Consider the following 144179-nt stretch of genomic DNA (forward strand, 5'->3'; position numbering starts at 1 on the left):
AACCTTTTTTTTCTGCTGAAGTAAGACATGTTACTTGTGTGAGCACCATGCAGGTTAATTCAGGGCAGAATTGTGAATCACAAATGGGAGCTTTTTTCCCCACCATGTCCAGATTTGCATGTACATTTGTATACTGTAGATGGGTGAGTAAATAGGCTGAGCGAAATATGCAAAGACAATTTGTGCCATTTATAATTCTCTGTGTGCATATTTTGGGGACTGGAGCATGAAAACAGCGTTATTAAGATACGCAGCTTTTAATGTATCCAGCATGGTTACTTGTCATTTTGCTGACATTTTATTTAAAGTAACACTGTAATTGGAGGGACAGTCTGCCTGGAGGAGAGGCACTTAAACAAGCTGGTGTTAAGAGCCTTAGTCAGGGGCAGAGCGAGGTTAAGTGTCTCACCCAGGAGCACAACAGTGGTAGAGCAAGAGTGCTGTCACAGAACCTCTCCAGTGGGAAACACCTTCCTGGAAATACACCAACGACCTTTGTGTTAGCAACCTGGATCTTTGTAGATCTTTGTAGACTTCTTTCCCACCTAAGATTACATTATAATCGGTTATTTGTGTGATTTCTGGAGCTACTAAATAGAATATGACCTAATGATGTACACTGTTAAACATTTTAGTGTGTAATTACAGTATATTCCAGATTAATAATGACACATACTTTCACAGTAATTTCACAGTAGGACTAAAAAAGTGCAGTTTTACAGTTTATAGTATTGGAAAACACAATTTACTGTAAACAAACAACATCATACTGTATTTCTACAGTGTGTATGTACTGTGAAGGTACCCAGCATGCAGTGCATCATGAATGGATTGTGCTGTGGAGTTTCTTCATTCTTGTTGGTTTTATCTGCGCTGCTGAACGTATTTTTCTTCGCTTTTAGCAGTTTGTGTTGTTGGTTTATTTTGTAATGTTGGTTTGTGTTATATAAGTGTTTTTATTATTTGTTGAGTGTCACCATTGCTGTGTTTTGTATGTTAAGTATATTGATGCATCATTAGGTGATGCTTATAAGATCTTTCAAAGATAATTCTCAGCAGTTGCTTCACTATTGTGAAAAATCCATCTACAAAGAGTTATGAATTTGAAATAAGTTATTGGTAAATCTTCATGCTTAAATAATACTAAAACAGAATCTTCATATTCATGCTAAGAATAGTTTGACTAAACTATTCCATATTCCTGCTTGTCATCATTTTAACACTTTCGGCGAGAACAGAAATTTGAATTTGAATATGAATAGAGAGGTTCCAAGATCCCAGGCAAAACTAATCACCATTATGGTGACTTCCAAACAATTACAGTGGTAAAGAATATTATTCTCTTTAATATGACTCTTTAATCCTTGAAATTCCTGGCAATCTTTTACAGTATAGGTTTGGTTTTAACATTGACTTGCCAAACTGAATAAATGCACAGGTAGTTATATACGCAAAAATACCCAATTATAAAATTTGTATGGAACGTTTCCATTTCACTCTGAAGGCTATGTGTACTGTATTATGTTATCCTTGCATATAAATGTGATATGGTTTTTGTTTTCCAATTTGGACTAATTTCCTCATTTATGTGTTATAAATGTGTTTAAATTAGAGAGTGTTCTTTTCTATGTAAAATAACCAAAGAAATACTTTTAGTTTGTTGTTTAGAGTGTTTTCAAAGTGAACTGCCATTTGCAACCAATTTTACTTTCCTAATGAGAAAACAAAATGTAATGAGGAACATATTTTAATGATATTGTCCATTGTGAATTGATTGTTAAAAGTGGGTGTTTGTTACAGTAACAGAGTCAAAATGAAACTACACTTTCTAAAGCAACTCTTGGTTAATATTATCTAATAATAGCTCACTGCCTTCTTTTCAGAGGCAGAGAAAAGTTGTTTCATAGGAAGTTATTATGTTTAGGTTAAAGATTACAAACAAACTATTTTGTTTCTTTGAGGTAGTATATATATAATAAATTAGTGAAAAACAATTCTGGATAAATCAAGTATCACATTTTTTAAAATTCTTTCCCTGCCATTGAGTTGACTCGTCATTCATTTAAAAAGATTTACGGCTTTCCATGTTTTCACTGTAATGCGGTAGGGGGCGCTATTACGCATCTCCTGAACGAGTACAGTATCTTCAGATCAAAACCAAAGTCCCTTTGGCGGCCATCTTTGAAACGCCTCTCAGGCATGTAAGTGCAGCTCCTATCTCTTTGAATGGGGAAACAAAATTTCCAATTTGCCCAGCTTATGATTAAATTTCATATTTGAAATCACCAATTAAAAAATCTGACAACAACTCTCTAATAGGTTTTGTTTCTAAACGCTCAAATCATGGCAAAAAAAAAGCTAATGTGCAGTCCTTAGCACACGTCTCAGAACACTGGCTGTATATATAGCAAACCAGAGCTTTTAACTACAGCTGCAGTGACGTGATGACTTTACTAATCAACTATTGGCTCTTTCATTTAGAAGGCAGGGCTTATTTGCCATATTGGCCATTGCACTTTCTCCCATTCATAAGTAATCAGAGTGCACCGTCTTTCTATATATAAAGTCTTTGTCAAAACAGAGGAAAAAAGAAGCAGAAACAAGCAATCTCATATATAAGCAGATGCATATGAAAAATAATGCGATCATCAGCAATAAACAGCATGTTAACAAGTGAAATGTTGACCCAGGAATTGGGACTGTGCAAGCGTTGGGGTTGTCGATGGACTCGATCTACCCCATCTGTTTTGCTCATCGTACTGAATCTGATCCAAAACGTGATTTTTGCAGCTTTTTGCTCAAAATGCTTGTTTTATGGAACTTACCTCCATTCAAGTGTTGATTTAAAATAAAAGAATGCATGAAGCTAAAATAAAACCATTTTTTATTTCTATTGGTTCTTTCTTTTATATTGCATTTTATATTGATATATTGCATGCTTAGATAGTCATATAACAAAAATATTCTGGGGCCATTAGACTGGGTAAACTCAGGCTGGAAACCTGTAAATTTTTATATCCTGCTTCCGTTACAAATCTGCGGGGACCAATCACAAACTGGCTTATCCACCTGGCGCGCTATTGGCGGGTTTAACTACTGAGTAAACCCAGTCCGATCTGCCGCCGATTTGATTTCGTCCTGCAGCAGTACGTCACCCGGATTGTTGGTCTGATTGGTTGAAGGACTATCCAATTGTGTAAAGAGTCATTTGAACTATGCCTGTTGATCACGCCTCTTGTGCAGTAGAAAATACAGAGCAAACTCCTCAGACTAATGTTCAATCTTAAAATATTGAGCTTGGTCTGGTGGTAGCTAGACAAGGGTGCCATAACATTTTTGTGAAAATGACCTAAAACATTGGTGGAGGCTGGGCAACTTAAAAAAAAAAAAAAAACGCTAGCGGGGAAAGAGTTAAATGTCCAAATAATACACTGGAGTTGATGATTTTATTTGAAAGAATCCCTGTTCTCGTCCTTTATTTTCTACAGTGCAAAATAACTGCATTTGATTCTATGTATAAAGGCAGTTTGATTGAATAAAATGACTTTAAATGTAACATCTGTACTGTACTGTAAAAAAACCACATGGTTTATAGAAAGAAACAGCTGTTGTGTCTTATGAAAAATGACACACCAGACTTTTATTGCATTCAATACTTACATTATATTCAGCTAACAGCGCTACAAATATATTATTAGGCGCTATTCTACAGTCTATTAACTAGAAACTTGTCTCTACTGTCCATATCCAAATCTGCACCCAAGTTGTGACCATCTAGCCATCAATAATAAGTCAGCCAGTGTGAAAAAAGTTCCTATCTAATGAATCTAATCTAAAGAAACTGTCACTGCTGGCAAGAACATTTCACTGCCTCTGCAATTTTTTCCCCTCGCCATTGTTTTCAAGCTTGTTAAATTCAGAGCACAACAATCTATCAGCAGTTTCCTATCAACTCTATCTGCATGAATGACTTGTTTGGCACATATTCATCTGTTGTTTAAGCAAAAACAAATCCATTTTTGAATGAACCTTAACTGCCATGTACCCCGCAAACAGCTGTTTAGTTTGTTCATTGTAAACATCTGCTGCTGGGCAGACTTGGATCCCATTGTAGCATGTTAACGTGTTTGCATTTGTATAATCTAGGAATCCCCGGTAAGGCTCTCAGCTTCAGGTTCATTTAGCTTAGGAATCAGTGCAGGTGCCAGACAGCCGTCAATCCCAATGTCAATGCGGAGATTGGCTGATTGATCGAAGCGAGTCAAAGCGCAGAAGGTGAGAGAGGTTAAAGAACAATCATGATTGACGTGGAGGTAGCCGAAGAAAAGGAGAGAGAAGCAGAGGATAACATATTAAAACAATGCTGTGAAATGGAAAGAGAGCGGCAGAGAGAGACAGGTGGTGAGTGGGAGGAGGTGATGAAAGAGAAAATATAACATGAACAGAAAAGCTTTTAGGAGATGGGAGGAATATTTGTTAAGGAATGAGGGCTTGTGTGAATAATCAGGAGGGCGAGGGAACCAGGAAGTTTGGGGATCCAGTGAAGATACGCAGGACTCTGTTATACTTCAGTGGGCATGTTGATAAGACCAAGAGCGCCGCTACTGTACTCGCATGTCACAGCATTTAAAGCGGACGTAAAACTAAAACAACATGCATAATGCTCAATGCATTACTCAGCAATTATCACAGTTGGGCTTCTTACACTTGGTTAATGTAATCCTTGGTTATTTTATTCATGTTTCACACTATTTCCATACTTTCAGAGTTGCCAGGTCTGCACAACAAAACCAGCCAATTGCTAAACAAAACTAGCCCAATCAAAGCCAAAACTAACCCAATCGTGTTTCGGGGGTGGGGTGTCGCTTCAACCCACGGACTACAAAAACAACCCACGGCAATAGTGTAAAACTAGCCCAATTCCATGGGAAAACCGCGGGCCTGGTAACACTGCATACTTTATTCATGTTTAGTAATTCATAGATTTCACACTGCGCCGTTTGTTAATGCTGGGTTAAAGTTCTTATTTGCATATTCATGAGGTCATTAACATTGATTGACACGACATGACCTGTTTTAATAACTGCTTGTCTATTTGAAGGAATGTCATTGTGTCTCTGCTCTGGTTGTCTTGTGTCATACCTCGAAATAACAGTGTCTCTTTATCGGTCCAGTTAGAGTTGTGATAAAGCAAAAGTCATGACAGAACTTTTCTTCTATTGTGAAGTATAAAAGATCAAGTTATGACATTTTGATTAAAAATGATGAGGTCAAGAAGACAATTAAACATATGCACGTATGAATCATTCACAATAAGAGCAATAACATTCATTTAGAAAACAGATTAACAGCTGACTTAAACACATTTGTCTACACTGTTTGCCTTATATGGCATGGATATTTTCAGCAATTGTACAAAGCACATTAATATTTAAGGAGGCTGGTACTGAGGCTGATTATGAATGGTTGTCTGTTACAAAACAACTCCCCGTGGTATTCTACACACACAAAAATAGGTGCTATATGGCACTAAAAGTGGTTCTTGGCTCATAGGGGAAGCACTTTTGGTGCCATATAGCACCATATCTTATCAGGTTCTGTATATGGTAGCGGTGCTATATAGCACCTCAGTCATTTAAAGAACCGGTGAAGTTCTTTTTTAGTGCTATATAGCACCATTTTTTTAGAGTGTATCATCACATTGTATGCATATGGTACAGTAATTTGGGGTTAAACTTGCAAAATCAGTGCCAAATCCCTTTCAAAATCCCAATTACGAAATTATACTTAACCCAGGGTTAAAAGTGGCCTTTACCTGGTGTTTAAAAAGACATTAACCGAGGGTTAAGTGTAGTGTGGATGCCCTAATGCATTCCTCTGCAGTAAAATCTATAAAACTGTCTGTTTGCTCGCTCTGCTTTTTTTTGGCTACAAGAATGGCTGAAATCACCAGTTTCCATCTGATTGGATGGCTTTATGCACTTTCCAGGACTGTAATCACAACACACTGCTCGTGGGTGAAAGTAGTTCTGTAGTTATATAGTCCACATTTCTTTGTTTTGCAATTATATGTCCCGCAGGGCATCTCTTTGCACATACACAACCCACCATGGAATGTTATGCAGTTTTACCATTACCATCATTCAACTTACTGTTCATTACTCTTCATAAACACAACTCACACTGCAGTGCCTCATTGTTCACGTCTACACAAATCAGACAACCTCATTCAACATCACACTTAAACTGTAAAATTGCGCAGTTCCTAATGTATTGTGGTAGAAACAGCTTCGTTTCCAGGTAATTGCAAAAATCAACCTGTGAAATGATGCATCACCAACTAGGAGCTTCTATTAGAGAAGAAGACTGCATGCTTGAATGCTTGAGAAGTCTGTCATTCGTTTCAGCAAAACTATACTCAAATGTTTGGTGTTTTTTTTAGGTAATAAGTTGCATTCACTGAAGAAAAATGGATGACCTCAGTAAGGACATGCTTGAATACATGTTTACCAAAACCAATTTTAATGGATATTTGTCTCGTTTGCAAAAAAAACAAACAAACAAAAAAAAACCCCACCTGAATTAGAAGTGCTGACACAAAGGGAAGGCTCAAAATTAGGTGATGTAATTTAAAAATCCCCTCAGTTGATTGCATTAAAATGCACATACGTCACTAAAAAATATATAAAGTAAATCACTGGTTCTCAACCTTTTTGACTCCAAGGCCCCCCATTGTCAAAGACAATATTTTTAGTCCTTTTAAGATATTTCTGGCACTTCTACTGTAAAAATTGCTCATTTTAAAATCTTTTTATTTACAGAAACTTAGAGTGGCAGTATAATTAAGATAATCCAGAAGTTTCAATAACTGAATTTTTTTCAGGGTTTACACTTTTTTATTACCACCTTTCTGTGTCTTTTCTAGTCATTTGTGATTACATGCTCACAAATAGCATTTTCACCTCCCAAAGAGCTTGACATAACTAGAAAAATGTGTTCATTAGAACATTTTCCATAACTTTAGGATTAATATTAAAGGTCCCATGGCATGGCATTTTTCTATTATTTTATAGTGTTTCCTGAGGTGTACTTATATTGTTAGTATGATTTTTACATCATAAAATGTCATAATTTAGAAATAAAAGGCATTTTGTCTAAAATGCAGTTTGCCCTGTGGCTGACTGCCCTGTTTCAAGAGGCGTGTCTGCTGTTAGACTTCAGTAAAAACGCCCACTGTTGTGATTGGCTGACATCTTTGCATTTGAAATGAGCGGAGGGGGCGTGGTTTAACGAGGTCTACGACGCACAAGCTGCTGCCAGAGAGACGGATGGACCTGAGTTCACTTCTCATCAGTTCTCTCAGCATGTCTCAGTTCAGGGTGAACTGTTGTAGTTACTAGAATATACTTCAGGTTATTCATTTATTTCTAGTCGGAGGGGCTGTCACTCATGTCAGAAAGTTAGTAACTTTAGTAAATTATGGATCAGCGCTGACTCGAGACGCGAACCGTTTAGAACGATTCAGTCCGATTTGGTGAACTGGTTCGGTCGCGAACCGGACATCACGGAGACGGAGCGATTGCTAACAAAGTTATTTATAGTAACTACGGAGTTGTGACTTCTGAAAGCGCTGTCTATCAGCGCGAGTTTATTGTGTTTGTATCTGAGAGTTCTGAATAAACACGAGTCCCAGTCACACTGAGTCCGTCTTCATCATTATTCTACCAACTTTGTAACACATGCAATGTACCATTACAGCGAGATGAACGAGTTAGTAAGTTTGATTAAAGCATTATTTCTAGATATGTTCCAATCATATGAAAAGCGTCAGTGACGCGCATTGAGTAACGTTACACAGCGCAAACAAAGACACAACAGCAGTAATCGAATGTAATCCAGTTTATTGTGGGGAAAGCTGGCTAGCCTAGCCGGATACCCTCACGCTTACCCCCCTTCTGCTTAATCTCACCCTGCGTTTGGTGCCTCCGCTGTGGGCCAGATGCAGTACTGGGGGTCGGGGATGTTGAAGGCCGAGCTTCAGCGTGCGTGAGGTTTATCTCTAAAGATGTGGCTCTGCCGATGTTAAGCAGAAGCTCCCGACTGTATGCACATTTAAGAACAGATAGACGCGACGAGGACGTACAAAAACACTGACTCACAAGATAGAAAACACAGAAGGAGAAGGAACTGAATCAGAAGGAACTGAAAAAAGACTTCTGTTTTCATTTGTACATCCAAACACTGAGAAACTGCCAGCGTTCACTCGTTCACAAGCCGAGGACAATAATATAGCATTTGCATGGGCGTGCCAGATTCTCTGGGCGGAGGAAAGGGAGATAACCGTTCCTGCTTGGACGTCAAACCAGGAGACTTCAGGATTGGCTCGTCTGGCCTGTCATTTTCTCAAAGGCAGAGAAAGACAGCCAGAACTCGGTTTTACACCGATCAACATTTCTATCCACTTGGGGACAATATTCAGGCTAGGGGAACTCATATTAATGTTGAACCTCATAAAATGAAAATTTCATGCCATGGGACCTTTAAGATTAAAGTGTTAGCTCACCCAAAAATGAAAATTAGCCATTGATTTACTCACCCTCAATCCATCCTAGCTGTATATGACATTCTTCTTTCAAACTAACACAATCAGAGTTATATTAAAAATGTACTGGCTCTTCCAAGCTTTACTATAATAGCAGTGACTGTTGGGTCATTTTTGAAGTCCATAAAAGTGCATCTGTCCGTCATAAAACTGCTCCACATGTTTCCGGGGGGTTAATAAAGATCTTCTGAAGTGAAGCGATGTGTTTGTGTAAGAAAAATATCCATATTTAAAACTTTATAAGGTAAATTATAAAGTTTTATGATGGACAGATGTACTTTTATGGACTTCAAAAATGACCCAACCGTCACTGCCATTATAAAGCTTGGAAGAGCCTGGACATTTTGAATATAACTCCGATTTTGTCGGAGTTACTCACCCTCCGAGGGTGAGTAAATCATGGGATAATTTCAATTTTTGGGTGAACTAACCATTTAAGATTCATTTTATTGTCATTGCATGGTACTGCACACACTAGGGCTGTCACAATATACCAGTACTGGTTATAATTGTGATATTTACAAAATGTAAACACTTTATCGTGTTAATTAGGGGTGTCACAATATATCAGTATTGGCGAAGTGGGTGGGAGAACAGTTTTGATGAACTTGAGGACCTTTACAGGCACTTCATGATTACTGGTGTTAATTCCACTGTCCTGTATTCATTGAGACAGGTTACTGCAGTCTACTTTATAAGGTTTTATTCATTTCAATGACTTTTTCAGGTCTAAAAAAACACACCTTTAAAATTCCTTCATATGAGATCCCTGGTCTGCATGTTTGAGCTTATTTTCAAGCTTGTTTTGTCTTATTTTAAATAATTTTAATCCATCTTGTTATTTGACCCAATATATATCAAAGCACCACTGATGTGAGAGTGATTGAACATAATACAATACAATAAGAGCGTAAATTATTTATGTGTATGTATTTATTTATATATTTGTGTTATTTATATTTAATCTTTGAGGGTCTAAATTTAGCGATATTTGGCTTGCACTCCTGTACCTGAATGTCTTTTCCCATATAACGCATCATCCATAGTCCCACAGTGCCCCTCTGGCTCCGCCTGCTACAGTAGTCAGTTTTGCTTTTATTACACAGTACAGTCAGTATAACTGTGTGCGCTACCGACTAGACCTGTATCAGATAACCACAAATGAAATGCCATAACACAATTTTCCTATAAGCCTTCTGATGATGCCTTAGACATCTGACAGTACAAAAAAAATCAGCCATCTTGGCTCATATTGAATTGTAATGATGATGCCGATGTTACTGTCTTGCGATTACTCATACGTTAATGAATCAGCCTGGCTGTGTGTTCTGCTACCTTGCCTTGTCGTTCCACTTTTAATTAACATACCGCAATGATTAAAGTTTTAACTTAATTTTCTTTATCTTTTCTCTCAGGGCATCCAACCCTCTGTGGGAAACTGAGTAAAACGTTTCACCGGCACCAAAACACAGAAGCTCTGCTAGATAGAGGGAAATACATAAAGTGAACACAACAGTGACTGACGTACACTCTCCAGAGCTGGATGAAGGTGGTGTAATGGAGGAATGAGTGAAGGAGAGTGAGAAGAGAAGAACGAAAGAATGAAGACAACTGGAAAGCGAACACGTCTTTTCATCAGTTGTTCTTTAAATTAATACATCACAATAAGACGACATGATTGACAGGAGGCTGCTCCTATTGGTGTCCCTCTGTTTTGTAGGAGGAGCCTGTGTCAGTAAGATTGTTCGGAGAAGAGGGGTGAGCTCAATTCAGACCCAGCATACGGGAAATGGAGCAACTGACCAATGGGATACAAGTTTGGAGAGGAATGGAAATACAATGACAAGACTCAAAGAACTGATTGCTCCTGAGGAAATTGAAGAGCAGATTACAGCTCACCAGAGCCATGGAGCTTCTCCCGTCTTCACCAAGGAAAACTTTGTTGGGTTCAATGCCAAACCACCTGTACAAATAAATGAAGACTCCGATCAAGCTGATTTTAAGGTACAAGCACCAATTGATGACTCTAGAGACATTTTAGAGTTAAAAAGGAGCAGAAATAACACAAGGAAAGGTGGAAGGGTTGACAAATGGATCCCAAAGCACCACAGGACAACCTCTGGCATGCACTTCAATAGAACAAGATTCAAAATCCCTTCAAGATCCAGATCGAGTTCAAATTTTGCCATTCACACTACAGCAGGTACAAAGGTAGTCGCTCCAGATTTGCCTCGAAAATTGAATCTCACTGGAAGCTTATTAAAACTAATATCTAAGGAAAACCTTGTACGGATTGTGAATTCTCAGCTTCAGAGTGTTCCAGGTCTAAATATTCCAGGCAAAATGAGTCACAGCAGGAAAAGGGATCTGATCAACATGGATCACAGTCAGATGGAGGCGCTCAAACTGAAAAAACAAGACAGGACAAGCGTTCCTGAACTGTTTAACGCGGATAACCAGACTGCAGAGCTACATTCAAGCACTTTTACAAATGCCAGTCTAATTTCGGATCAGACTGTTCACACTCTCTATAAACAATTTAGCGGATTCAGTATGGATCTAGGAGAGGAGGACAGAAAAACGGATGTGAGAGGTGTACCCGTCACTGCTTCATGGAAGTACAAACACTTCACAACTCGCATAGCATCAACTCCCCAAAGTGAGATCATGGCCAGCACCGAGACGAATCCCTTCGCTGGTCAGAGAGATATGGGCATATCGCACACGCCGTCTCAGATCGACTCAGGTCCTCTGCCTGACGTTTTCAGCTCACTGACTGAGGGGAGTCTTGATGTTAAAGAGGAATCAGATCAGAGCACTCTTCTGCCATTCAGTGTCACTCAGAATCCATTGATTAAAATTTCAGAACCCATTGACAGCAGTCACATCCTAAAACTCCCACCAGACCCAGAATGGGGAAGGAAGGAGGTGGAGGAGAGCGGAGAAATGACTGTGGACTCTCGCCTTGGCAGAGGTGGACAGGGCCTGGTTTTCCAAGAAATGGATGAGGATGAAGTTGAGGGGCGAAATCAACAAATAGGGGAAATCTCTCGATCTAGAAGTCGACGAAGCTGGATCTGGAACCAGTTCTTTGTCATTGAGGAGTATGCCGGTCCAGAACCAGTGCTCATTGGAAGGGTAAGAAATGAACTTATTATAATTCCATTAAAGGGACAGTTTACTCAAAAATTTTAATTCTTAAAATTTAATTTACTCACTGCCACGTCAATACAGTCATGTAGACTAATGTTCAAAAGTTTGGGGTCTGTAAAAAAGTTATCTTATGCCCATCAAGGCTGCATTTATTTGATCAAAAATATAGAAATTATTATTATTATTATTATTATTATTATTATTATTATTATTATTATTATTATTATTATTATTATTATTATCTTTCTGACCCCAAACATTTGAAGAATAGTTTGACTTTATTTCACTATATATTTTACTATATTACTATATATATATATATATATATATATGTGTGTGTTGTTGTTTTTTTTTTTGACTATACAACAAAAGACTGTGGCCCAGTGTTGTTTTGGACCCCGCTGACAATCATGAAACATTCTGTAAATTATTTGATGATGACTTTTCTGTGAACTTTCCCTTTAACACACAACTCATTGCAATCAACTTTTAATAGACATTGATTTTGAATATATCTAAATAACCACTTATCCTAATTAAATAATGAGCTAAGATGAATCAATTTGGCACAGGAAAATCAAAGATCACCAGCCACTATGACCCTCAAGACAGCGAATTGAAAAAAAAAATCTCACACACTGAGACTGAACGACGTCTCCCACAGAACATCATGTCTGAACATTTATCACATCACTGATCTAAATAGCATTAGTCACATTATCCCAGTCTTTTTTTCTTGCTATCTTTGCCTTTTTGAATCCCGAGGAATGAAGAAGCCGAGCTCTGCAGGTCACAGAATAATGTTTCAATCAGCCTCTTAATCAGCCGCTGATTCTACTCTGTTAATGCTACAGTATGTGCTGTGATGAACAATTGCTCTTCTCATCAGAATATCAAAAGCCCAGTGGTGGAGCATAAAAACTTTATGTTACCTGCCCTCTCTTCTATGAGTCATACTCTGTTACTGACCCAGTTTGGGGATCAAAGTGTTGAACTGTGCGCATGGCTTGCAGTATCAGTCAAATTTTAGACATACATTCTTTAATACGATCTTTTGAATAATTATTAATGTAAATTATGAAATGACATAATGACATATATATATTGGAATTATGCAAAGCAAAACTATCTACAATAATCCATAAACTATATTTTAGTTTTTCGCAACCATTTGCCTTGATAACAGCTTTACAAACTCAACCATTCATTATATTTTAAATATTTTATTTTATACATTTATTTATTTATTTATTTTTTACAATTTTTTATTGTTATTTGTTACTTTTTGAATTCATATTTTTTATGTAATTTCTTTTCTAAAAAGAATTTTAAAAAATTATATTTCTCATACACTAGGAATTAATAGAGATACTGCCTAGTCATTTTTTATCAATATTTTTGTCCTGTTACCCAGTAAATACATTTAAACATCTTCATTTGCTTTTTGTGTTAGATAATAAATTCAGGCATTTAAAGGTGCACTGTGTACATTTTTGTGACATCTAGCGGTGGGGTTGTGAATTGCAATCGTCTAACGCTCACCCCTCCTTTTCGAAGCACATAGAGAAGCTACAGTGGCCCAGACAGAACAAAGATGTCGTCGTCTGAGACAGCAGAGGGTAGCTAGCGCTTTGTAGAGAAGTTTGTCCATTTAGGGCTACAGTAGAAACATGACGGCGTAAAATGGCGATTTAACCTGCGGTGTATGAAGATTGAAATGGCTCATTCTAAGGTCATAAAAACATAAAAATTCATTATGTAAGGTCTTTATAGACCACTGAAAACAACGTTATGTATATTATATTACATTTATGTCAATAGATCCTCATAAATACTACACACTGCACCTTTAAGCTTAAAAAAAAAAGTAAATTAAGTGAAAAATTTTTCTCCTTTTAAAGGGGTCACATGATGCATTTTCATGTTTAATGTGTTATGTAGCTGTTTGTGCGTGTATAAGATTTGCAACGTTACAAAGTTCAAAGTCTCCCACAAAAAGATTTACTCTATCCAAAAGAAGAGGCAGATCCAGACCTAGCTTAAACGGCTCGATCAAATTCTCCCTCACACCTAAGTCACTATGTGAAAATAATTGCATAATGCCGCCCAAAATGTATACGCAAAAAGATGGGGCGTGGCTTAAGGTTTTGTAATGATGCCGCCATGTCGTGGAGGCGCTCTGTGTTTCTATGCGAAAGCAAAAGTGGACGCATTAAGGAATCAGTGGTTAAGATTAACTCTTCCAGAACAGTTCAAACCAAATGTTCATGTGGGTGCAGCATATTTTACGGAGGACAGTTTCCTGTACCTGGGAGAGTACAATGTTATGCTGAAGTTATTCCGATCGATCGGCTTGGTCATCTGCATTTTCTCGGACTAGAACTGATATGGTAAAACTGACGACTTTGTCTTTGACGAAAAATGTCTTTTTGAAAGCTGAAGCTCGTGATTATGGTAAGGGGCATTACATTTCTGACACACGCTTGAGGTGTTCAGCCGATCACAACACACTGAGTCAGCTAGCCAATCAGAGCACCCTGCGCTTTTTGGAAGCAGGGGCTTTGTAGAAATCAATGTGCTTTAGAAAGACTGGGCATTGAGGAGCTACAATAATGAACAGTGTGTGAAAAATTATTTATCTTTTTGAGCATTAAAGCATGTTAAAATATTCACCCAATACACAAAATAATGATCTTTCAAAATAGCATCATCTGACCCCTTTAAGAATAAATACAATTTGTTTTAGGTTTTTGGGGTTTTGATTTAAAACAAGAAAAATTGGGATCAGTAAAATAATTGTATTTCTATTTATTTGCTTTCATAATTTTTATTTGAACTTGTTTTGAAAAAAAGAAAAAGATTTTTGTAGTGCACTAAAGTATTAAATTCCAAGCCTTTAGATGAAAAGGTCTTTAAGATGATGGAAAACATGCATTTAACAGATCAAAACTTTGTATATCTGACATTGTTTCACAGTCTCCACCTCTCTATTTCCATCACTCTTCTTTTTCCACTTACCGTCTCCCTGAGCTGCAGTTTGAGTGCTAAGGAAGGCGGTGGGGTAATATGTTGAGTAAATGAATGATGATGATTCTGCGTGTCTGCCTGAGGCAGTCAGACGGCACTGTGGGATATAAAAAAAAAACCCTCTTGTGTTCTCTTCTGGGACGTCTTCCTGTCTGTGAGTTGGCTCCTGCAGCATTTAATGGAACCCCCGTGCTGTTAATACCCAGCTCCAGAGCCAGACACATCCACCCAATAGTTTTAGACACATTTGATCACTGCACTCAAACGGGATGGCTGTTTAGAGTGGCTAAGAAGACAAGCATTGATCTTCATTAGGGGCTCGTGGACAGCAGAAAGAAAAAGAGGGCGCAGGGGAAAGCAGCAGAATGAAGGAATGGGGAATTATGAGACTGAAAATGCCTTAGGTGCTGTTGACCATTACTACAGATGGACAGTCCTGTATGTCATTAGAGCCAATATGGTGTGCTTACAGGTGGCAATGCTGTCACTGATAGTTCCCTGCTCTCTGAGCATCCTTCACGGTATCTAACACTGCGGCTGAACCTGTTCAGAGCCTGAGCATGTGTTGTGTGTGTACGTACACACCTAATGCTCTTATGTGTCCTAATGCTCTTATGGATGCTTAATCTTGCTGCTTCGGCCCTATGCGGAGCGGAGCCGCTTGCACTGCTGTCTGCTGAATCAATGGGGACGTGTTTTGCTGCGCTTTATAACTGAGATGATTATGATTTAATAAAGGGCTGAAGTGAACTATGTAGCCCCGCGGCAGACGTGCCAAGTGCCACTGCGTACTCAATCTACAGCGTGATGCTAAGCACAGATTCAGCATTTGGAGCGCATGTTCATACACTCATTATGGCGTCTATAAATACAGCACTGGCCCATTATGCATTTTAACATATTTTATGGTAGGTAACATCAATTATACGCAATTATGGTTGCGTTAAATGATAATCAAATTGGGGGGTTGGCATAACAAGCATCCATATGTTTATGTCAGAGGACTTATTGCCAGTGAGCATATGCAGGGGCTTTATGATAACAATATATGCTCCTCTGTAATTCCATAATGAATGCATTTCCTTCTTGATCTTAATGTATGGACATAAATTAGCACATCTTTTGCATTCAAAAGCAGTGGCAGGGTGTGACACACAGGGAAACAAATTTGCACTCTATTGTATGAATCTATCAGAACAATGGTCTCTTAAAGCCGCGAGTCTCTTTAGACTGTTCCTAACAGGCATAATTTGGATTTACAAAATAAAAGTGGCATGATTGAGATTTGGTACTTGAAATGCTTGCAAACACCATCATTCCTCTGTGGTTTTGTGTTTTTGGAAGTGATGTTGTGGTGCTTGGGGTCTCTTGATTATGTCTCAGCCCTTTACCCTCCTCTGAGTTGTGTTTGATTGGCTTTGATTTGAAATGTTGTGGTTTACAAATCAGATTTAGAATTCCACAGTTGTTTTGTCGGCAACTTGTTTGGCATCTATTTATCTGGTTCCTATCTGTCTGTCTGTCAATCTGTTATTCCACCCAACAGTCCGTCTGTTGTTTGATCTGGTTAAATTGGATTTTAAAAGACTTTTTCAATTAAATTCTGAATGGGATAGATAGGTAGGTAGATGTCTGTGTAGGGGGCAGAACCAATTTTTAAAGCAAATTTAAATCTGCTTTTCCCACTTCGAGCACTGATAGAACTGAGAAATTAGGTGAGGAGGACTAGAAACAGTATGTGTAAGTAAAGCCAAGTTAAAGGCACGCTATGTACGATTTTTGTATTAAAATATCCAAAAACCACTAGAACAATGTTATATATTTTGTTGACTTATGTACTTACATTATCCCAGATGTTTCCAAGAATGTTTAAATCCAGAGAAATAAGCAATTTTATCTATCAATTACATCATACCACGTTACCCTCGATTATTTTGTAGAAACTATGGAAACACCAAAGACACTTTAATATATTGTGTGTTTTATTAGACAGGTGAGCAACTGTTTGGATGCATTCATCAACAGAAAACTAATCATTGTTTTATAGCTCAGCAGCTTGTTGTTTAAAGGGGTGATGAACTGAGAAATCAACTTTCCTTTGAGCCTTTGATATATCGTGATATAAGAATATCCTGTAAGTTTCAGAGCTGAAAACGTCCTTGTTAGTCAAAGAAAAGCTTTTATAGACACCAGGCCCAGAAAACGAGAGCTCTCACCATATGTCGACCACTGATGTAATAGGATGCAGAAGCACTGCCTCAAGCCCGCCCACCGACTCATGGAGCTAAACGATGCCGGTTGCAGCTCACGTGTGTAAGACATTGCACGTTTGTTCGCTTAATTTCACTGCGGAATTGATTGTAAACAAGATAGAGGTCGAGACTGGATTTGCAGACATATTGAGATTAAAACACAATGCTGTGCCTTCTATATTGGATCCGACAGGAATGGTGCAACACACTTATGTGAGTAAAACATATTTTTTATATGTGATAGTATTGCATTGTTACAGATCGTTTGATATTGATTACATACCTTAGCACGCTGTCAGGCTGGATAATCCTTTATTTTAGGTGTTATTGGTTCATTCGTGATCAGACTCGGACTTGTAACTCCAGGGCTCGCAAAGAGTGTGTGTGTGTATGGTTCTCGGTTATATTCACTGATTGGGCCGACCAAGCGTGTGTGTGTGTGTACGGTTCGCGTTTATATTCACATCGGGCCGACCAAGTAATACAAAAATAACATTCCTTTTTTGCGCGTGTGTGTATGTGTGTACGGGTTGCGGTTATTCACTGATCGGGCCGAGCAAGCGTGTGTGTGTGTGTGTGTGTGTGCGGTTCGCGGTTAAATTCACATCAGGTTTTTACTCGAGTACAAGTAAGAAAGTACAACATTTTTAATGTAATTAAGTTTTCAAGGTAAAAAAAAACGTCTCGTGTTATGACTATAACCCTTGTTCCCCGAGAAGGCTGCGTCATCGTGACAACACTTTGGGGAACGCCCCTAGCGTAAAGCGTCTGAAGAATGAATAGAATCAGCCCAATCCTGATTGGTGTTGTGTCATGATGTAGTATGTGACGGCATACCCGGAAGATACAAAGAGACGTCAGAACACAACAGAGATAGCGTTCTGCGATGAACCGAACGCTCTGTCTGATTGGGCGGACACGAGACGCAGTGTCTCGTTCCCCTTCTCGGGGAACAAGGGTTATAGTCATAACCCGAGACGTTCCCCTTCGAGGGAACTCGAACTGCGTCATCGTGATGACACTTTGGGCTAGGGGGCAAGCACTCTACCACCAGGCGTCTCAGGGAGATGCAGACCGAAGTATCCAATGAAGGTGTGCGGAGTGGCCCATCCAGCCGTCTCGCAGATCTCTAGCAACTAACAAATGAGGGCAATAGAAGCAACTCGAACAGTCAAGGGCAACAATATGCAACAATATGCTGATTGTCTGTTTGAAGCAGGCAGCCCCTTCTTGGGTGAACCAAAACACACCAACAACTGGTCTGACTTTCTCCACTGAGCAGACTTCTCCAGATAAATCCTCAATGCTCGCACGGGGCAGAGGAGGTGAAGTCTGCTCTCTTCCGCCGTCATGTGAGGTGGAGGATGGCAGGCCTGAAGAACCACTGACCGTGCCACATTAGATGGCACCTTGGGCACATAGCTCGGACTGGGATGCAAGAGGGCCTTAACTCCGCCAGGGGCAAACTCCAGGCAGGTTGGCATGATAGCCAAGGCCTGGAGGTCCCCCACTCTCCTCAGAGAAGTGATGGCAAGGAGAAAGGCCACCTTGAAGGTCAGTATTCTCGCCTCAGCCGACTCCAGCGGCTCAAAGGGGGCCTCAGCCAACCCCTCGAGCACCACCGCCAGGTCCCATGTTGGGACTCTGGAACGAGCCGCAGGCCTCATCCTCCGAGCCTCACGGAGGAATCGTACAACCAGATGGTGCCTTCCCAACGGCCCATCACCTAAAGGTGCGTGGAAAGCCCCAATGGCAACCACATACACCTTAAGTGTGGACGGGGAAAGACCGGCGGAGAAGCGGTCTTGAAGGAACTCCAGCACTGAAGCCACCAGGCAGATAACTGGGTTCACCTCCCGCTCTCTACACCAAGTGGAATATACATTCCACTTCAGGCTGTACAACCTCCTGGTGGAAGGAGCTCTGGAGCTGAGTAGGGTCTCCACGACACCCGCCGACAGGCCCTCTCCTAGGTACTGGGCCCCCTCAGGGGCCAGACCCAGAGACCCCACACCTCTGGCCGGGGGTAGAAAATAGTGCCCCAGGCCTGAGATAGCAGGTCCCTCCTCAGAGGGACGTCCAGCAGGTTGATGATGTCGGAGAACCATACTCGAGTGGGCCACCGGGATGCGACTAAGAGAAGGCTGATGCCCTCCCGGTGGACACGCTCCAGAACTCCTGGGAGCAGAGTGATCGGAGGAAAAGCATACAGACGCAGCCTCGGCCCCCCAGCGGGGCCGGATGGGCGAGAGAGAACCACAGTGGGCAGTGGGACGTCTCTCGAGACGCGAAGAGATCCACTTCCACCGGGCCAAACCGCTCGCACATGGCTTCCACCACCTCGGGGTGGAGTCGCCATTCCCCGGACCTCAGCTCCAGCCTCGACAGGATGTCTGCTCCCTGATTTTGGTCCCCGGGGATGTACATCACCCTGAGGGATGACAACCTCCCCTGGGACCACAGGAGAACCTGATGCGCCAGTCTGCAAAGAGGGCGCGACCTCAGGCCCCCCTGGTGGTTTAGATACGATACAGCCGACATGTTGTCGGATCGTATCAGGACATGGTGGCCGCGGAGGTCAGAGAGAAAGCTCCTCAGAGCTTTTCAGGCTGTTGATGTGCCAGGAAGAATGCTGGGTCTCCCACAGACCTCTGGAAAAGCGGCCTTCCATGACCGCGCCCCAACCAGTGAGGGATGCGTCTGTTGAAACGGTCTTCCGGCAACAGGACGCTCCCAACACTGGCCCCTGGGACAGGAACCAAGGCTTCTTCCATATGACGAGGGAACGAAGGCATCTGCGCGTGCAGATATATTCGGAGGCATAACCATGCGCCGAGATAATCTGCTAAGGGAACCAGCCTCTCGAGGCCGGCCTCGGGTGTCAACCGAGCCTCCTCCCCGACCCCCTGAAACGGCTAACCGGCAGGATGAAATCGAGGAAGATTTTTGGTGTGCGTACTAGAAACGATGTGGCCCGAAGCGTACTAGACGGCGGGAGCACAGCATTGATTCCCAAAATCTCCACAGGGGAGGCGACCTCGATCGCTCCTACCCGGGAGAGGGGGCTGGCCAGCAGGGGCCTCATCTAAGGGAGCAGCTCGACAGGGCCGCAACACTAGGGCGGACACTGCGATTAGCAATTGCCTGAAACTGATGTGTCCCACAGGCCATAAGGCGGCGAGAACGACATCAACTTCCGGAGGGCTCCAGGAGGAGCAGCCTCACCATGCATGGAAGCAGCCCCCTCAGGAACTGCCCATGCATGATTGCTCCCATCTTAGATGAATATCCAGACAAGTCAAACACACTTGGGCGACAGACTGATTAAAAGTATCTAACTTATCAAAGTCAGATAACATGACACTCAATTCCTCAGAATTAAATGTCATCATAATCACCCAACCCGTGCAACCTGGTCTGAATGATAGGCTGAGTAAAAAATACATCTAACTCCTCAAAGTCACACTGCATGAAAAGTGGGATTTTCGACCCCGTAAACGCCTGTAGACTCCCGGAAATCTCCCTAATTTTCAGCAGTTTTCGACAATTTAGAGGCAGCGAACGTCGCGTTCGTCTGTGCCACAAATTGTCGCAAACGAACCATGACGTAGGTGGAGAGCCCCCCGCGGAGAGACCGCGGAGGTACGACGCCTCTAATTAGCATATGAATAGCAGCGAAACCAGAGAGTCAACGGCCTGACTTGAATTTACTCACTCAGTATTGGCTGAAGCCACTACTTTTAAACAAGAAAAATCCCTCGTGATTGGTTGGCAGATCACTGCAAACCAATCATTATTGGTCACCCTGGCTCATTATAAATGTAAACCCCAATAATAATAATAATAAATATATAATTTATGTTGTAATAATTTATGTTTTATATTAATGTTATTGTGCTATGAACAACACTATTCATACCATCAAGGAATATATGGGAAAATATGCCCGGACCGTGCCGTTTATTCAAAGAAAGAGCTTAATTTATAAACACACCGCTGTTTATTCAAAGAAAGAGTTTTATTGTTAAACACACAACTATATACAGTGCAGCAGTAATGTCTCTTATGTTGTCCTCCAAACGTCAAAAAGAAGAGCCCAACACATTCGGGAAACACAGGCGTATATGGTGAGTTGACCTGTATTTCGGTATCGCCTCTAATCTGGATTGCAAAGTGGCACAGAGTTCGGAGAGCTCCAGGCTGCGAGAGGGTGGTGGTCGCACAATCCATCCAGACAACCCGTCAACAATGCCGTCTTCCTCATCAGATATGAGTTCAATGGGCGCGGACTTCCAAATGTCCACCTCATCCTCAGCCAGCGCACTTCGTCTCGCTTCCAGCAACTGTAATACAATCCATAAAGACAATAAGCAACCTGAAAAATACTCACATTGACAAAAAACGGATCTAATATAATAAATCTTACCCTTTTTCTTCTTGATCGACTCCGAGCTAAACTTTGCAGTTTCCGCCTGCGATACAAGTTCAGGTTGTTTGTATCTGAAGCTCCGGCGTGTCGATTCATAATACGTCTTACAGGCAGCTGGAAAACAATTACATGAGACTGGTATTAATAAAAACAGTCACAGTAAAATTAAACAAGGAATGAGAAAAACATTAGAAGTTATACTTACACACAATGTCGTCGTTATCAGCGGTTAAATCTGGACCATAGACCGTAAAAAAATATGGACTTCATTGACTTCCGCTGACCATAGTTGAAGCTTTCATAGGCCCACTCACGGCGCTGACATCTTGGGACCGAGTCTGCGCAGTAGCGATCTCGGGACCGGAGTTGCGCAGTAGAGAACAGGAAGTAGAGGCGCGATTATCAAAAGACCGCCCACACTCTCGCAGATGCAGAATAATTCATTGTGTTGGTGTGAAATAAACAGTTATGGAAAAGTAGAAATTAAAGCTAAAGCTCCAATCTCCTCCCAAAAATCCCGAAAAAAGTCAGTTAGTGCCTCAGTGACAACTTCACTCAGAGAAGCCGTCAATCTCAGCTGTCAATCATGACGTCACACCCCCCATTTTTATAGCATCAAATAACTCACTAAAACTAAACTTATTTAAAAAACGAACACTTGAAATGAAATTATCGTAATAAAAACTGCCTAAAATGACAGAAACCATCTTTAGGAAACAATTATTTGAAGTGTAATTGAATTGTTTAGTGTATCTCGCGTCCATTCAAATACATGGAGGGGTGGGGTTTAGGAGCTATACTGGGACCGGCCACCGGGGGGCGATCGAGGCGCAGAGGCTTCAATTTCTGACAGGAGCACTACAGGCTTGATCTGGACTCGTGGAAATCGCTCCAAGCAGATAAGAGGTCATGGCTTCATTATGAGGCGAGGATAGTCTGTGTAAACAAAATTTGCAGTTTTAAGCTCGGATCTATTAATGCATCCATTTCCTTATACAGCTGAATAAAAGCATATTCTTTCAATCGTAACGTTACATTACCCATGCTCTGGTTCATAGCCCCTGCAGTTTGCCTCAGAGTTGTGAAGACGTCAGACAGCTGAAAATTAGTCGAAAAAGTTGGTCGCGTCCATACAGAGGAGTTGAAGGGGAGCTGAAGGCGAGACAGCGCCCTGTCATTGTTGATCACGAAAAAGATAAAGCAGCAAAAACACAGGAAATGTATAAAAAAGTCCAAAGTCCAAAACACGTCTGTTTAAAGCTCGTCTTCACGCTTTGTACGCGTCATGGCCATGACCTCGCACGTGATTGGACGAGGGCGAGAAGCTCGTCGGGCTCCTCCAATCACATGCATTGTTATAAGGATGTTTTCCAGAATTAATGAAAAAACTCTGTATTAATACATTTTCCTGGACAGAATGGAAAATGTATTTAGTACCACATGCATGTACAGACTACAGTTCTCGCTCACAAATTTGATGGGATTAGGATTGATTGTCTTGATATAGTCAGTTTATGACAGTTTACAAAGAATGTATTAAATTAACAAGAAAATGAAACAAAAGAATGTTAAGAGGTGAATAAAATAAAAAAATGTTGATGTATATTTTGGCTGTGTGTGCGTGTGTGTGTGTGTGTGTGTGTGTGTCTGCCTGCACAGATGTGTGTGTGTGTGTGTGTGTGTGTGTGTGTGTGTGTGTGTGAGTGCGTGTGATTGTGTGTGTGTGTGTGTGTGTGTGTGAGAGAGAGATAGAGAATCACAAGAGTCTGGAAATCAGTCCACAGAGGGGCTTAATTTATCCCTATATTCTTCAACCTCTTTGAGGTTCCTGACCACCAAGGAGCTCCAGAAAAACCTATTATATTTATTTTCACTTTATTTAAGTTAATGGGTGTGGCAAAAGTGCTTCAATTACATATAGGCATAACACCGTAACTTTTTATTTTGTGTGTATTTTTTTTTACATAACATTGGTTATTGATAATGACATACAGAGTAATTAATCTACTCTGTTAGCCCGGACAAGTTGAATCTACTTAAAAAAATTGGTTGCCCTAAAAATTTAGTTATGTGAACTAAAACGAGTACATTTAACTTAAAATGTTTTAGTTAAAAAAATTCAGAACCTAGATAAAACTCCCCCTGCTGCTACTCTGATTTGCATTTGTGTAGCTCACAGCATGTTCATTTACATGTTAAAGCCTCCCCTAGATTTAAGGAGAGGGGGGGTCATGGGGGGACAACTGCCACGCAAGGCCCACGTCAATTTCCGACAATTTACGGCAGTTTTCGGTGTTGCCTGCAAATTGCCGTGCACAGTTGTAAACCTGAAGTTCCACGGCAATCTACAGTGCCACATACTGACGAAAATCCCACTTTTCATGCAGTGTCAGATCATATTTTAATTTAAATCCTCGGAATTAAATGCAGCCACAATACGGTGAAACATGGTCTGAATGATAGGCTGAATATCTAACTCCTCAAAGTCAGATCATATTTTATTTAATTCCTCAGAATTAAATGCAGCCATAATCATCAGACGATACTGTTTTATTGTGTTTATACGGACTCGTAAACTACACGTTGCCTTAGCAACGTGGTTAAAGCCGTTATAATACAATAGGCTTTCATCCCTCGAGAAGAAAGCCAAACAGGCACGAGGCTGAAACACCCGAAAGGCGCACGGCAGTACGCGTCGAGATATTTCTCAATAAAAACAGCCAGCACCCTCAGGAGCTGACTGCATGCCTCGCACCCAACAGTAAAACATGCCTTCTCACCGTGTCACGTTGTATCACTTTAATAGCAGACCCGAACCTACGCGCCGCCTTGGCAACGCGAGATTGAATCTTGCATAGGAAAATGGCGAGCCTCGATACGGAGCCCGTCTAATCCTCAGAATCAGACAGCTCACGCATCGGGTCCTCCACTCCGGGAGAAGAAGCCGCAGCGCGGGCTTCCACACGGGGAAGGAGAACAATGGAACTGTCACAGGGAAGGAGAAGATGCCTCAGCACTCTCAGGTTTCCTTGACAGACCCATCCGCGAGTCCCATGATTGATCAGCCATGCTGCCTCAACAGGCACGGGACCAGCCACGGAGTTCGCGAGCCCTGAGAAAATGCTTGTGAAAACAACATTGGTAGACAACAACACCAAATAAGACTGACAACACAGAGCGCTAACGCTGAAGAGCAAAAAGCTATCTCTGTTGTGTTCTGACGTCTCTTTGTATCTTCCGAGTATGCCGTCACATACTGCGTCATGACGCAACACCAATCAGGATTGGGCTGATTCTATTCATTCTTCAGACGCTTTACGCTAGGCGCGTTCCCCAAAGTGTCGTCACGATGACGCAGTTCGAGTTCCCTCGAAGGGGAACTACTTTTATTTATGAAATGTAGTGCAGTAAAAAGTATGACATTAAAAATTATGCTTTGGAATGTAATGAATTAAAAGTTTTCCACAGAAAAACACTGATAAAATATATACTTGAAAAATTTACTGGAGTAGAAAGTAAAAATACTTAAGTCCGTCTCTGATCTTATATGATAAAACAGTGCTGCGTTACCCCACATACGCATGAGTGGAAGAAGCGGAAGAGGTCGTCTGCGGCATAATAAAAGCTCTGCAAAATCAAGGCATCATCAGCTACGCTTTTGTTTTGAATAAGTGACCTCTAGCGGCACTTTAACTACACAAGTAGTTTTCATGTAATTTCTCCAGCTGAATTAGCTAATGAGACTCTAACAGATATCTAAAAATGAGAGGTAGCACATCCATTAGTCCTAAATAATTATTTGTTAAATAATAACAAATTCACATCGGTCTTCAGAAATCTCCTCAGACCACTAATAACGCTCTGTCCAGGAGAATCTCTAAACAGCATTTTGAGCTTTGATCTTTCACTTTCTTCATTTCGTTTTTTCAAATCCTCTCATGGCAAGTGCATCAAAACACTATAACATGTGTTGCAAATGCTTTATGAAATCCATTTAAAAACACTCACAAACACTTGATTTCTGTAATTTCATGGCAGCTCAGCTATCTCCAGTCGGTTGGCTTTTGAAACCTTTTGCTCCTATAGTATTTTGATATTTCAGATTGGGGTCTCATATCCACTACTACTGTTCCATGCATTCACATAGTTAAGTGCATTCGAAAGCGGTTTGGTTTTATTATTTCTGTTTTGAGGAATTCCATGGATCCTGGTCAATGGTTAGGAGTTTGTTTCATAGGAAGGTTTTTGAAAGTGACCTTGTAGCACACTGTGATGTTACCACCAGGCGTCATTCATTGACTTACCACAGGGTGTTATACTTCCTTTCCTGCCGCTGGCTGCCCCATCGCTCTTCGGCTGCTATTTGTCTGTCCATGAGTCTCCTCACCTGCTAGAGGCCAAACGTGGTGAGTGGGGGTATGGTGTTATATTAATAGCACCGTACATTACAGGTCAGAAGAATAAAGCCAGTCAAAGCACATAATGAAAGCAATCAAATCCTTTACTAGTTTATTGAACAATTGTTCAAATATGAGACTTCTTAAAAGTCTCCTGTCTATCGAAAATCAGACCACTCAGTTGTATAAGCGATACTTAGTTTATTGTATTTATTATATTTTGTGCTGCCTTTGCAATGTAAAAGGCTGTATAAGACATTAAATACACTGAAATCATTTTATAAAGTGGGGTTCAAAGGTTCACATTAAATCTCTGGAAAGGTAGTTTGGTAATATCAGGCATCAGGCAAGTTAGTGATACAGTACATGCATGTGATTTTGGAATCTTGGTTCCTCCACTAAGGAAATAAAAAAGATAATTCTCAAAATTGAGTTTATTTCTCACAAGATTAATTTATATCGCACAATTAAATTTTATTTCTCAAATCTTCCAATATGACCTTTTTTGCACAATGTGATTTTATTTCTCACAATTGTGACTTAATATCTCTAAATTGAGAGTTTTAACTTCACAATCTGAATTTATATTGCATAATGTGACTGTGTCTGAAAATGTGTCGGTATATCACGGTTGTGAATTTATATCTCATAATATGACATCGCAATGTGGCTTTTTAGCTCACAATGTGACTTTATATCTAAAAATGTGCCATTACATCTCATAGTTGTGAATTAATATCTTATATTATGACTTTGCGCAATATGGCTTATTGCCTTTACAGTACATCTCACAAGAGTTTATATCCCATATTGTCACTTTATATCTCTCATCTGTGACTTTTTTCCCCCAAGATCGTGAATTTATAATGTGGCTCACAATTGTGTCTTTTTTCCCACAAGATTGGGAAGTTATACCACATAATGTGACTCTGCTTGAAAATGTGCCTTTATAGCTCACAGTTGTAAATGTATATCTTATATTATCACAATGTGGCTTTATACCTCACAATGCAAGATTATATCTGAAAACGTACCATTATATCTCACAGCTGTAAATTTATGTGAAGTTATTAAACGTAATTTCGGGAGGAGTACGCCCATCTAATCTTCCAATTAATACCAAGGTATAAAACCAGCAGCTTACCTCTTCCCATTGTTAGTTCTTGCAGCATCCCTCCTCCTCCCCTGCTCCTCCTTTTTTGTACAATTTTGCCTGTTTTAGGGGGGCAATCGGAGCTCAGGTATAATATCCTCTCCGAGCCCCTCTATAGCAGACAGCAAGCCAAATCTGTTTACCACTTTCACTAAGATTATATGGGCACACAAACTCGTGAAATCTCATGTTATGACATCTCCCAATGTGACTTTATATCGCATAATGTGAATTCATATCTGAAAAGCTGTCGTTATTTTGAGCAGGTGTGAAATTATAATCTGACTTCTCTCAATCTGGCGTTATATCTCACAATTATGTATGTATGTAATTATGTAGGTTTTTCTCTGAAGTGAAAAAAGGCTTCACTTGTGTAGTGGGAAATTATCCACAGTGGGTTGTAATGGTTCAGTGTCGGCCTTTGAGTCCCAGTCCATCCCTAGACTGAAGCAACCTGTTTGTCATGTCATGAATTAATGTTAAGAATGTTTGTGTGTGTTATCGAGCGTGTTGATGCCCTTGTGTTCTTACCGTATGCTCCAGTGCTGGTGGGTACTACAGGCAACCTGTAATGTAATTCGCCCTCCTTTCAAGCTGTTGCTTGGAGGAACGACACACTGCAACAGCAACCAGCTGCCTGAACCCCTGCGCTCTTTCCGCAAGCTCCAGGGCCCCCGACTGTCACAAGGGAATCTTCGCAGATTCTCAGCGAATCCACCTGTGCTGCTGCGCACAAAACACTCCAAGATCTGAGGCAATCTGTTGATAAAACCTATAACCGAATTCAACAGGAGCACATTTGTAGCACAAGGCGTAATTTTGGGATGAAAAAGATGAGGTTAGGATGCCACCGTGGAGCTCCAAGCTGGTGAAATTGAGTAACCTTGGAGCATGTGCAAATTTCGTGCTGTGTACGCGTTTGTTGCTCTGGCACACTGGGTTATTATATTTCTCATTTCTCGAGCACTCGGGGAGCGTTTTGAATATGTTAGGTGTTGGCAGGGGTAGATGGTGGCTGTCACTGGCATTTTAATGGGGTGTGTCTCTTGGGGGCCAATATGGTAAAGCGTGTGTGATCTGACCACACACACACACACACACACAAGCGGCCTGTCTCTTCTCATTCCTAAAAGCATGGCCAACAAGCTGTTCTAAAACACTGCACATCCAAATAGAATTAAAAATCACTACAAAGCAAGGGAGGGGGGATGAGTAAAAATGAGAATAAAGTGAGAATAAGACACAGAGGGTGAGCGACAGAAAAGAGAGCATGCAGGGGCAACAGTTACAGCACACACACGCTGCGAGAGAGATCATCAGTAATAATTGCGGAATGTCTCTTTCGGAACAGCTTTGTGTTTTCTTTCACTCTGTCTCTTGCAGTGAAAATCATTTAGCCTCCAGGCTGGAGCTCAGCAGGAGAGAGAGAGAGCAATTAGAGAGAGAAAGAGGGAGAGAAGAAAAGGAGGGGCACACAGGTAAATGATAAAGGAAGATGCGGGAATGATGCTGAGATGCCGAGGTGAGCGATGGGGTGGGCGGCGGAGATGACGGATGGACAGAGAGATGGGCTAGGAATGAGAAAATGTCGGAAGGTTAATGCTGCGGAGCAAATGAGCTGGAAATGCACGCAAGAGGGGAAGAGAGGGTCAACGCGGAAAACACAAACACTGGGGTCTAAAAGTCTGAGATCATTAGTGAAAATGATCAGCATAATAATAGTGAAATATTGCATTTTCTAGAATGTCTTAGTGTTTGGTTTTGTCTCCCTTTTGCGTTAATGACAAGCATTCGAGCTGCATAAATGGCACAAGTTTGTCAAACCGGATAATCATGTTCTCTAGTGAGATTTGAGAGAAACCATAGCGCCAAAGTCACGTGATTTCAGCAGTTTGGCGGTTTGACACGCGATCCGAACCGCTGATTCGAAACGCTGATTCATAACGCTCCGAAGCTTCATGAAGCAGTGTTTTGAAATCGGCCATCACTATATAAGTCGTTATTTCGTTTGTTTTGGCGCACCAAAAATATTCTCGTTGCTTTATAATATTAATATTGAACCACTGTACTCACATGAACTGATTTAAATATGTTTTTAGTACATTAGTCGATCTTGAGAGAGGAAATGTCATTGATGGCTATGCAGGCCTCACTGAGCCATCGGATTTCAACAAAAATATCTTAATTTGTGTTCTGAAGATCAGCATGAGGGTGAGGAATAAATGACATTATTTTCATTTTTGGGTGAACTAACCCTTTAATGTGATAGTTCACCCAAAAATGAGAAAAATTCACATATTTGTTGTAAGGGACTATTCACAGAGAATGTGTTTTTGCATTGAAAAATGAGCAGTGGAAAGAGGAAAAATGCAAGTTCTTAACCCTCTACTGCACACATTTGAATGCTACATTTATTCCAAATCATTTCTTGGTTCATTTGGAAGCATTTTATTGATAAAACTTTTTTTTTAGCCCACCCACCCCCCCATTTATTTATTTTTTACCTTGCCTTAGGGCAACATTGTGCAACAATGGTACAGAATCATAGAAAAAAATATTAATTCACATATCATAAGACAATGGTTGGAGAGCAATACAAAATAACAAATCTTTTTTTTAAAAGTCAAGAAATCAAAAATCTTTAAATACAACTATATTTAGAGCTTATTTTGTGCACTAATATGTGCTAATATGTGATAACTTCCAAACATTAAAAACGAAAAGAAAAACATGGCAAAAAAAACAAAACAAAAAAACTTACAAAAGGTTCTTCACACCTTCATACACACCCGTATGTTTATGTAAAGTTCATGTCATTTAAAAAAAGATTACTTAAGCAAATAATCTTGCCTCCTGTGGCCATGTGTCAGAAAAGGACATTATCACTTGATAGTGATTCCCACACCTTATTGGACTGTTCTTTGATACTTTTTTGACCATTCTGGCCAATTGGCCAATTTTGACCAATTGGTTTCAATCATTTAAAGAAACATGTACTAATTAAGGCGCTTAAAGAGTTACTTCAGTTATTTAGCATTAAGCTTTGTATCAGTAGAAACCCCTTAGTATATTTGAATTATGGTACTTTCCCCCCTCATATCCCCCTGAGACGAGAGAATTATGCATTTTATTTCTGGAAAAAATCCTCAGATGACGCAAATATCGTAATTTTGCGTCATCAGAGGATTTTTTTGGCCAGAGGCAAAAAACTACAGCCAGTAGGAGCTGTTCCGCATGTTTTCAACTCGCCCATAGGGGAACGATCTCACTCACAGAATGTAAATGAGTTCGGCCTCAGGCATTCAAAACGGAGCGATGCGGAGCAAAGTGAGTGTTTCAACTTTTCAATGAATTCCTATGAAATTTTAGCTTCCATATGCGATCTGAAAAGGTGCCAGACTGGACACGCGCTGAGAATGACAGCCGTGCTTAACGTTATCTCAGCTCTGCTCAGCTTTTACTTCCCTCTCGTGCTGAATGAAATCTGACTCCTGTCCTGTGACTTTCGTTCGGCTCACTCTCACTTTATTGAAAAGACACGTTCAGTTTTTAATTGTAATGTTTATTCTCTAACTGAACGAAATTATTGTATTATTATGAAGATCAAAACGACGCTAGGGGCGGTGTAGGGAGTGGCCTCGTAGGGCAGCGAAGCAAGTGCATTCTGGGAATTGTTGTCTATCATCCACATGAGACAAAAATACATTTTCTGTCTTTTCTCAGTCTAGAAGGCACCAAATTCAAAAACAATTTCACATTTCTACTACATAAATGACACAGTTTAAATACACATTCATCTTCCCAGCGCTGAAGTGCCCCTTTAAGAAAACTTTCCATTGCCTGAGGGCAGCGCTGTGCTGTAGAGTGTTAAGATGCTTTTTTTGTTCATTTAAAGCTACACTGTGTAACTTTTTTAGTTTATTCTTAGCTAAAAACACTTAGTTCTTTCAAAAATATATGTGCTCATTAATGTATATTTACTTCTTTCAAGTAATAAAGTATTCTCGTAAGTTTATAATATGCCATTGAAAATACATACGGGTAAGGGTTCGAATGCGGGTCGCCATGTTGCCCCCCCATCTTGAAAGCACATTAGCCAAAGAGGGACATACCCGTAAATTCAAGCTTCGCCTTTCGCGTTTTAACACTCGATGGCACCGTGTCGAATGTGGACGAGGTCGAACTGGAAGCCATGTTAATCTTGGACTAAATCGGCCGCCGTAGGAGTTAAAACGAAATCGGAATTGAGAGGAACAGAAACTATTATTCACTGGATGGTCATATACCTTTCCACCGCTAGATGGGGGAAAATATCACACAGTGTAGCTTTAAACAAACGTAAGCACTGCAGAATGCCGTGTCATGTGTGAGATGCTACATAATATGTGATCTGACCGGCTGGTGCATATTTACATAATAAAACAATGGTGTGAATAACTCCTTAAATTGTGTGACTTTTTTTTTCTTTGGACCTCAAAAGAAGACCCCCATGACTTAATAATATGGACCAAACCAGTTCCGAATATCTTCACAATATCTTTGTGTTCCGCAAATGAGAGAAAATCATTTAGGTTTGGAATGGCATGAAGGTGAGACAGGGTACATAATAGAATATTTATTTTTGGGTTCACTGTCCCTTTAAATGAAATTAACTTCAGACATTTGGACTATTTGGACCCACTGTATATGCAAACTCATGACCTTGAAATATGGTGAGGGGGTTCTTGCAAACATTTTTTGATAAAGCACAGTAAACAATGAGAGAGTAGGATGTAAGAGAGAAGGAGGGCTAAGAAACAGTGAATACTGAGAACACACACACACACACACACACACACACACACACACACACACACACACACACACACACACACACACACACACACACACACACACACACACACACACACACAGAGAGAGAGAGAGAGAGAGAGAGAGAGCGTGGTTAAATACCATTTTATTATAAACCCCTGTGGAGAAGAAATTCAAACGTGTTCCTTCTGAGAGTGGGAGAAGTAAAGGAGAGGGGGAAGGGGGAGGATCTGGAGAGTCTATTATAAGTAAAATTCAAAGAGAACATGTCTAAGCCATTCTCTTCTCTCCTCTCTCTTTATTCTATTCCCTGCCTCTCCCTGTGTATCTTTCAAATCAAGATAATGCTACACACAAGTGCTTTTTGTGCTTTTTTTCTTCTTTTACCCACACTTTCATCACAGGTAAACGTGAACTTATTTTCATTTCGCTAACAACTGCTATCACATGGCATTTTGATATTTTCTGATTTCTGAATAACTTTGACTGTTATTCTCTCTCACAACAGAGAAACACCCTGCATAACATGATGCAACAACCCGACAAGCGATAAAAGCGATCACTTGCATGTGAATCTTTGTAGAGTTTTTCCTTTACCAGTCGTGACTGCAATGAGCATCAGGTTTTGATGACTTTATTTGTATTTCTGTAGGGTTGTGCTTGGTAGCACCACCCACTGTGAAATCTCATTGGTCCAAAATTCCTCTCCACATAAACCACCATTTAAAAGTTTAGGGTCAGTGAGATTTATTTATTTATTTTTTGACAAAAATGTATACTTTTATTCCAATAGGATGCATTAAATCAAAATTGATCAAAAGTGACAGTAAAGACAATTATAATGTTACAAAATATAACTATTTCACATATAATAAATGCTCTTTTGAATTTTATGCATTACAGAATCCTGAAATTTTTTTTTTTTTCAACATTGATTATAATTCGAAATGTTTCTTGAGCAACAAATCAGAATATAGACAAATTTGGGTGTTTTTCAAACATTGATGATGCATTTTGTGGGCGGAGCCTACCTGGTGGCATACAATTACAGTTCTGCAGTAGCACTTGATGGCAGCCATGTAAAAAAACAATACAAATTTAATTTCGAGTTTATATCTCAAAAAAATGTCTCGCATTTCAGAGTGTATATCTCACCATTCTAAGAAGAAATATCAGAATTGCAAGATATAACCTCAATATTCTGTCTTTTGCCCCTCAGAATTGCAGGTTTATATCCCCCAATTCTGACTTTTTCCCTCTCAGAATTGTGTTATCTGTGATAACTCGCAATTGCAAGAAAAAGGTCAGAATTATGAGATAGAGCTAAAAATGTTATGTTTAAATGTTACTTATCTAAAATGTTATAGGTTTAAATATTTCATCCTGTAACTGTAAAGCTGCCGCTATTAACTGCATATATTATGCAGATATTGTTTACATCAAATCCATGCTTAAAGTAATCATCACAGGTTTCATCAGTCCAGTCTGTGGCTTGCAACCATAAATGTCTCTGTTTAGCTTCACAGAGTGTTTTCGACAACGATATTCTACAAATATGAAGGCCATCTCTTTGCATTCCGTTTCTGACATCAAAAGGCACAACAATTTTGTGGATTTTGCCCATTTTCCTCCAATGTTTTTCTGCCACCACAATACGCGTGCAGCTGCAAATGGCGTATCTGTGACGTCTGCTCAAAAATGGTCTATTATAATGATTTCTAAAGGATCATGTGACTGAGGACTGGAGTAATGATGCTGATCAAATAAATGCAGCCTGGGTAAACATAAGAGACTTCTTTCAAAAACAAAAAAATCTTACCAGCCCCAAACTTCTGAACGGTAGTTCAACTGTATATTTAACATAATGTAATCTGTATAATATGTAATCTGACTCATTTTATAAACCAAACAAAATATGTGACACAAAATGCAATTTCTATCTCATTACAAAATGCAGTTACGCTTTACTGCATTTCATGCACATAAACACAAAAGCCAGTTGGTTTTTGTCAAATGTAAAATCCACTATTCATTCAATTTATACAAGTTTGTTCCTTTTGCAGACTAAAAGAAGAGGTTCTACTGACAAAATTGTCATTCTCTGTATGAAACACATTATGGTGTAGCAGCATTTTATCATGAAATACTGCATTTTGTGTCATGCAATTCATACAGTGCATGAAATTAGTTAGGTTACACTTGGTGCCCCATAGTGATTGTGTCACACCGGGCAGCAGTTTCAAATTCAGCTTGGACAGACAAATTACTTGTTGCATTGCTCTTGTTTATGATACAGTGTAAGTCTTTCATCTACTGTGTCAGTCTAGATCAGTGTTTCCCAACCTTTTTCTAACAAAAGAAAACTTTTAATTATTTATAAATCACAAATGATATGCTTCACAAGCCCCTATCCTCATTCATCTGTGAAAAGTTCATATAAATGGACCAAATTACCTGAGATTTCATCTTGCGCCTACATTTCTTTAGATACATCAGGAGGGATTTTCGTGATTGGCATATGAATATCACTGCACATTTTCAATATGTTCCATGGCTTTCTTTTGATTACACCTATTCACTAAATGCTGATAATTTTAACAAGAATCAAGGATTCTTTTCTTTTGGCCCAAACTGTATTTCTTCTGTATTTACACTTGCCGTTTACGTATATATATGAAGAGTTCATATGCATAAGCCTCTAAAAGCCACTTCGGTCAAAAATGAGATAACGATACCGAGATACTGAATGCTCTCTGCATTCATAAAATACTTTCACTTCAAACCCACTAAATCCCAGCCTCAGTCCATTCAGAAGTACCAGTATTTGGGTAGAAACCTATACATAGAAGCCTGACAAAAACGCTTATTTTAAAGCAAGATGTCAGACGGACTTAGAGGCTTTTGCATCTGAAGTCTTCATATATTTACATTAAAAATATTGAAACAGCTGATAAGCATTTAGGTAACAGGAAATAGCTGGATCCAATTGCAGGTGTTGAAGTTATTTTCATTACTTGGACATACACAGTAAAAAGGGACTTTTTGGTTTTGTTCAATGTGGATGCTGAACAACTCAGAGAAGCAGAGAGAGAAAAAAATTATGTCTGGTGAAAGAGAGGAAGAATTGAAGGAGAAGAGGAGTAGTTGGATCAGGACAAGGGAGAAGAAGAGGAAGGGGAGAGGAGGAATAATGTGTGCACTTTTAAGTTTTCCCCCTTACACACGTGGAACCTATGAAAGCTTATTTCTGCCATGGAATAGAAAATTGTGACCTTTTTATCTCACATTTCTGCCTTTTTTCTCCCCATTCCTAGTTTATATTTCAGAGGAAAAATATGTCGGAATTGTGAGATGTAAACTTGCAATTGCAAGAAAAAAAGTTACAATCACCTTTTATACTTTTTTTCCCGCCACAGAATTAAAAAAGGTTCAATAGTAACCAAACACCATGTATGTTGGGTTATCAATGGCAGCAATTTTGTTTTCATGTCAGTAAAATCTTCATGTATTGTAAAGCTTTTACTACAACAATTCCATATACAACTGTTCCATATATGCAGAATATGCAGTCTGCGTAGGGCACTAAGGGGGCACAATCCCACCCTCTATGGGGGCACCAACAACACCCCATCCCCAGAAAGCAATTTCAACGGAGATGGCAACTGAAGTTCTGCATACGGGACCCATTTGACCAGTGGCTGCCCTAAGCAATTCTGTTTCTTCTTCTTTTTTTTAAACTGTACATTCTATAATGTAATGACTCATTCACCTATAGCCTGTTGCTATGTTGCCACGAATGCACACATACAACACTCAACTAAAAATGTAGAATGGCTTACATTCTCTGCAGTAAAAGGACATTTAATTATAAAAACAATAGATTTCATATTGTCTGCAGATACAACTGAAAGATGACACGTAATGCAGTTTTTGTAATCCCATCAACGGTTAGTATTTTGACAGTCATGTTTAGCTCTTTTCAAGTAATTCAACTAGTTTTATCTAATATTTATATTGTATTTTAGCATTATTTCACCATCAAACACTACTGCAGAGGGAATGGAAGAACATACATTGTGAATGGCCCTTTCCTAAAGTTTTCACATTCTGTCTGTGTGGCAAATTTCTTGATAATGGTTTGGATTAAAATAACAATAATTTCCCTTCAAATCAAATATATGTGGTGACCCACAGGTTAGGAATCCCTGGTAAGGGCAAGTTTCAACAGTTCTCACATGTCTGGCTTGTATAAAGGCTTTAGAGGTAGTTCATTGTCAGTGATTTGCAGCTGGAGGACTGTAAGGCTTTGCTCATGCTCAGACAGGGGATGGTCATGCGGAGGGTTAACTCATGTTTATGCATAGACCAGTGTGAATACAGTGCATGACCTTGAGCTAATATTTATTCTGAATCCTCTCAGCTGAGACTGGCCGTCCGCTTTACTTAACCATGCCCACTGCTCCTGAATAAGGGCAGTGCCATTGAGAGAGAGAGAGATGACATTATTGAATAGGGTGAAGCTTTAGGGGAGGGGATTTGACCTGTGCCCCATACTGTTAAAACATGGATGTACAAAAGTGCAGATTTATTCAGGTTTGAATGAATACATGTGTATTTTTCAGATGTGCATTCTAACAGCCTGTGAACTGCAAAGGCACATCATTAATATTATAGTTTCAAGCCGGAGGCTACAGTCAGAAAAGTCTTTGAACTGCTCGAGCTGCAAAATGTTTATATTAGGGCTGTCAATCAATTCAAAATTTTAATCACATTAATTTATGGAATGCAGATTATTTTGATTAAATTCTCTGGTATATCAAAGACATTATTGTTGCAGATGAGTAAACCATTCAATAGTGGCTTTGGAGGTTGATATATCGCTGAACTGGAAAAAACCTTGAATTCCGTGAATGTGATATTACTTTTATACAGCACTTCAATAAACAAACCATGAAGTTAACATGGAGTATCTTACATTTTAGATAAACATTTTTACTCCACCAGCAAAAAGAGCTCCCTAAAAAGATGAATGAACTGTTGTATGTATCTGAGCAACAACACAGTAGTGGCATTCCCAAAATAAATCAGCATTTTGAATGAATCAATTGAAAGAATGATTCAAAGACTCACTTGTTTTGTTGCAAGTGTTGAATGAATCAGGGGCTGCGTCTGAAATCGCGTGCTATGTGAGTAGGTAACTATTACATTTGAATTTGAAAGAACTTCGCAACCGTTAAAAAAGTATGTTCTATGTAGTATGAATGAATGTAGTATGAATGTAATCCGGACTTACTACACTCTAAAAAATGCTGGCACAACCCAAGTTGGGTTGAAAATGGACTAACCCAGAAATTGGGTTGTTTTAACCCAGTGATGGGGTTGTTTTAAGCAAACATTTAACCCAACCACTGGGTTAAAATGACCCATTAACTGGGTTAAAACAACCCAATTGCTGGGTTAAAACAACCCATTCACTGGGTTAAAACGACCCAATTGCCATTTTTTAGAGTGTACATCCGCCATGTTGTAAAAATGTTGCCGGAAGTAGTAGGTCATCTGGGTACTTTTCACCTACTGTTTTTCGAATACTATGAATTCGGACATACTACTCTGTTGGCGTACTGTTTTTTGCTTACTATATAGTAGATAAGTATTCGATTTTGGACACAGCTAGGCTGAATTCGGAATTGCATACTAGAATATTACTCTACTTCTACAATATAATTATATAGTGGAAATAGTAAGAAGTATGCAATTAGTATGCAATAAACAGTGTTTTTAAACAAATAATTGAGTGACAAGTTGAGTGATTCGGTGACTCAATTATTTCACTTCTGAATGAATTAATGTTCATTGAACGAATCGTTTGAGTGAGTGATTCAATTTCTCTATCATAGAGGTTTTGTTCCCAAATTAATCAGAATGATCGTATTCATAAATAGAGTCACTTGTCTTTGCAGAGAGATTCACTGAAAAGTTGTCACTTATATAGGGTTAGGATTAGGGTAATATTTTAAATAAAATAAAAATGAAATTGGAAAATATATTCAAAATAAATGTTATAAATATGATATTACTAATATGATACAGTACTCAATAATATAATTTATATTTAAATATATGCTAAAGCTATGTAATCATGGAATTTACTCATGTTGCTCATAAGCAACATTGTGAGACATGCCTACCTTCTCCCTCAAGAGATGTTAGGTGTATATTCCAGACAAATTTTGATCTCTGTTCTCGGCAAACACCTCGAAGAGTTACTACTTCAAAGGGGGTTCTCCTTTGCAGGCAATAAGGCATAGAGGTGCCCACTTTCAAATGGACTGTGTCCTAATGATTAATAAACACACTTAACATTTCTCCAGGGAGACTAAATCTTGCTACTTTTGAACTGCATGGCACTTTTTATGCAAAGTGTTTTGGAAAAGCACCATCGTAGTATTGTTTTTACTTTTATTCATACAGCCTACTCAAAGTCACGCTCAGAACAATTAAAAAGAAGAAGCTCTGTCTTTTTCTATTTAGTGATGTATAGTTTTTGGCACAGGGTTGCTCGTCTTGGCACTGTCAGACAGTGACATAGAAGTGAACAAACCGCCCTTTAAATGCGCAGAATAGATTTGCATCAATATTGGTGCCCTTTTCCTGCCTACATGTCCCTTGTTGAAAATATTAAAGTAAATAAAGCTAAAATATATAGTGTCAGCCTCAAAGTCGACCCATTAAAGTTAAACACTATTCATAAAAACAACCACACACTCTTTCTTCATATTTCAGCTGATTATGCTAATAACCTCTGGTATTTGCATAAACTTGTGCCAAATAAAGATGGTTTTGATCATAAATGATGCATGAAGGAGGCTGAACAACAGCAGCAAATTGGAAAAATACTTGCTGATGATCTAAAGCAACTACTCATGTGACCGTCAAACGTGGGCATTTGAGTGATGGACGTTGTCGGGTGTTTGGCCAAGCTGAGTCAGATGGCATTACATCAGTTTCGACTCAGCCTCACAAAAACAACACAGACAAAAACAACACCTCCATTTTCAGATTCGGCACCAGCAATAAACCTCTGCTCCCCTACTAACTTGCTAGGGGCATTAGTGTAAGAGTGTGGGTGAAACCAGGCTGCGGTGTGACTCCACTGACCTGCAACCGCGGCTCAACTCAACTTGTGAAATCATCTGCAGGACACCATTCTCACCTAGTTCTCACAGTGCTTACATGACTGTTTCAAATCAGATTGAGCAGTGCCGAAGAATCAAACCTTTTTTGTTCTGTAGTTCACAGCGCTGTACTTCAGAGCACTTTAGTGTTACAGTGTCAGCCTCTGCCAGGGTAAACAGTTTTAATAATGCGGTCAGAGCGTCTGGGCCGGCAGGGCTGATGTTAATTATGTGTCAGTGGATAATTAAGGGCGCCGCTAAGGCACTGTGTCGGCCCCACAGTCGTGGACTCTTAGCTGGGCCCTCGGGGTGCAGGTGCGGAGCCGCCTGGCAGAGGAGATGCAGTGAGGGATGCGAGGTTGGTTCTAGCTGCGGGCCAGACAGATGGAAGGTCAGTCTGGGTGAGAAGACACAGTCACGCCTGCTCTTAGTCATGCAGCAGGGCCAAGAGTGGAGATTTAACCAAGCAAGGTCATCCCGATTTGGAATTCTCCCACACTGCACCTGCGAGAGAGACCTGTCACTTTGCCAGATCAGAAATAACATAGATGTGTAATAGATCGTCTGATTCTGTCATTTGACTTGGTTTGCGAGATATGCTCTGAAGTCATTGTGAAGCTATTTAACAGATATATATATATATATATATATATATATATATATATATATATATATATATATATATATATATATATATATACACACACACACGCTTATTATTTTTAGATTACCTATACTAAATTAACCTATTGACATTATCATTGTTTAATAATTTTAAATAAATTATAAATATATTATAAATATATAATTTATTCAGAAATTAATAAACTTAATATAAAAGAAATAAAAAAATAGTTGTTATTATAAAAATATTATATATTATGGGATCAACAAACAGCATTGTGAAAAATTCTTTCTTTAGATGATCTATAAATATGTAATATTATATATATAATTTTAATATTTATAACATAAATACATATATTGAATTAATTATATATGTAAGTATGTATATATATACACACACACACACATACACCGATCAGGCATAACATAATGACCACCTTCCTAATATTGTGTTGGTCCCTCTTTTGCTGCCAAAACAGCCCTGACCCGTCAAGGCATGGACTCCACTAGGTGATACGTGTCAAAGTAACATCCACAAGGATGGCAGGACCCTAGGTTTCCCAGCAAAACAATACCCAAAGCATCACACTGCCTCCGCCGGCTTGCCTTCTTCCCATAGTGCATCCTGGTGCCATGTGTTCCCCAGGTAAGGGCATCCGCCAATCCACGTGATGCATCAAGGAGCCCTGTCGCCGGTTCACCACTGTTCCTTCCTTGGACCACTTTTGATAGATACTGAACCACTGCAGACCGGGAACTCCCCACAAGAGCTGCAGTTTTTGGATATGCTCTGACCCAGTCGTCTAGCCATCACAATTTGGCCCTTGTCAAACTCGCTCAAATCCTTACGCTTGGCCATTTTTCCTGCTTCTAACACATCAACTTTGAGGACAAAATGTTCACTTGCTGCCTGATATATCCCACACACAAACAGGTGCCGTGATGAAGAGATAATCAGTGTTATTCACTTCACCTGTCAATCTGTTAAATATGTTATGCCTGATCGGTTTATATATGTATACTTTATAATAAATACTTGTTTAATTTATATATAAAATGTATTAACATGGCTAGTGAGTCATGAGAGGCTGGGCTTCTCTGAGGAGAAGTGTGTGAGCTTCATCTTCAAACAGGAGCCGAGGATTCTCTCCCATCAGCCTTAAAGCCTTTGATAAGATTCCCTGGGCGCAAAGGGGGATTGAAACTCATAACACGCTGAGATCTGTGTGTATCGGAGTGTGTGTTTCTGTAATGGTTATGTGTGTAGATGGCCTCTTGGTATCCAGGCCACCGCATTGCTGTTTAGAGCAGTCAAAACCCATTTCACATGATGGCTGAAGTGCCATTTTCTCAAACACTGTTTCTCTCAACTCACAGGGCGCTAAATAAATCTGCCCAGGAAAACACATTCATTAGGTTAATGCACAGATGCGAAATGTATTTTTTTTTTTTCTTCACTCCCAATGTTTTATGATTTATTGTGCTGCAGGAATGTGAAATTGAGTATACCCGAATAAGTTATTTAAGTGATTTAGAGGTTGACACTGAATATTTTTTTCCCACAGTTCATGATTTATGGATATTGCAAAAATATGAAATTGACTATATCAGTATAAGAACATTACTTTATAATATAAGTAATTTAGTTGATTTAGAGGCCTAATGATATAATGCCCATGTATACAAAGGAAGCAGAGAATCTGTCCTTGAAACAGGATGTCTGGCAGGAATTGTCATGGCTAATTTGAATGCATATTATGGTCAGCTGGGTGTCAATGCATAAATTAGACCTTTCTGATTCGGTTTCATGTATAATTCAGTTGCTTTTTAAAATGTCTTGTTTATGAATCAACGGCCTCTCTGATAAATCCTTTATTAGGGTGTCAGCCCGCTTCAGCTGTGTAGATATTATACCTCATTTAATACGGATATTCAAATCTCAGTAGGGCCAATAATGGTGCGACTGCTTAAATTCATGCCTGTTTTTTTTTTCTTCACTAATGTGGTCAGGCATCTGTTTGGAAATGTGTGTGTGTTTGTGTATGTGGCTGTACATCACGCTGCGTCTCTGTCCTTGAGTCTGAGAGTGTGTTTGAGTGTTTGAGTGTTTGTTTTGAGCCGTGTCACTACGTCTGTGTTATTGGATGTGTAAATCACAAGGAGTGTTGGCGGAGGTCGCGTCGATCAGGTCAATGCCAGGGACAAAGGGACATGCTCCTCTCATTCTCCGTGACTACACAGAGGGGTTTCTCCGTGTCTTTCATCATCCCGCCATCCCCAGCCTTAACGATAGCGGCAGCTTCATTAAGGGCCTCGTTAAGTCTTGTCGTTAAGGCCTGTCGTTAAGGCGGGTCATTAAGGCCCTTCGTTAAGAACCCCGGGCTTGGAACGGCAAACTGCTGGCAGGCTTGACTGACCGAGAGCTCAAGGCGGAATTAATGGATGGAATCAGGAATTCCAAAGCCATAACATAGCAACAGCTTCGTAGCTGCCCTCTCTCCCTAGCAACGACACTCGACACCTGGACTGGCAGCCACGTATATCCCTCGACTGCTTACCAACTGAAGCTGACTTACTAATGCTGCCTTCACGTGCTATCGGAAATGTCATAATTCCCACTTTAGAAGTCGTGATTACAAGCTTGTTGCCTTCAAGTGCTTTGTTGTCTGAATGAACAGGAATCATGGAGGACACCAGGTTTATTCTTGCCTATTCATTGAGAAAATCTTATTAAAAACTAAATTATATGTAGTGTCACATGCACTGACAACCATATACACATTTACGATGCTATCCAGATAGTCCGCTTTGTGCCGATTCTTTCATTTCTATTTTATATTTTCATTGTGTATAAAACATACGAAATGCTTCAAATGATTACTTGTATATGTAAATATTCACTACATTAATGACAAGACGATCTAGCTGTTTTGGGGATAAAAACTAATAAATCATACCTATCACAGCAGTAGTTTTCCCTGCCACTAGGGAATTTGAGCATCAAAATTATTTCCGAACTTCCCAGTGGTAAACACGACATCAGAGGGCGTTCATGTGCAATTTTTACATATGAAACTCATATTAGTTTCCTATGTAAAATCGTTTTAGTTTCCTATTAGCATCTGTTACAGCGAACCAATCACAAGTGATCAGCACTAAAGTGTGGGGTACAAAACGTTTTGTGTCTATAATGCTGCCTTCACGTTCAATCGGAAAGTTCCTGCTTCCAACTTCAGAAGTCGTGATTACGAGCTTGTTGCATGCTTTGTTGTCTGACAGGAATCATGGAGGACACCATTTTATTCTTGCACATGCACTGACAACCTAAACATAGCAGGCTATTTTTGCTGTGCATAAAACATACAATACTCTTCAAATGATTACTCGTATATTTAAATATGCACTAGATTAATGACAAGACAAGACGATCTAGCTGTTTTGTATGGAATGCCAAGTCTGCCAAAATTAAAAAAATATATATATATATAAATAAATATACATAAATAAATAAATGTGGAAAAAATAAATATAGGAAATAAATTTATTTATTCTTGGGTTTTTTTTGTTGCTTTTCTATGTATATTTATTTCTATGTATGTTTATTTATTTTTGCTTTTTTTTTTTTTTTTTACATTTCTTTGCATATTTATTTATTTATTTTATTTTTTTTTAATTTTGGCAGACTTGGCATTCCATAGTTTTGGGGAAAAACAAAGAAATCATACCTGTCACAGCAGTAGTTCTTCCCGCCTGCATGTTTAAAGTTTATGGCACGCCCATCTCAGGAATTTGGGTAAAAAATGAATTTCCGATCTTCCCAGTGGTAAACACGCCATCAGAGGGCGTTCATGTGCAATTTTAATCTAGGAAACTGGTATTTACGATAATTCCCATAGCATGTGAAGGCAGCATCAGAAAGAAAATAACACTTGCATCAAAAACATCCATCATGTGCATATGTACCAGCCCCATCTCATAAGTATTCATAGGAGTTTAAATGCAACACTTCAATGTATATTTTTGTACATGTGGATATATTCTGGAAAGCGTATGACATACTAACAGCATATAAAAATAAATGATAAAAATTATATATTATAATTATCTTATAAATTTGTACAGTTAAAGGTTACTATTATATAGGTATTTTTCAGTATTTAACCCCCATTCTCCCCTAAACTATTTCTCAACAATATAAAACACATAAAAGGTTAAAAATTCAATTTTGCCATAACAAGAATAAATTACATTTTCTTTTTTGTAATACAATTTCACAATATTAGTGTTTTTGCAATATTTTTTTATCAAATAAATGCAGCCTTGGTGCGCATTAGAGACTTCCTGTCAAACACATAATTTTTTTTTTTTTACAGACCTACAGACTTTTGAACAGTAGTGTATACATTATATAGATTTCTTTTTTCAGATTCCAACCCCATGATTGCTAAAATGAATGTTTACCTGAACCACACTTTACCTATGAATAATGATTACGAATGAGATATTATTGCATATACATGCACATTACTTTAAATAGGAGCTAAAATAACAAATGAGCATTTGATTCAAAACATCATGTTTGCAGTACGATTGGTCACACAAGACTCGTTTGAGACTTGCAGGTTTGAACAGTGGTTTGTCTTGGCTGACCACTTGTGTTTGGATCACCCAAAACAGATTTAATGCCAGGTGTAAACAAGGACTAAACCAAAGTCCTGACTGTTGGTGGTTATTAAAAATCTAGTAGAAAAAAGTAGACATGTAACTCCTGTGCCCTGGTCAAATTGGCCTCTCTCCATCACGGAGTCCTAAACATCCACGTATAATTGGCTACTTCACACTGTCTCCTCTCCACTGATAACTGGTGTAGCATCATCCAGGTGGATGCTGATTGAGGAGATCCACTGTGCTATAAAATGCTTTGAGTACTATTAGATAGTACTAGGGATGTGACGGTGGGGGAATTTTCTCACCGGTTAATCGATGTGTGACAACACTGGTAATACACATATACACACATCTGTAAATATCAGGCAAAGTTTACAGATTGCCTCATTAATGTTTGCAGGTTCCCTATTAGCATTGGGTTTAAATCCAAAACATTACTAAATAGGCGCTTTTACATTTCACTTTGAAACCAAATTTTCCGCCATCGTCTTGTCAGCTCGCCTCACTCCTGTCATGTGATAAATGAAATCTGACTTCTGCTGCTGATCTATGTTGTGACTCTTGTTCGGGTCACGCTGAATTGAGCAGACGCGATCAGTTTTGAATTGTAGTGTCTGTCCACTAATCAAACTAAATTACACCGACTATCGCAGCAAGCCCAGAAAGTATAGAAAAGGGTAAGGTTATTTATTTATTTATTGTTTTTGGCCTCAGCAAAATATAGTTAATATTTAGCCTACAAATTATTGTCATATTAAATAAAATAATGTAAAAATTTTATTATACATGCTGGATGATGTTAAAGGGATAGTTCACCCAAAAATGAAAATTTGATGTTTTTCTGCTTACCCCCAAGGCATCCAAGATGTAGGTGTCTTTGTTTCTTCAGTAGAACACAAATTAAGATTTTTAATTCCAACCGTTGCTGTCTGTCAGTCGTATAATGCATGTGAATGGGGTCCAATTCTATTAGAGTAAAAAAAACATGCACAGACAACTTCAAATTAAACCCTGCGGCTCGTGACGACACATTGATGTCTTAAGACACGTAACAATCGGTTTCTGCGAGAAACCGAGCAGTATTTATGCTATTATTTCACCTATTATCAGACGAATATCATAAGCTCTCCAGGCCGCCATAACTTCCTGCGAATAAGGAAAAAATACCGGCACGGTCATAGATATATACATAGATGCCTCATTAGTGCCTGCGCGGATCGGTCGAATGAGGAATCTACGTATATATTTCTATGATCGCGCCAGTATTTTGACCTTATTCGCAGGAAGTTATGGCGGTCTGGAGAGCTGATGACATTCGTTTGATATGAGGTGAAATAATAACATAAATACAGTTCGGTTTCTCTCAGAAACCGATCGTTTCGTGTCTTAAGACATCAATGTGTCGTCACGAGCCGCAGGGTTTAATTTGAAGTTGTCTGTGCATGTTTTTATTTACTCTAATAGAATTATAATACGACTGACAGACGGCAATGGTTGGAGTTAAAAATCTAAATTTGTGTTCTACTGAAGAAACAAAGACACCTACATCTTGGATGCCCTGGGGGTAAGCAGAAAAACATAACATTTTTGTTTTTGGGTGAACTATCCCTTTAAGCTGCAGTGGTCTGTTAGTCCAACTTTGCAAAAATCAGACTAGTTTTTCATTCTGTCTATAACTATTACTTGCCATTTTAAAAAGAAAAAAGTATTGCTTTAGTCTGATTGAAGTCAAACTTTTAACTGCATATGAACACACTGTGGAATTCCGCCTGGTATAGCTAGCGAGTAGGAACGCCTACTATCAACCAGCAGTACAGAGACCCGGAGACCTCAATGTGAACACCCCTTGACATGGAAAAAACTGTTTTATCACTTGCCAACTTGTTGCATTACGCCTGGATATTGTACACAAAAAATGTGTGACTGAGCAGAATGTTCTTTCTTAGAGTTTTCCTCATCACTGCCCCCCAGAGTTTCAGGACATTCTTTGGGGGATTTAACATCTAACGCAACCACATGTTTTGTCTCAAAATTCAATCTGGAAAAGCCAATGAATATTCTGATTCCAGAAAAAATCTCCATTTTGATTCCATTGAGGAAACATACTCAGCTCTTTCCACACTCGAATGCCTGCAAACATAGGACACGCTCCCATTTGTCTTCCGAACTTGCTGTGTGGCACTTTTTGTAGAAGTTGTGCTGTTATGGGGTCTTTTTAAGCAGCCGTATTCTGGCCACGTAGAAGCGGTAATGAGGATGAATGCTGATGCGTTCTCCACACTCTTCTTTCTGAGCGTCACGCGCTCCCTTTGCAGCCCAGGCTTGGCGCACTGCATGAAGGCTCCTTAGCTGTAGACTGCTGCTGATCCGGTAACCAGACTCCGCCCGCAATCAATGCCTCGAGTACGAGCGTTTCACGCAAGGCTGTGTGATCATTACCGCCCATCTGTACTGTCTGCGAATAAGCCCCCGAAGTCTTTGCCCATCACAGTGGCGTCTATTTTTCAAGATTAATCATCTATTTGACTGTTTTGCTTGATGCAAATGACTGTTTTTATGAAGTCAGTGATTGTTTTGACCTCAGTATACTATATATTTGTCCTTCTAAACACTTCTGTCTCTTGTAATCTTTCTGTCTCATCCTTTCCTTCTCTTTTTCTCCTCATCAGCTTCACACTGACATGGACAGAGGTGATGGACGCACTAAGTACGTGCTGCGGGGTGAGGGGGCTGGGTCAGTGTTCGTGATTGACGAGAAGACGGGCAACATCCACGTAACCAAGCCCTTGGACCGGGAGGAGAAGGACGAATACCGGCTGATTGCCACGGCAACAGACAGCCAGACAGAGCGTGCCCTGGAGCCCTCCTCCCAGTTCATCATTAGAGTGCAAGATATCAACGACAACCCACCTGTCTTCGAGGACGGACCCTACAGCGCCACAGTACCCGAGATGGCGAACATAGGTAGTGGAAGATGACATATGCTCATCCCCGCCAGCATGTTTTTTTCTCTGTGAATGTCAATGATTTTTGAATAATGCAGGATTCACGCTGTCCCAAAAATCATCCGATGAAAAGCTGAGGAAACGCTCTCTGTAATTTGCGCCGTTTAAATGTTAATGGCGCTCATTCGTTGAAATAACCTCTCATTTTTATCGATTTTACGTCCGTTTGAGGCAGGCTCAAAATATTACCCCTCGACAGTCATGGTTGTTTTGTTTTGCCTGAAATAGGTTTAATTAATTTCAAAGGATCCCATCCGCAAACAAGAAATATTCTGCGCTGCATCTGAATGCTTGAACCCTTGCTGGGGTAAACGAAACCCGAGCGCCATTCAAATCTAATATTCCAGCAGTGTGAATGCGTTATCAGTCCAAATTGTGCCGTGTTTCTTCAGTTCCACTCAAATTGAATATGAATAGATTTCTCTGAGCCGGTGCATGTTGCATCAACCCGGCAGTCACGTCTGTTTTTGATCTGCCTATTTGATTGTTCGTTTACAGTGACAATCTCTCTTGCTGTCTTTCTCCTACCATCTTCCATTTGCCTCTTCTTAACTACCTGCGAAAGATCTGTAATCAGACGGCACCCTCCCCGCAACCCACAAGCTTTCTTGGTGACACTGTCAGGCCTTTGATGTCTGAAAACAGCAACAGCTGCTCCCACAAATCCCTTCGTCCCACTGAGCTTGTCAGCCGTTGCCCCATGGGAAACGTAGTTCTCTTTCCATTGTACATATATATGTTCTTTTCAAACCTCTTCAGTCCTTCGCATGAAGCTCTTTGATTTATTTGGTTGAAAAAAAGTCCATATCTGTCATGAACGCAGGAGAGATTCGAGACGTGAGGGAGTTATGGGAACTGGGGAGGGTGGCCGCAGAAACTGGCATAGAGATTGAGAGAGGGAGCAAATGGGGAATTGGAGAAGGAGATGAAGAGAAATGAAGTGAGACAGTCAGAAGCGCGAATGAAAGAAGGTGTGCGGCTGGGGAGAAGAGAAAGTGAATACTGTATTTGTCACACTGCAGCAGGGGGGAGAGAGAGAGGAGAGAGGGAGAGAATCTGTCAGTCTTAATACGGCTCTTTCCATTTAATGTGCTTGTCCTGTGATGACCTGTGTTCATATGTGCCGTATTGATCATATCTTATTGTCTTTCTCCCTGAAACTCTTCCTCAGGGACCTCTATCATCCAGGTGACGGCTTCGGATGCAGACGATCCCACATATGGGAACAGCGCAAGGCTGGTGTACACGCTAGTTCAGGGGCAGCCGCACTTCTCAGTGGACCCTCAGACAGGTGGGTTTTTTACTCCCGGGAACTGATATTTTGTAAATTTTCAGATTTTTTTTCCTTTTTATTGTGAGAATATATTGAATAATATATTGTAAGAAATTTTTCAGCATGACTGCTTATTCTACTTTTCAAATTGTACTATTAACTCTTTCCCTGTCAGTGATTTTTTAAATAAAGTTGCAAGTCACCGGCAATTATTTTCACAACATTTTCATGGTCTCCAGAATATTTACATTTATGAATATCTGAACATGCAATATATCAAAAGAAAGAACAGAGCTTAATGCATTCTTTTTTATCAACACTTGAATGTGGGTAAATTTCATTTTGAGCAAAAAACAGATAAAATCGCGTTTTTGTCAAAGACTACATCCAGATCGGATTCAGAGCGATGATCAAAACGATGGAGTAGATTGAGTCCATCAACACCCCTGACTTTAGCAGTTAAATTCAAGTCTTCTGAAGAGACACAATTGCTTTGTAAGATTTAATTGAGGCATTTATTCACATATAAACATTGATCAATGGACATAGAGCACATCAAATAAGTAATTTATGAAACAATTTTCATTTTTGGGTGAACATTCCTATAAACTTTGAAAATCCACAAAAGTGTCCGTGAAAAACATACTTAACATGAAATTTGTGTTGAATGAATCAGTTTTCACAATTCTATTGTTCATCATTTCGATTACAAGCAATAAATTATGCAAAAGTGTGATTATATTATTTTACTCTATGTTTATCAAAACATAAAATGCTAGCTGTGAAATTAGCCTTAGCAATACAAAGGAGTTGGACATTCCAGAAATGCTTAAAATGTCATTGCCTCAACATCACTCGTCAACCAGCTTGTGACCAGAAAGGCTATGCTGGACAACTAGCCATGCCAACATCAAACCAGCACTAACAACCATAAACCAGTTATGTGTTCAGAAGGGTAGTCAAGTCAAGTCACCTTTATTTATATAGCACTTAAAAATAGAGGGGAATTATGCATTTCGGCTTTTATTCAGTTCAGTTTTGATTTGGTTCGGTTCCATTGTAAAGATCATCATTTGTTAAATAGTTCATTTAATCTATAAAGCAGTTCTGCACAAAATGATCTCATTGTCCAGCTCAGTTCAATTCTCATACAACAGCGTCAGTACAGTCAGATCAATAATATTGTTGAATATTAAGTGTCCCTAACTAAGCAAGCTAGAGGCCACATCAGCAAGGAGCCCTAACTCCATCAGGTGACAGAATGGAGAACAAACCCTGGGAGAAACCAGGCTCATTTGGGGGGCGAGTTCTCCTCTGGCCAACGAATGAACACAGTGTTATTACGATTCAGGCTGCAACACAAGTCAGAATTCAAAGGGTAGGGGAGAGTTTTTTTTTTCTTATTTGGTCCTCAAGAAAAGATAAAATAAGGCAGAAGTATAATTAAAGTATCTAAAGAAATTTCAGGATGTCTGCTATCATTTTAAATGATCAGTATGCATCTATGACAAAGGGTTATAAAAAAAGTGTTCCTGTGGCTCAATTTACCCCAGGTTAGGGGTAAGCTGATCCGAGTCAGTGGGTAAGTTGCACCTTCTGGGTGTAAATGGACCATCTAACTGAATCTGAATCAAACCCATGTGAGATTTTAAAGATAATTCACCTTTTTTTAAAAAACACCTTCAGTAATCAAATTTCCTTTTACAAATAGTCATATTTATTTTCTTAAAGCTAACTTAAACAAAATAAAACTAACCAAATGAAGTTGAAATTTCAATATGTTTAATTGTTTGCATTTATGAAACAATATGTTGATCACCAACGTTGGAACCTTCCCAAAAACAGCTAAACAGAGTCTGTTGAGTAAAATTAAATAAAAATTGAATTAAATTAAATAATAACTGAATTAAAATGAATGAATGAATGAATGTCATTGAAGCTAATAAACATTTTAGTCAAAAGGATCTTGGCATGGTATTTTTTCTGCAATATTGAACATCTTAGGTCATAAAGATATTTATGATTAAGCATCTTTTGGTCATTATCAGAGAAGGATTTGGTGTAATTGTACATCGTTCCTATCAAATAAACTCAAATAAACATTACATTGAAATTATACCAGTTTATACTTTAGAGATTTAACTTAACACAGTGCCTTAGGGTAAGTTAAAACGCTGGCTCAATTTACCCCACAGCATTTGGCTCACATTGCCCCATAGCTGCCATTTTGGATTAAACTAGCTAGCTTACCAATTCAGGCTAATATTTAGCTAAATGATTTGCATGGTTTTATACATTACTAAATCACCAATATTGATCATAAATATTTTAGACCTGGACAAACTTGCTTTGATGCAACAGCCTTTACATCTGTTATGCAAAAATTTTACTTTGACAAGCCAAAAACAGTTTTTAAAGTAAATGGGTGCCTTCCACTCCTCCCATGTGCTTCTCATTGTCATACTCTGATGAGTGGTTCAAAAATATATGTGCACATGACAATTCAATTTAGGCAGTACACAGTTGCCACGATAAAGCGAGTTAAACTTACCCACTGATTCATCTTACCCCCTTAGTTTTTTTTTGTTGACACGTTCTGTGGTCTTCATGCGGCCATTGTGAGTTTGAGTCTGACTTGCTTCTTTTTCTGATTTCGTTCCCTTTTCTTTTTTCCATATTCATTCTATTGTACTGTCAGTAAAAGTGAGAAAAAATAAAGATCTCTGACTGCCGAGTATGCAATAACAGCAACACAATAACAAAAGATACCACTAACATGAGGGGATCTAAAACATTTATGAGAAACTGTTTGAAGAACCGCTTCAAGTGTTTGACTTACATTTTAATCCCAGTTGTCCATAGAGAACAAGTTCTTAATAAAATTCCCACCATCCTTCAGCCTTGAGGGACAAGTAAAGTCACTAAACCTCAGATGAAGTCACTAAAAATCAGTGAAAAATACAATAAAATGCTTTCGTGGAATAGAGAGCTTTCGGTTTCATGTTATAATGTCTTAAGGCTGGTCTCAGTCCCTGATCAGCCATTAGCGCCACGCTCTCTCCCTTCAAAGCCCTGATCAGTTCCCCCTCACTCTGTCATCCCTTCGTCTCTCTGGTTCTTTTCTTCTTCCTCCTTTTCTGGTTCTTCCCTCCCTCTCTTCCATGCTCGTTAATCCAGAATGACTTGGCAGAAATGTATTCATACCGGCTGAGCTGCTGCACTTCTAACAAATGCTGCAAACACTAACTCTAATCACACTTCTGAGGGCTGTGGGAAAAAAGAGAAATGCTTCAAAGTGGGACGCCACCACAGGTGTGTGAATAGTTAAAATCTGCAATCATTTACACACCTTCATGTCATTCCAAACCTGTATGATGTTACGTTTTCAGTGGAACACAAAGTGAAAGGTTTTTAAGGATCTTTGTGTAGCTCTTACCATACTACCATACAATTCAGTTACCAAGCTCCAAAAAGGACATAAATCACCATAAAATCATCATAAAAAGTGTCTCAAATGACTCGTGCATCATATTCCAAGTCTTCTGAAGTCATAGCTTTGCATGAGATTTAGTCATTTTTCACTGATGCCACCAAAGCTCACATCTAGCCTTCATCTCCAGATTCAATGATGATTCGGATATTTTTAATTGATGATAAAGTGTCCCTAATAAGGTGTAGTGAGTAAATATAAAATTGTCTTCCTTCTTTGGGAAAAATTAATTTGTTGAGGAAACATTCTTGCAATCTTGTGATTCTTGCAATCTTTCATTTTAATTAATATTTCAGTAACATTTAAGTAATTAATATACAAGGTGTATTCTCAAGTGACATAAAGACATGACTTTCTATTCATCAAAGAATCCAGACATTTTATTTTATTATAAATAAATAATAAATAAATAAATAATGCTTAAAATATTAAGCAGCGCGGCTGCTTTTTAAACATATATAATAATAATAAATGTTTATTGAGTGGCAAATCAGCATATTTTCTTAAAGATCATGCACTGTAAAAAATATTGTTGGTTTAACTTAAAAAAAGTAAGTTACCTTGTTGCTTTAAAATGTTTAGTTCATTGAAATTAAACATTTGAGTTAATACAACAAAGGAGATTAGTTTAATAAATAGAAACTCAGAAAATTATGTTATCTGAATCACAAGTTGATTTGACAAAAAATAAAAAGTTGTAATAACAAATTTACAGAGTGTGAAATTGAAGCAATGGTTGCTGAAAGTTCGACTATGCCAACACAGGACTAAATTACATTTTTAAAATATATTAAAATAGAAAACAGTTTAAGTTAGTAGAATTTCACAACATTGCTTTCTTACTGTATTTTTTTTATCAAATAAATGCAGCCTTGGTGAGAATAAAAGACTTTCAGTAACATAAAAAATCTTATGTAATACCCCAAAGTTTTAAATGGTAGTGCAGGTGCATAAAGAGTCTTAAAATATCGCAAAATAAAAGGACAGTGTATGGTTTCGCAATGACACGAGGGTGAGTAAATGATGACAGAATTTCTGGGTGAACTTTTCTTTTAAATGGCAAGCTTAAATGACACAACGGACCGGCCTCTGCGCTCTGACTCTGCGCCTGTCGGAGGGTCTGGTTTGTGACCCAGAGGCTTGTGAGAGGCTTTCATTCAGGGTTACAGGGGGGCTGTAGTCATTTGAAAAATCACTCCTGCTTCTTTGTGCTGTGGAGTGGAATTGGCAGAAGTGAAGTGAGCACAGGGCGATTCTACACACAGTGGGGACTGTGTGGCCAATCTCTATGTGTGAGCGTAAGGGTTGAGAATAGAATGATGGGTATTTGTGTGTATGACAGGCTCGAAAGAATGAGCCAGAGAGAAGGAGCGAGAGAGTGAAAGATGAATTTTACTGCACGCACAGATCCATTGTGTGAATGTTTGTGTAGCAGTCGGTGTATTGTGTCTCTGTCTATGTGGATAATGGACTTCCTTCGTGTTTTGATTCCATTTGGCCGTCTAATGAAACCTAATTAATTTTGTTGACATTTGTGGACCCCACGCTGATATGAACGAGAGGGCTTTTTCTCCTGGAGGTTTGTGAATGCTAATCAAGGATATTAACCTAATTCTGTCATGTATGCATTGCATGGCATTCTTTTTTACTCATTAGCAGGAATTAGCATTCTGAGCCGTAGCACTCTGAAACGTCTCCTCCTATATGTAGTATAGTGTGTATCCATAGTTAAACTTCCTTGTGATATTTGAATAAACTTCCATTGTAGACTGTTGTCCGATGGTAGGAGTCTCGCACGGGTGACCTTGTCCGCTGGGACGTGTTTCTACAAGTTTACAGTCAGAGAACACATGGAAGTTATTTGATTCCAGGAGATGATTGAATTTGCGATGTGCTTCTCTCTTTGTCTCTCATTCTCCCTCAGGCATCCTGCGTACTGCAGTTCCTGATCTGGATAGAGAAGCGCAGGATCAGTATCTGGTGGTCCTGCAAGCTAAAGACATGGGCGGACATCTTGGTGGCCTGTCAGGAACCACTACAGTTACTGTACGATTGACGGATGTCAACGACAACCCTCCGCGCTTCATACAAAGTGAGTAACTTTTCATATCTCACAAGTGTACGTCTATGTACCTTACAGAAGTTAACCAGGGTGCCAATAGTGTCTGTCAAATTACCATAAAAAAAAGACACTCTTTGAAGTACATCCCATGTAGAACCATTTGTGTTCCTAAAAACATGAGAATAAGCTTTTTTAATCCATGGTTTCCCAGTGGAATTTCAGGGAGTTTTTAGAATGGTAGCTTTTAGTTTAAAGTGAACTAAAATTAACTTTCACATTTTCACAACATAAATTACACACAATCATACACAGATTTTTAAGTGATGTGCTTTAACAGCATGATTTAATAACATGTTGCTAAATAAGGACTAAAAGGGTTGTCTTATTCTTGAGGTACTTGTGCTACTTTCAGTACCATTCCAAAGTTCGGGTTCACTTTTAAATTATTTAAAATACATTGTTACTTTTATGCATTAAATTGATCAAAAGTGACAGAAATTTAAAAAGATATTTACTTTGTTACACAAAAAAAAAGTCAGTTTCCCCCAAAAAAGCACCAAGCAGCACAACTGTTTTCAACATTGATAATAATATAATAAATGTTTTGTGAAGTCCAATCAGTATATTAGAATGATTTCTGATTGATCATGTTACATTGAAAACTGGATTAATGATGCTGAAGATTCAGTTCTACCAGAAAGACTCGGGAGATAGAATGATGAATGAAGCATACATTTATTGACAGCCCAGCAAGCATAATAAGTTTTGGCATAGGCCCCGTCCATAGTTTATAATCCGAGGGTAGTGGATCAGCATATTCCTGCCTGAAGATGAAGGCAGGGGCGCAGCCGACCCCCCTTTTGAGGTATGGACGGAACCATCCTGGTGGTGGTGGGGAGGGTGGAGGTTGTTGTCGCATCGGCATCTGCGAACTCAAACATGTGTAAGTACGACCTTTATACAGAAAATATGAAGACGTGATTGGATAGAGATGAAGTTAATAAGTGACGAAGTGATTAAGTCTTCCTGGCAGAACTTAAGCTGAAGCTTCCATTTTTGCAATTACTGTTTTACTGTATTTTTTTAATGAAAGTCTCTTCAAGTGATGTGGTGTGTGTGATGTATTTGAAGTTACAGAGGAAACCAATGGAAAATTATAGCATACTTTCATGACAACTCTTAATTTGAGTTTAGTGACTGGGTTTCAGAGTTAGGTTTGGGTCATATATTTTTGTGTCAATTCTTACGATTTCACCAATTCTTACAGCTTCTAATAAAACCAGATTGGCAAGTTAACATTCTAGGTTGGCCTTCAACTTAAAGGCCCACTGAAGTCCCTTGAAAGGCGCAGAATTATTCAATGTGTTGACATAATTTCCCCTGAAACATGAAGAAAGAGTGGGACATATTAAACAGCTCCTCCCCTTTTCAAACACAGCCAATAACGTTTCGTTAATATGTCACAGTTTGACTAGAGCCTTTCAGCTCGGTAAAGCCACAGTTTCATCCTAATCGCTAACCGTTTCTCCTAATAATCTCCTTCATATCGTTTTGAAATACAGCATTCTGTGCTGAATTCAAATGGGTATCCAAGCATATTTACACTGTCTGAATAGTCCCCTATATAGTGCACTATGTAGAAAATAGTAAATCTGTGAACAAGTGACCGCTTTGATTGGACAGCTGAAGTCCGTGGTAATGTCATAAAAATCTGTGATCCATTTTAGCGGATCCAAGTTTTGATTGCTTATATCTCCTAAATGCGAATTTTGTCATTGTTTTGGAACACACCAGCTTATTCAAAACCTTAATGAATATTCATATTCATAAACCCATATTCATACTAAAAGCTAAAAAACTTACATTTTGATTTCAGGGGGCCTTTAATGTTATGACTTCCCTTACAAAAAAGAAGTATACTTCAAGTTCATTTTATGAAGTATACTTAAGTAATGTTCAAGTGTATTATATTTTTAAGTATACTTCATGTAGTAAGTATACTAATATCCATGTGTACTAATAGTAAACTTGTAGGTGTACTAGTTCAATACTGCTTGGGACTAAATTGGCCCACTTTCAGTATATAAAAGTATACAGTTAAAAGTACTATAAGTGTAACAGAAGTAAACCTTAAGTGCACAACTAGGTTTCTCATTTGTACTGCATCTGTACTACAAATGAACGTATACGTATACTAGTTTACTATTTTAATACAAGTAGTAAATTTTTTAGTTTATGAAAGTACACTTTGAAGTGTACTCTCAGTGAACTACTAGTTTAGTAGTTTATACTGCAAATATACTTGTAAGTTTTCTTTAAGTGAACATAAGATTATACTTATAGTTTACTATTTGTATATTATTTTTGCACTTTCAGTATAGTACTATGTTAAAATGTATATATAATTTTTTTATACTTTAAATATACCTTGAACTGTACTTTAACTAATTTTAAAAACATTTTATTATAGCTTCATGTATCCTTTTTAATCAACACATGAATGTGGGTAAGTTTCATAAATAAAGGCAACATTTTAAACAACAAGTTGAGAAAATCGCATTTTTGTTAAATACTACATCTGGATCTGAATAAAATTCAGAACGATGATCGAAACAGATGGAGTAGATCGAGTCCACCAAAGCTTCACAGTAGTTTCCTCTTCATGGGTTCAAAATTTCATTCAGTAACATTATAGGCAGTTTGGATTTACATGCTGTTTAATGTTTGATGATCGCATTATTTTACGTTTGTGTGAGCAAACTTCTGTCACTTGTTTCTGCTTCTTCTTCATCTGTGTTTTGATCCGGAGATTCTGTACTAGAAGATGCATAATAGTGCCCCCTACCGTATAACAGTGAAATCATGGATAGATTAGGGAAAGAGTAAAGTAGATTTTAAGTAAATTATCATGTACACTACCAGTGGACTAACCTACACAAAAATTAAGATACGCAGAATTAGGAACATGTCTGTTTTATATCAATATTCAAATCAATATTTTCAAACAATGTAAGTTTCATAAGACTGTATATGTAAAACACGTATATTTAATAGGCTACTCAATCAAAAGATTAAACACAATTACAAACCAAGTATACTTTGAATACTTATACTTTTTAAGTATATCCTGATCAAAAGATTAAGTACAATACAGGCCAAATATACTTAGTATTTTCTGTCAGTACACTGTAAAAAAAAATCAGGTCTCCAATTGAATATTTTCAAGTGACCGATCACATCTACATTTTTCAGTTGGCCAAATTGAATTTCTGTGAATTGATGCAATAATTTAGATGTGATCGGTCACTTGAAAATTTTCAATTGGAGACCTGATGTTTTTTTTTACAGTGTATAAGTCAAGTACACTTAAGTGCAATTTTAAGTATATTTCTGAGAAGTACAGTATATCTCTGAGAAGTATATAACAAGTAGACTGAAAGTATACTTTCTTATTGTTAGTTTAAAAGAAATATACTAATAGAAAACTTGAATAAACTTCTTTTTCGTAAGGGTTAGCAGCCCTATAAAGCTTGGCATTAGCCACCATTGTCATCAAAAACAGAAGTTAAACAAAATGACAATGAGTACATCAGATACGATTTTGCAGTACTTTTTGTGGGTACTATTGTTACCATGGTACATTTAAATACATAATAATATGGTACATTAGTGCATATGTTCCAAACATGTTGAGCTGTGGGGGGAATACAAGTTTAAGTCATATCACTGTCCCATTTTCCCGTCCCCTTCCTGTTGGTTCCGTCAATAAGAGTGGCACAATCCCAAAACATTTCATTTGTGTTATTTTGTTTTCCTATTTCTAAGAACAGGAGACAAGAGAGCTAGAGTTAGAGGTTGGTTATAAGAAAGAGCCTTATCGTTCTCACCGCCAGCTGTTTAACTGTGCCTGCATTAGGGCCTTAACACTATCAAACGCAGCCACCCTCCAGTTCTGCTCAATTGCATACCAGTATTTTATTAGTATGGTCAAAGCAGGGCCCTTTCTCTCCCGACGTCAGCTCTGCCCTTCTCTTTCTCATGTTTTTTTTACCGGGGTGAGCCGGGGTGAGATTATCTAAAGACTGAAGAGAGGGCGTGTGGGGAAAATATATCAAAGTCTCACCCAGGTAGAAGTTCAGGTTCACTGGGCAAGGCTGGGTAAGTCTCCTCGTATTTGAAAGCCGATTTAGAAATCTCTCCGGGAATTCACTTCAGATAAAAGCAAACAAATTACAGGCGTTTTGGGAGCTGTTTTGACCATTGCAATTACGTTTGAAGAATGTTGCGGGGAGGCTGATGCATCACTCGGTATAATAGATGCAGACTCAGGTGCAGGGGGAGTTTCTGTAGTTTTAACAGCCATGGCTGCTGTGTTGGGCAGCCGAGAGGAGCAGAGCAGTGCACTGTGCCCATGATGGATGGATGGGTAGATTGTTTGACGGATGACTACATAGGTACGCCTGTTAAGATCAGTGTCTTTTTTATGAGGCGACGAGATAAAAAGCAACGATACAGAGAAGGTTTCATCATAAATATTACTAATTTATTTCCCCTGAGTCTTTGCTGGAAACAGATGAAGAGAGCGAGAGAACAAAAGAGAAGGAGAGGGGAAACAAGAAGATTGAGGGAAGATGAAAAAAGAGAAGAGAGGGAGTTTAAGAATAGAGAAACTAAATGATAATCACCGTAATTTGTCCATGGTGAGAAAGCAAAAACAAGAAAAAAGGGCTGACAGGGAGACGGAGATGGGAAGGAGAGGTGATGGTGACACAAGAAAAAAAGAACAGCTTAACTCCGCTCCGAGAATGGAATCAATTTTATTTATGGGATTGTGTGTCTGCCTGTATGTGTGTGCCTGTGCACCCACTCACACCTTTAAATCATCTATTACATCCTGTCTACACTGGAAGCATCAAAGCTGCACACCAGCAGTGTTGAATATACTAATCAGCTGTGAGCTAAACTTAAGCAACTTAAGTAAAATTATTAAAAACTATAGAAATATTTAAAGTATTCATTGGGACCCTATTGGAATAGTTCCGTTTATTTTTTATTTTTTGTGTGTGTGCGTGTGTGTTTGGCTTAAAAGAAGGATAATATTATAATTAATATTTTTGAACATATTTTTTTAATAATTTATTTTATTTGTATTTAATTTTTTTTATTAAATAATTCAAATTAATTAAAAAAGTGTATTTAATGTCATCTTTTTAACTTAAACTTAAGGCGAGACACTACAGGTGAATAGGGATTTTTTTTAATTACAAGATATCACTGTGAAACTTCTCCAGTTTATTACTGGCATAAACATAAGAAAAAAATGTATTACAAGTTTTGTGTAAATTAATGTTTTAATATGCAAATGAGGCCTTATATACTTAAATATACGCTCATTTGCATACTTTTCCAAAAACAAAATCTGGAAATTGGATAGGACCATGTTTAAAATTCTTGGTTCTATTTGTTGACATGTTAGATGAGAGGGCTTTTAGGGGATTCTGCATATCTTATTTTGTGCTTTAGTAAATTAGAGAATACTGACAATAGCCTTAAAAAAACAATTTTCGCCATGTTTTTTGGAGTTAAAGGACCTATAACTCAGGATAGGAATGATATATCAACAAATCCCTCTGTAAAAGCCTTCAGAATATAGTTCAGCATAAGACTGCTAAAGTTGGTACTTGTAGGTGCTCTTGAAGTGGATATATCTGACTCTGAGTGTGAGAAAAAACTAATTCTGAGAAAACGGCCTTTAAAGTTTTATACTGTATAACTGCATACATTTCTATAAAACCCCCAACCTACAAACAAAATATATATTCAGTTAATTAATATCAGTAGTGTATAATATTTAAAACACGTGGAAATTGATAAATGAATAAATTATTAATAGCAATAGCTATTAGAGAACTACCTTAAGAGAACTACCTTAACAAACACCAGTCACAAAAACTGCAGACGAACTGTCCCTGTTTGTTGCATATGTCCATCTATAACTATTTGAATCTAATTCTGACGGGGTTTCGTCGTCTAATCTGTTGTTGTTTACTTTCTTTTTACTTGCTCTTGCTACTTGGTCTTTTCTGTGAGCGTTTATGAGCCGATTTCAGCGTTGTCTGCACTTTCTCTCAAGCAGAGAATACACAAGCAAGCGGCAGCGCGTGAGAAATTCACATCGACCAATCAGATGTGGTGTTCGGCTGCAAACTTTCGCGGTTGGTTAGTTCTACAAAGGAAATATCCATATTTGGATTAGACAGTGCTGTGTGTGAGACTGCGAGCTTTATAATGAGACCAAGCATGACATGTTTCTGTGAATGGAGACGGCACGAGAGATCGCGCTAGAATAACTTTTGATGATTTCGGGTAGAAATCTAAAGGCGCAAGGTGACAAAATATAATGAAAGAACCAACTTAATGTGTAATGTTGACATTTTTTTTATTTTGACATGAAAGCTTACATGTTAAGGGAGCAAACTGGCCCAAAATCTCAAAATTGACCACTGCATGAAAAAACGATGTTTTCACCTGCCGTGTCTCGCCTTAAGATGAACAGTTTATTCTGATTAATCTTTTGCATGCACTGGCTCTAGAATTGGCATAATTGTCCAAATATATCCAAATTGCGCTGCGATCAAAGGAACCATGACTGATTTAATTGGGCAACAAACTGGTGTTTCAGACATAAATTTGTTGTCTTTTTACACACATTAACTATGTTAATATATATACACCGATCAGGCATAGCATCTTCATCACGGCACCTGTTTGTGTGTGGGATATATTAGGCAGCAAGTGAACATTTTGTCCTCAAAGTTGATGTGTTAGAAGCAGGAAAAATGGGCAAGCGTAAGGATTTGAGTGAGTTTGACAAGGGCCAAATGCCTGGGTCAGAGCATCTCCAAAACTGCATCTCTTGTGTGGTGTTCCCAGTCTGCAGTGGTCAGTAGCTATCAAAAGTGGTCCAAGGAAGGAACAGTGGTGAACCAGCAACAGGGTCATGGGGCGGCCAAGGCTCATTGATGCACGTGGGGAGTGAAGGAACAGATGAGCTACAGTAGCTCAAATTGCTCAAGTTAATGCTGGTTCAGATAGAAAGGTGTCAGAATACACAGTGCATTGCAGTTTGTTGCGTATGCATAGCCTAGAATTGGCATAATTAGCATAGCCGCAGACCAGTCAGGGTGCCCATGGGAAGAAGGCAAGGAAACCTGCTGGGAAACCTTGAGTCCTGCCATCCATGTGGATGTTACTTTGACACGTACCACATACCTAAGCATTGTTGCAGACCATGCCTCTAATGGAAACAGTATTCCCTGGTGGCTGTGGCCTCTTTCAGCAGAATAATGCACCCTACCACAAAGCAAAAAGGTTCAGGAATGATTTGAGGAGCACAACAACAAGAGTTTGAGGTGTTGACTTGGCCTCCAAATTCCCCAGATCTAAATCCAATCGAGCATCTTTGGGATGTGCTGAACAAACAAGTCCAATCCATGGAGGCCCCACCTCTCAACTTACAGGACTTAAAGGATCTGCTGCTGACATTTTGGTACCAGATACCACAGCACACCTTCAAGGGTCTAGTGGAGTCCATGCCTCAACGGTTCAGGGCTGTTTTGGCAGCAAAAGTGGGACCAACAAAATATTAGAAAGGTGTTAGAAATAATAATATTAGAAATATTATGAAAGGTCATAATGTTATGCCTGATCGGTGTATGTATATATATTTCAGATGAACAGGAAAAACAGGAATGAAGTAGCTCTGAGTCAAAAATAGAAAAGGCCATTCTTCAAAATAAAGCATGATACAACTGACGCTGTCATTGATTTTAATGGGAGTGATTTATGTTTTGCCGCTCGTGTCCAGTGTAGACACTGTGTTATTCCATGTCTGTTCTCATGTCTTCCTTCCCTCCCTCCCTCCCTCCCTCCCTCCCTCCCTCCCTCCCACTCTCTCTCCATCTCTCACACATGCCATTTACACACTCACCGACTGGCTCATGAGAGCAGACTCACGTGCGTGCTCACAGGAATACACATCAGCTTCTGTGTCGCACGGACATACACATTCATGTCACATACACACGTTCGACAGTTCATCAGTCTGAGGGAGGAGAGAGGATGGCTGGAGATGGAGAAACTCGTAGGTGACAGGCTTTGTCATCAACCCTTAAGGGCTAATTTTCATTCTGCATCCTTTCGCTCTTTGGCTTTCTGTGCGTCTCCTTGATAAGTGAATTTCTTTTCTTGACCTTCTTCAGCCCTCCTTGCCCCTTCTGCCCTCAGCTGGCGTTGCATTTAAAGACTCTTCAGTGGTCAGTGGTGCACACGGACAATAAAATACTGTTCATCAAGACACTTACTGTGTGCTTTCAGCAGATCATAAAGCCCTTTTATTTACACTCTCATCAAAGCATAAAGCTCATTTAGCCCTCTATATTTGCATTATGGATTCATGCAGTCAAGTTCAACAGGCCATTAGGACTGATGCATATGTTCTTTTGAGTATAATGGCAATAACACGCCACAGTTTGGATGTAACTATGCACCCTGTAAACTCATCTCAGCCTCCGCTGGAATCCATTTTAAAAATGAAGGAAGCAGAAAATGTAAAGAATTAGTTGCCTGGCGTCTCACTAGCGTTTTCTGATGTTGTCTGTAGTGATAGCAAAGAGGTTTTATGCACGGCCAAAAACCGCAAATGCGCATCCCTTGTGACTTTTCCCAATAAATTCACATGTGTGGGAGTGCTTTAAGCGCTTTCTCTCTTGGTAGTCCGATATGGGCTTTCGGGGTCCTAAACACTCAATTAAAATGAAAGTACCTTCACAATTAATTCTATTCAGTGTGGCCTCCCACCATCAGCGAGCTTCTACGGCTATTTGTTTTTGCGAGTCTTGTCCAATCCCATAAGGTTATATATCTGTGTTTTCGCTGTGCATGACGCGATAAAGACGCGAAATGCGTGTCTGAATCCGTAAAGATGCGGCCCTAGGGGGACTTCTCCGAGCGTGAAGGAAGGATGAAGGAAGGAAGGGATGAGAGGAACACTAATAGCCTCATCTTGGCCATACCAGCCCGCTGTAATCACAGAAGTCTGAGTCGTTTTCATCTCACGCTGTGCTCAAAAACACTGCAGAAGATGTGCCTTTTTCTGGTATGCCGGCGAGCTTGCGGCTCCTTATCTGTGACGCGTAGCCTGGTCTTTGTCCATTTCCTCGAGTCAGTTTGCTGGAGAGGTGCTCAGCCATGTGTTCTGATCGGATAATTTGTTGACTGATTCGGCTGATTGGGTTTGGTATGAATAAGGCAAGCAGGCAAAGCGCTTCTGACTTGGCAGCTGCCTGTGGGGTCTCCTCGGGGGGCAATAGACAGCAGTGGGGCATGAAAACGTCCCTGAAATCGCTCCGTCGTAGCACAACGCCCAATTAGAGCTGGGATTGGATGGTCCATGGTTCCACATGAGGCACTGGTAGCACTGCGGCCATTTGTGGTGATTACTGCATCTTTGCGTCTGCCCGTTTGCACTTTATGTGCAGGTCCAGATCTCGAGTAGAGTGTATTTGAGGTGAAACGTCAAAGGCATCCGGGAGTGACTGGCTGTACACTGTTTTAATATCATTAATGAGAGAAAAATATAGTAGAGTAGCACTGAAAAGCCTTTTTGAGGTTTCAATCACTAGCAATACGACAGATCAAAAAGACCTATCCAGTCTTTTCTCAAGAGGCCAAATTATCTGCAAAAGAACCTTTACTTTTTTCTTGTGCTATACTAAGCTTTCTACATCAGTAGTTCTCAGCTGGTTTTGCTACAGGACTCAAAACCATTACTGTTTTATTCTGTTTTCTATAGACTAGTTGGAAATCACAATTATTTTATTCTTTTAACAGGCATAATTGTATCTCTTTTGGTAGCCTATATACTATACATCTGACAGAACTTTAATGGTAGAACAGTAGTCAACTTAATTTTTACTTCATTTTGGAAAATGGAAGATGGATATCATTTTTTATATTTATGTTTATTTATTTATTTATTTATTATACACTATATTGCCAAAAGTTTTGGGACGCCTCCCTTTACATGCACATAAACTTTAAGGATATCCCATTCTTAATCCATTGGGTTAAATATGGAGTTAGCCCACCCTTTGCAGCTATAACAGCTTCAACTCTTCTGGGAAGACTTTCCACAAGATTTAGGAATGTGTTAATGGGAATTTTTAACTATTCTTCCAGAAGAGCATTTGTAAGGTCAGGCACTGATGTTGGATTAAAAGGCATGGCTCGCAGTCTCCGCTCTAATTCTTGCCAAGGGTGTTCTATCGGGTTAAGGGTCAGGTCTCTGTACAGGTCAAGTTCCTCCACACTAAACTCATTCATCCATGTCTTTATGGATCTTGCTTTGTGCACTGGTGCACAGTCCTTTTGGAACAGGAAGGGGCCATCCCCAAACTGTTCCCACAAAGTTGGGAGCATGAAATTGTCTAAAATGTCTTGGTATGCTGAAGCATTAAGAGTTCCTTTCACTGGAACTAAGGGGCCATGCATCCACCGTCAGACTCAACACTGCATCCGATGCTTTGCATTGCACTTGGTAATGTAAGGCTTGGTTGCAGCTGCTTGACCATGGAAACCCATTCCATGAAGCTCTCTACTCTAGCTAATCTGAAGGCCACATAAATTTTGGAGGTCTATAGCTATTGACTCTGCAGAAAGTTGGTGACTTCTGCGCAATGTGCGCCACAGCATGCGCTGACTCCAATCTGTGATTTTACGTGGCACCACTTCATGGCTGAGTTGCTGTTGTACCCAGTTGCTTCCACTTTGTTACAATACACCACTAACAGTTTTTCGTGGAGCTGATAGGTCCTTAACTCATTTGGTAGTGATCACATCATTATCTACATGGCGCAGATGATCGGTTGCTGTTGCATTAGTGGTCAATGAGCTGCAGTTCAACATTAAAATACTGGTAGTTTGCTGTTAGCAGTCTGCAGCGCGCTTTCAGAAACCCGCCACCTTCCCCAGCTCCACCTGTATAGATCTACTACGGGGTTATTGCATGCATGTTACATGTCTTACATGCTCGAAGCAATATCTGTGAATGTGTTGGCAGTAGCAAGTCTCTGTACTTGCTCTGCAGCAGAGCATATATATTAATTTAAAAATTAATATATAAACAGTAGCTGCCTGGTCATCAAGGATGAACTTATGATGTGCAACGTGTCATGTATCTGCCTTTAAAACTTTTAAAAAGTTATTTTCATGTCTCATAACATTAACAAAAGGATATGAGAAGCAAACGTTGATAAGCCTTTTTATTTTGCTGTCCTAATTATGCATGTTTATGCAGTGATTTGCATTTTATTATTTGCATTTAGCACTGCTCTTTTGCTAAGAAAACCCACCACTGTAGATATTCCATCAACAAAAGAAGCTCCTGAATCTGACAAAATTCAGTTATTTTCTAACGTCCGAGCAGGTGGACAGCGACATGAGCTGTAGGGGAAACTTTCTAGGGGGGTGTTGGTTCATTGTGTGAGTTTTTGAGGATTAACCCAGAGCCAAACGTCAGCAATGGAATCAATCAGGAGGTTGGCCGTTGTTCTATCTGCGACAGTGAGAGTGGAGTGCGAGAAAATGGTCAACGATTTCGCTTTTCTTGTCATCTACCCTGGCAGAGTGCCTTCACGCAGAATAATAGGAGTTAGAGCCATTCTTCTTGTATGGAGGCAGAGAACGAGTGATGTGGAGGGGGTGGTGGGGGTAGGTAAGAGGGAAGTGATTTCCATGCTAATGGGAATGTTCCCGGCAGGCCTTTCTGTCTGCGCCTATGTCTCTATGATGAATGCAGCCGTCGGACTGCCAGCACGACGGGGGTCTCGCACCAAACCGCGAACTCGCAACTTCCTCTCTCACGCACGATGCTGAAAAGAAAGTGAAGTGGGCACACGTATAGAACTGAAAGGGAGTGCGGACTCTGAGATCTGGCTGGATAAACTAGTCAATTCCTGGCTTATTTTTTTAAAAGTTTCACTTCTTTTAGACACTGGCCTGTGCATTGACGTCTTTTATTATTTAACATGTCATACATGATGGTGAGTAATTGGAGAGTGAAGTATTTGAAGAAACAGTGCTCTGGGCAAGGTCTCTTTTAGATTACAGGCACGTTGAATCACAGGACCGATTTAGTTATACAGCACAGTTTGCCAAGGCTCTTTAAGGGCATTGTTGATAGAGGTCAGCATACGATGATCTAATTCCAATGGCTAGTGCTGAAATATTGCAGCACGAGGTGAGCGTTAGTCTAACCTGGGTATTTTAAATGATGCCTTGACCTGAGGTGTCCTGGGAGAGTCAGACGCAGCCTGACAATATACACCAGGAGGCCTGGGCACAATTGTTGCGGTTATTAAAGTGAAATTATGGAGGGAGGGATTTGATATTAAAGCCATTTTGAGCTGAGGGTGTGGGTTTGTTTTGATTACCCCACAGCCCCAGTGGTCTTTGTGAGAGAAATAGAGTGAGAGTCCTCTGGAGGTATTAACACCCCGAAGCAACCACACAACACTGATTTAACCACCTGTATTTCTCCTCAGAAACAGTGCAGCCCTGACATAAACACAATCTCTGTCCCTTCTCCTTCTCATTTTCTGTCTACACCCCCCCCCCCCCCCCCATTCTCCTTCTCAAAGCAATATCGGTCACCATTCCCAGTCTGCTTTCTCTTTTTCCATTACTTTTCTCTTCTCCTAAGAAACTTGTTGTCCACATCTATCTATCTATCTATCTATCTATCTATCTATCTATCTATCTATCTATCTATCTATCTATCTATCTATCTATCTATCTATCTATCTATCTGTCTATCTGTCTGTCTGTCTGTCTGTCTGTCTGTCTGTCTGTCTGTCTGTCTGTCTGTCTGTCTGTCTGTCTGTCTGTCTGTCTGTCTGTCTGTCTGTTGATCGATCGTAATATAGTAAAATAATGCTACATTGTAAAATATTTTAGTATAATATAAATGTATATTTTTGTAATATTTTCTATTTTAGAATATTTTAAATTGTTATTTATTCCTGTGTTGGCAAAGCTGAATGTTCAGCATCATTACTCCAGTCTTCAGTGTCACATGATCCTTCAGAATTCATTCTAATATAATTTGTTGCTCAAGAAACATTTCTTATTATTATCAATGTTGAAAATAGTTATGCTGCTTAATCATTTTCTAGGAACCCTGATAATTTTTTTTTAGGATTCTTTGATGAATAGAAAGTTCAAAAAAAAAATTACATTATAAATATATTTACATATAAATGCCTTTGACTGTCATTTTTGATAAATGTATTTATTTATGAATTAGATTAACGTCAAAAAAATAAAATAATTTTATTTCACTTCAATCTGTTTGGTGGTTAGATATTTTTGATCAATGTAATATTGCCGAAATACATATTATCACCTGGCAGTTAATAGTGAACCTGCATCTATAGAGGGTATGCTCATGACTGCTGTTACGCCCACTGAGTGGCAAAAAGTCTGCGTGGCAGCATTGGTTTTCAGCGTGAATTCCGCTAAAAACACACAAAACACATCTAAAATGGGATAGAGCTTTTAAATTGACTGTACAAATAGATTTGACAAGAAATCTGAGATATATGTTTACAGACTGACGAAACCTACTGAAAAGAGAATCAAATGGATCGCTGCAATTCACAGAAACAATTCAGCAAAACGTGGATTTGCAGTTGTCATTTTGTGTCATTATGTTGAATTTTGAGGTAAAATCCCCATTGCATTGTTATTGACAAATCATCAATGAAATATTGACCATCTTGTATTCTGCATAATTGGATGTTTTTAAAGAAACACGTTCAAAAAAGTTTTAGGGACAATTATGACAATATATATATATATATATATATATATATATATATATATATATATATATATATACTGTATATATAACATTGATATGGGCCTAAGTCATCACCCGGATTCAGACCTACCTATATTCTATTTATTCAATTAAATTACATTCAAATTTATTTGTATAGCGCTTTTCACAATACACATTGTTTCAAAGCAGCTTTACAGAAAGTGCATTTCATAAATATACATTGAAAAATGTTAGAAAGAGAATGTTAAAGAAAAATGTTAGAATAAGTTAATCAATCATGTATTAATTTAGGCCATAACAACGCTGGCATTGAGTCGTCTCTTCACAGGCGTCGAGTCGTCTCATCACAGGTGTTGGGGCATCTGAAGTCTCCATGAGAGGCTGGATACAAACTGGAGCTGACAAACTAGTTACCTCGGGACTAGTGTCCCGAGATAACAACAGAAAAGCAGATGGGAAATAATTAGCATAGCTGCTGTTCAGAATATTAATGCTTTTGATCCGATTTAACTGTAGTATAAAAGGTAATTATAATGTGAATGCTTGGCTAAAGAGATGTGTCTTTAATCTAGTTTTAAACTGGGACAGCGAGTCTGAACCTCGAACAATATCAGGAAGACTATTCCAGAGTTTAGGAGCTAAATGTGAAAATGTCCTCCCTCCTTTAGTGGACTTAGATATCCTAGGAATGACCAGAAGCCTCGAGTTTAGTGATCTTAAAGAGCGCGATGGATTGTAGGGCGGTAGAAGATCCGTTAAATACACTGGCGCTAAACCATTTAGGGCTTTATAGGTCAGTAGCAATACTTTGTAATTGATACGGAACTTAATAGGTAACCAGTGTAGAGATGATAAAATTGGTGTTATATGATCATATTTTCTTGACCTAGTAAGAACTCTAGCAGCTGCGTTTTGGACTAACTGTAGCTTGTTTATTGATGATGCAGGACAACCAGCTAATAAAGCATTACAGTAATCTAGTCTCGAGGTCATGAATGCATGAACTAACTTTTCTGCATCAGAAATAGATAGCATGTTACGTAGCTTAGCAATGTTTCTAAGGTGGAAAAATGCCGTTCTTGTAACATATGAAATATGATTTTCGAAAGACAAGTTGTGGCCTATTATAACACCCAGGTATTTTACTGTAGTGGATAAAGTGACAGGACATCCTTCCAAGTTAAAGATGTATTGTGAGAGGTTTTGTGGGCAGTTTTTTGGACCAATAAGTAATACCTTCGTTTTATCTGAATTTAATAGCAGAAAATAACACGTCATCCAGTATTTAATATCATCAACACACTCTGTCAGTTTAGATAATTTAGCGTTTTCATCTGGTCGTGATGAAATATATTATTGAGTGTCATCAGCATAACAGTGGAAATTAATTCCATGTTTTCTTATAATATTACCAAGTGGCAGCATATATATTGAGAATAGCAGCGGGCCTAGCACGGATCCTTGCGGCACCCCATACGTTATCTTTGATTTTTCCCCATTTAGACAGACAAAATGGTAGCGGTCTGATAAATACGATCTAAACCAGTTTAATGCCTGTCCCTGAACACCAGTGTAATTTTGAAGTCGATCTAATAGTATTTTATGATCTATAGTATCGAACGCAGCACTAAGATCGAGTAGAACTAGTATTGAGATACAGCCTTGGTCAGAAGCTAGAAGTAAATAATTTGTGATTTTAACGAGCGCGTTTTCTGTGCTGTGATGCGGCCTGAATCCTGATTGAAATTTTTCATAGATATAATTTTCTTGCAAGAAAGAGCACAATTGAGTGGACACAACTTTTTCTAGTATTTTAGACATGAATGGAAGATTTGAAATTGGTCTGTAATTTGCTAGGTTATTATGATCTAATTGTGGCTTCTTAATGAGAGGTTTTATGACTGCCAACTTGAATATTCTTGGAACATGACCTAAAGATAAAGACGAGTTAATAATATTGAGAAGATGCTCTTCCACTACAGGTAACAACTCTTTCAGTAGTTTAGTGGGTATTGGGTCTAATAAACATGTTGTTGGTTTAGATGCAATGATAAGTTTATTTAGCTCTTTCTGTCCTATAGTTGTAAAGCGGTGTTGTAGTTCTTGAGGGGCGATAATTGCGGTTGAATCATAAGACATCATTAAAGATTGTACATTTACAATTTTGTTTCTGATGCTTTCTATTTTCTCAGTGAAGAAATTCATAAAATCATTACTACTAAACTGTAACGGAATATTTTGTTCAGGCGATGCTTGTTTATTTGTTAGTCTAGCCACAGTGTTAAATAAAAACCTTGGATTATTTTGGTTATTTTCTATTAGTTTGCGGAGATGCTCAGCCCTGGCTGCTTTTAGGGCCTTTTTATAACGTGAAATACTGTCTTTCCACGCGATTCTAATTTATATAAAGCGTTCACAGGCAAATTTGCTTTATGTATTTCCCTGGCGTCAAAATCAGTAGATAAATGTCAGCAAACACACTTCCTGGCTGCATGTCAATATCCATGGATCACTGGATGTTGGGTAAATTGTAACGAACACTTATATCTAGTCAACCTTTAGTTTAAACTGATAATAGTTTGTTTCACTCGTGTTTTCGCAGTTTCCCCTATATTTCCCCTAGTCCCGAAGCAGGCTCTTCTGCCACTCAAGTCCAGCTGAGGGGGCGTGTTCCTGTGGGAAAGTGACGTCAATGCATACCCTCTATACTGAGCCATCGTTTTTTGTTTTGTTTTTTGCTGGATGATACATGCTGTTTTTAAGCAGTCTGCTCTCTCTGACAAACATATTTAGCTGTAGCATGTATGTAGATTAGCCTATGAAAACTAAAATGGGTTTCAGGGTTATAGCAGGCAAAGTTTAGACAGAGCTTGTAAGCTTCTCTCTTACACTGTGATTGTAGAGCCATCCAGTGTTAATTAAGGTGATCTAGACCCGTCTGGCCTAGTCTGTTGCATGCTGTGTAAATGAGTTCAAGCCAAGTCATCCTTATTTAGCACAAATTAAACTCCCTGGAAGAATGGAAGAAAATAGTGATTCAAATAATATCGGAGGAGTTCGATAATAGAAATAATTCCAATAATTGTCTTCTCTAATTAAGCTCCACATCCTCGAAGAGTGTAATTAAAATAGTTGTAGTTAATATTAGCCTCCTTTTAATCCTTTTTCATTTCCTTTGCCTGCATATTTTTGCTCTATTTATTAATATTTTATCTAAAGTTCAGCGCTTTCTGCTTCAATTGACGGCTTAATCATTGCCCACAGACACCCCCCCCTCCCAACCTTCTCCTTCCCTGAGTCTCACACACAATAGCACAAACTCATTGAAGACAGATGCACATCCACACACAAGTGCTTGGCCTCTTGTTATCTCTCCTGTGTCCGTCTTTCCTTTTTCTCTTTCTTGAATTCACCTCCTCTGACTCCTCTTTCCCTGCCTTTAGCTTTTGCACCCCTGCGTTTTCAGTCCTTTCATTCTGAGGAACAGTATACACTAACTGTCCATCTCCCACGCTTCTCTCTCTTTGAGTCCTCATTCACTGCCGCCACACCAATCTCTTTATCTCTCCCTCCCGTTCTCACTTTCACTGTTTCTCCAGTTAGTCTTTTGATGTATTCATATACAGTTAGCTAACTCCCCCTGTGCTGAATTCTTGCTGTGCTGAATCTATTCTTTTGGCACCAGTGAGCAGTTGTTAACACTCTCGCAATCCCATGATGCTGTGCGCCCATTCACAGGACGTGAGCTAAAGCACCGGGGCAGCACTTCTACAACGCATTAAGCCTCACAGCAGGACCTGGATGCAAATATCATGTAAAAAATCCTGCATAATCATATAATCTCAGTGGGTCTTTATTGATTGCTTTGCCCTTTTGATGAACAGCTCCTCTCTTTTTCTTGGTCTTATCCCTCCTTCATGGGTATATAGTGTGACAGCTCTTTATTTCATCAAAATATATGACTACTTTTGAAGGGCCTATTTTTAATTTCTTTTCCACAGTTCATGGATTACTTTATTTATGCATAGAGCCTCTGTTTTTGCACTTTCCATAATAAAAACACAATTTTAGATCAAAACCTGTTGGAGTCCACGCTTATTTTTCACTAGTGCTTCACCGATATATATTGTCATGGCTAATAAATTGGTTTATATTCGTCTTTTTGTTAAATTGGACTTTTGAGTTTGGCTGGTTAGTATCAGAAACTTTTATTTGGATGTTTATAGTAATTCACTCTCTTTCTCTTCAAGTTTTTTTAGTTAAATTTTTTTTTTGTTTAATTTTAATTACTATTTATTTTTGTAAATATTATGTAAAATAAATATTATTAATTTTTTTAGAACTTGATTGATATTTCTCAGATGTAGCCTATTCATTTTTTATAATTATTTTAGTTTATTTTAGTAAATATTATGAATTTATTTTTATCAATTGGTTGATATTTAGCTTCTTTATTTGGACGGGCTGTGGTCAATTAATGTACACACATATTTTGATGTCTAAGGTAAATCTGTCTTTTTAAGTAAATCTCTCTTTTAATTTTTTTATCAAATTAAAAATGGTAAGTTTTCAAAATAATTATTTTAAATCATATTTAGTATTATGTAATTAGTATTATTTTTAGTATGTATTATGTAATATTATGCGGTTATATTGTGCATGTGTTATTTACTATATTTAAATTAATTTGTGTGATATATTTCTGCTTTATTGATTATATAAGGAAAAAAAAGTTTATTTTTCACTTCCCTTGTTGTTACTATATGGCAGGATCCAGATAGTGTAGTTATGACGTCTGCCAGTACAGTGGATCTGCTGAGCAGTAAAGGGACAGGGCAAGTGGAGGCAGGATGCTTTGTGACAATTCTCTCTCCACATCCTTCATTTTACACCCCGCTTCCATAAGTGCCACAGTGATGGACGTCTTAAAAGGATGCAGATTTTATTCAATCTAATTTTCAACCAGCGCTTGAGCTTTAGCCAGCTAGACACTTTTTTAATGACTCTCCCATCTCAGAGGTCTCATTTCTACGGCAACATAAAGCCTCATCCATAGATAAGACCTCTTTTCTCTTTTCCTTCTCTTACTCTCTCTTATTTTTTACTTTCTATTTGCCTCCCGACTGTTCTCTCTTTTAACATTTCCCTTGCATTTCTATTCAGCTCTGTAATCGCTACATCTTTGGATCAAGCTGTTTTCCCCTCATTTACAAACAATACAGTCCTCTGTATCTATTCATCCATCGAGAACTCTTTGTACCATTTAAATCTGTTTCTTTTCGAAATCCATTTTTCGCTTGCTCACATGTAGTCTTACCCACACTGAGTCTCCCACATCTCGCTCTGTGGACCTGAGGTAATTGTCCATGTTATTTACTGAGCTGAACCTGCATTCAGCCACAGACCTGCTAATTAACTCCATCTGCCTATCATTGAAAAGCTCTAAATACTCTCCTCTTAATCTCCCATTGGGCGCTGACTCATACCAGCCAATCCCTTCTCTTTCCCTGGGAAGCTGTGGCTTTTAATGAATTAAAAGAATAAAACGAGCAGGCTCTTTCATTGTAGAGGCGAGACCGAGAGTAAAGGGGGTGCTTTGAGGTGAGTTCGAGCAGGCGCTGCGGTGGCACTTTGCTTGGCCCTTCTGAACACAATTACAGTGACCCAGTGGGAAGTGCTATATCTCTAAGTCACAGCACATTGGTCTTGTCCCTTCATGCTGTTTGATTGGCCGACTAAAGCTTCTTCTCAAAAAGATGAGCATCCGTTGCTTTCCTGCTCTTCTTCTGTCCTGATTGATGAGGTGATTTATGAGGTGACAGGTAGCTGTCATTGTGTGTTTGCTTGTTTGAAGTCATTTTGCTCAGGGTTAAGGCATGGAAAATGACAAATGGCTTTGTTTCATTACCGTTTTGGAAATCCACAGCTTTTTTCCTCCATTTTCTCTAGACATCTAGAAATCTAGACGCACCCTAGCGGCAGCAAATCTAATTTGCAGCCAGGGTCGTCTAGCAACTCTCCATTGGCTTGCGAGCTGGAAAAACCAAACTCTGGTCAGGCCAATCACATTGTGATAGAGTCGGTGGGCGGGCTTAACATAATGACGGCAGAGTTGTGGTGGTTCCGCGTGCTACTTGTAAACAAAGAAGCTGGCGAACAGTGGCCTTTCGAATCGGTTTTGGCCGCGACTCTGGAAGACTTGGAGTTCAGCTTTTCTTTGGGAAAAGATCAGAGAACGGCACTGAAGTCATTCTTAAGAAAGGAAGATGTGTTCGGAGTTTTGCCGACCGGATACGGCGAAAGTTTAATCTATCAACTAGCTCCGTTTCAGCTTCTTCGTTGCTCTATTTGGTTGTAGCGCTATCCTATTTGTGTAAAGAGGGAATTTGAAAGACAACTGTTTTTAAAATCCCGCCCCTCGGATTGAGTCATGCCAATGGTGTTTTACCAGACCCAACATCTTGATGTGGGTCTGGCTTGTCAGGCTATAGACATGTAGCACTGACTTAAAATCACCTTTCTACTACATAGACAAACAAATTTATTAAAAGCCCATCTCGCCAGCGGTTTATGATGCACGGTTATTGTATATATAATTACATTTATGTCTAAAAGAACATGGCTGAAATGAACCTTTTACATTTCAGTCCAATCGAGTTGCAAGACTCTTCTCTGAACGATTATTCAGTGACATTACTTTTTTTTTTTTTACGTGAATCTAGGAATTTATTTGTTAAATGATTTTCTATTGTAGTTCCTAGTTTAAAACATTTATTTAAATAAAATAAAACTTGTCCACATCAACAGTGCATATACACCGATCAGGCATAATATTATCTCTTCATCACGGCACCTGTCAGTGGGTGGGATATATATTAGGCAGCAAGTGAACATTTGAAAGTTGATGTGTTAGAAGCAGGAAAAATGGGCAAGCGTAAGGATTTGAGCGAGTTTGACAAGAGCCAAATTGTGATTGGTAGACGACTGGGTCAGAGCATCTCCAAAACTGCAGCTCTTGTGGGGTGTTCCCGGTCTGCAGTGGTCAGTATCTATCAAGTGGTCCAAGGAAGGAACAGTGGTGAACCGGCGACAGGGTCATGGGCGGTCAAGGCTCATTGATGCACGCAGGGAGCGAAAGCTAGCCCATGTGGTCCCAGGTGGCTGTGGCCTTTTTCAGCAGGATAATGCGCCCTGCCACAAAGCAAAAAAATTTCAGAAATGGTTTAAGGAGCACGAGTTTGAGGTGTTGACTAGGCCTCCAAATTCCCCAGTTCTCAATCCATTTGAGCATCTGTGGGATGTGCTGAACAAACAAGTCTGATCCATGGAGGCCCCACTTACAGGACTTTAAGGATCTTGAGGATAACAGCTCTGAGGATTCAAAAGTTTGAGCTTTTAAAAAAAATAATATTAAGCACACAACTGTTTTCAACATTTATAATGATCAGACATGTTCATATCAGCATATTAGAATGATTTCATGTGACACTGAAGACTGGAGTAATGATGCTGAAAATTCAACTTTGCCTTCCTTCGCAGGAATAAATGACATTTTTAATATGTATACATTATCTAAATTATATTTTAATAAATATAGACTATAAATAGACGTGAATATTTAAGGATTAGGCAGGAAGTCAAACACAGACACATACACATAATCGAATGCTCAAGGTTGTGCACTTAAAAGACAAGTAAAAGACAACTTGTCTTTTAAGTGCACAACCTTGAGCATTCAGTTATGTGTGTGTCGTGTGTTTGACTTCCTGTTGTGCCAAATCCTTAAATCCTAAAGCAAACAGCTCTCCTCGATTTTCCCTCAAGTGTATCGAATCGCAGATGACATCTTCTAAGTGGAAGTTTGTGCATTTGCTTGACAGAAATGACAGAGCATTTCAAAGTCCGAGCAATGACATGGTGGCCACTCTGTAGATTAATCCTCAAACACTTGTTGTACCATAAACTTTTTACCCATCAGCCACCTCTCCCTCACTGAAGAACAGCAGGACATCGACTACATGCCAGTCTGTGCTCAGAGGCTTTCAGATGCAGAACTGATGCACACTATTGAGGGAGTGATTTGAAAGGCTGGTGTTATGTTTCTGCACATTTAGGTGCAGTTGGTTGATATACAGAGATGGTGATTAGCTTTGACTTTCATCACAGGCTGTTGTTTTGTTGTGTCACAGATACATTGTGTCTAATGGAGATGCACTATGTAATGTCCTGGGTTGTGACATTTGTAACAAATGTTCACTATATATAAAACTCTGATGAAGGCAGATATTATGTTTTATACCATCACTCTTCTTTATCTTTTCTTCCTCCTTGACTTTTCTCAGTATATAAATGTCACAATATTTTTTTTAACATGTTCTGCCTTTGTGTTTGAAATGTGGCTTGTTGTCTGCAGCAATGTCTTTTGATAAAAGTTTTTTTTTTAATACATACAAATAAATACAAATTAGTTCCTTTAATTCATTGTTTTAGTCAGTTTTAAGGCCTGTTCACACCAAGAACCAATAATTTTGGCCAACATGCTTTGGAGAAAACGTTTATTTCATAATGTGAGTTTTCCCCCACTTTCAATTGTTTTACTTCAATGAAAGGTTAAAATTTTGTGATTTTTTTCAAATAAAAGATCAAAAGGATAAACAATGCAGATTTATTTTCACTGCTGCATTTGCTCATATTTATCAAGGGTGCCGTTATTGAGGGCACTATAATGTAGTTAACCATTGTTAACATTTGAAACCATATTGTAAAGTGTTACCAAATTAATTATCATCATGCGCATTTTTGTTATCGTTGATGAAAAATCTACGCTAACAACCATTTTTATGAAATCAATCAATAGCCAAAGTCAACTCAAAAGGATAAACTCGTAATTGATAAATAGTGAAATAGGAAATGCTCCAGTTGAAATTGATACGACGTATGAGGAAGCTAAATGATTGATTCTCTCTCTCTATATCTCTCTTCTCTCTTCCTTTTTGTCCAAATCTTTTTTCTTTCTCAGGTTCCTGGCTCTTCTCTGTGTCTGAGTTGGCCGTGTCAGGGGCGGAGGTGGGTCGGATCTCAGCAACAGATGCTGACTTGGGAGACAATGCCAAGCTGGAGTATACCATCCTGGACGGAGAGTCAGGGGACACCTTTAACATCACCGGAGCCAACCAAGAGGCCGTGATCATTCTGAACAAGGTAGGAAGAATGTCCATATGGACATATGGGAAAGTGAGAAAACCTTGCTGAAAAACCCATCTGAAGCCAGCATGAATTTCTAGTTTGTTGCTGATTGGTGCTGGTTTATCTACCTCAAATGAGCAGAATTTTTTCCCAAGAAAATATGTGGACACGAACTCGGCTGCTGGCTGTCAGCTAAATATGGCTACAGTAGTGAAGGTTGTCGACCAGCATGGTCTTTCTGTTTAAAGCAGGCTGACCAAGAATGTCTTGCTGGCTAAGCTAGTTATGAAGCCTGGCAGGAACGATAGAACAATAGTGGTGACCTCCATCCAAAACCCAGTGCATTCTGGTGGTAACCATCTACGCTGATCTTTTCAGCAGGGAAAAGTGTGTATGTGTGTGTGGGCATGGGTTCATAGAAGGTAGGAAGAGATCAGAAGACGCCTCATAGAGCAGATGATGTTCCGGTGTAGGAGGGGCAGGTTACTCATTCTGCCAGGTGTCGTGAGAAAATCTGCTCCAGTGGAAAAAAAAACCTCAACAAAAGGCCAAAATGAGTGTCGATGCTGTATAGGCGATGTGAGTCAATGTTGAATCAGCCCCATCGCAGTCTGTCCTGCCTCTCGCATCAGACAGATCAGACAGGCTGCGAGAGAAAAGAGCGTGATTTACACTGGCATGCCGTGTGGTGCATGCCACACGCGGGAGCCCCTTGAGACGGCACTCATCTCTGAGATCCAGTTTCTTCACTGATAAAGAAGAGTGTGACTGTTCGCCTGAGGACATCTTCACATCACCCAAAACGGCACAAGATGCATTAGTAAATTAAAGGAATAGTGTGCTCAAAAATTTAAATTCTGTCATTGTTTACCCACACTAATGTCATTCCAGGCCCATATGCTGTTATTTTTTTCTATAGAACTCAAAAGGAGAAGTTTCTTTTAGAAGCTCTTGTCATACATTGACAGTTCATAGTCACCAGGGGCTGTCAAGCTCCAAACAGGACAAAAAAAGACCAAAAAATGCATTACATTCCAAAACTACATAAGGTTTGAGAAAGGAACAGAACAAAATGTAAGTCTTATAGATAATATCATAGATGATATTGGTACCAGGCTCTAAATATCTCCCTCTGTTCTGACTGAATGTGAGGTTAAAAGCTTCTTTTTGTTGAGTTGGATTATTTATAAGAAAGCTGTCACTCCTTGTTGTTTCCCCCTCCAACGTGCACAAATAGTTAAAATGTGCCATTGCTTATGTGAAAACACTATTTCCATCACCTTATTGCATTAAAGGGTTAGTTCACCCCAAAATGAAAATTCTGTCATTCCGACACTCTTGTGTCTTTCCAAACCCATAAGACCTCTGTTCATCTTCGGAACACAAATTAAGATATTTTTGATGAAAAGTTGAGTTTTCTGTCCCCTCCATAGACAACAATGTAATTAACACTTTCAAGGCTTAGAAAGGGAGTAAATACATTGTTAAATGTGACGCCAGTGGTTCAACTTTAATTTTATTAAAAAACGAACAAAAATAACGACTTTATTCAACAATTTATCCTTGTCTGTGTCAGTCTTCTACGCAGTTTACGTTGGCCAGCTCCTGCGTCAGCATCCCTCGCATGCGTCGTGGTGCTCACTTGAACAGTTTCGGCCAATGGTAAGCTGGCATTCTGGCATAACTCGGAAGCACTGGACTGTATTTACTACAAATAGTCTGACACTGACGTGAAGAAATTGCTGAATAAAGTCGTTATTTTTGTTTGTTTTTTGCTATGTTACACAGTATATTTACTACAGTATAATGCATGTATTTAATATATAAATTAGGGATGCCAATTTACACAAATTCCCATGATCGATCGTCGTTTAAATTAACGATCAATTAATCGTTAGCCTTATTACTGCAATATGCGTCTACTGCAGTGGTGTAACAGACGTAGGCCAGTAAGAGCTGTGGGTGTAAACCTCACTCCCCTGATCTCAAGAGGCGCTCTAGTGACTGACACCAGAGGGCTGCAGTCTTTAGCCTCCTTGTTAGCACGCATCAATCTGGTATTAATTCAATCTCAAACAAATTCATTAAAAGAGTTTATTATTTCTCAACCACCTTCATAACATCATTAACCAATGTGGTTGAATTTGCGTCAATACGGTTTCAGGAAATGTCTTCAACGATGTATCGTACTATGGTAGCGAGTTACATTGTTGTACGAGAAACGCACCCCTGAGTGGGTTGAGTAGAACCGGTAACATTGGCTTATAGCCAACAGCATGACAGGGTGTGCAAATGCTGCCCAAATGCTGCTCAAAATAGTAGGATTGTGAGTCAATGTGATTGGTCATTTATTAAATTACTTATTTAATAATCAAATATAACGACTAATACAACGTGTCACCCTCGCTGCCACAGATGCGTGCTAGTCAGAATGTGTAACTCCATGTGTAACTTAATCACAACGATTTATTACAATAGTGTTCTCATTGTAATGTTATGTAATATGACAGTCCCAACCATAGTTATTATTGCAAAAAAACAGAAGCAGAGAGTGCTACACGGGTGTCTTTAATTAGCCACTGGTGCTCATTGGATGAGCTGGAGGTAAACATCAAATTATGTAGACAAAATGCTCCAAGGCACTCACGAAAATGAAAATAAACAGCCTTTAATGAACTGAGCTAAATCATTAAAAACAGTTAAAAGTAGATCTATGTGTTTCGGCAACACAGCCTTCTTCAGGACACTCAAACAGGCATTCTTAAAATAGTGGTGATTAGTGGATCATCAAGGACAGCTGGTTGATATGTGGTTGTGGCTAAGACTAGCCTCTTGGTACAAAGCTTAACACAACTAAAATGCAATAACAGTTGCAATAGCATAGTTATTATTAGTTGTGCATTGCTGTTTGAGCTGCATGCGCTGAAGCTGAAGATGATCACCGGCGCGCTTTATACTGCAGCAATTCTTAATGCATTCTATAAGAGAGAAATCAGATAGGCCTGCAAAAAATAAACACAATATTACAATTTACATTTGCACAAAACAAAAGGCTGCAAATGCACACACATTTTTATAGTCATGATGGTTGAACTCTAATGCTAGCTTCATTTTCTCGTGTCTGCTTTATGTGTTTTGCGGTTGAGCAGCACACTCAAAAAAGCATGACCTTGCTTAATTACCCACCCTCATGTTGTTCCATTTTTTTGATGAAATCTGAGAGCTCTCTGACCCCTCCATAGACAACAATTTATTAAACACTTTCAAGGCCCAGAAAAGTAGAAAAAACATTGTTAAAATTGTCCATGTGACTCCAGTGGTTCAAACGTAATTTTATGAAGTGACGAGAAAACTTTTTGTGCGAAAAAAAAAAAAAAAAAAAAACTTTATTCAACAGTTTCTTCTAGCCTGTGTCAGACTCTTGCGCTGTTGACGCAGTGTAAACAGTGCAGCGCTTCCTAGTTCTATGGCAGAATGACTCATGCGCATGCGTCCTGGTGCTTATTTGAACAGCATGTTCAAATGGTAAGTAGTGCACTGTTTACACTGCGTCAACAGCGTAAGAGTCTGATACAGGCTAGGAGAAATGGTTGAACAATGTTGTTATTTTTGTTAGTTTTTCGCACACAAAAAGTATTCTCGTCGCTTCATAAAATTAAGGTTGACATGTAAGTCACATAAGACATAAGTCACATGAACTATTTTAACAATGGCCTTGAAAGTTTTAATTAAATTGCTGTCTATGGAGGGGTCAGAGAGCTCTCGGATTTCATCAAAAATATCTTAATTTGTGTTCTGAAGATGAACGAAGGTCTTACGGGTTTGGAACGACATGAGGGTGAGTCAATTAGGGTTTGAGTACATTTTTGGATGAACTAACCCTTTAAGTAACAACATTTTTTAATCTGAATATAAAATATTCTGTCTGCACTTCACAGTTCTGTTCAGGAGACGTGGAAACTACTGTAGTTGTTTTATTTGGACTACATCTATGTTTGTTGGGGGGGAGGGGCATTGTCTTTTTTGTTTGTTGTTTTTGTTTGTACTTTTTTGTTTGTTCTCCATGGTTACACAGAACTGTTGTTTTCAACAGTTGTGTAAAGATTCTTTATGTGTTTTTGACTGCAAATATAACCACTTACAGGTTTGGAACAACATGAGCCTGAGTAAAAGATGACAGAATCTTCTTTTTTGTGTGTGAACTGTCCCTTTAATGGAAGCAACAGGCTCATTTATATATACTCACACATATACAATAATCTCAACTAATCAGGTTTTGCAGTGATATGCACTTCATGTTGCCTATTACATTTAAAAGGCTTGAAGCCCCATTTTCAAGCTGCTGGGTAGCCAGTTGATTGTGTGTATGCTTTGTCCAGATCTGGATGTGATCAGACACTGGGAAAAGCCAGCACAGTTTTATTGATGCCAATCCAGCTTCCTGGACTCGTTTGTGTGTGCGTCAGAGCGACTACTGCGATCATGCAAGTTTGTGTGAGTGTGTGTGTGTGGATAAAGTGAGAGGGTTTGCCACTGACAGTCCTGGCAGGTCTGGGGAAGTCAGTGTTAAAAAAAGCTTTGGCTGCAGGTGAGCCTGGGAGGGATTTTAGGCCAGGGATGTGTTACTGCGATAAGGGAAAACTGGAAACGGGAAACCGACAGAAAGGAGCAGGGAGATTAAACGAGTGGCCAGAGAGAGGAGACAGTATACAGAGAGATACAGAGATGTGGAAGTAAGACATACACTAGGGCAGACAGTATTAAAGATAAAAATGTAAAGTTAGAGGAAATCGAAAGAGAAAGACAGAACCCATAAGAGAAATTATCATTTAGGCAGAATTTGCAGTGCAGACCTGCATCAGTATTTCCTGGTTTGGGATGCATAACTACAGTATAGCAGGCTAAATTTTCAAAGGGGTTCATGGACCATATAGACAATATTGGAGCAAATACTATTTTTGTGTGTCCAACATCAAAGCAAAGTTTATCACTGTTGGGAAAAGTTACTTTTAAAAGTAACCCGTTACAATATTGCATTATTCACTAAAAAAGTATTACAAGTATTAAAAAAGTAATTGCTTTAGTTAGTAACCATTTTTGGCAAATGTAAAGATGCTTTTTATACCAAAAGTAAAATGAAAAAGCCTCAGGCTGGACATTAGAGGACGCAGCTCAAACAGCTGTGCTGCCATTCTGGATGGCAGAAGAATAGGACACAGGAGAATAAAGTTCAACACTCTTCAGCAATAAAAAAAGGAAAAAAAAGAAACACAAATGTGATGTTTAATTAAAGTCATTTTTGCTTATTCATGTTGTTGAATCGGATCATCAAAAGTCGGCAGCAAAGACATTGGTTAATAAAGTGAGATTAAATACATAAAGGCCTGGTTTCAAAAAGAGATTAGATAAAGCCAGGATTAGGCCTTAGGACATTTAAAGCTTTTATAAACGTGGCTTAGAAAAAAAACATTACTGGTGTGCATCTTGAGAGAAAACAATGGCACTGACATATTTTAAGATATCTCAGTGTCTGTGAAAACGGAGGAAATTATGTTTGTATTATTTAACATATTAAATTATTGCAGGTTTTCATAATATTCTGAGTTTGCATTTCGCTTTTTTTATTTATTTTGAGGAATAGTGAATCTGTTTTTGTGCAGTGAGATGAGTAAATCCCTGCTCAAATTTAGCTTAGAATCTGTATAATTTTCTCTCCTATATGCTGAACACAAAATACGTTATTTTGAAAAGCATTAGGAACCAAACAACATTGGACCCCATTGACTTTCATCGTATGGACAAAAAACACTGATTCATTTCTCAAAATGACTTATTTTATTTTCTGCAGAAGAAAGAAAGGGCGAGTAACTTCATATAAAATACAATTTTTTGGGTGAAGTATTCATCTAAGTCTTGTGAGCTTTGAAAGAGTTCATCTGGGAAAGAAAGTGAGACAGAACTATAAAGCAAAAAAAGGGAACTCTTCAATCTTATTGAAGGAGGAAATGAAAAGGGGGGATAATGGGTAAACAAATGAACTCCTCCCATGTCTCTCCTTGAATTCCTACTTCATCCTCCACTGCACTGATGCTTTATTCGCCCAATCATATTTTCTAAAATTGCTCCTGTGTTACAGTTCTCTCTAATATTCCTGTCAAATCCACACAGAGACGGTCCCATTGTCCATCAGGGCTCGGAATTCTGGCCAGGACTTCTGGCTGCGCTGTAAGACAAAATGATGGAGATACAATGATGGAGAACAAGACAAAGACAGAGAAAGAGAACAATGAGTGAGGATATGCAGGTGGGAGTATCTGAAGACAAAGATTGAAGAGGTTAAAAGGGATTTAGCCAGAGAACCCACGCGCAACTAATAGAAAACATGAAAGATACCACTCTAATAGAATTAGAATAAACAAAGCGTAAAATTAGCACTAAGCTCCCCTTTGGTTTCCGGCCCATTAAACAAAAATAAAAAAAAACTGCTGAACATTATTTGTCGTGTTGTGTTTGTGTTTACAGGACCCTGCTCTAGTTTGGCCACCTGCCTATCTCATTCAGAACAGCCGAACGTCATGCCTGCCTCTTGTTTATTTCGCTCCATATCAGAAAGACTGAAGTTGAAGATTTCTTTGAGACAGAGGGAGAGCGAGAGATAGTGAAAAGAAAAGAAAGCAGCATAGAGAGGAAGAGCTCGCCCCAGGGAGGAAAGTGTTTCCAATAGGAGCAATTTCTGTCATCACAATGCCCGCCATGACCTCTCAGGAACCCACAGAGCTTAGAGCGTGGTCGCTTTTTGCTGAGAGGAGATACGCACAAACATACACGTGCATGCACAGGCATACAAACAACCTCCGTTATAATACATCCGTTGAAAAGACAGATGACCATATGCAGCGTGGAACACTTTAAGGCATAATTCAACCCAAAATTAAACTTCCCATGTTGTTCCCCTCAAACCTTTCTTTTGTCCATTAAACAGGAAGATATTTTGATAAATGTTGCTCTTTTTAAACAAAAATGAATGAGCATTGAGGTCGTTGTGCTCCAAAAATGACAAAAAGACAAAAGTGGTCACTGAATTCTTAAAAATCTTCTGAAGTCATATGTTAACTGTTCTAACTGAAGTTTAAATGGGGAAAAAAAATGGAATATGGCTGGACATCAATGATGACTGTCGTTTGATGTGCAGAAATAAATGATGTCAAAAATCATCTGGACCATTTTGATGGTACTTTTCGTCATTATTTGGAGCTGGACAGTCCAAGCAGTCATATTAATATAGAAAAGAACAGCTTGGACATCTGCAAAATATCTTCATTTGCATTCAGAAGTTTCAAAGGAAGGAAGAAAGTTATATGCATTTGGAAAGAAATATATTCCTCATAACCAGCAAGATCAACGTAAACCAGCATGAACCGGTCTAAGCTGATCATTTTGACAGAGACAAATAGAAACCCTTTCTTTATTTCACACAGACAGACCACCATCATTTACACATGACCTTCTGTTAATATTGCCCTGAATTACAAACTATGTGATGACAAAAAATGAAGCACATTATAAGAAAGAAAAGTACTGAAGAAAGAAGTCTCTTGCAGATAAAAGAGGGAGACCTTTGATGTGCGGAAAAAGAGGACAAAGCCTAAGGCTGAGTATGTGAATGGGTCAGTCAGGGCCCTTTTTGGTAAGCTAGGTCACGCCTGCCTGTCTTGAGAAGAAACTGTTTCCATGTAAAAATGCACTGCGACCTCTCTCTCTCTCTCTCTCCCTCCCTCTCTCCACGTTGTGCAGGCGGCCCTCGCTCCCTCTCTCTCCCCTGGGGGATGTTAGTTATGTGCTGCGGTCATTTCTGCACTTTAAAAACTGGGTGGAGCACCGCTTTAGAAATTCATTGATTCTCAAATAGTGCAAAAACTCTTTGTCCTTGAGAAGAAATGCATTGAGCTGAGGATTAAAGTTAGGAACAAAGTGTAAATCTGTTGGTTTCAGTTTTGAGGAGGTGAGTCCACTCTATATGTGTCTGGATTTGAGTTTAGTGAGCATTTAAAGGCTCAGTTCACAACTCTTTTATCATTTATTCACCTCTAAGTCGTTCCAAACCCCATTTGACTTTTCTTCCATGGAAACACGAAAGGCGAAATTTTTTATAATTTACCGGTCAATGTGCACCGGTCAACATTTCAATAATTATTCACTCCTCACTACAAACCACACTCCAGAGAGCTTGACCACATGTTCAAATAATTGTACTAGAGAATCGGTCCAATTCGTGAACGAAGAATTCAGAAATCATATCATATGGCTATCAGACGAGTTGGAATAAGTTGTATTGAGCACTTTTGTCGTAATCTTTCCCTTCATTTTGGAGTTTAAAGGGAAAGTTCACCCAAAACATTTACAAACATTTAATCATTTACTCACCCTCAAGTTCTTCCAAACCTGTATACATTTCTTTCTTCTGCTGAACACAAAATAAGATATTTTGAAGAATGTCGGTAACCAAAGAGTTTATTGACCCCAGCATTGACTTCCATAGTATTTGTTTCTCCATACAACCCATCAACTGTTCGGTTACAAACACTCTTTGAGGGTGAGTAAATGATTATAGAATTTTCATTTTTAGGTGAACTATCCCTTTAACCACTTAAAATCTGCGGACCCTGTACATGTTTTAAATGTCTGTGGAGGAGCTCTGACCTCATATGTGGTACCATTGGAAAGCTTAGAGTCTCTACTTTCGGGAGATATGAATCACTTTGGCATTTGTTTTACACAAAGTAACTTATTTACACTAAATTACTCTGTTGCCATTTCCACCTGGATTTGGCCTACCCAAATTGAAAAGCTTCCCATATCCACAGTGGTCTAAATTCAAAAATTTGGTGTCATTTTACAGGAAACCATTTGAAGTTACATAAAACACTGCTAAAAGTGATAAAACATGTATGTAGTGTGGCTCTCACATCTTTAGTCATGAAGGTCTTTGAGAGACTCATTAAAAACAACATTTGCTCCTCCATTCCTGACACTTTGGACCCTCTTCAGTTTGCCTATCGTCCCAATAGATCGACTGAAGATGCCATTTCTCACGTCCTTCACTCCTGCCTCACTCACATCGACAGCAAAAGTGGGAACTATGTCAGGCTGCTATTTATTGACTATAGCTCAGCCTTTAACACCATAGTTCCCATTAAGCTAACACACAAACTCCTGGATCTAGGCCTGAATTCTTCTCTCTGCCTCTGGATTGAAGATTTCCTCACTGGCAGACCCCAGGCGGTGAGAGTAGGCCAGTTCACCTCCACCTCCATCACCCTGAGTGTTGGAGCTCCACAGGGCTGTGTGCTGAGTCCCCTGCTCTACTCTCTCTACACCCATGACTGTTTGTCCACACACAGCTCCACCTCTATCATCAAGTTTGCTGATGATACTGTTGTCCTGGGTCTCATCTCCAACAACAATGAGACGGCATACTTGGACGAAGTGGAGCAACTGACATCATGGTGCCAGGACAACTGTCTCTCTCTGAATGTTAACAAGACCAAAGAACTGATTGTGGACTTCAGGAAGAGACAGCATCGGTCATACTCCCCTCTCATGATCAGCGGGACACCGGTAGAGAGAGTGAGCAGCTTCAAATACCTGGGTGTGAACATCTCCGAGGATCTGACCTGGACTACACACATCCAGACACAGGTGAAAAAAGCCAGGCAAAGACTGTACCACCTGCGCCAGCTGAGGAAATTCAGGGTTTCACCAGCCATCCTGAAAACTTTCTATCGAGGGGCGATAGAAAGTGTCCTGACTCAGTGCATCACAGCGTGGTACAGGAACAGCACCAGTCACGACTGCAAAGCCCTGCAAAGAGTGGTGCGCTTATCCGAGCGCATCTCAGGCTCAGCTCTCCCGTCTCTGCAGGACATCTTCACCAAACGCTGCAGAGGTAGAGCTACTAAAATCATCAGAGACATTAATCACCCTGCAAACTCTCACTTCACCCTGCTGCCATCTGGTAAGCGCTTCCGTAGCCTGATGGCAAAGACTGAAAGACTCAGGAGGAGTTTCTTCCCCCAGGCCATCAGACTCCTGAACTCAGTCACGTGACTCACTTCACCCCCGCACACACATAAACATCCAGTCTTTTAACATTAACATCCACATACTGCAATTGCACTGCACTTTACGTCCCTATTGTTACTGCGTAACAACCTGTAATAAACCTTGCACATTATACTTCTTTATATATACATATTATATATTTTATGTTAACCACTTATTTTTAAGTCTACAGTTTATCTCACTTATCATATCCACATATTTTTTATATTTTTATTTTTATCTTATTTCCTATTTTTATCTTAACTTGATTTATTTATAATTCTACTTATGTTAATACTTTTTATTCTAATTTTATTCTATTTCTATTTAATTTCTTGTAACTGTTATTTGCACTGTCCATGGAGCGGACCTGTTTACATTTCACTGCCAGTTGTATATTGTGTATATAACTGTGTATGTGACAAATAAAACTCTTGAATCTTGAATCTTGAATCTTGTATATGTTGTCTGAGTTGTAATAACCCCCCCCCCCCCCCCCCCCAAAAGAGACGCTTTTTGGTTATAAATTAATTTTTGACAGGCCCTGTGTGCTCTAGCACCCTGCAGACAGTTTTGGTTGTTTCCAGCATATGTCAGCGAACACTGGAAAAAATAATTTAATGACACTGGGATATTGGGGGTATTACAGCTTAGACAACATATACTTACATGTTTATCACTTTTAGCAGTGGTTTGTGAAACTTCAAAGGTTATATTCCTTTAAAATGACACCAAAATTGTGTATTTAGACCACTATATGTGGGTATGGGAAGCTTTTCAATTTGGGTTGGCCAAATTCAGGCGGAAATCCCAAAAATGGTCGCAGAGCTTAAGAGGTTAACAGGCCCTGTTCGCATTCACCAAACTCACATTTGCTTACAGTGCCTAACTAAGACAATCTTCAGAATATTTTTGATGTATTCCACTGCAGAAAGTAAGTCTTACAGCTTAGAGCAGCGTGAGGGTGAGTAAATGATGACAGAATTTTAATCTTTGAGTGAACTATTCGTTTAACACTTTACCCTCACGCTGGCATTACACAGCATTATTCACTGTTCTTAGACTAATCAACACAAAGTGAATTTTCAGAGGCATAATTATCCAGACAGAACGGCGTGTGTGTGTTTGTGTGGGCTGGTGGGTGGCATGCTGCTCTGATTAAGCGTATGCAGATTGCTGGAAGTCTGTGTTTATGCGTTTGAGTTTGAGTGTGTGTGTGAGAGAGAGCGCTGCATTACGCAGGGCTGTAATGGAAGTGGTCTATGTACATTTGAATATTTAATATGCCGGCAATAGATCCACATCTGTGATCTCTTGTGGCAGTGTTGTACAACCTGTCCTTAAAGTGACTGATGCTAATGTAGCATTAAACACCTTTTTGTAACTGTAGCGCTAGAGTCCAATACAGCTTTCCAACAGTGCCACCTAGTGGTGCAACATGATTTGAAGGGTTTGATCAGAGTGATTGACATTTCTTGCGGGTGCAAATTAAAAGGAAGCTGTGATGCTATGAATTAAACATAGGTCCATGGACATGGATCTGTTTATTTGTGATGCAGAATATAAGATTGCAGGTTTAAATCTTGCATTATATTTACATTCATGAATTTGACAACTTAAGGCTAAATGTTAGCCTATATCTGAATGTGTGTTCCCTGAGAATCAATCTCATGACCTTGGGGATGTTAGTGTCGTTGTCTGCCAGTTGAGTTTTGGAAACATCTGGGGATACTGTAAATCTGTTTTACCTCTGTTATATCCATATATTCTCCCTTTAACCATGGAGCTAATCCACGGTCATCAACCTGTGGTGCTGTCCGGATTATCTGTGTTTGTTTTCTCTCTGAGAGGAGAGATTGAGTTAATCTTCTCTGAGAGAGAGAGAGAAAAGAGATCGTGATTGAGGGTGTGAAGAAGGACTGTGGGTAAAGGAGAAGGAATTATAGTGAGAAGGAAGAGAGAAAGAGGGAATTTTTGAGCCAGGATTGATGCAAAGGTGGAATTTTGAATAAGACCTGTTTTCTGGACTCAGAGATGTGGGCTTGTAAGGTTTAAGAGCGTAAGAAAGGAATGAGAGAGCGAGCAAAGGGAAGCAGTACGTTGTTAGAATGTAGTGTGTGAATTACTTCCAAGGATAATCTGGGCTTAACGTCCCAGAGTCGTATTAAAACACAGGAGAGAGAGAGAGAGCAGCTGTTAATCAGGTGTCAGGCAGACAACCTGATTCAAGACTGCCTGTCCCCTTTGAATGCATGGACGTGCACTCGTACACATGCACGCAAAAGACATGCAGAGGACGAGTCAAGAACAGAGCCAACATGTGTGCGCACAGAAAGAGAAACAGGGAGAAATCAGGAATTCACAAAGAGAATAGATCAAAATACCCCCGCGCACACACACGCATACACAAATATATGTGCAGTGGCGTTTCACCAAGATGGAGCTTTTCACCCACAAGTATTGATGGCATTCATTACTGTTTGTATCAGGGTGAAATGGCATGGAGACAGAGTGCTAGTGTTTTTTTGTTTTGTTTTGTTTTTTTAGCCGTCTCTTCAACTGTATTGTCTGTAGCTATTTAGCATTTTTTTCTCTTGGTGATTTCATTTTTTGTTTTATTTACTTATAGATAATTATTTTGTGTTGTAGTGCTTTGACATGTATTATTACATTTATTAATACTACATGTATTATTATTGTTGTTGATGTTTTGGAATGTTATTTGGTTATGAGATGTGCATTTTAAATAGCATTATCATTATTATTATACCTCATGAAATATTTCTTGATGTGATGCAGTAGGTTAGCACTTATGGTTTAAATATAAACCATCAAATTTTAAATGTAAATATATTAATTTTATGCTATTTACAGCCATGCTTTTACCTCCATGTTGTCTTTGCTGTAGTATATTTTTCATATCTACCAGTGCATACATTACCATTCAAACGTTTTTGGTCAGTAAGATATTTTTTTTTCCATAAAAAATTGTATTCAGTAAGAATGCATTAAACTGAACTAAAGTGGCAATAAAGACGTATAATGTTACAAAATAATTATATATTTTTTAAATCTTTTTTATTTGTATTCATCAGATAATTGGAATCATCGTTTCCACAAAACTCCTAAGCATCACAACTGTTTTTAACATTGATAATAATATTAAGAAATGTCTCTTGAGCAGCAAATCAGCATATTAGAATGATTTCTGAAGAATCATGTGACACTGAAGACAAATTGCAGAAAATTCAGCTTTGGCATCAGAGGAATAAATCACATTTTAAACTATATTACATTAGTAAACAGTTATTTTAAAGCTGCAGTCCGTAACTTTTTGCGCTCTAGCGGTTAAAAACAGAACTGCATGTGTCTCGCGGATGAACATTGCAGCCGGAACTACTTCTCTCTGTTTATGGCGAGTCACGCAGGGACTGTGCTCCTCTGCAGCGGTTACTACCAGTCCGGGCGGAAATAGTCCCAATATAAACACTTATTATAAGTGTACCATAATGATTCAGGGTAAGACAAAAAAAAAAAAAATGTTTTGGAAAATGGATTCATGTTGTACATTCTCATTATGTAATTTTTGTAAATCTTGAACACAAAAAAAGTTACGGACAGCAGCTTTAAATTGTAATAATATTTGACAATATTACTGTTTTTACTGTATTTTTTTATCAAATAAATGCAGCCATGGTGAGCATAAAAGACCAATATTTTAAAAACGTGACAAAATCAAATGCTTGAAAAGATATATGATCTGCCATATGGCATTATGGAATATAGTGTAATGTAATATAGTGTAATATAGCAGAACAGTGGACCATATAGAGAGCCTAATTAATTTCTCATAATTGCTATTCCACTGGAGAGCCATTTAAAAGAAAAACTGCAAAGTGGAACAAGATAGAAAGGAGGAGATTCCACCCTCAACTAAACTTTGGATAAAAGCATCTCATAAATAAATAAAAAATAATAATTATATTCCCATAGCTATAGACCAGCATAAAACACCAGCCTGTGAATCAAGCAGAGTCCAGTCTTTTCAGCCAGGCTTATTATAAACAGGCGTAAGTGAGAGGCGAGTCAGTATCAGACCGCCGCTCACTAGGGGGGGCGTAGTGCGTGTGATGGAGTAATGGGATAGGAAAGAAGAGAAGGAGGGAGGGAGGGAGGCAGGGAGGGAGAGTGTGTGATTGAGTATGTGAGAGAGGAAGGGATGGGGTGATGAGTGTGTGCTCACAGTGTAAGTGACATCTCTCCTCCTCAGACAGATTGTCTCTCTCGGCCTCTAATGGGATCCTGTTAGGAACCTTTTCTCTCCATTTATCCCTCCTCCTCTCTCTTGGCTTGACTCTCTGTCCCTTTTTTGGTTTCTTTCTCACCTTCATTCTGTAATTTTTTTCAAATGTTTATATTTCAATATCAGGTGTCCTTCAACTGTCCTTCAAAAGTAATTTTTAATCTTTCTTGCTATAGATTCATAGCAGAGTGTGTAATGGACCTAATGATGTGAGCATATGCTGTAGATTATTACCATTACAAATTTTGATTTGATAAAAATTTAGTAAAAACAGACACATTATTACAATAAAAAATTTCTATGTGAATATATTTTAAAATGTAATTTATTCCTGTGATGCAAAGCTAAATTTTCAGCAGCCTTTACTCCAGTCTTCAGCGTCACATGATCTTTTAGAGAAAATTTGAATATGCTGATTTGCTGCTTAAGAACCATTTCTTATTATTGTTGTTTTAAAAAAAAGTTGTGCTGCTTAATATTTTTGTGGAAACTGATACATTTTCCTAGGATTATTTGATGAATGTAAAGATCAAACAAACAGTATTTATTTTTAATAGAATCTTTTTTTGTAACATAAATGTCTTTACTGTCTCTTTTGATTGAATTGAATGCATCCTTTAATGCATCCTAATATTTTTTTATATTAATCTAGCTAACCCCAACATTTTGAGCTGTGTACATATAGTTGCAATGCAGACAAATCTTAATGCTATGGCATACAATGACATTTCAAACAGTTGTGTGCTTCCAGCTTTTTGGGGAGAGCCACAAAGCCACACTTTTTTGCTCCAGAATGACAATGTCACTGTGCACAAAGTGCATAAACAATGATTTTCTGTGTCTGGTGTGGATGAACCTGACTGACTTGCACAAAGCCCAGACCTGAACCCAACTGAACGCCTTTGAGATGAATTGAAACGGAGACTGTGTGCCAGACCTTATAGCCCAAAATCCGTGCCTGACCTTACTGGCAATATATAGGAGCAAATGCCTGCAGCCATAGTACATTTAGTGAAAAGCCTTCACAGAAACTGTTTTAGCAGAAAAGTGAGCGATTAATGCCTGGAAGTGTAATGAATTATTAATCCTATAAATCCCACTGTATCATATTTGATACACACATTTTAAGGCCTCTAAATTATCAACATAATCAAAACTTTGCTGAAAATCCTGCTGTACATAATCTACTATATCTTCTGCCATCTGATCGATAGTTTATACTTTTTTAACAAATAAATTCCTTTTTAGTATAATTCTAAAAATGTCCACATTCAGGTCATGGTGCATGTGTCTTTTTCACGGTGAAATATTCATTTTAAGTAAATTTACAATTAATTTTTAAATTGCAACTTAGGTTTACTCGATTATCAGTACATCTTTTTTTTTTGTTGAAAAATTATGTTAAAATGTGAGTATCAAATTTGATACATCAGGCTTTTTAGGAAGGTTCATCTCTTAATTATCATTGTATTATCATTGCTACCACAATAAAAACGACAAAAATGTGATCATAAAACTAGGCATTTCAATCATCATTTTAAGTAATCTTACTAAGCATTTTAAGTCATCTTACTAAGAAATATTATTATAAGATATATATAGTGACATCTTGATTTAAGTGAATCAGAAAATCAGAAAAACCCAAATATTTGCTCAGTTTGAGCCTCTGAATAAAATTAAGGTGTTTTTTCATCTTCAAGTGTGAGCTTCATATTCTCATATATCATATGATCTACAAAACCCTGATGTATCAAATATGATACTCAACAAAACGTCTTTTTTTTTCAAACTTTCTCTTTTTGTAACTTTTTTTATACATTTTGTCTAAATGTTCAAAATCTTGTTCCATAAAAAAACTAAAATGGTAATGTTTATTTTAGAGTTTAATTCTCACTATTAAAGGCACAATATGTAAGATTTTTGGATTAAAATATCCAAAAAACACTTGAATAAAGTTATATATTTTGTTGATTTGTGTACTTACATTATCCCAAATGTTTCCAAGAATGTTTAAATCCAAAGAAATAAGCTTTTTTAACCAGGACACAGATCATGTCCGTGTGTTGCCTGTCAAATGTCATCATACCCGCGTTACCCTTGATTTTCAGTTTGATTTTGTAGAAACCATGGAAACACCAAAGACGCTTTAATATATTATGTGTTTTATTAGACAGGTGAGCAACTGTTTGGATACATTCATCAACAGAAAAATAATCATTGTTATATAGCTCAACACAATTAGTCTTATTGTTTAAAAACACTAATTTTCAGTCAATCTCATGTCAATCTTGAGTACCTATAGAGTAGTATTGCATCTTTCATATCTCCGAAAAGTCTTTAGTTTTATTATATTTATAAAAGAAAGATACGCTGTTCTGCGTCTTTCCGAAAAAAGCAGAGAGGCTGGGGGCGTATCGTTCGGGCGGAGCTAAAGAATGACGAACGCGCGCAGCTATAGCGTTGAGCTATGCATGTTTACATAGAAAAACAATGGAATCGATAGCTAACAACACAAAGACATTTGAAGCATTTTTACTCACGCCTGCTACCAACACACGACCGTGAACCTTAATCGCTGGGATTGCTCCATCTTTCAGCATTAGGCGAGCTACGAATCCGGAGTTCAACTGTACCTTGTTTATAAACCATCGTCGCCGAAATTCAGGGAACTAAACAAACACTTGCACAACTCTGTTGCTGCTCCGGAAAAACATGATTGTCTTGCCATGACAACCAAAAACACACATCTTTGGTGACAATGTTGATTTCGTGAAGTCCTGTGACTGCAGCGCAGCCGGCTTCCCTAAAGCGTTTGCTCTCTCGCTCTGGTCGCGCGCGCCCTTCCAGGAGAAGAGCCCGTACGGCCCGTACAAGGACATTCCGCCCCATCTGACGTCACATATACCCATACTCGAAAAAACTTTCCGAAACTTATGAGAAACAGGAAGGAGTATTTTTGGCTCAGAAATACTTCATCAAACGTCCAACTTTTTTTTTTGGAAACTTTGTCCATGTTTATAGTGAGAATCCAAGTCTTTAACAGTGTAAAAAGCTCAGTATGCATGAAACAGCATTTCACCCCCCCTTTCATGATTTACCGCGAGTACCATGTTTTACCATGCTTTATATCAATCTAGCTTACTGCAGTTTGCAACAAGTGTCTCATAGTAGCCGCCATTTACTGCTGTTTATTAGTACTTATGAAGCACCTATTAATGCCTTATTCTGCATGACCTTATTCTACAATACCTAAACTTAAACGCTACAAAGCATTCTTTGTTTACTTCAGTGATCTTCAGTTGAGGTAATTATCACCTCTATGAAATGACTTCTTGAGGTCTCTTGACCATAAACCAAGACCATTTGCTGTAGTTTTGAGACCCAGGCCAAGATACCAAGTAATGAGTCCCAGACCATGTTTGAGAGTCCTCAAGATCAAGAGTCCAACTCTGGTGAGACAGAAAGTGGCAGACATTTGTAGTGTCCATAGTGACCTAATGTCCTTCAGTCAGCTCAATTTATTTCAGCTCTTTTCAGTCTGTCCTTCAGCCTGTCAGAGGAAACCGAGGCCAAGCACATTGTGTGCCCCATTGACTTCTTCCAACCTCAGCTTGGTCTTGCAATAGGAAGAGAGTGTAGTATAGCGAGGAGCAGATGAATGGAGAACATTTATGGCAAAAGTGAGCGTCATAATGAGCCAGTCATTTCTGACTTCCTTCAGCCTCTGTCCAGCTACTCTTGCCAAAATAAGCCCATTACCCATTCCTGGTGTGCCAGCTTCCCACACAACCCTCCCAGTGCCAGATCCAGATTCAAATCCCATGACTCGTCACAATACAATAAATGCTGGACCTTGCTACTGCATTAGCGTGGCCAACCTCATCAAAGATTAATTAAAGTCTGTCAAATGATGCTGTTCTTGAAATACCATACAGTGGCTTGTAGTTCAAAAGCAAAGTCATTGTCGGTAGAGAAGGAGTATGACATTGACATGCCCTGGACGTGGATTATTGTAGGAAGCAACTCGACAACACTATCTTGCTGTGTAGACAGCTTCATTGATTATAGTCAGAGCGATCTGCTTTTATTTACTGCTCATTCCAAGTTTAAATTGAATGTCAAAGATCCACCGGCGCCTCATTTTCAACAGCATTGTATTTTTTTACGCTCACCCAGTAAACTGGCCTGTTTATTATTTACTATCACATCAGCGTCTAGCCACTGTAATTTAACAGCCTTTTCAGGTCACGCAATTGCTCTCATAGAAACATATACGAACACAAGCAACAACATCACCAAAAGCATATCAATTTGAATAGGCATTATCGTAGCAGATGGGTTTCTTTCTTACTTCACTCTGAGAACAGTCTATCATGTCATTAAAGTTCAGTTCTCACACATTAACATTTAAAGACATTTAGAGGGTTAGTTCACCCAAAAATAAAGATTCTGTCATCAATTACTCACCCTTATGCCAGTCCAAACCCGTAGGACTTTCGTTTATCTTAGGAACACTGTCCCTCCATTGACAGTCCATGCAACGACCACTTTGATTCTTGAAAAAGTTCATAAAGAGGTCGTAAAACGAATCCATATGAATTGATGTGTTTAGTCCAAATTTTTCTGAAGAGACTCAATCACTTTATGAGATTAACAGATTTAATTTAGACTTGTATTCAAATATAGGGGTTTAACAATATATTGTTAGGCTAATAATAATTTTAAAAATCCTCTCTTCTTTATTTTGGCTTAAAATATGTGACCACAAAACCGGTCATAAGGGTCAATTTTTTAAAATGGATGTATGTTTTGTTAGGATAAGACAATATTTGGTCGAGATACAACTATTTGAAAATCTGGAATCTGAGGGTGCAAAAAAAAACTAAATATTGAGAAAATCACCTTTAAAGTGGTCCAAATGAAGTCCTTAGCAATGCATATTACTACTACTAATATTTTTTAAAATATATTTACAGTAGGACATTTATATAATATCTTCATGGAACATGATTTTTACTTATATATCCTAATGATTTTTGGCATAAAAGAAAAATCTATAATTTTGACACATACAATGTATTGTTGGCTATTGTCACAAATATACCCTTGCGACTTATGACTGGTTTTGTGGTCCAGGGTCACATATCGCATAACTATTGTATCGTGAGTACAGTATCGCAATTTGTATCGAATCGTGACATGAGTGTATCATTACACCCCTGTTCACAAATAAACATAATAGCCTAACTTAAATCTGTTCATCATATAAAACAATCGCGTCTCTTCATCTAATGTATATTTTATTTCAAGTAAGGAAAACAACCATTTTAACAGTTTTAGTTAACAATAACAACACCGCTGTTTCTGCTACTGGTTTGAGCAGATGTCCAATAGACCCATTTAGTAATCCATCAGTGATTAGTTAGTTTGTGCTTTGTTGAGCTGTGGTGCTCATCTGGGCAGTGTGAGCAATGCAGTCTTGTCATTAGGTTTATGTTCATATTGATGTTTTTGTTTGATCTACAGGCGGTGGACTATGAGAGCCGTAGCTCCTACTCTTTCTCAGTGGAGGTTCTGAATCCCATCGTTGACCCTCGATTCCTGCGGCGTGGGCCTTTCAAAGACCGTGCCTCGATCAGAGTGGCTGTGCTAGATGCAGATGAGCCCCCTCGCTTCTCACGGGCACGTTATCGAATGGATGTGTCTGAGAACTGCCCACCAGCATGCACAGTGGGGCGGATCAGTGCCGTGGACCCAGATACGGGGCTCACAAACAACATCAGGTACCCTGTAAAAAGAAGTTGTTGTTATGAAGTTGTTTATTTGTTATTGGAGTGCATTTTACAAGAAATACTATTTCAGTTATTCTACCTTCAATTTTTTAATTGAATTCATTGTGCTCAGTTGCTGATTCCTTTGTGAAATATAGTAGCGATTTCTGAGAGGAAATTGTTTCTACACCCAATTATTTTCAGTGAACAGCAGTGGTTCTTTTTGACTAGGCTACAAGGCTACCCCATTGTCCACAAAAATATTCAAAGGCCCCATGACTTTGTCAATTGTTCATCATTTTACTGGGTTTACAGGATTTTTAAGAATATTTTTACTCACCATTTCTTCCTGATATATAATAATTTTGGCATAATGAAAAAAAAAATATATTCATTATAAAATTGCCCACAGAGTTTTAAGATTGTATTAATGCACATGACTTTTCCAAGTATACAAATCACACTTTTAAATGAAGCCACCTCATATATCAAGGGTTTTTAAGACTGGGAATCCTGGTTCTTCAGAGATGGGGGGAAAAAACCTACTGTTGAAGGGTAACTTCAGTGATTTAGTATTAAGCTTTGTATTTAAACTCGGTCATTTATGCAGTAGAAATATGAAATTATTTTTGAATTTGGTGCCTTCTAGACTGAGAAAAGACAGTATTATGAAAATGTATTTTTGTCTCATGTGGATGAAAGACAACAACTCCCAGAATGCACTTGCTTCGCTGCCCTACGAGGCCACTCCGTACACCGTCGTTTTGATCTTCATAGTAATACAATCATTTCGTTCAGTTAGAGAATAAACACTACAATTAAAAACTGAACGTATCTTTTCAATAAAGTGGGAGCGAGCCGAACAAAAGTCACGTCACAGACGCAGCAGTGTCAGATTTCCTCAGCAGTGTCAGATTTCCTTCATCACAAAGAGCTGAGGTAACGTTAGGCGCCAGTCTGGCACGTTTTCAGATCGCATATGGAAGCTAAACTATCACAGGAATTCATTGAAAAGTGGAAACACTCACTTTACACTGCACCGCGCTCCGTTATTATGATTGTCCGTGCGGCCGTCTGTGTCTTACATTCTGTGCGTGAGATCTCTCCCCTATGGGTGGGTTGATAACATGCGGAACAGCTCCATCTAGTGGCTGTAGTTTTAGCCACTGGCCAAAAAATCCTCCGATGACGCAAAATGACGATATTTACGTCATCGGAGGAATTTTTCCAGAAATAAAATGCATAATTCTCTCCTCTCAGGGGGATATGAGGGGGGAAAGTACCATAATTTGAATATACTACCGGGTTTCTACTGATACAAAGCCTAATGCTAAATCACTGAAGTTACCCTTTAAGGGGTCATGAAACCCCAAAATACTTTTTTTTTTTTTTTTATGTAAACAGATATGTATAGGCCGCACATCATTGAAAACACTAAAGGTACTCATTGATGTTATTCATAAGTGAAAAATAGTTATTTTTCAGAGCGATTTCTGTCTTCCGGTTAGAAAAGCTGAGTCGAAGCAACGTCAGAAATTTGACGTCATCGTGTACTTTCGGCCCAGTATGGGCTGGTCGAACATGCTGACGTTGACCGTTTCGAGCGTTTCTCGACATATATTCATGACATAAAGCTCATTCAATCCAATCACTTCGCTGTAGTATGCATACAATATAATTTAGTTACTATGCATGAGACAGTCACTTCTGTCAGGTTCGTCTTCCATCATTATTGTTGAGACATGGGTCGTAAGTGCTTGTTTCCTCTGTGCCACAACACAAAAGAGTTGTTTTTTTTTCCCTGTGACGCGACCAGAGCTGAAGTTTGGCCGAGGACGGCTGGCCTGCTGTGGCCTCAGAAGAGAACAAAATTTAAGAGAACTGAATTAAAATGAGAAATATCTTGACTTTCAGTCATTTTAGCCTGTTTTAAAGGGTTAGTTCACCCAAAGATGAATATTCTGTCATTAATTACTCACTCTCATGTAGTTCCAAACCTTTAAGACCTTCGTTCATATTCAGAACACAAATTAAGATATTTTTGTTGAAATCCAAGAGCTTTCTGACCCCACATAGTTTGCAATGTTATTACCATTTTCAAGGCTCAGAAAGATAGTAAAGACATCGTTAAAATAGTCCATGTGACTCCAGTGGTTCAACCATAATTTTATGAAGCGCCGAGAATATTTTTTTTGCCCAAAAAAATGAATAAATAACGACTTTATTCTTCTGTGTCAGTCTCTGACTTTTAATGATGTCTTTACTATCTTTCTGAGCTTTGAAAGTGCTAATTATGGTGCAGTCTATTCAGGGTCAGAAAGCTCTCGGATTATATCAAAAATATCTTCATTTGTGTTCCGAAGATGAACAAAGGTCTTACAGGTTTGGAATGACATAAGGGTGAGTAAATAATGACATAATTTTTATTTTTGGGTGAACTAACCCTTTAATGTTATTTTAAGGCAACATGAGGCCCCCTTGGCCCCGCTCTAGAGAAAACAGTGATGTCATCCAGCTCAGTTCAATTATCATATAGTGTCAATGCGGGCAGATCAGTAATATAGTTGATTGTTTAGTGTCCCCAACTGAGCAAGCCAAAAGTCAAAGGCTGTGGCAAGGAACCAAAACTCCATCAGGTGACAGAATGGAAAAAAAAACCTTGGGAGAAACCAGGCTAAGTCGGGGTGTCAGTTCTCCTCTGGCCAACGAACAAACAGTGTATGATTATGATTCTGGCAACAGTACAGGTCAGAAGTCATATTAGATCGGAATATTCAGAAAATTTGTCCAGTTCCATCTGCTTGAAGATCGGAGTCATCATGCCGATGAGGCCTTCACAGAGGAGAATCTAGTATACACGGTCTCTCCAGACACTTCGGGGATGCATTGGTCATGTCTAGGCGCAGGTCCACCATCTGATCTGGATCCGGCTGACTGCAGTAAACCTCGTGATAAACAGAGAGACTAGCATTAGCGTAGATGCCATTCTTTTAATGATGTAACCAGTACATCAGGTGCTGTGGGAAGTGTTCCCGGTTTTGGCTAAGCTAGTTAATGCAGCCTAAAACAATAATTTAACTGATTTGAATAATATAAATCGATAATGTTCTATGTGTATGCCATAGTAAAGAGATGTGTTTTTAGTCTAGATGACAGAGTGTGTCTGCTTCCCGATTCCCGAACAATGCTAGGAAGACTGTTCCAGAGTTTAGGTGCTAAATAGGAAAAGGATTGACTGCCTGCTGTTGATTTTGATATTCTAGGTATTATCAAATGGCCAGAATTTTGAGACCGCAATAGACGTGATGGCGTATAATGCGTTAAGAGCTCGCTCAAGTACTGGGGAGCTGAACCATTTAGTGCTATGTAAGTAATTAGCAAGGTTTTAAAATGTATACGATGTTTAATAGGGAATCAGTGCAGTGTTGACAGAACCGGGCTAATATGGTCATACTTCCTGGTTCTAGTAAGAACTCAAGCTGCTGCGTTTTGGACCAGCCAGAGTTTATTTATTAAGCGAGCAGGGCAACCACCTAGTAGAGCATTACAATAATCTAGCCTTGAGGTCATGAATGCATGAACTAACTGTTCAGCATTTTGCATTGAAAGCATGTGCCGTAATTTAGATATATTTTTAAGATGGTAGAATGCAGTTTTACAGATGCTAGAAACGTGTCTTTCAAATGAAAGATTGGTATCAAAGATTCCTAACTGACGCCGAGGACTTGACAGAGCAGCCATCAAGTGTTAGACAGTATTCTAAGTTACTCCAAGTGGAGGTTTTTGTCCAATAATAAATTTTTTCTGAATTGAGTTGCAGGAAATTACTAGTCATCCAATTTTTTTATGTCAGCTATGCATTCCATTAATCTTGTGAATTGGTAAGTTTCGTCAGGGCGTAAAGAAATATAGAGCTAAGTATCGTCAGCTTAACAGTGAAAACTAACGCCATACTTCGTATTGTTATCTCCCAAGGGTAGCATGTACAGGGTGAAAAGCAATGGTCCTAGCACTGAGCCTTGCGGTACTCCATACTGAACTTGTGATCAGTGTGACATCTCTTCATTTACTGCTACAAACTGATAACAGTCAGATAAGTATGATTTAAACCATGCCAATGCAATTCCACTAATGCCAACATAATGTTTGAGTTTATTCAAAAGAAAGTCTATTCAATACTTTATAAGTTCTGAATAAAATGACTCGAGCCTATTAAATACTTTATAAATTCGGAATAAAATGAATCTATGCACCATCTGAAAATGTTCGCTAAGCTCATTGCAGTTTATTTCCCACAAAAAAAACAACAACAAAAAAAAAACCTACAGCCATAAAATTTGGCTCTAATGAGGAATCTTAAAAGGCATCATAATTGTTCTGCCTGTTGTTTGAAACAGCCTTCCCATCAGAAACATGCATGAAATACCTAAATCAGACGTCTGGGTAGGCATCTCATTACGGTTTGGAACAGAGCCATTATGTCATTTAATTAATTATGGTTGTATGCCATTCTGTGTTGTACCAACATTATCAATGAAATCAAGGTATTCATGCTTCAAGGCACGTTTGCTTGCTTCCACATGGAAAAGCCCAATGATCAAGATCCATCCCAGTGAACTACAGCAATTTCAACAGTGCCTAGTTAGGGATCTGAAAATTCTTACTTTGCCAACTACGCCTCTTTTGTTTCCTGCCGCTGGGCATAAAACGGCTCCTGAATGACAGATTTTCTAATTAACCTGAGGCTTTATGCATCTGCTAAACTCCTATGTATGCCACACATTTCTCCTTGTCCATTTGTCTTTTTTGTCTTCTATCTCCCTCAGGTTCTCCATCGATCCTCAGTCTGACCCAGAAGCTCTGTTCCGGATCACTCCAGACACTGGGCTCATCACTACAGTAACTGAGCTCGACCGAGAGCATGAGCAGTGGCATAATATCACCATCATTGCCACCCAGAGAGGTAAACACACACAGTCACAGTGTCAGGGAAGCAGTTAGCTACACTACAAATACACATAGATAACTGTAGTGAAGCTGGTTAATTATACAGTTATGAATCTTGTTTAGGTTGACAACATTACTCCTACCAGGGTTCCCACTCGTCCTGGAAAACCTTGAAAACCTGGAAAATTTATGACACATGGAAAATATGTAAAATGTCCTGGAAAACCTTTTTGTTGTCCTGGAAAATATACTGTATTTTTTAAAAGTTCTTAATTTTTTCCTTAGCCGAGAACAAAGAGTTTATCACTGGCCCAAAAAAATTACTGTAGGTTGCAGAAAGTGCGATATTCAAGTATGCTGAGTTTTTACACGCGAGAATAGTGTTTTCAATGATGATGTTTAGTCTTGTGTTGCCACTCGTAGCAGTTTTAGCTAATGTTATTAACTGCTCAAATGTATGCAATGAATGTTAACTGGTAAGCAGCAGCTTAATTCAGTAACTTGCTAACTAATAATTTTGATGCGATATAAGCTCAATAAGATATTCATTGTGCAGTATACCCAGCTTTATTATGTGATATAAAGTCAGAATTACGAGAAATAAATTCAGAATTGCGTGATATAAACTCGCAATTGTGTTATAAATTCAAAATTGTGAATTCTGACTTTCTTGCAATTGCGAGTTTATATCTTGCACGGAAAAAGGACTTGCACGGACTTTTTTCTCAGAATAAATATTATATCTCACAATTCTGACTTTATAACTCACAATTGCAAGAAAAAAAAGTCAGAATAGCGAGATTAAAAGTCGCAATTACCTTTTTTTTTATTATTCTGTGGTGCAAACAATAATCCATAGTCATAATGTATGATTAAGAGCTCATATTAAAAACTGATTTTATAGTTAAGTCATGACCATAAACTGTACGCCTTTTAAAGACTTAGAGAGCAATATATTACTTTAGGGCGTGATCCTATTATTCTGGGAACCCTGTTAAACATAGTTTAATACAAAAAGGAGAATAAAGTTCAATATAACTTTTATAATATTGCTAAATATTTCTAAAATATAAAAAGGGACTGCTGCACAGCAGAATTATTTTAGTATTATTTATGTACTTGTGATTTATGCATTATAGTATGTAGTAATATTTTTTATATTTCTATTTATTAATATTTTGAATTAGACTTATATACACTCACCTAAAGGATTATTAGGAACACCTGTTCAATTTCTCATTAATGCAATTATCTAATCAACCAATCACATGGCAGTTGCTTCAATGCATTTAGGGGTGTGGTCCTGGTCAAGACAATCTCCTGAACTCCAAACTGAATGTCAGAATGGGAAAGAAAGGTGATTTAAGCAATTTTGAGCGTGGCATGGTTGTTGGTGCCAGACGGGCCGGTCTGAGTATTTCACAATCTGCTCAGTTACTGGGATTTTCACCCACAACCATTTCTAGGGTTTACAAAGAATGGTGTGAAAAGGGAAAAACATCCAGTATGCAGCAGGCCTGTGGGCGAAAACGCCTTGTTGATTCTAGAGGTCAGAGGAGAATGGGCCGACTGATTCAAGCTGATAGAAGAGCAACTTTGACTGAAATAACCACTCGTTACAACTAGGGGTGTAACGGATCGCAGTTACGGATCACGACCCACGGTTCGGCACGCACGTGACCCGCGGATTTTTTTTTTTTTTTTAACTTGTGGATTAATCAGAATTGTTTAGCGATCGCAGACTAAATGACAGTTTTTCTGCCGATATTGCTTTTTAAGTGATCTTGTTCCTTTAAACTCGATGCTGAGTTTCAGAGAAACACATGTGTTCATGAACAGGGCATGTTAATCAGTCAACAGTGGCTAGCGGAGAAGTAGAAGAACTTGAAAAGCCTCCCGCATCATTCAAATCGCGTGTATGGGAGCATTTTGGCTTCCCCGTAAAATATAATGATGACGGAAGGGTGGTGGACAAAACTGTAACAGTATGCACTGTGGCACGAGAAAGCCGTATGAAAGTGCCGCATACATCGAGCATGGCACCTGCTGACGCCCGTTTCACACATACTCCGTTTGCAGCGCGTATGCGGTGCGTATTTTTTCTGTACCCTTGTTAACGGATACAGCTTTCACACAGCATGCGGCTTCGGCCCATCAGTGCGTTCCAGAAGCGCGTGGCCATACAGCTGTGCTGCGATCGTTTCCGCACAGAGTCTATCTTTTGATGTGCTGGTGCTGAATTAAAGTGACAGCGTATCCGCATTAAAACAAACATGTATCGATGCGAAAATCTAGTAATTCCACCACAGATGCATATAATGTAACGTCTACTCAGGTTTTAAAGTCAACACATGGCTTTTTGCCTCGAGTAAAGCAAGGAAAACGGCCTTTAAGTAAACAAGGAGAAATAATGGCGAGCACCTGTCCTTTCTTGGAGGTGGAAATACAAAGTTCTTTATGACCTGCAGGATTTCTTGTAAAAAGATTTAAAAACGAAAGAAAAGACGAGAGTCGTTTTGTCTATCGTAAGTTTTAATTTAAAATGTTTGTTATTTTAACATAGTCTATTGCCTGTTTTGCAACTTGCATGAGCAACGTAAAATATACATCTACTAGGCTATATAAATACAAAGTAATGAATTCAGTAAAACGTTGTTTAAGTGTAGTGCGTTTAAACATGATATCTATAAAATAGTGTATAGGCCTACAAAGAGAATTGCAATGCTGACAAGTGTGAGAGAGGTCTACTCTCTCACGGTGACTGAGGTCTATATAATATATATATATATATATAAGCTCAGGCCCATTTTCACGTCTCAGGTTGTTTTTTACATGTTACACTTTAACAACTGAGTAACATTTGATTTATTCAGATGGTTATTTATTTATTTATTTTATTTTGGTTAAAACCATATTTTTGTTAACACCAAACGTTCCTTGTTAACCTATAAACCATATAGGTTATGTTAACACCAAACGTTTTCATGTAATAAATGGAAAGCAAATAAAAATGGTCTCCTCCCCCTTTTATTCTGATCCGAAAAATTATCCGATCCGTGACTCATGATCCGTAGTCGATCCGAACCGTGAGTTTTGTGATCCGTTGCACCACTAGTTACAACCGAGGTATGCAGCAAAGCATTTGTGAAGCCACAACACGCACAACCTTGAGGCGGATGGGCTACAACAGCAGAAGACCCCACCGGGTACCACTCATCTCCACTACAAATAGAAAAAAGAGGCTACAATTTGCACGAGCTCACCAAAATTGGACAGTTGAAGACTGGAAAAATGTTGCCTGGTCTGATGAGTCTCGATTTCTGTTGAGACATTCAGATGGTAGAGTCAGAATTTGGCGTAAACAGAATGAGAACATGGATCCATCATGCCTTGTTACCACTGTGCAGGCTGGTGGTGGTGGTGTAATGGTGTGGGGGATGTTTTCTTGGCACACTTTAGGCCCCTTAGTGCCAATTGGGCATCGTTTAAATGCCACGGCCTACCTGAGCATCGTTTCTGACCATGTCCATCCCTTTATGACCACCATGTACCCATCCTCTGATGGCTACTTCCTGCAGGATAATGCACCATGTCACAAAGCTCGAATCATTTCAAATTGGTTTCTTGAACATGACAATGAGTTCACTGTACTAAAATGGCCCCCACAGTCACCAGATCTCAACCCAATACAGCATCTTTGGGATGTGGTGGAACGGGTGCTTCGTGCTCTGGATGTGCATCCCACAAATCTCCATCAACTGCAAGATGCTATCCTATCAATATGGGCCAACATTTCTAAAGAATGCTTTCAGCACCTTGTTGAATCAATGCCACGTAGAATTAAGGCAGTTCTGAAGGCGGAAGGGGGTCAAACACAGTATTAGTATGGTGTTCCTAATAATCCTTTAGGTGAGTGTATATGTGTGTGTTTTGTAATTTTTGTTTTTATTTTTCTATGTAGCTTTAATTTACTTTTATTTCAGTTTAATTTCAGTTAGTTGCCAAGGCCCAAGCCAACATTTATAATGTTCTAGTGTTTTTATTATTTGTGCTTCATTTTTAATAAATCAAAACCTTTTAGTTAACAATAACAACACTGCTGCACAGAGGCATAAATAAGTGATTTATTTCTTTTTGAATTGGCTTGTTTGAAACGTTTCACTGATTCATGTGCTCGTGCAGAAATCACTGCCTCTTTTTATTGAGACATATTTAGTTATATTCAAGTATTTTAAAAAATACTTTTCATGTTTAATTCACTAAAATGACTACATTTGAGAGAGAACACAGGAGAGCACATTAGATTAATGCCTCAGTTTGCTCGGCTGTAAAGCTCTGCGCACAATATAATTTGACATTAAAACAGTGATTTGTCATGGTGCACAGCTACATGTTTCAAAAGTAGCTTGTTACTGGAAAAGCTGCACTATTTTGAAAACAGCTGAGCTACTGTCACACTACTGGAAAAGGTTAGCATTGTTATTTATAGTTCACAGCTTCTCAAGAAAGATACATATGGCATGCTGTGCATTATGTCAGTAATTTATAATACTGGTAATTTATAATAAAATGTCCATGCCACCATGTTTACTTAGTAAAATTAGTGTTGCTAACAAGTTCAAATCTGTGCCATTCCTGATCACATTCATATAAGGATGCAATATATATGGCTACAATTAGTAACAGATATTTAATGGATTTGCGTTTTTATCCTATATGATCTTTATGCATGTATGGATTAAACATGGTTTAAACATGCATTGAATTTGTACTGCTCAGGGAAAGGATCTATGGTGCTGTGTTACAGTATGGAAAGTAGGTCTAAGCAGCTTCAGGGAGGCCTGATGGCTATTGTAGGCAAAGCCTCTTCCCATGTGAAGCAGTGGGCACTAATCCACAACATCATGTCACAGTTGTGTGTGTGTGTGTGTGTGTGTGTGTGTGTGTGTGTGTGTGTGTGTGTGTGTGTGTGTGTGTGTGTGTGTGTGTGTGTGTGTGAGTGTGTGTGGATGCAGTCCAAGACATTTGTGTGAAAGCAGTCCAAACCACAGGCAAGTGTGTGGGACTGAATTATAGCGAGAAAGACAGAATGCTTCAGTTTCTCTTTAGGCTCACACCAATACATTAAGTTTGTTCAGCCTATACTGTACCAATATGCCGACTGAAATCTATTCCAAATTAAAAGCTACCGAAGGCTATTTGTTCGTCATGACAAGCCATTAGTCTCTAGAATATGAAAAGTAACTGCTGAAATCTTATTTGATTTATATAGCCCTTTTCCAACCAAATCAATGCAGTTTAAAGTGCTTTACAGACAAAAACAAGCAACTGACACTAAAATTAAACAAATGAAAATAGACCCAAAAATAGATTACAACAATAACAATTTAAACAGTTAAAAGGTATCAAATATAGAAAACAAAAACATGATATGAATGATGATTAATGTTGTCTTTAAATAAACAAATACTAAAATCATAAGAATTGAGGGTTCAGTGTTACACAACAATATTTTTAATTTAGATAAAAAAGTCACACAGTGGGTAAAATAATATTTTTTTTTAATTTATGGATTAATTTCTGTGTCAAATGAAATATACATTTATTTATACTTAACAGTTCTTCTATCTTGGATTACTTTTTTTTTTTCAGAATTTGCTGCAATGCATTATGAAATTGCATTGTCCGCAAAGGATACATGTGATCCTGCTATCTTTTGCAGTGATATTCCTTAAAATACTGCCTCCGTAGGCAATTCACTGGGGATTGAAAAAGGGCATGAGTGTGGGAAAATTGTCGCCATTCAGCATTTGATTTCTCCAAGTGGACGTGCACATGGAAATGGGTGATAAACTTTACAAGAGAACAATTTACCTTCAGTGGCCGAGGCTCATGGCGAGCACACCTCAAGAAGTCACTCAAGCTGTGTCATGCGTGTGTATTTTTGGTGACTTGCTTTCTCTGCTCTCTCAATTGCCTCAGATAACCCCAGCCAGGTGTCCAGAGTGGTTGTTGCCATAGAAACGCTGGATTTAAATGACAATGCTCCGGAGCTAGACAGGCAGTACAACACAGCCATGTGTGACTCCGCCTCCACTGGACAGGTGAGAGAACAAGCCACATGTTATTATGGGTGCAAGGAAGGTCGTACCTGTCTCCATTGACTTGTTAATTTGTTATTCCAGCGAAATGTAAAAGCACAGGAAGTGCTCTAATGAGAGTCCTTTTGTTAAGCTCTGCAATTAGGTAATTGTCACAGATGAATTATGGGTGATTAATTACCTTTTCTCAGGACTTCAGGCCTTTCGACTCACTGACTCACACTCTTTGTGTTCATATGGATTTGGTGGTGCATGTAGTTTTTTTTTTTTTTTTGGTACGCTCTCATTTTTTTGTGCACATCTGTGAGTGTGTCCATTTATACAGTCTGCACGCTGATTGATTAGTTCTGCCGTTACCCTGCAGCTGAATCACTTCTGTTCCCATTTAGAGGATGCTTCACGCTTTCTCATCTCCTCTCTATAGATATACATTATTATCTGCTCATCTTTTGGTCTGTTGGCTTTCATCCATTTTGCCTCTCATTCATTTCGAGTGCCTGTCTTTCCACGATTTTGTACTTTTTTTCTTCTTTTGCCTGACTCATGTTTTTTCTTCAATTCTTAATTGGATGGTGTGCATCTGTTAAGCTGTCATAGCTTGTGTCCTTTCTCCTGTTTTCGTCATTCTGCTGTCTTTGCAGCCTGCGGTCATTGTGAAAGCTTATTGTGATTTGCCAAGTAGGACAAGTAGTTCCAATGTTATTATCAACTTTGTTGGTCCTGAAACAACATTGGATGTGCTTACATGCAAGTTTGATATCCCGGATTAAAACAATAGTTCATTTTTTTATGTCATGTAGGCACTTTTGTACACTTTCTCACTGTGTGCTGCAGCTGAAGAGCATAAAACGAAGAACACATAGCTGGTATTTTATTGTTTTCCATGATGCTTCACCAGACAATGTTTTTTAACATGTTTTTTTAGTGCTGTCAAAATGCTTTTAGTGCTTTTTTTCAATTTAACATATAACAAATATTTAACGCAAATAAGACAGCATCCGTTTTTTCTGTCATCCTTGGGCTAGTGTTACATTATATGATCACGGCCTTATTCACACAAATGCTTTTAAACCATTCAAGCGCAACAAGTCAAAAGAGAACGCGCTGTCTGTGAATGTCCTGTCTATGTGACACACGGTGCACCGACAGCGCGCTAGAATCGAGTTCTCTTTCGCACTAATAGGAACAATAATGTAGAATGGTTGCACTCAGCAATCAGCTGACGCTACCCGTAGCTATTCTTACCACAACGCAACTCGAAAATTGTTTCAGAGTTAAACAAAACCAATTAATTGTTTTGTAATTGCATTTAAAACACACTCAAACACACATGTGCACAGTCTGCACACAAACACACACACCAACAGATCGGCGCGCACACACACACACGCACTGCGCGCGCACACACACATCCACACTCAATCAGCTGTAATGTTACATGAGGGTTGACTTGCCTAATTTGTCACCTGGTTCCGATTCGGCAGGCCAGCACTCTCCCTGGCTGAATCCGAAATCGGACCTTAAACCCTCATTCACTATTCCCTACTTTAGGGAATAGTGAATGAAAAAACAAAGGCAACAGAGAAAATTGTAGCTTTAACAAGGATTAATCTACATTTAATGTATTATTTATGCAGTGCAGACTGTTTGCTATTCAAATTATGTTAGACAGGTAGGAAGGCCACAGGTAAATATGACATTTATTATAGTGGGTTTATGTGAAGATTGTTTTAAGTTCACTTAAATTAAAAGTTAAAGCCTAATAAATGTTGAAATTGATAGCTTTCAATTATACTGTAATGTTGAATATCTATCATTAATGTTTAAAAAAAATCTATTTCATAGAGACATCAGTAGCAGTTTTAGTATCAGTGATACCGGCCTTCATTCATAAAAAGATGGCATTAAACACATATTTAAAAAAAATGCTGTCTTTAAGTTGTTTTTACATTAATTTGGAGAGCAACTGTGAAATTATTACAATATAAAAATATTAAAAACTCTGATGTTTTAATTTGATTAATTGCAATTAATTATTTTTTTAAAAAATTAGTGTTAATTAATGTTATTAATTTTCCTTTATCGACAATAAAGTCAATTTCATGATTTAAAATCATCTAAACAACCAATCAGTATTTCATTGTTCATGTTTGATTAGCACTACACTAACTTCACTACAGTTTGTTGTCTGTAAGATTTTTAAAATGTTTTTGAAAGAATTCTCACAGTAAAAACAAAACTATAAAATTATATATGAGGAGTTCCAACAGACATACAGTATCTTGCTTGTTGTCATGAATGTAACTGACTGAGATTTATTTGTCGATCTATCTTGTGTAATTTACTTTGGATAAAAGCTTTTACTAAATGTCTGCTTGCTCAACTGGAAGCTTGCATTACTTCCTACCACAAGTCACATTATGGGGAGGAAAGTTTTGTGACCCTTAAGAATCTGAAAACTACTAATGTGATGTGACTTGACGTTATTTCATTGCAGTACTGAAATGAGGAAAAAAATCCCTTTTTCATGCCTCAGCACAACCATCTAACCCGCAGCTCTGATCTGCATCACACGGCTCATTTTTGTTTTAACTTTTTCCCTAATGTGTGGGGGGTGCATTGCAAAAAGAGGCCCATCGAGTGATTATTTCTAGTTTAAGTGGATCTCTGGAGTCGGCGCCTCCTTTTTAGAGCACATGCTAAAGCTGTGTCTATGTTTGGGTGTTCCCCAAGGCTCGCTACTCGGTCAGACTTAATTATTGTTTGACTGCACAGTGTGGGCTAATCAGTCTCAAGTCACCTATTTGCAAAGGTGCTGGCGAGGTTAATGCTGATATCTGAGATTAAAATGTGCATCAGGTTTTTTTTTTGTTTTTTTTATAATCTCTCTTCTCTCCATTATTCTTTCACTCTTTTCTCTTCTTTCTCCCTTTTGGCTCTGCCCCTTATTTTGTTTTTCTCGCTCCATCTTTCTCCTATCTCATTTTCTCAGGTGGTGCAGGTGTTGCGGGCGATTGATAGAGACGAGGGAGGAAATGACAGCACCGTCCATTTCAACATCCCTCCGGACTCCAACGCTGCCCTCAACTTCAGCGTCAGGGAGAGTGGAGGTCTGCAGTTTCTTCCACAATTTGTTTCTCCCATCCAGTCGTGTGCATCGGCGTCTCTCTTGATCCGTTAGTCTGTGTCTGCAACCACATTGTGTGGCTGCTTTGTGCCCTACTCCTTTGTTTTCCCCCATTGTTTGCTTTTGCTTCTCTGCCACATCTATCTTCTCCCGGCACACACAGACGAAATGTGCTCTGGCATTTATGCTGCATTTGGACTCACTGGTCTGTACAAATGTTATACGAGCAGCGATGGAATTAAAGTGCACTCGATTGAGTTCAATTAAATTAAAGTTCCATCGAGCTCAATTTGATCTAAAAGCTCCTCTTTTTCCTTTGTATCTCCATTTCTTTGCTATTATTTTCGTTTTCTAGGCCCCACTGCTAGTTTGGTGTTGGCATCACCTTTGCAGACACTGTCTCGCTCTAGTTCTTCCTCCCTCACACTCTACGTCCCGTTGATCCTGAGGGACGGGGTCTCTGGTTTGACCAGCACTGGGACAGTCACAGTGTCCGTATGTCCCTGTTTGAGGGGAGGAGCTCGGGCCGGAGAGAAAGAGAAGCAAAGTGAGGCCGAGTGGGACAGAGAGACGGTTTGTTTGCCCCAGCACTCCTCCTTGCCCTCCCCTGGACTCAGTACTGCCGCCCTGTTGGCCATTTTAGCCTGTGTGGCCACTCTTTTGGGTAAGTTTAGTGTTAACTTCCATATAGTAAGGGATAATGTACAGTCAGATGGTCATTATAACAAAATAAACACGGTCATCAGGAGATTTGATTTTATAATTTTATCTGTATCGGTATTGTTTTTGTTAAACCAAAGCTATTAAAAATAATTTTCATGAATTAAATAAAATATAAATATTAGATATAAGAAAAACCTTCAAAAATACTTGGCAGCTAACTGAAATAAAATAAGTTTTATATGAAGTACTAAAATTACTAAAACTGAAACCTGAAATAAAAATAATTTAAAGCTGAATAGAAATATAAAAACAAAAACAAATCAAATGTAACAAAATGACTGAAACCACAATGAACATAAAAAAATATTAATAAATTATATTATAGTATAAATAATACTTACCTTTAGTATCTTAAAGATGGGGTAAGTGCTTTCTGGTAACCGATGTTGATTTCAAATCACCAAAACAAGCACGGCCCTATTTTGATAGCTCCGCCCATGTAACCCAGGCAACGACTATGGCGGAATCTGCCTTGCCAGCCGGCCGAGGGTATGATATCATCAATAAGTGAAAGCAATGTGTGGTAATCCAGGTCAAATGTTCAGTGAAAAAGTCATCCCTTACATCCCAAAAACACAAACACAGTTCTCATGAACAACTCGATAGCACGAGCACGACAGTCCGACTAACGAACATATTACAATTAGGACAAGATTAGAGGGTTATATCAATCACGAAAAGAGGACCCAAAGGTACAAAAATATATTAGGAGAATATTATCTTACTTTTCGGACACACTTTGGGAGTTGACGCTTGAAACAGACAGCGAGGAGGTTTAGACGCTCCAGGCTTATACGGTGTGGAAATGAATGGGTCTTTATCATAGCTGAAGTGAACGACAATACGATCGCAAATGGACAAACAAGCAAACATGACACACGAGCATATTCAAGCAAAAGCCAGCATATATTAGTTCTGTGAAACAAAACAAAATCTATGTTACTCGCCTATCGAGAAGAAATAAAGCAACCTCGCCTTTGCTCCTTGAGTTCTCTCCAGCGCTGGAAAGCTGATCCGATATTTACACTGGTCCTAATTCTTGATCGTAAGCCTTCTTTTGTTCCACAGACATCTTCCACATTTGTTTTTTATCTGCCATCTCTCTCTTTATGTCGTCGCTAATGTCCGTCCTGTATCGTGTATTTTGAATAATGACGTGCACTGAGCGTTCTCTTCTCCCTGTCATTAGTAGAGACATGCCCCTTACTGCTGATTGGCTATACGTTTTTTTGGTACTCGGCCCAAGACACTTTTACTAAAGCAGTTTTGAAATACCATTTACCCCACCTTTAAAGCTCCCGCTAAGAAAATGGGAAAAATAGTCCACTACAGTGTGCAAAACAATATCTAGCATCAATACTGAAGTCCTCTGAGGTCATTGTCAACACTGTCAATATTTTTATATGAAACAATAAAGTGTGAGTGATATGAAAAGGCGCAGTGTGATAGGAAAGACGTGAAAGTAGTGTCAAATTCAGTCACCCGGATGAGTGGTCTGATAAACAGCATTGTCATAGACAACGATGAATATTAGGAAATATCAGACCACTGGATACAGTGATTGACCAATCAGAATCGAGTATTCCCCAGAGCTGTGCAATAAATGTAATTATAAGGCATCAGTCTGTGTAAGTGTTAGTCTTTTTGTAGCACCCTGCAATTTTATTGCAAAAATTTGTCACCCAGAACAAACAAACACGTCCCCCGTTTTCATAAATGGAATCATAAAACACTCACTCTATTCCTCTTCATCTCTCACTGTTTTCTTTCCCTCTGTCTTTCTTTTCTCTCTCTAGCTGTCAGTGCTTTGTCTCTGTCTCTGCGCAGGCAGAAAAGGGACTCGCTCTCGCCTTTAGAGGAGGATGATGTAAGAGAGAACATCATCACGTATGATGATGAAGGAGGGGGTGAGGCCGACACGGCTGCATTCGACATCACAGCGCTGCAGAGCGCCCCACATAACGCGCGCAGGGGGTACCGCACCCTGGACAGCAGGAACATGTGAGTGTGGCTACATCTGTTACATCAACTCACTCCTCCTGCACATTCATAAAACATTTCCTGAATGCCCTTAAAGGAATAGTTTACCCCGAAATGAAAATTCTGGTGTAATTTACTCACTCTCATGTCATTTCAAGTCTGTATGTTTTGTTTTAACCCCCATGGAACACAAAAGGAGATGTCCTGACTCTTCTGTTCCATACTATAACTTTTATTCCAAAAATGAAAATTCTGTCATAATTTACTCGCCCTCAAGTTTTCCAAACCTGTATGAATTTCTTTCTTCTGCTCAACATAAAAGAAGATAGTTTGAGGAATATCGGTAAATTGAACAGTTGATGGGACCCATTGACTTCCAGTATGGGGAATAAACCTCTGTTTATTTAGTGAAAGTGAAAGTGAAAGTGAAGTGACGTGTGGCCAAGTATGGTGACACATACTTGGAATTTGTGCTCTGTATTTAACCCATCCAAGTGCACACACACAGTAGTGAACACACACCCGGAGCAGTGGGCAGCTATATTGCTGCGGCGCCCGGGGAGCAGTTGGGGGTTTGGTGCCTTGCTCAAGGGTATTGAGCAAGGGTATCTCACCTCAGTCATGGTATTGAGGGTGGAGGAGGGCACTGGTTATTCACTCCCCCCACCAACAATTCCTGCCAGACCTGAGACTCGAACCCGCAACCTTCCGGTTACAAGTCCGATTCTCTAACCATTAGGCCAAGACATTCTTTAAAATATCTTCAACTTTCAAAAATAAGTTACCTGCATGATTGCTTTAAAATGTTGAGTTCACTGAAATGTAAAAATTTAGTTAATACAACAAAGGAGATTGGTTTAATAAACAGAAAATCGAAATATTAAGTTATCTGAACCACATTAATTATCTAAGTTGATTTGACAAATGATAAAAAGTTGTCATAACAAATCAAGAAAATAACATTTTACAGTGTGCAGGTTTGGAACAAATTGAGGGTGAGTAAATGATGACAGAATTTTCTTATTTGGGGGACAATACATATTTGTATTGTAATTTTACAGTAAAAAAATAAATCCCCTTTTTCAATTTGCTGTTTCTTTTTATGTTTGATTTTTTTAGTATGATACTACTAATAAATTAATTTTCTTAATTTTTTATTATCATTTTATTAATTTATTGTCATACTGATATACAATCACAACATTTTGGACACATTTTGTACAAAAACCTGGAGCTGCTTATTTTTAATTTTTCTTATTAATTAATTATTTTTTTTAACATTTATTTATTGACTTTTTAGCCAGGACTACTGGAGATTTAATTGCTTCTTTAGGGTATAAGAATTCCATTGTCTGTGATGAATGTTTTGAGTTGATCATTGTTTATTTTAATGTTGAAATGTTATAATGAATGGCTAATTTTTACGTTTTATTTCCACAATGGTTATATTTTAAAGAACTACAGAATTAGTTTTAAACTGAAGTCAAAGGCACATAGCAAACAAAAACAGAAGAAGACAGCCTCAAGAGCATGTGCTTCCAGCAGACCACACATCTCGAAAACCAATGGCTATATCGCAATTATCACATCACCTCTCTTGAGGTTTGCTCGACAAAAACAAAATTAAACCGGCAATCTGTCTTTTTTTTTTTACTGATGTACACAAATACAGGTATAACAGATGTGCACGTGTGTAAGCATGATTGAGATTTGAAAGCTATGGCAGAAAATTGTATGTGAATAACAACCTTTATAATTCGGTCTGATCCTCATACAAAGCTATTGTGTGGCTTCAGAAGACTTGGAGTATCCTGCTCAAGTCGTATTGGACTACTTTTATGGTGCTGCCTGTTATTTTTATTTTATTTGATTATTTATTTGCCAGGCTGCATACAACTTCCATTCATAAAATATTCTGTTTTCCCTCAGACGTTATTCACAACAAAATCAGGACAAGGCTCGTACGTATAGCAGCTGGGCTCAGGCTGCAGCGCTTGACTCTGTGCAGTACACCAGTCAAGGAGCCCCTCTATACGGGCGGTTTTGCTACAGCAGCCACACCCTCCCAGTGCTGCGTCGCTCACAGGGCCCCTATGAGCCCGGCATATCCGAGCTGGCTTACCGTTTTCCTGGGAATCAACCAGACCACTCTCTAGTCATTCAAAACCAGGCGGCTTTAGTTGGTCCTCTGGACCCTGGGGCCATTTATGTGGCAACAGCCGAGGCCGGTCGTGGATCTAAAGAAGGGACATCTCAGGACGGAGCTACCACATCTGAGGGAGGAACGCCAAGGAAAAATAACTCAAAGGATGATGCAAGCAGTGATGCCCAGCAGAGTCAGAGTCAAAACCAGGATCTAGATTGGGTAAAGCAACATACGTCTATCTTCATTATTTAAGTAAGAAGTCCAGAATCACCATGTACAAAATCACAAAGCTGATTTAATAACCAATATTTGGGGTAAACCCAAATGGAGTACATTGAATTTATTAATTTCATTCTCCAGAGGTCTTTAAATAATACATTATTGTTTAATAATGAATGGACTTTTGAACAAACAGCAATACTGACAAGACAATTAGAAAACCACTCACTGCTTAAGGCTGGATGAACAGCTTTAGCAAACCGAACATGAACACAACGCCTAAGAAAAAATAAACTGTATGGCTAATTTTAATTCATAGACGCACTTCTCAGTCACACTCTGACAACATCGAATCAGTATTAATGGAATATGTCTAATAAACATTCATTGAACCGGAGACTTGGAAACAACTGTGAAATTAATATTAATATTTATTTCATAATGCGTGTTGCTCTGGGACAGTTGTCAGCCGCAGATTCAGTTGCAACTGAAAGGCATGAATTCTAAAGAAAATATTGAAAGCAGCGTGCATTATTTGTATACGTTGCACATCTTAAGAGCCCAACTAGTGAATTTTAATGTCTGATTTTTATGCACATACACACTTATCCGATGAAACACAAAATGTAGAAATATTTTCCCACTGAAAAATACTAATTTTAGTTTAATTAAAAGTGAGGACACGTCCCATGTGTGAAAATATGTTGTTTTCCACATCCGTAGTTAGCTGCCAAGTTAGTTTTTGCTTGTTTTTTGTTGTAGGTGCCAAACAGGTTGATGATGAAGGTGTGTTTTCACATGTTGCCTCTCATTGTCTCTCTTTCTCTTCATCCTCATCTCACAGTGCAGTGTTAGCTCTTTTTAGAGCTCAATTAACCCGTTTCAGCTATTGTCAACCATTTCTCCTTCTCCATCTGTCTAACTTTGTCACTTCCTTCCTCTACTCCCTAATAACTTACTGTCTCACTTCACTGTTATCACATTTTTCTCTGTTTTCACCTGCTCATTGTGTCTGAATTATCTCTCTGCTTTCTCTTCCCTCTCTCCTCACATGTCCCTCTGTTGAATAACAGAAGAATAAACTCATTCTTACCTCCCGCTCTAACCCTCCTGCTCCTCCCCGTCCCATACAGGTCCAGCCAGACACGGGCCCCCGCGAACGAGAGCTGGTATTGACCCGTTCCGGTTCGGTCGCTGGGCCGGGCAACACTGGAGGGTGGGTGTGCGACTCCACCACGCTCCCCCGAGCTGGACGGCACTCCTCGCGGGGAAGTCTTTCCCTAAGTAGGAACGGTGCGGGGCCTGCCGAGTCCAACCACCCTGGGGTGGCTGACGGTGCTAACGGAAGCACAGAAATGCAGTCGGTCAGTGGCAATTATGCCACCATCCTGCAAGGGGAGCAGCAGAGGGACTACCCGGGGACTCTGGGACGGCGAGGGCTGGAGATGGGCAGCGGATTTGTGGTGGGCAGGCCTGAGAGAGAGGCCAGCATTCCACTGAGCACCGGGATGTATCCGGAGAGTGGTGGGTTCATAGGAGACTGGCACGAACGGATGGGCTTAACCGGGTATCCGCTGGGCAGGAGAGATATGACACCCCAGCTGCTTCCGTACCCTGGCCAGGGCCGGGGGGCTTTTGGGGGCATTCTGGGTTATGGCGGTACGTGGCCCTCAGCACCTGAGGCATCAGGAAGAGGGGCGCCCATCGGAGGTGCTCACTCTCTCGCCCTGAGGGTCGGCGAGTTCCTGCGTCTGCGTCTGGCGCAGGTGACCTTTGACCCCTCACAGCCGCCGTACGACTCAGTGCAGGTGTACGGGCTGGAGGGCACAGGCTCGCGTGCCGGGTCCCTCAGTTCCCTGGACAGCGAAGGCAGCAAAGACGCCGAGAAGGATGTGTGGGGAGCAGGTCTGGAAGATTGGGGCCCACAATTCCAGAAATTAGCCCAGCTTTTTAGGGAAAGGGAGAAGGAGAATGAAGAAGATAAAGAAAGAGATTTAGAGGCCCACAAAAAGCACAAGGATAGGGAATGGAAAGAGAAGGAGGAGCAGTCTGGAGACGAGGAGCAGGCGAATGTCTGAGAGAAAGAGAGCGAGAAAGAGAGGGGTTGGGTGGGACAGTGATTAAAAGGCAACAAGAGCTGGAATAATGAAAAGTGAAGGGTAAGGAGGGAGAGACTAAGAGGAAAGGTAATAAGGGAAGACAGGGAAAAATGAACAGAAAGAGCAAAGGCAGTGGAGAGAGTGATTGATGCAATTTGAAGCAATAAGTGCTGAAAAGCTGATGTGTGAGCACAGTCAGAGCCGTGTTTCTTTAGCCAGCATTTAACATTCCTTAAGTGTGTTTGGCAGTGAGCAAAAGCAAAGTTCACTGTATACCAGATCACATTTAATTACGACAGAGAAAGAAAGAGATTTGAATTTGGATTTTGTGGCAGTGAGCACCACGGGGGAGTGAGAAATGCCAGGCCGGAATAACAGATGAAAAGTTACAGCAACACACAAGGGAGTAGGAAAATTAATGTTTGTACAGAAATTGTTTATACATTCACAAAAGCAAGAGAACTGAATTATTCAAAAGAAAGCACTGAATATTACAGTAAAGTCCTGAATAAGTGTCTGCACAAAGGTTCTCGGTGTTTACACATACACACAAAAAACAAACACGCATCAATTTTAAACCCTGCTTGGAAATTCTGCTTTGCGGATGCTTCATTGTCAGGGTTCAAAATGGCTTGCGTTTTTGCCAAGAACAGATTGTATACAAAGTTGTTCAAGAAAAAAAAAAAAAACAGTTTGACAAAATTAAAATGTAGTGATGCTAAAATTGTGCAAAACAACCATTACTTGTCAAAAAAATCCCACATTTAAAAAGGTGAAGGTGATATACGACAGCTGACAGGTCTGCTTCAGCTAGAATGCACTTTTATACATGATGTTCAAATAGATTACAAATGGTGTTGTTGTTTTTTTTACTGGAGGAAAAAAAAAAAAAACATGAAAAAATGTTCTATGTAAATGCATTTAAATGTAAATATCACTGAATGCCATTGTGAAAAGTGACAACAGTACTGTAGTCTTCAAGCAACAAAAAATAATAGAATAATCAAATGAAAACCGAGGAGAATATTATATATAATGTCACATTGAAATCCACTGGATATAACTGGAAGACACTGGATTGACTGAAGCAGATTAAACCCTACCATTTATAGTACGATGTCGGATTTGGATGTGTCGCTCTTCCCAAACTGAACTTTTTTTTAATTGAATGCGAAAGGTCCAAATCAATTTTTTTTCTGGGTTGAGCACACACTCTGCATTGATATCCCGATTAAACACACTGTTTTTGCCCACAAGGACTCACTGTGACTGGACTGAACCAGAACCACTGTATCACTACACATTCATGCGCACCAATATCTGGGGGCTTTTTTTGCAGTACAAAACCACACCTTGTTAAACAACCCAAGTATCACGCTCTGTCAAGAACATGAGCCTAAAAGAATGATATGACGTATTCATGTAAATGTTATTGTATGATAAGTATGATTACAGAATGGAAATCCCTCTGGAGCTTATTTGATCACAGTGTCTACACTGGACGCAAGCGGTGCGAAAAGCAAATAGAGCCTATTATAATCAGTCATAATGTCTACACTGAATGCGGCAGGGGGTTTACAGATGGACACCAACTGTAAACTAATGGCACGTTCAATTTCTGATGTACTCTATGCGCTTGCGCTACTTCCGACAGCAGTACAAATGGATTCGTAACTTTCACTTCGTCCAGTGTAGACAGCCTCAAACTGGTGTGACCTGTTCTACGTTTAAAGAATTGAATGCTTCCCGTTTCATTCCATATTTTTCAGGTAGATTAGGTCAACTGTAAACTGGGTGTGGAGTTACTGCATTCATCCTGGTTTCTGCCTTCCTATTGGACAGCGTTGTTGTGGCCCCTGTTGGTACTGAGATCTCACGATGGCTTGTACTAAAAATGTATTTATTCTGTTGTATTTTTTCCTTTTATTTTTTGTAAATTTGAATAAAGACAGTATGTTTTGAGGTGATGTGTGCGCGATCTGATGTGTATATGCTCTTTTGTTTTTTTTAAAGAAACTCTTGACTGAATTGACTTTTGACTCTTGTTCTAGTCTGTGTTTGCCTCTGCTGAGTAAATGAAAGTGCTGGCTTTGGAGACGTCCATAGAGGCCCTTCAAACTGGGACAGAGTTGTCAGGGAGTAAACACAGTGTCTAGTCCACTTACTCCCAAGCTATGTGACAGACTTACAACCCAAAGTCAATAATGGAAACTGAGAGTTCAGGTTGCACTTTAAGACAGACAAAAGTTAACCGCGAGGTTGTCCTTGAAAATTGTTCTATTTGAAGTCCGGGTTACATAAAAATTGTGAGATTTATTAGTGGGCCTGACAGGCCTTTGTTGATCTGATGAAAGTGGAGAAAATAAAGGTTGTTTCAAACCACTGCACCTGTAAGTCAGCCCTGCTTATCGTACACTTCAATCCTGCAATATGTGTGTGATTGTGTTTAAACTAGCGTATATACCCACATGCGCTGGCAAATAAACAAGCCACAGCCACCTTTTTGATTCGAGGCTGGTTAATTATTCATGAGCTCCAGCGCATATCCTGTTAGATTAAATTTGGTTTAATTACATTCGCAAAGCTTGATGTAGGAAATAGCAGAATGAGAGAGACAAAGAGAGAGTGTGATTGCTTCAAAATTCACTTAGAGCAGAAGAGGGATTCAAAATGATTTGGGGAAAGTGAGATTATGAATGCACGCTCAGTCCTTGAGTTACATAATGAATTGATGCGCAGGATATTACGCAATGTACTGTATATCTAAATGTGGGTGTGAGAACCTATCACACAAGCACATACAGAAATAGTATCAAGAGTTTTTAGCTGAAACTACTAATAATTTTCTCAGATCTTATGCAGACAAATAAGATGGCTTCTGGGCATGTTTCATGAAGCAGTGTGATACCACAGATGGGTTATTTCTAAAAGTAGTATCAGAAGATTTAGTTTTTCATAGACAGGAACACATTTCTCACAGAACACATGGAGAACACACGAATAGGAACAAAAATGACTTGCTATTAATACTTTAATTCGCTGCAAAATGTCCTCATTAAAGATTCATTTGGTGAATTGCCCTGCAATCCTGCACAACTCAGAATGAAGCTTTAGATCATTAGCATGCAGCTCAACCACAATACATCTGGAATAGAGGTATGTGAACCTAGAGTTTCTCAGTTTTGTATTTTCTATGCGTCCGAAGGATCAGAAAGGTTAAAATGCCCACCAACTTTGATAATTAAGCCACTAAATAATCTGGCCCACTGAGGTAGTGGGTGAAACAACAAGACTACCTGGTGGTACATGCCATATTTAGCTCTGCATTACTGCAGTCTGCCTAGTAGGGCTATATGTATGGGTTAAGGTGGCTTTGCCTACATTTACAAGGGTAGCAAAACATTGTGGTGACTGGCGAACAGTGAACAGTCCCACGAGGAAACGGCTTAATGCACACCGAATGATGTCTTTAATATAAATGCAAACAATGTTTTATATTAGGTTAAGAGGATAGATTTTCATAGGCCTATACAAAAAAAAAAAAAAAAATGATATAAAATAAAGTGTTTTTTTTTTTGTGTGTGTCCTTATAGCTTGGGGACAAATTTGGTGAGACAAATCTGACAAAACCTCCTTATGGGGACATTCAACAACGTATTATAAAGAACATTTTATAAATAAAGTAATTATAAAAATGCAGTTTTATGTTAGTCTACAGCATTTAAAAGGATAGTTCACCCAAAAATGAAAATTAGCCCATGATTTACTCACCCTCAAGCCACCCTAGGTGTTTATGACATTCTTCGTCTTTCAGACGAATACAATCGTTATATTAAAAAAATGTCCCGCCTCTTCAAAGTATTATAATGGCAGCCCAAAAATTGAAGGCCAAAAAAGTGTGTCCATCCATTATAAAAGTACTCCACACAGCTCTGAGGGGTTAATAAAGGCCTTCTGAAGCGAATCGATGGGTTTTTTTAAGAAGATATTTAACATTACACTTTGTCTGTCTATAACTCTGCATAGCTTACAGAATGTGCTGATGACGTGTGATGTCTGCCCGAGCAGGGTGTGCAGACTATGGACTATTGGTATGGAAATACATATGTTGACAGGCATATGACATTCTATTATTGCATTCAGACCGAATTCAATGATTGAACAAAATTTTTTTTTGGTCCTGAGACTTCCATAGATGATATATGTACATTATTTAATATTTAGACCACTTCTGTTATTGATTGCTATCAGGGTGTGAAGAGAGTTTCAAACAGTATGACAAAAAGTGTTTACAAAACAAATTGGTTATACCCTACCTTTAAATGAGTGCACTCAAACTATGGTTTCGGACACCACTACAAATAGCTGTCCCCTCAAATATTGTCTGGTTAAGGATATAGGGGGCGATTTCGGACACAGCCAGTGATGCATTGAGGAACAAAACATGTTGCTCAGCACAGCATTGGAAGTGCTTTCGTTGGCGCAAACAACAATAGTCCCTAAAATGTAAGTAACTCAATTTTTATACTCAATAACTTTTTATACTTCAAGCAACATCACACACGCAATACGATTAGCCCTACAATTTACATGGCTGATTACCGTGCAACCTCATGCGTCTATCCGAAGTACAGCTCAAACAACATCCTTGCTTGTGGAGATATTGCTTAATTATTTTTATATAAAAGTCTATGGTATGTGTTTATTTGCAGCATGTAGCATTCCCTAATTCTCTTCTTTAATGTTTTGCATAACTTTCCTGGCCTTCTCATGTATGAGTGTGTTTGTACATAGTCTTGAAGCTGGACTGGCAGCTTGTGATGTGTTGTGCTATGTGTTTAATATTGAAGTGGTAAATTAAATCTTCATTAACAATCTTAATTAGTGTTCGATCTCCCAAACAGTAAACAAAAAAACAAAACAAAAATCCTGTAAAGGGGTCTGAGGGTTAAGGCTGAAGGCTTTGGCAACAACTATGACAAGACAAATTGGAATTGTCTAGACTAGAGGAAAATCCAAAGAAAAATTCCTTGTTGATTTTGCGAACAAGGTAGTGCTGCCATCTTATGGGCACAATAGAAATAAAGTTTATAAAGAAATAGTAGTATTTGTGATGCTTCTGCTGCTGCATTCTTGTGCATTTACATGTTTGGAACGACATGAGGACGAGGAAATTGACAGAATTTATATTTTGGGGTGAACTATTCCTTTAATAGTAGAAGATTTATTGTATTGAGAGACAATGCAGGGCAGATTCAGATTTGTTTATTTGAATTAATTTAAATAAATGTATAATAGTTAAGATTATTAGACAGTATGGATTTAAATAAGATTTAATGTAAATTACCAAACAAATCAGCTAGATATTCCAAGCCCGCTTGATATTTTGTGTCCTATACAGGCTGCATAGTCTGGATATAGGGAGTGGCGGTATTGTGTCCTAGAGTATTCTATAGGCCTACAGTTTATAGGCAATAATATGTTTGACCATTTAAATATCAGCATTCACAATTGCATTGCTGAAGTACAGTATACTGTCTGTACTGTGTTTCACCTTTTGAGTCTGGTGGTGTCTGTAACTATTTTAAGGAAGAGGACTTGGAAATGTATAATGGGTAATGTAGGTGAGGATCAATACAGTATTAGTTCCTTGTCAGACAGTCAGAAAAATGTCACTAAACTGGATTGTTTTCCACTGAAAAACCACATGCACATGCCTGGCAGGGGTGAATCAGGCACACAAATTCTTCAGACAAACTAAGAAAGAGAAATATGGGTGGAAAAGCTCAGTTGGTCGTCAAACATGCAGTTAGTGCTGTAGTCCCCAATAACACATTGATGTGGTCAACTGACGGGTTTCAAGGAATTACATGGAGCTCCATCTTTGCAATGTTGAGCTGTAGATGATCCTTCATCCAGGCAGAAATGTCTGAAAGTCATATTGGGACACCCCTCCACATAATTGAATTCAGGTATTTCAATAACTTCCATGGCCAAAAGTGTACAAAATCAAGTGCCTAGGCATGCAGACTGCTTCTACAAACATTTGTGAAAGAATGGTGTGGCGAGGCGGGCGTGGTTTCGCGAGGTCTGTAGCGGGAGAGAGAGGGCGGAGCCGAGCGGTCGGTAAGTAGGTCAAGTGCAAATGACGAACACCTGTCTCTGATTGCAGTAATTGGCGTGGAGAGACCGTATATAAGCCGCTGCCGGGAGAGAGATGGGAGAGGGTGTGGTGTGTGGAGACGATTGGTTTGGGAGGAGCGGAGGGGAAACGGCGGCGGAAGGAAGGAAGGAAAACGAGGGGAGAAATATCAGATAGTGATAATGAACAAGAAATGGATTTTCAAGAAGTAAGATTTAAAAGGAAGAAAAAGAATAGCATGGGTGATGGATCTGATTGTGAACAAACAAGTAATAAAACAAAGCAAGCAAGAGGTGTATATGATAAAGAGGAAGAAAGACAAATCAAGGTAGGCTACTAATTACTTTTGCTAAGCAGTCAGAACAACAAATTCATCCTGTTAAGTTATCGAAGGCAATTGAGAAAGAGATCGGAGTAGTAAAAGCTGTAGAGTATCTAAACAATGGAAGAATAATGATTTAAATGTAAGGATGAAAAACAAAAACAAAAAATTTTGAAACTGAAATCACTGGCAGGAGGAAAATTATCATCCACAGAAATAGGTAATGGAATCAGAGGAGTTATCTCAGGAGTGCCTCTAAATGTAAGTGATGGTGATATCAAAGAAAATCTAAGTGGAGGAACAGTTGTATCTACTAGAAGACTGCATATGTGGAAAGACAACCAAAGATGTGAGAGTATGAGTGTAATGATTCAGTTTGAAGGGAATAATCTACCTACAAGAGTGAAGCTGGGATTTGTTAGCTTCTTGGTACGAGAGTTCATACCTCCACCTTTGAGATGCTTCAAGTGCCAACGGATGGGACATACTGCACATTTTTGTAAAGGGAAAATGAGGTGTGCAAAATGTGGAGGGGAACACGAATATGGCAAGTGTGAGGATGGTGTAGGGATTAAATGCTGTAATTGTGGCGGTGGACATAGCGCAGCATACGCAGGATGTCCTGCACAACAAGAAGCCCACGAAGCTCAAAAAATTAAAACTGTGCAAAATTTGACATATGCAGAAGCTGTGCGGAAGATAAAAGACAAAGGTAAAACTGAACCGGAGGTAAATGTGCGAGGAAATAGGATAGAATCCTGTTCCCAGAGAGAAGTAAATAAAGAGAGGAGTAAATCAGAACTGCATATCTCAGTAAACAAAATTGACTTTGTGGCCTTTATTTGTGCAGTGGTGAATGGCACCTCACAAGTGGAAAATAAATCTGACAAGTTAAGGATTATTGTAGAATGTGCTAATAAATTTCTCAAGTTAACAGGAGTTTCAGCAGAGGAGGTGCATGGCATTCTGAAAGCGGAGGAAGGAAATGCTGCCATGGATATGACTCAGAGTAATTGTACTTAGCTGTACGATGTCTTTCCTACTACTACAGTGGAATGCTAGGAGTTTAATAGCAAATGGTCAAGAATTTAAAAAACATATCTCAGAAATGGAAAAGACACCAGACATCATGTGCATTCAAGAGACGTGGCTAAATAATTTGTTGGACTTTAAGATCAATGGGTATGTAGTAGAAAGGAAAGACAGAGTAAATAGAGGGGGCGGGTGTGCAACATTTATTAAAGAAGGTATAGGGTATAAGAGAATAAATATAAATAATTCATTAGAGTGTGTATGTATAGAAGTAATGGGAAGGTATGAAGAAATTAGAATTTCAAACTTTTATAATCCATGCAAAGAAATAAATAATAGTATTCTAGAGGATGTGTTAGGTGACTCACAGGGTAAAGTTATTATATGTGGGGATTTTAATGCACATAATGGTCTATGGGGTAGTAAGAATACAGACAATAATGGGTTAATTGTAGAAGAATTTATGGAAGAACACTCATTAGTATGTTTGAATGATGGAACAGCAACAAGAATGGATATAGGTAAAGGCAGCTTCTCGTGTTTGGATCTCACAATAACATCAGCTGCATTAGCAGGTAAGTGCAATTGGTGCGTTCAAGAGGAAAATTGGGGTAGCGATCACTGGCCTGTAATATGTGAGATTCAGAGTGCGATACAAAAACAAAGCTACAGTCAGTGTGCAAGGTGGGGATTTAAACAGGCAAGATGTGAAGAGTTTTGTATGTTGTGTGAAGAAAATTTCTAAAACATAAAGCTAGAAGGGAATATTGATGAGAGATATAAAAGAGTAGTACATGAAATCATTCTAGCAGCGACTCTATCTATACCATTAATAAGAGGTAATGGAAAAAGAAAGAAAAATGTTCCATGGTGGTCTGAAGAATGCACAATAGCGATTAAAGAAAGGAATAAGGCATTCCGGGTTTTAAAAAGGATAACTCAAGATACAGTAATAGATTATCAGATAAAAAGGGCAGCTGCAAGAAGAGTAATTAAAAGTGCAAAGAGGAAAGCGTGGCAGGAGTTTTGCAACACAATTGGGAGAGAGACTGGAAGGCATGTAGTGTGGAGAATGATAAGGAAAATGAATGGTATTAATATACACAAACAAGTCCCTGTAATTGAGGAAGATGGAAAGGTGGCCAGAACAGATAAAGAAAAAGCAGAAATATTGGCCAAAACATTTGCTAAAGTCCACAGTATAAACAATTTGAGTGATGAGTTTTTAAAGAGAAGGCAAGAGTTAAATAAAATGTATGAGAATGTGTGTATGAAAAAACAAGATGACTATAGTAATATGAATGATGATTTTAATATTTTTGAGCTTAAAATTGCGATTAGCACATCAAAGGATACAACACCAGGGAGAGATAGTATAAGTTATAGTATGTTAAAGAATTTACCGGACGTAGCTCTTAAAGTAATAATGGATGTATATAATCAGATATGGAGTGAAGGAACATTACCAAAAGAGTGGAAAAATGCAATAGTGATACCAGTAACAAAACCAGGTAAAGATGCAACAAAATCAAGTAGTTATAGGCCAATTGCTCTTACATCTACATTATGTAAAGTGATGGAAAAAATGATAGTTAGAAGATTAAATTATTTTCTTGAGAAAAATTAGATTTTAACATCAGCTCAAAGTGGATTCAGGAGGAAAAGATCTACAATGGATGCCTTGATATTATTTGAAAATGAGGTTAAAAAAGCTTTATTAATGAAAGAATATCTTGTTACTGTTTTCTTTGATATTGAAAAGGCATACGACACTTTATGGAGGGATGGACTATTAATTAAGCTAAATACAATCAGAGTGGGGGGGGAGAATGTATACCTGGATACTGGATTTCTTGTTTAAACGGACATTTCAGGTAAGAATAGGGGAAGAAATGTCAACATTGCAAGATATTCTGAATGGGACTCCACAAGGGAGTGTAATCAGTCCCATATTGTTTAATATAATGATTAACGATATTTTTGAAAGAGTGAAACCAAGTATAGGGAAAGCACTATATGCAGATGATGGTGCAGTTTGGAAAAGAGGTAGGAACTTAAGGTATGTAGTCAAAGGAATACAAGAATCAATAAACGAAGTTGAAAGGTGGTCAGTGGAGTGGGGACTAAAGTTTTCAGTATTAAAAACCCAATATTTGATTTTTACAAGGAAAAGGAAAGTGGAACAAGTGAAGTTGAAATTATATGATCAGATATTAGAGAGAGTGACAGAATTTAAATACCTTGGGTTAATATTTGATGACAAATTAACATGGAATAAACATATTAGGAAAGTTGAGAACAAATGTAAAGGAATCATAAATTGCATGCGAGCTATAGCCAAATATGAATGGGGAGCAAGGAAAAGTGCACTATTAAATGTGTATCAAGCCTTAATACGGTCTAGTTTAGATTATGGGTGTGCAGTATATGGTGATGCAGCAAAGTCAGAGCTAAAGAGGTTGAAGACAGTGTACAAGCTAGGGCACTTAGAATTTGCTGTGGAGCAATAAGATCAACACCTTTAGATGCCATCAGGGTTGAAATGGGGGAGATGCCACTAGACTTAAGAAGGAAAAAGCTTACAATGATGTACTGGGTTAATTTACAGGGTTGTACAAAGAGTCATCGTACACGAGAAATTTTAAATGATTGTTGGGAATATAAAAAGGATAACGGAAATAGTTTTGGGTGGAAGCATAAACAATGGGTTAAGGAATGCGGTATGGAAAATATAGATTTATCCTAATATGCCATTTAAAAGGGGTAGCGGTTTGGAATATTCCCGAACCTAATGTTGAGATGAGATTGCTGGAGGATCGAGAGAAGGCAGAAGGAAAATATTGTAACAGATATTAAATTAATGTTTTTATTAGAGAACGTTTTTTCTCTTGTATATAGATCTATACTGATGGTTCTAAAGATCCAGGAGAACAAAAAGTAGGAGTAGGAGTGTATATTCCAAAATTTGAGACAAAAATAAGTTTGAGATTGAGTGACAAATTATCTGTATATTCAGCAGAATTAACTGCTATAATAATAGGATTGCAGTGGCTAGAGCAAACTAAGCCAAATCTGGTGCCGACTGTAATTTGCTCAGACTCTGCATCAGCACTTAAAAGTATAATTTCAACAAAAACCGATAGAGATGACTTGCTACTAGAAATTTATACATTATTATATAGGCTGAATATTGAGGGTATAATTGTATACTTTTGTTGGGTGCCGGCACATATTGGGATTGTAGGAAACGAAATAGCGGATAAATTAGCAAAAGAAGCGTTAAAAAAAGACTTGATAGAAGTAAAGATACTTTTAGGAAGAAATGAAGTTAGATCAATAATTAATAGAGAAATAATAGGAAAATGGCAACAAAGATGGGAAAGTAGCAGTACAGGTGGGTAGTACTATAGTATTGTAAAATCTGTAGCGGAAAAATAATTGTATTATGGAAGGCATAGAAAGGAAGAGGTAATGATTTCTAGACTAAGGATGGGTCATACAGGATTAAATTCAACTCTGGCATTAATGGGAAAGCATGGGAATGGTATGTGTGATGAATGTGGTGTTGTTGAAACCGTAGAACATGTGTTTTTAAAATGTAGTAAATATGAAGAACAGCGTAGAGACCTTTTTATTAATATAAAGAACAGACCAGTGGGCATTATGGATATATTGGGAAAGGCTTTGAGTAATAGTCAGAGGATTAAGGAAGTAATAACTTTTTTAGAGGTTACAGGACTAGATCACCGGATTTAGACTAGAGGAGAAAGTATAGATCTGATCATCTTGGAGGTGAAGAGCTTAATGTGTAAGCTGGAGGAGCTGAACATGCAGCACCAGCTGAAAGTGGGCTCTGACCCTAAGGGATGTGTGTTTTTTTTTTTTTTTTTTTTCTTCGCAAATCAGATCCATCAACCATATGTACTAAGTAAACAGTAGGTGGCGGTAATACTCCTAAGGAGTCAACGGCCATGGAACAAAAAGAAGAAGAGATGGGAGAGAGAGTTGGACTGGGACTTGACGCACGCTGCTGGCCGTGAGAGAGAGCAGTTTGAACCTGAGTGATCAACGTGACAAGTCAAGAGTGAATATTTATGAGTTTGATGCACCCTCGTGCGCCGTTTGTTTGTATCTGAGAAGCTGTTGCTTAATAAAGTCGCAAGTCCCAGTCACGCCGACCCCGCCTTCTTCCTTCCTCCCCAACACAACAACGAACCGAGTTACAAATGGGTTGCTCTTCAAGCGTGGTACCGTGATAGGTTGCCACCTGTGCATTCATTCACAAGTCCATTCATGAAGTTTCCTCACTATTTAGTATTCCACGGTCAACTGTTATTACAAAGTGAAAGCAATTGGGAACAACAGCAAATCAGCCACATAGGCCTCGTAAAATCAAAGAGTGGGGTCAGCGCATGCTGAGGCACACAGTGCGCAGAAGCCGCCAACTTTCTGCAGTGTCAATAGCTGCCAGAGGTGGACAAAGTACACAACTCCATTACTTGAGTAAAAGTGAAAATACTATTGGTTAAATATTACTCCATTACAAGTAAAAGTTGTAAAGATAGATTTTTACTTAAGTAAAAGTACAGAAGTGCTTGCTTTTAAAAGTACTTAAGTATCAAAAGTAAAAGTAAACGCATTATTTTATTATTGTTGCATTGTTGTATGAAAGCCAGTCATGCTCCATCTGACATGCTAGCATATCTTGAACTCATTTTAATACTTATCAAAGTCAAAATCATCCTAGAAAAGAAAGGTTTCTACATTGTGTTTATTTGACAGGATTATGTAAAAACATATATCTGAAAGGACTTCAGTTAACATTAGTAGCCCAACTACGCTTTTGCATGCTAACTAACATCATTGTCGAACGTTACCTATGCGTTAGCACTCTATCCACAAGGCTATGGCAACTTGGCGGGTAAATCTATAAAAATCATTTGACCAATGATACTTCATACCAGTGTTAATTTTGACAGCAAATTTGGATTGAGTTTTAGTCAGTCTTTTGACTATAACATTTTAGGCATCTGAATTGTTTTAGTTTTAGTTTAGTTTTAATTGACTATAATAAGATTTTAGTTTTCAATAGACTAAAATTCAGTACTTGTGGTCTGGTGTCTGAGAGGCAGCTTTCTGTGTGCACTTTCGTGTCGTCGCACTTTTTCAGACTTATCCACGTCTGCTCTTCTGAATTTTAACTTTTAAGTATGACCTTGGTTGCGCGCACTGCGTCTGGGAACTGCTGCCTTCTATTTTGCCATCAATTGATTGGTGTTCAAAAAATACTTGGAAATCATTTAACTTCATGTGATCCTACAAGAGTGATTACTGATAGGCTGTCTGCAAAAAAAAAAAAAAAGAAAAGAATCACGTTTTAAAGAAGAAAACAAGTCATCCACTGACTTTCAAAGTGGCTAGGACTTTCTACTTCGAGGGCCTTAATAGAAATGTAATGGAGTAAAAAGTACGATATTTGTCTTTCAAATGTAGTGAAGTAAAAGTCATAAGTTTCCAGAAAAAATACTACTCAAGGAAAGTACAGATACTCAAAAAGTGTACTTAAGTACAGTACTCAAGTAAATGTACTTAGTTACTGTCCACCTCTGATAGCTACAGAACTCCAAACTTCATGTGGCTTTCAGATTAGCTCAAGACCAGTGCATTGTGAGTTTCATGGAATGAGTTTCCATGGACAAGCAGCTGCATCGATGCTTTACACCACCAGATGCAATGCAAAACGTAGGATGCAGTGGTGTAAAGCACGCCACCACTGGACTCTAGAGCAGTGGAGACATGTTCTCTGGAGTGACAAATCACGCTTCTTTGTCTAGCAATCCGATGGATGAGTCTGGGTTTGGTGGTTTCCAGGAGAATGGTACATGCCTGACTACATTGTGCCAAGTGTAAAGTTTGGTGGGGGGGTTATGGTGTGGGGTTGATTTTCAGGGGTTGGGCTTGGCCCCTTAGTTCCAGTGAAAGGAACTCTTAATGCTTCAGCATACCAAGACATGTTGGACAATTTTGAGCAGTTTGGGGATGGTGCCTTCCTGTTCCAACATGACTGCATACCAGTGCATAAAGCAAGGTCCATAAAGACACGGATGAGTGGGTTTGGTGTGGAGGAACTTGACTGACCCGCACAGAGTCCTGACCTCAACCCGATAGAAAACCTTTGGGATGAATTAGAGCGGAGACTGTGAGCCAGGCCTTCTCGTCCAACATCAGTGCCTGACCTAACAAATGCGTTTCTAGAAGAATGGTCAAAAACACTCCTAAACCTTGTGGAAAGCCTTCCCAGAAGAGTTGAAGCTGTTGTAGCTGTAAAGGGTGGGCCAACTCCATATTAAACCCTAGAGATTAAGAATGGGATGTCATTACATTTCATGTGCATGTAAAGGCAGACATCCCAAAACTTTTGGCAAAAGAGTATATGTTTTATTAACAAAATTTGGGAGGAACACGTCCAAACAATCCATCCAATCAGCACGAGAGGAGGCATATATATTCATGTAACTGGCAGACCTATGTTCCTCGACAGTTTTCTTCATCTCCTCACTCACGGCTGGCTCCTATCCTAGCCACAGATATGGGGGGTTTGGGCCAAATTCCAAGCTCGGAGCCCTACCCGGTCCCTCTGAGAGCTCACCAAATACGCATACAAATAAAAGAGTAAGTGTGAACTTGTGAAATGAGCTGTGAGGTTGAAAAGACAAAGCTGCGTATCAGCTGCCAGACTGGCTTTCGTTGAGTAGGTCATTCTGTGAGAGAAAGGCAGACAACTGGTAGACAGTAAATGATGAAGATAGACTGGTATGTAGTCAGGGCTCCTGACTGAGACCAAAAAGATTGCATTTTGTGACCTTTTTCCTTGGTGCTGCGACAGAATTTTGTTAGAGGTCACACTGGTGCCACCACTACATTGCCCAACTGATAAGAACTGCCATTTCTGTTGCATGTGAAAAACTTCAAACAGCAAACAAAAGCTAAATGAAACAGCTCTTCTCCGATAGTTTATCAGCTCAGACCACGACAGTGCAGGCCAAGCTCAGTAAAGGCGCTCGCAGGCCGATCTCGAGCTTGCGACACCATTAATACACACCACCTGTGAGAAAGCTCTTGAATTCACTGCAGTATTCATAACGTCGCTGCAAAATCTAGTGAGAAGCATTCAAATTCGGCACATATTTTTTATTTCCTCAGAATTGCAAGTTTATGCCTCACAGTTCTGACTTTATAACATGCAAGTCAGAATTGTGAGAAATAAACTCGCAGTTCTGAGGGGGAAAAAATCTGACTTTAAAACCTGCAATTGTGACTCTATATCACGCAAATCTGACTTTATTACTTGCAGTTGCTAGTTTATATCATGCAATTCTGAGAAAAAAGAAGTTGCAGGGAAAAAAAAGTAATGATAAAAGATAAAAAGAGATAAAAAGTCGCAATAACCTTTTTTTCCTGTGTTGGAAACAAGCTTCCATCCTTCAAGGTCCTTGCACATTAAGTCCGTGCAAAATAAATACAAACTCACGTTGTGTCATCACGTTTACACACAACCTCCGAAACTTTCGTCTGGTTCGGGTTCGATTTTTTTTGCGTTTTTCGCATGTGTAGCAAGCAGTCGTCAGCCACCGGATGACGACTACGAAAAAAATGCTTCTCTTTGTTTTCCTGTCTCCTGTGTTTCCGCTTGTGTTTAGTTGTCACATTTATCCTGTGTATTTAAGCCCTTCAGTTTCATCTGCTCATTGTCTAGTATTGTGTGTGACATGCTGTTGTTTTGTTTGTTTTTTTCAGTTATGTTGCTGAATTAAAGCTAATGCTAGGCTTACTATTTATTCTAAACCTTCCTCTTCATCATCCTTTGTGGGCACAGATTGTGACAATTGTGTTGTAGCTTTAATAAAATGAATTTCTAAGGACAGTGTCAATGACGATGGTTAGAAACAATGGTTATGGTTAGTCCGACTGGTAACCTGATGGTTGCAGGATTGATTCTCAATACTGGCAGGAATTGACTGCCCTTGAGCAAGGCACCAAACACCCAATCGCTCCCCGGTGCCACAGTAAAAATGTCTGCCCACTGCTCCCGGTATTTGTGTCCACGGTTTGCAGTGTGTGTGTGTGTGTTCATTACTCACTGCTCCTAATTTTTGTGCACTAACTTGGATAGGTTAAATGCAGAGGACAAATTCCGAATATGGGTATTCCGAGAATTTGGCCTTCACATCATTTCACTTTCACTTTCTCTTATTCAGGGTTTTTTAAAATCTAGTCTTGTGTCCCATGCTGATTAAGTACAGGATGTCCCACACAAAGCCTAAAATATGATGTCAGAGTTCCATTGGCAGGCAACAGCATGAGAAAGCTTCAGCATTGTTTATATCTTAGCTTTCAAATGTTTACCAGAAGCATTTGATTTTAATTGCAGGCTCTTTGAGAGACTCCCTAAATGTCACAGAATGTTCTGTATAGTATGGTCTAATGTCAATAAAAAGTGTTGATCATTTAAATATATTAGCGTGTACAGTTGTATTGCTGAAGACTTATTAAGTAGGTTTGTTACGTACATATTGTGATATTGTGAAATGTTGTGATGAATGTCATCATTTAAATTATAGAAGAGATATGATAAAAGTAATTCAATATACATTGAAGTTTCATGCAAGATGATTCATAATTTTATTATGGATTAAGAGTGTCTGTCTTGAAAGTAACATAGATTTTTGTTTTTGAAAACATTGAAATATTTTCATATAGAGGCTTGGGTAACACTTTGTTTTGATGCTCCACATTCTACTAACTATATTTAACTTTGCAACTACATGTGAACTACCAGCCATTAGAGTATTAACAGATTGTCTGCTTGAGTGAGGCTTGAGTCATACATTCAGTTTCAGCTCTAGAATTGGATGGTGTCAAGAAGACTTCATTATAGAAATAGTTCCTGTCAACAAGTGAAGAGTCACTAACTCATCCATTCAGTATGAGCATTTTATTAGCAAACCCCCAATGATGTGATAGCTTCTGTGATATAGTGTATGTGTGACTCATATGACTTATGCAGTTTCTCAACATGTTGTTATGCAGAAGGATTCAGAGAAACACGCACACAAATTCCACTTTGTTCTTGTTCAAACAACTTTCTTATTAAAAGTCACTGGACTACATAAAAACAAGTTAGAAAGACATTTCATTGTTCATCCAAACACCATCTTCAGTTGTAAAATACAGGAAGTAACTCTGGCAAATATACATCTACTACAGTCACATAATCAGCACATAAGTAGAAGTCACATGACTTCAGTTAACCATACAGAATGCTTGCCAGAATAGATGGTATTCCTCGGGCTTATAGTGGTTCTCTGTTCTTGTAAGCACAGATTTATACTGAAACATACAGGTTCATACATGGTAGGGAGTTTTTATTAAAATAGCAAGAAAAAAGAGCAACAGCAAGAAAAACAATGTCCAAATTTCCATCTTGGTTTTCCTTTTGATTTTATTTTTCCCATTTCTTTTCTACTTGACAATAATAAATCAAGTGACATATAATGCATAAAATAAATGAATAGTTTAGTAATAATGACAACAAAATAGCACTAGTTGTTTGAGAAACAAATGGAAATGCTAATTTATTTTCATCTTTGTTTTGCGTGACTGTTGTACGTTTCTCAATTAGAAAGTTAGTTATGTTAACTGATTTGTTGCATGGCTTGTTGAGTGCTTTTCTTTATAGACCCACTAAACTGCAGTGCTTATCAGTAAACCTTATTGAAGAAGTGATAACAGAGACATGCAAATAAGTTTTGATTGAGTATAAAAGTCTGATTATTCCACTTCTTCTTAAAACAATTTCCAACACTTAAAATAGACTTAAAGCATATGGCGACATACAAGAATACAGCTATAGGCCTATTTGTATCTAGATATTTTATGATGGATTGATTGATTCATTCATTTGATGGTTTTTACAGCTAAACAATTTGGAAAATATTTTTTATATGAACTTTTTTGGTGCCAGTCAAATTAAGGCACCAAAATAAAGCTGACAAAAGTTTTAGTTTGGAATAATCTTTAGAACTGTGATTCGGCTTGGATCATACACACAATCCTCTTCTAATCCACACTGTACCATTCCACAGTTGGCAGGGACCCAAGCAGTGTCGTAACCATGTTGATGCCAGGTTGTCTGTAAGGGATGACCCTGATAATCAATCCTCTTCACTTTTCCCACTCGAACACTTAGTTTAAGAATGGCCAGCTGTTGTCCTCCTGCATTTTGAGGGTAACGGGAAGCTTTCTCTTTACTCCGACTCACGTAGACACCTGGACCGAGCATGCCATCAGAAGAGGGTCTGAATCCTTCACGTTGGATCCTCTGTGCGTTTATCATCGTAGTGCCATGATACATGATGTATATTCTCCGTCCAGGATACTTCTGTATCCCAATGTCATAACCGTTGTCCCCCATGGCAGTCACAGTAACCAAAGGACTTTGAAAAGTTTATTTGATAATTAGTGAATAACTAAAGACAATATTTAACAAAAATATGCAGTTTGCATTATGAAAGATATGATGAAGGGTGAACCTTGTGAACACTACACAAATTATGCTGTGAAACTTTCTTTCTACATGAAACTAGATTTGTCTAGTCTACATTTAAAACAGGGTTCCACAAACTTGGTCCTGGAGGGCCACTGTCCTGCAGAGTTTAGCTCCAACCCTGATCTAACACACCTGAGCAAGCTAATCAAGGTATTCAGGATCACTAGAAAATCACAGGAACTTGTGTTTGATTAGGGTTGGAGCTAAACTCTGCAGGACAGTGGCCCTCCAGGACCGAGTTTGAGGAACCCTGATTTAAAAGCTTAAAGTGCTTTATTTCAATTTAGCTGAATACAATTTGTTTAAATAAAAAAATGTTTTAATTTAACTTACATGCTCAGGAGTCTTAGGCGCCAAACAGCCTCTGGAAAAAATTGAAATATTTATAGAACTTTGGTTTCACTTTTAATTTGTTTTTTGGGTGGAGCTAAAGGGTGGAGATGTGGGTGGTAGTCAAGGATGTGGTCGCCTACTTTTACTTAGACCATATATCTTATCAATGCAGTTCAGCGTGAGCAATCACGCCTGTGTGTATGTAATCTTTAAACAAACAATGCTACACTTTAGCACACTTTAGTCTTTTAAAGTTAGGGTAGGACATTTGTTTTATACTTAACATTTTTTGCTATACTGGTTCACATCTCTTCACATCCTGATAGCAATCAATAATAGCTTCTGTGATATAATGAGCATGTTTACATGCACACCAGTAAGCTGATAACTCACAAATATATCAGCTTATTGAAATAACCAGTTTTCCCAGTTTACATGCAAACCAGTAAACTGACAACGCTAGTAAACCGCGATTTACATGATTTTCTTAATAAATCAGATTATTTCCTTGTAGTGACGTCAAAAATAATAATTTCCGTATCTGACTCAGAGTATTCCATATCTTATGTCAGTTGTGATGTTAAATAAAGCTTACAATGTGTCAGTGGGAAACTTACGGCTCATATATACTCTCTCATGCAGTTACAGATGCAGCGTTTTGACTGAACCACTTCTACTGCACGAGAGATAAGAACACATTTTTACAATTTTCTAGGTCTTAAAAGAGTCTCCGTTTGTGATATATTTCCTTCTTTCTTTCATGCAAAACTCTCGCTCTGTCTAGATGTGTTTAAATCTGCTCTTTAGTATGCGTTTCTGTCACCTATCACACATGCATACTTCAATAAGCCGACAGAAAGCAGGTTAATGCGTTTGTAACCTTGAAATTCGTTGTTTATTTGTGTAATTCATTATATTGGGTTTAGTTTAATTAATGTTGTGTTAAAAAAAGAGAAGGGGAAGAATAAGAAATTGTGAAGTGGATGTGAAGACACTAATAATCTATTTTGAATGTTTTCATGTATTTTCATGTGTCTTATGCGGAGTTAAATACAGTATATGTGTTAGTTAGAAAGTTGTGTGCCTCGGCCCCTTTAAGGGGGCGGGTCCGAAAGAGAAGTGCTCGGAAAAAAAAAGGAGAACGCAGTAGCGAGCACACGAGATAGACGAGCGTTGTACAAATGTGAGTTTGGCGTCTGTTAATGTTATGCCGATACTTCTGATTAAACAAGAAATGTGAATCACCACCATTGTAACCCGGGTTTTATTCATGTCATCCACGCCGAAGAGACTGGAGTGCACAGAGCAGAAAATAAGGGTTACACGTTTATGCCGCGCGAAATCGGGATAAGAGGCAAAAAACTACCTGTTCTGACCGGTTTATGCCTAAGCCATTTATGACCTTACTCTGATAAAAGAAAACGGGTTACCACGTTTACATGACCATGTTCGTTGTCGGCTTATTAAGCATAATCGGCTTAAGAACATGCATGTAAACGCACTCAATGTCTGTGTGACATGTACGTTTATCTTCTTTGGAAGTCAATGTTCTACATGCCTGTCAACATATGTATTTCCATACCTCCGTGCGCCCTGCTCGCGCAGACATAATTACTAGACATAAGACATAATTACATTGTAATTACTAGATTGCAACCCGTGACTTTCTCAGACTCGGATTTGTGCATTTCTAGTCAACACTATCAATGCCTTAATGAATCTGTAGCAATGGTACAACTAGAGCTCTGAAAGTTGTTTATGTTCATTATTATTGTAATATTGTGCTTTGAGACATGAAGCAATTTAACGGCAGCTCTCTTCTTGTGACGCTTTGCAGACGCTGGCTATGGAGACGCTCTGAAGGGAGGGTTGGATCTTATGCTTTCAAAGCTAGCTTGCTAGCCTGTCCAATATTGCCTACCGTACCTTTAACAAAATAAGTTAAAACAGCAGTTGCTCAACATGCTATGTTGAAGGAATCAGTAAGACTTGTATAAATTGGAGGTAACACTGGTACTGAAACATTCAAGGTATAAGTTAACTCCTAACAAGCTATTTAAGTTTGTAATACAAGAGTCCAAAAATACAAACTAAAGCCAGTCTGACAAGAGACAACAAATCTAATTACTCGATCCAAGAAAAAAAAAATATAGAAAGATGAGATTGTCTCTTCTTTCTTTTATTCTTGCTGACAAGGCAGGATGCTTAGAATTGCAATGACACATCCAAAAAACTTGAAAAGTTGACAACTATGCAAAAGAGACCAGGGTTGGCAGGTACATTTATTTATTGTTAAAGTATATTCAAAATGTTCTTAATTCATGACTGGAGGTTAGCACCTGAACTGTCTGTAAGTTTCAGATGGGAGACCCACTGTGTGAATCTTTGAAAACACCTGAAACGAAGTCCATGTCATAAAGCAAGTGATGGTGACCTCTGGTGTTGATCAGGTGGAACTGATGCTAGGTATCAATGACTCGCAACTAATTAGAAAGTCAAAACTGAACACTTAAATGTTTAGTTCACCCAAGAATAAAAATTATGTCATTAATTACTCACCCTCATGTCATTACAAACTTGTATAAAATCCAAATTCTACAAATTATGTAAAAATAAAACAAAAGGCAAGTAAAATGTTCTGTTTGATATAAAACCAAAAACAAACAAATACAATCATGAATCAGAATGTGTGTTTTGAGTGAATTCATTTGCCAGTCATTTAATATCATGTGTTCATTACGTTTCACAGGATCTGTAACACTTCTGATGGTCCCCTTTGACCCTTATGTTGTCTATATAAGTAACCTTGTCACTACATGTCAACTAACTCTCATTATAGTAGTAGACTGTCTGCTTAATATCTGCTAACCCTTTATTGTGATTGTCCCTCAACTTATCAACTTATTCTAACCCCAACCCTACCAGTCTAATACTCTACACTCTAATGAGAGTTAGTAGACATGTAGGTGCAACATTACTTATAGTTTACAGAATGTGTTAAATGGACCATCAAAATAAAGTGAAACCAATATCTACCAGAATCGGAGGTTTGGAATGACATCCAGCACTGTGATTCGGCTTGGATCATGCACACAGTTCTCCTCTAGGACACTGTTTACCATGCCACAGTTAGGAGGAACCCACGCTGTATCATATCCATGTTCATAAAGGATGACCCTGGTAGTGGATCTCACCTTGCCCACTCTTATGCTAAGACTGAGAACAGCAAGCATCTCCCCATGAATGCAGAGGGTAATGGGAGGCTTATTTAAAGCTTCTAGTCTTCTCGTCTACCCAGCATGCCATCAGCTGAAGAAGAGATGACCTCAAGCAATATAAGCTCTTACTGTTCTAATGAATGGAACAAACATTTCACATTTTCAGAAGGCACAAGAAGTCAATCGGTAGCACATGAGAGCCACCACAGGGTCTTTTTGTGTCAGGATACTTTCTGTAATCTGCACCGCATTTTCAATGTGTCCATTGCCCTGAGGATGGTGAGGGTTTGATGTTATGTGTCTGAAATCCAGTTGCTTGTCCAACTGCTGAAATCCTTAGCTGGAGAACAAAGGACCATTATAACTCACCACCCCAGCCGGAATCCCAAATCTGGTGAAGACAGCTTTCAACTTTTGGGTGAGATGTCAAAGGTAAGTGCAGTATCTCGAGGAATCTGGAGTAGTAGTCTGATACACTTAAATAATTTTGTCCCCTATGCTCACAAAGATAAACTGCAATCCTTTCGGGAATGGTGTGGAGATCAGGGGTTCGGTGTGCTGGGTATTTCTCAACTCACGGCATATCTGACATGACATCACTGTATTCTTTATTTCTGCTGAAATTCCTGGCCACCACACTGACTCCTGTGCTCTCTCTATATATATTTTGTAAGGCCCTGTTGACCCTCATGAATCTTTTCCAGGATCCCCTTTCTCATCACCCTCCGCACAACAATTCTCCTTCCCTTATTCACTAAGCCCTCATGCTCTGCTTTTGCAACCATGAACTCCCTTGCTGCTGCCGGATCTTGGCTTCTGTGTTGTGGCCATCCGGCCATGATCAGCTTGATTATAGCTTGCAGTTACTGTATGGGCTTAAACGTCATTATGCACATCAGAAGGTTCTGCCATTGTACTGGGACATTATCTAGATTCCTGCTATTGATGAGAGTACCCAGGGGCTTGTGATCTGTCACCAGCTTAAACTTATCCAAGCCACACAGGTATTTTTTGAACTTCTCATACACCCGCACACTGGCCAGACACTCCTTCACAATGCATGTATATCAAGTTTCTGCATCAGTGAGCCGCCTGGAGCAATATTCTACCGGTTTCTACCCTTCTTTGTGTAGCAGAAGAAACATTCCAGAAAGACCTCCACCCCCTTCAATCCCTTGTAGTGTCTCCAACATTTTCCACTGAAAGATTCCTGGGGCACTCGAAATGCCAAAGGGAAGTCTCCTGAAACAATATCTTCCAAATGGTGTAATAAAGATGGAAAGTCTGCAGCTTTCTGGGTGGAGAAGGATCTGCCTGAATCCGCTGGCTGCATTTAGAGAGAACACTTTTTCACTGCTAAGCTTAGCAATGATCTTGTCAGCAGTGGGTAGCACATAATGTTCTCGCTTTACTGCCTGCGTCTTTTGCCGTTTTTCATCAGAACGGGTACCATTGGCTCACACCATGTAGTTGGTTGTGTTACCTGCTCTATAACACCATTGCTCGTCATCCTCTGCGACTCTTCTTTCACCTTTTTGCAGGATCAGTATGGGAACACACCTTGCAGTGTGCACCGCATGTGGCTGCACTGAATCTTTTAGCTGTATTTTGATCGGGTCAGTTTTGAGTGTGCCTTTATTTGCCAAATGCATCATATTGATCTGAAGACACTCTGTTAGCCTCATCCACTCTCCTTACGAGGTTCATGTTGATAGAGACCGACTAAGCAGGATATTCACATTATGTCCACAGACCACATAGGCAGAGAATGTGTAAGACTTTTCCTTGTACACTACAGTGGCTTGGAACTAACCTAAGCAGACAAGCCTTCCCCCAGGGCTATATAATGTGACTTTAATGCGACCAGTGTGCTGAAAGTCTATTTTCACATCAGCCCCAGGATCGATTTTTAATTTTACAGGGGTAGCCCCAATCAAGAGCTGCACTGTCCACTGCTTTACTAGCTCATTTACATTATAGACTGAGCCCAAAAAGTACAAAGGCTGCTCAAAACACATCTGTTATTGTGGCTCATACTCTCTATTTATAAATGTTCTCTGCCTCTCTCCCCATGGCATAAATTAGCCAACTCAGTTGTACTTTACCAGGGCCGGCCCTGACCAATTTGCTGCCCTAGGCAAGATTTTACTTGGTGCCCCTTGAAAAAAAAAAATCAATGCATTAAAAAAATAAAACAGTACCAGTGTTTCCGCAACTTAGACTGAAAACATGTAGTGCTAAACCTACATGTTTTCAGTCTAAGTTGCAGAAACACTGGTACTGTTTTATTTTTTTAATGCATTGATTTTTTTTTTTATTGTTGTTTTATATGATGTCCAGTCCATTCTACCCCGTCATTATGTTCATGATATTATTATTTTTATTTATTTTTTAAAGGCTGATGATAGTTAAACTATACAAAAATAGCACCTATGCCACATTACAGCCTAAACACAAATAACAAGTAATTGCATCCAGCATTCATGCACAAACAATTGAGAACTAGCAAAAGTGTTTGTTTTCCAGTAGATGGCAGCAAACTTTGACTAATATGCACATTCATGTTTTCACCATGAATTAAACTTTGGAGAAATTTAGATATTTAATGTGAAATTTACATAAAATTTAGCTATTTTATATAAACCTGTATATAAATATCATTACTAATTTCGGCAAATACATTTTAAAATGTCCATATGTCCCCTTAAAACTGCACAACTGTAGAGTAAAAACATTAGGCTATTAAAAAAGTGATATTACATGCGTTTAAAAAAAACAGATATGATTTTTTTTTTTTTTTTTTACAAAATACACTGTCTGTGGCCTCTGGAGAACCCAGAACAGCTGCTTGCATATAGTTTAAGGTAAAACTGGAATTAATTAGCGTACATTAGTATTTTACTACTATGCAATTAAATAAACTGTTCATTCATTACATCACTTTTACACTGCAAAAAATGCTCTTCTTATAGTATTTTTTTTCTTGTGTCCAGTCCAAACATCAAAAAATTCTTAAATCAAGATGTATTTACTAGTAAAATGACATTAGATATTTTTTCCTTGTTTTCTGGGGGAAAAAATCTAAATGAAGTGAGTTTTAGCTTAAAACTAGCACAATTATCTGCCAAATGGGGTGAGAAAAATTATCTTATTTCTGTTTGGGACAGAAACAAGAAACAAGATTTCAATCAGAAACAAGATTATTTTTCTCACCCCATTGGCAGATAATTTAGCTTGTTTTAAGCATAAACTCACTTAAGAAAAAATATTATTTTACTTATCTAGTAAATGCATCTTGGTTTAAGAATTTTTAGATATTTAGACTAGAAACAAGACACAAATACTAAATAAGAAGAGCATTTTTGCAGCGTTTCCCTTATCTTGCCTGCATCAGAGGGCTTCTGTTTTTTAAGACACTACAATTCGGCCATCCGTCATAAATTATCAGGCAACTTTCACCGGGTCTACACCTGGAGCGAGCGGCCAAGCACCCTAAAAAAATGAAAGTAATCCTGTCTACATTAGATGCGGCGAGAGGCGACGCGACACAACAAATTCCCAACATTAAACTGATCGCGCGTTATATTTCTGACGCCCTTCAAGTAGCTCGGCGGGGGAGATTGATGAGGCGGACCGGGAAGAGGCGGGGGACTTGGTTAAGTTTTTTGCGCTTTATTTGGTAATATTTCAAATTAATATTAATAAAATAGTATCAGTAATACATTTTGGCGCCCCTATGGATGAGTGGCGCCCCTAGCATTTGCCTATTCCGCCTATGCCACGGGCCGGCCCTGT

At 38.8% G+C, this 144179-nt stretch overlaps 1 protein-coding gene across 1 annotated transcript; it reads left to right on the top strand.

The window, feature by feature from the left end:
- Nucleotides 1-10276: 10276 nt before the first annotated feature.
- Nucleotides 10277-119705, top strand: cdh24b (cadherin 24, type 2b; the record flags this gene model as incomplete). The annotated part of the gene is made up of 14 exons (XM_079820463.1): nt 10277-10606; nt 10910-11740; nt 46965-47259; nt 48472-48591; nt 53988-54155; nt 77045-77226; nt 97142-97398; nt 102213-102349; nt 108316-108437; nt 111427-111544; nt 111917-112225; nt 114081-114285; nt 116194-116629; nt 117703-119705. The coding sequence occupies 14 exons, from the start codon at nt 10277-10279 to the stop codon at nt 118705-118707; spliced, it is 4515 nt and encodes a 1504-aa protein (XP_079676589.1). The 3' UTR covers nt 118708-119705.
- Nucleotides 119706-144179: the final 24474 nt, after the last annotated feature.

The sequence above is a fragment of the Gobio gobio genome (assembly GCF_949357685.1).
Source record: "Gobio gobio genome assembly, chromosome: 6".
In the NCBI taxonomy this organism is placed as follows: Eukaryota; Metazoa; Chordata; class Actinopteri; order Cypriniformes; family Gobionidae; genus Gobio; species Gobio gobio.